The sequence below is a fragment of the Solanum dulcamara genome, chromosome 9, assembly GCF_947179165.1.
Source record: "Solanum dulcamara chromosome 9, daSolDulc1.2, whole genome shotgun sequence".
Lineage (NCBI taxonomy): Eukaryota > Viridiplantae > Streptophyta > Magnoliopsida > Solanales > Solanaceae > Solanum > Solanum dulcamara.
Window position 1 is genome coordinate 63,130,501 of NC_077245.1, and position 144,179 is coordinate 63,274,679.

The 144,179-nt window shown below is 38.0% G+C and overlaps 4 protein-coding genes and 1 pseudogene across 17 annotated transcripts; 3 read left to right on the forward strand and 2 right to left on the reverse strand.

Annotated features, from left to right (window-relative positions):
- Positions 1–21,990: 21,990 nt before the first annotated feature.
- On the forward strand, positions 21,991–22,441 carry LOC129903720 (40S ribosomal protein S16-like; annotated as a pseudogene).
- Positions 22,442–27,506: 5,065 nt separating this feature from the next.
- LOC129903721 (uncharacterized) lies at positions 27,507–31,645 on the forward strand. The gene is made up of 4 exons (XM_055979265.1): positions 27,507–28,180; positions 28,290–28,879; positions 28,983–30,516; positions 30,712–31,645. The coding sequence occupies exons 1-4, from the start codon at positions 27,507–27,509 to the stop codon at positions 31,643–31,645; spliced, it is 3,732 nt and encodes a 1,243-aa protein (XP_055835240.1).
- Positions 31,646–35,999: 4,354 nt separating this feature from the next.
- Positions 36,000–77,598, forward strand: LOC129904616 (eIF-2-alpha kinase GCN2). Of its 5 annotated transcripts, XM_055980182.1 has the most exons (31): positions 36,000–36,441; positions 42,102–42,170; positions 42,257–42,316; positions 42,424–42,529; positions 46,077–46,181; positions 46,399–46,812; positions 47,079–47,216; positions 47,490–47,576; positions 47,700–47,783; positions 47,885–47,999; positions 49,725–49,874; positions 50,624–50,741; positions 53,371–53,425; positions 53,530–53,699; positions 56,663–56,847; positions 57,742–57,887; positions 57,976–58,225; positions 59,537–59,819; positions 59,928–60,030; positions 60,547–60,627; positions 60,721–60,777; positions 61,075–61,206; positions 61,301–61,384; positions 62,150–62,258; positions 62,337–62,473; positions 65,753–65,860; positions 70,764–70,849; positions 70,977–71,079; positions 71,152–71,274; positions 71,893–72,003; positions 77,227–77,598. In XM_055980182.1, the coding sequence occupies exons 1-30, from the start codon at positions 36,308–36,310 to the stop codon at positions 72,001–72,003; spliced, it is 3,903 nt and encodes a 1,300-aa protein (XP_055836157.1). In that variant the 5' UTR covers positions 36,000–36,307; the 3' UTR covers positions 77,227–77,598. The 5 variants fall into 5 exon arrangements, 4 of the variants coding, with proteins under 4 accessions (XP_055836157.1, XP_055836158.1, XP_055836160.1 ...); XR_008770458.1 differs by lacking the exons at positions 71,893–72,003; positions 77,227–77,598 and adding an exon at positions 65,994–66,081 and having other exon boundaries at positions 71,152–71,175; XM_055980183.1 differs by lacking the exon at positions 49,725–49,874.
- Positions 73,794–75,835, reverse strand: LOC129903723 (uncharacterized). The gene is made up of 2 exons (XM_055979266.1): positions 74,364–75,835; positions 73,794–74,263 (listed from the first exon to the last, which is right to left on the reverse strand). Exons 1-2 carry the CDS (start codon positions 74,551–74,553, stop codon positions 73,794–73,796), a joined length of 660 nt encoding a protein of 219 aa, XP_055835241.1. The 5' UTR covers positions 74,554–75,835.
- On the reverse strand, positions 77,594–92,346 carry LOC129904618 (mediator of RNA polymerase II transcription subunit 25-like). Of its 10 annotated transcripts, XM_055980189.1 has the most exons (13): positions 92,075–92,156; positions 88,286–88,349; positions 87,304–87,334; positions 87,045–87,108; positions 86,382–86,512; positions 84,346–84,555; positions 84,198–84,263; positions 82,784–82,985; positions 81,772–81,827; positions 80,469–81,662; positions 78,667–78,720; positions 78,190–78,218; positions 77,594–77,926 (listed from the first exon to the last, which is right to left on the reverse strand). In XM_055980189.1, exons 2-13 carry the CDS (start codon positions 88,336–88,338, stop codon positions 77,848–77,850), a joined length of 2,169 nt encoding a protein of 722 aa, XP_055836164.1. In that variant the 5' UTR covers positions 88,339–88,349; positions 92,075–92,156; the 3' UTR covers positions 77,594–77,847. The 10 variants fall into 10 exon arrangements, with proteins under 10 accessions (XP_055836164.1, XP_055836163.1, XP_055836161.1 ...); XM_055980188.1 differs by lacking the exon at positions 88,286–88,349 and having other exon boundaries at positions 81,781–81,827; positions 92,075–92,346; XM_055980186.1 differs by lacking the exon at positions 88,286–88,349 and having other exon boundaries at positions 92,075–92,346.
- Positions 92,347–144,179: the final 51,833 nt, after the last annotated feature.

The following is a 144,179-nucleotide window of genomic DNA, read 5'->3' on the forward strand; positions in this document are numbered from 1 at the left end:
TTTAATCTTCGCGAATGCGATGCCAAGCCAATGATCATGGAGACCAATTTCATTGGCCTTTGCGAATACATCTCCAAGCATGCGTATGCGAAGAGTAAATTTTTCATGACCCGAGCCTATACTCTGGCCCAACACCTAGAATCATGAATTACCCCAAGCAGACCCTTGGTACTGGCATGCTACTAAATATTAAACTGCACTTTCAATATATATCAAATGGAAGCTGAAACATGGCTAACTAAGCAAAGTAATGAGGAAAGTACTTAATATCAATCAGAAAGAAGTACAAAAAATTCCAGGGATAGCTGAACAACTAATGTCTGAATATAAGTCTCTACTAACTGAAATTAAGAAATATTTTTGTCGGGACATGATCTGTAGCTACCTTAAAACAAATAATTTCCCTAATGAAAATTATAACTATTAGCTACTTCATGAAATCCCCGAATGAGGAGGACTCACCGACTACTGACTGGAAAGTTGCAACCTATCTAGCCAAAAGTCTGAGAGCGAACCCCTGACTACATCATAAAAGGATGCATCGCAGATAAAGTATATGGTAAGTACATTGAATTTACTGAGTATATAAGGTGACACTATACAAAATTATTCTAGGTGACGTCATGTAACAAGAACTAATGAGTTTGCAAAAATCATAAACATAGTGAAATAAATGAAAGACATCCTGAAATCAATGTATAAATATCATTTGAGAATCTATTTTCAAATATATAAAGGTAACTTTATTTTTGTAGCCTTATACTGAAACTAGATTCAAGCTGTCATATTTGATAAATCATAAATATAATTCAAGTGTATAGAATTAATAAGATTTTTACTAGGGAGTTTCTTACAACCGACATACACCATGTGATCTCATGATGTCCATCTTATAATCCCAGTTGAAAGGGTTTCCCTACAACTAGCCAAGTTGTAAGACCTATCTATCTGAAGTGGATCTACACATTGAGCCTCAAAGGGCTAACGGAGTTGACCGACTAGTGGTATACTCAAATCCTATAGTGGCACGTTGTTATGGGACTTGAGTTTCTAAACCAGCATTCTTTTGGTGCTAAATAATCCTCCCAAAATAATATACATATACTGCGGCTCATAAATAGGTAATCTATCTGAATCAGGTATGAGACTAAGTTCAAAAATCATATCTCAAATTGTCTATATTGAAGTTGAAATCAGTATCATGCTATTTTCATGCTTAAAAACCATCAAAGTTAAAGAAACCATAGAATTTATGCTAAACTAGTTTAATAAGGTTTAAGAACTTAAGGAAACCGTTCAAAAAAAAACTTCCCATTTTCGCTATAACAATCAACAAAAATGTAGAATCAATAAGCAGCGACAGCTATAGTGGAATCTGTCCAATGCTTCGGGAGGAAGAAGACAGAAGTGGCGATGACCCATTGTAAACATGGACGTGGTTTGATCAAGATCAACGGTGTCCCAATCAATCTTGTCCTTATGGGTGAAAGGATACCCTCATTGAAGCTTTACATACCTGAGAGAACGATAGTTCAAGAGAGAAACATGATAGGAAAGCTTGGAACATTAGTTCTTAGCCTTTCTTGCGGTTTGTTATGAGTTTGGGGAGTTGATATCGTAGAATAAAGGGAAATTAAGCGTTGATATGATATACTCCCCTAAATAAAGTTAAAACATCAATGCATAGGCTTAGGAAGAATATAAAATAACCAAAATAACCCCAATTAAAAAGTTGTTTGAACTTTCTACGAGGTCAATCTACGGTCCGTGGTTTGATCTACAGGACATAGATCCCATCGTAGAATTTAGGTTGGACCCCATAAGCCCAAAAGTCACAACAAAGGCATGTCAATAATAATTGACCTTTGCGAACGCAGCTAAAGTGCTTCATGAATGCGGAGGACAAGACACTTGACCTTCGGGAACGTGGCCAGAGGCCCACGATCATGGAGGCCAAAGACTGAAGCCTCTGCGAACGCAGCCAAGGATCCATGATCGCGAAGAGCGAATTCCAAGACCTCTACAAAAGCGTTCAAGGGCCCACGATCGCAACATTAATTGGTCTTGCACCAGATTTCATCTAAAAGCTGAGTTTCTAACAAAGTTCAAATACTCCGACGGGGTGCTCGGAATTCATTTGAAATCCCGTACGTGCAAAAGAGATATGCTACCCTACCATATTCGATGTTCTAAACTCAATGGTGCAGTCCATATGAGGTCATTACGACTGAAAGTGGGTCACCCAAAGGCCATTATGAGCCAAATTCCATAAAGGACCTAGAGATTAGACAAAAAGCCTCGAAAAGCAAATAAAGGGTTGTTCTAGACCAAACTCGATATTCTGGAACTAACCACGCTATCAGAATTTTTATCCAAGCACGTTTTCAGCGAATATTGACCAAAGTCAATTATAGGCCGAATTTCAAAGGCAAAAGCGCCAAATGGTCTTAAACTAGTACTGATTGCCTCGATACTCATGCGGACCATGCTACTAGACTAATTTGGCCACTTTAGAGCTGATATAATAGTTAGAATTTTGTTTTGAGGTCATTTTCCTAAAGTTATGACCGAAGTCAACTTTTTAAGTTATAAAAGCTCCAAAATAGGAAAACGAGCTTAAAACCCAAACGAACGACCATGCGACCAAACACTCAGTGCCAATAAGTCTTAAATGACTTGGGGTCACTATAGGAATGCTCTAAACGACGAAATGTATGCTTAAATTCAAAAATGACTTAGAGGGTCATTACAACATCCACTACTAAAAGGACTTTCGTCTGTGAAAGTAAGAGTTATCATGCTCGCTCTCCTAGGTATCCCCCTCGACTGGATAATGCCTCAAGTAGACCTTAACTATATGAATGGCTTTGGAATGCAACTTCTGACATCTATGGCCAAAATTGCAACTAGCTCCACAATATAGCTCAAACGATCATCCAAGTCAACCGCATTGTACTGAAGCACATGGGACTCGTCTGGAACATACCGGCGCAGCATCAAAACATGAAATACCTGATGAATAGATGAAAAGGACAGAGGCAAAGCTAACTCATATGCAACATCGCCAACTGTCCTCAAGATCTCAAACAGACCAATATACCTAGGGCTAAGCTTGCCCCACCTCTTAAATCTCATTATGTCCTTCATGGGAAATACACGGAGGAATACTCTATCACCAATGGAAAATCTCAACGGTCGACGCCTACGATTTGCATAGCTTCGGTGTCTACTATAAGCTGTCCTAAGCCTATCCTGAATCACCCTCACATGATCTAAGGCCTCCTACATCAATTTTGTATTGCGTAACCTGGGCTTCATAAACTCAAACCAACCAACTAAAGAGAGACAATGCCTACCATATAAGGTCTTGAACGAGGCCATCTGAATACTAGAGTGGTAGTTGTCGCTGTACACAAACTCCACCAAAGGAAAACACTAATACTACTGACCCCCAAAATCCATAACACAAGTCTGCAATATATCCTTGAGAACCTAAATCGTGTGCTCTGATTGGCCATTAGTCTACGGGTGAGAGGTTGTGCTAAGGTCAACACGGGTACCCAAGTCCTCCTGAAAAGTCCTCCAAAAGCTAGATGTGAACTTGAGCCATGGTCTGAGATGATAGAAACAGGCACACCATGTAAGTGAACCACCTCCCGAATGTAAATACGGGCTAACCTCTCAGCACTGTAGGAAGCATGAATGGGAAGAAAGTGTGTTGACTTAGTCAATCAATCCATGATAACCTAAATACTAACAAGACCAAGGGAGGTGCGAGGCAACCCCACAATAAAATCCATGGTGATCTGCTCCCATTTCCACTCAGGAATAGGCCACCAGACCTCAAATCCTTGGCCCTAACCTGTTGACAACTCAAAAAATGCGACACATAATCCGCAATATCTCTCCTCATACCACTCCACCAGTAGTGCTACCTCAAGTCACGATACATCTTAGTGGTGCCCAAATGGATGGAATATCTAGAATCATGGGCCTCGCTAAGTATTATCTAAATCAAACCCCTAATTGTCGGAACACAAAGTCAACTACCAAACCCAAACCCCATCTGATTCTAAGGTAGTCGAGCCGGTGTCACCTCCAAAAACTCGATCTCGAAGTACAACTAAATCCTCATCCTCAAACTAACGGCTGCGAATACGGTCCAACAATGATGAACGAGCTCCCACATAAGCTAACATACATCGAGAATTAAAAATATCAAATCGAATCATCCAGTTAGCTAAGGACTGGATGTACAAAGCTAAGGGTCGCTCCATAGTAGAAAGAAAGGCTATACTACCCATACTCATCGCCTTCTGACTCAAGGCGTCTGCTACTATATTTGCCTTGCCCGGATTGTAGAGAATAGAGAGGTCATAGTCTTTTATGAGCTTAATCCAGCGGCACTGCGTTGAATTAAGATCCCTCTGGCTCATAATATACTGAAGGCTCATGTGATCAGTGTAAATCTCACATCGAACTCCATACAGGTAGTGCCTCAAAATCTTAAGCGCAAAAACTATTGACGCCACTCTAAGTCATGAGTGGGGTAGTTGCGCTCATGCAGCTTAAGCTACCTCAACGCGTAAGCAATAACCCGGCCCTGCTGCTTCAGTATACACCCCAAACCAACATTGGATGCTTCCTACTAAATGGTGAATCCCTCGCCCTCAACTGGAAGAGTCAATATAGGAGCAGTGGTCTGTAACTCCTTGAGCCACAAAAAGATTCTCACACATTCTTCCGACCACGCAAACTAGACATCCTAGCAAGCCAACTGAGTCAAACACATCGACATAGTAGAAAAACCCTCAACCAAACGCCTACAGTACCCTGACAATCCATCAAAGCTACAAATCTCAGTCACAGAGGTAGACCAGGCCTAATCACGAAGACTCAATCTTCGCTAGATCTACCATAATACCATCTTTGGACTCCACGTGCCCTAAAAATACTAAGGACTCAAGCCAAAACTCATATTTTGAGAGCTTGGCATAAAGTCGCTGATCTTTCAAAGTCTGGAGCACAACTCCCAAATGTTGCTCATGCTCCTCCTGACTCTATGAGTATACCAGAATGTAATTGATGAAGACTATGACAAATAAGTCCAAGTATGGCCTAAATACCCTAATCATCAAGTCCATGAATGCGGCAGGGGTGTTAGTCAACCCAAAAGACATCACTAAGAACTCATAGTGGCTGTAATGAGTCCTAAATACGGTCTTAGATACGTCCACCACCCTAATCCTCACTAGGCTGAACGCTGAATGCTGAGCTTCTTGAGCTCTACAGGGGCCATACGATTATGGTGGGATGGAAATAGGATGACTACCCGACTATACATTAATAGCGAATTCAATAATGCGGTCAGGAGTGAGGCTAGGCAAATCGGTAAGAAACACATCTGCAAACTCTCGAATGGTAGGTACTAAATCAACTGTAGGGCCGTCCCTACTCACATATCTAACACAAGCAAAGTATGTTAAAAACTCGCTAGTCACTAACCTCGGGGCTTGAACAAAAAAGATCACCCCAACCGGTTTGTGCTAATAAGAGCCATGCCACACCACTAGTAGAATACCGAGCATAGCTAAGGTAACGGTCTTAGCATAGCAATCCAAGACCGCACGGCGAGGGAATAAGCATTCCATGCCCAGAATCAAATAAAAATCCACCATATCTAGTAAAATGAGATCAACTATAGTGTCACGCCCTTGAATAGTCACCACACAGGATCTAAAGACCTAATCCACTACTAAAGAATCACCTACTAGGTCGAGACATGCAAGGGCTCAACTAATGGCTCCGGACTCATACTCAATCGATAGGCACAATATATAGATATGTAAGAATATGTAGAGCCTGGATCAAACAAAGAGGATGTGAGCTGATGGTATAATAAAACCATACCTGTGATCACATCATCCGAGGCCCCAATCTCTGCTCTACTTGGAGCTGCATAGAAATGGGCCCGGGCTCCTCTACCTTGTGCGTCGACTCTGCCTTCTGACCTGTCTCTTTGGAGACCACCCCGTGCACCCTGATGATCACCCCTGCAATCCAGACCCTAGCCTCTACCTCTAACTAGAGGTGTTGGTACTGGCGCGGGTCTATCTGCCTGTGGAGATGGTAAGGCTAGCCTACGATGAGGGAACTCATGGGACCAATGATCTAGCTCCCCACACTTATAGCACCCCTGAGAATGTCAACTGAAAGCAAAGTCGGCCACCCCGGCCTAAAGAACCCATCTAGAACCACCTCGGCCCTGACTCGGACCTGTACTAGAACTAATCTGATGGTGGTGATTACCCTCCGATGTCTGAAGAGAGGCCTGGAAAGGGCGGCTGGACTAACTTGACTGAAATCTCTAACGAGACCTATAATAAGACTACCGAGGTCTAAAGCAGCGCCCATCATGGCTATCCTTCTGTCTAGCTCTCTTGTTGTTGCCCCCTTAGGCCTCGCAATGGAGCTACTCAAGAGTGAGGGCATGGTCTACCACCTCTAGAAATAAGCATCCCACTTAGACTAAAGACTGAGTCTCGATTCGTAGTTGGAGCCTCAATCCCCTAATGAAGCACCAAACTCTCTCCTCCTCAGTAGGTAATAGCATAGCGACATGCCTAGAGAGCTCATGGAATCGGGCCTCATACTTTGATACTGTCATTGAGCCCTGCTCCAACTAGGAGAACTGATCCCAGAGCTGATCTCTGACGCTCCTGGGATAAACCAAGCCAAGAAGGCCTCTAAATACTCAGCCTATGTGACCGGTGGAAACCTAGTTTGCCTAGTCTCTAAGTATGTACGCCATCACTGCCGGGCGGGACCGTCTAACTAATAAGCAGTGAAGTCAGCTCCTCTCGACTCCACTAAACCAAAGGTATGTAGCCACTCGTGGCAAGTAAGTAGAAATTCATAGGCATCGCCTAAGGAACACCCCGAGCATCTTCTGCTCCTAGAGTGGCATGACCCCCTCCAAATTATCAGGCTGAGTGGCCGGTGACGATGGATGTGGAAAAACCGATGCCACTGGTGTAGGCTGGTCCTGCGGTACTCGGGCGGCTAGAGCTAGGTCCTGGCGCATATCCCTAATCACAGCTAAAATCTGGGCGAGCATCGCCTGTAAGTCTAGAGCCGCTGCTGGCTCGGATGGTGGCTGGGCTAGTCCCGACCCTACCGGTTGCTGATATACTGGAGCTACTGGTGGCTCCACCTCCAGTTCTGGAGTCTACTATCAATCCCGATCTAGTGCTACAGCCCTGGCACGACCCCGTTGTCAGCCTCTACATCCAGCGTGCGTGCGAGCCATCCTGTAAAAGATTGGAACAAGTAAGATTTCCAGAAACCAATAAGACACACACAGCATGACAATTATACAAAAGAGACACATTTCTAAAGACATCCTATAGCCTCCTGAGGATAAGTCATGGACGTCTCCGCACCGATCCCCAAGAATCTATTAGACGTTCGCTCCGTACAAGTGAGATCAGTGAGCCGGGATCTGATACCAACTTGTCATGACCCAATTTCTCAGGTCATAATGGTGCCTACTATAACTCACCAGTAAACAAGTCGACCCATATCCCGAAACTGCAAGTAAAGGGATATCAAGTCAGAAGACCAGCAATCTAATCTAAATTTGTAAGGAAAATAACAGGACCATACATGAACGGACGGAACAAACTAAATATATACAAATCAAACGGAATCCCTTCCCAAACCTGGAATTCATATGTATAAAGCTGCTAGCAAAAGAGTACAAGTCCCAAAAGTGAACCATGGAAATAAAGTTGTCTCAAAAAGAAAAAGACAAACAAAATGTATATTCAGAAGGAGACAAGAAAAATTTAAAATAGTATGTGCTCACCCTCACCTCCGATCACTACTGCAGTTGGCTCGAATCAATGTTGGTATCTAGTACTCGAATCTACATCACGAAAATAGTGAGCTGGACCACGGATTTTGATCGGGCATCTGTAGTTAAGAGATCAGTTCAAATTAGAGTCAGTAACCAGCCGTGTGTCACGTGAAGTACCCAAAACCGAGTATCATCAATGCACTGCTCCATCCCGAACCAAATATAACCTGAATCACCGAGAAAACTTCCAAAAATCAAGTACTGAGCGATACAGAACTGATAAGAGAATAGGGCATTGTAAAGGTAAAGTCACAACTACGTTAATTCCTAGTTAAGGCTCAGACTATCAGACTCAAGTCTTCTCTATCAGTCTATAGGGAGCTAACCATCTAAAATAACGTTGGAAAAGCTTTAAGGCCCAACGGCACCAAAACTATGCAGGTCCAAGGCAACACAAGTCTAAGCCTAGACTAAGGTTAAACATGCTTCTAAACACACAACCACAGGGACAACAATTATCGCAAGATAGAAATAACCAACAACCACAAGAGTTATGCTTACACAGTCCGACAATTACCTGAAATAAGGCCTAGGACATGGATTCTATGAATTTAGCTTTCTCAACACCCACACCCCTCCAAACTCATTCAAAACAATGTACAATTATCTAAACATGCTCAGTTTTATGAGGGGAAAACAGTAGACTACCTGTAAGCCAACCAGGCACGCTTCAACTCTCGAAATAGAAACTTTTCCCTTTCGAGCAGCCTCCGAATGCTGCCACGGTATCAATAATAGAATCACAATGTTAATACGATCGTTGTGACAAAAAAATTATCGAATTCAGAGATGGACCAATTTCGGGGTCTACAACAGGAAATATGGGTCCCGCATCCAGAATTCTAGAATTGAACCAAAAAATAGGTTCTAAGCATCACCCCAAAGCTCACTAATCAAAATTACTACACAATACAGGGTGGAAAATGACAAATGATAAGCATGTAACTAAAATTCAAAAAATTCGGGCTAAAAGATCAAAATGGCAGATTCTTTGATCAGCTATAACTCAAGAATAAAGGTCCCTCAAATCAAACAAATTATACTACGACATTTCTTGAGAAAAAAACCACAATCTATCCGCAAATATCACTAAAAATGGAGTTAAATTGGCAAAGTTACAATTCTCCAAAGTTCAATAAATAATCACTCCAAAAATCACTAGAGTAGTGTCTAAATATAAATTCTTACCTAATACGAAGCTTCCCCTCGCATTTCTGAACTCCCCACTAGATTCCCCATGAAATTCTCTAGAAATTGGACCTTGGAATCACCTAATTTGAGCTTAGGATGGAGGATATATATATGTTTGAACTTTGAAAGAAAATCTAAAATTCTTCCTTGGTCTTTATTAAAAGACTAGGCCACTGGCCTTCGCGTACGCGGCTACAGTGCTCCGCGAACGTGGTGGCCAAGAAAATTGAGCTTCACGCCTAAGGCCCGCGATCATGGAGGCCAAAGACTCAAGCCTACACGAACGCAACCAAGGCTCAATGTTCATGGAGAGCAACTTCCAGGACCTCCGCAAATGCGACCAAGGCTCTGCGATCGCGAAGAACAAATTTATGAACCTCCGCGATTGTGGCCAAGGGCCCGCGATCATGAAGAGTAATTAGTGTTGCACCAGATATCAGATAAAACCTGAGTTTTTCACCAAGTTCAAATACTCTGATGGGGTGCTCGGAATTCATTCGGAATGTCGTGCACACAAATGAGATACGCTACCCTACAAAAGTCGATGGTCCGAACTCAATGGTGCAGTCGAAATTTCTATATGAGTTCGTTGCAATTGAAAGTCAGTCCTACACCCAAAGGCCATTTTGAGCCAAATTCACAATGGGCCTAAGAATTAGACCGAAACCCTCGGGAAGAAAATGAAGGGTCGTTCTAGACCAAACTAGACATTCAAAAACTAACCGCGTTGTCAGAATTTTCATCTGAGCGCATTTTCCACAAATGTTGACCAAAGACAACTGTAGGCTAAATTTTAAAGGTAAAAGTGCTAAATGATCTTAAACTTGTACTGATTACCTCGGTACTCATGCTGACAATGCTACTAGCCTAATTTGGACACTCCAGAACTGATAGAACCATCAGAATTCTGTTTTGAGGTCATTTGTTTTGAATTTATGACCAAAGTCAACTTTTCAAGTTATAAAAGCTCCAAAACAGGGAAACAAGCCTAAAACCCAAACAAACAACCAGGCGACTGAACAGTTAGTGCCACAAAATCATAAATGACTTAGAGTCTCTAAGAGAACACTATAAATGGCAGAATGAATGCTTAAATTCAAAAATGACGTAGAGGGTCATTATACCAACGTCAACATCTAAGGCATGCACTAGCAAAACGTTGGCTAAGGGTCAACAATATCAATACTAAGGTTGTCACAACTCGAAAACTCAAGTCATGATAACACCTACTATAAACCATCAGTAGGTAGGCCAACATGTAACCCTAAATGAAAAGTAAAGAGTTTAAGGGTAGAAACTATGCAAGAATAATCAAATTACAGAAATAACAGGAAAATCAATGTAGAAGCAACATATATATATTCATCAAAACAAAAGATCGCTCCAAGAACCTGGAAGTCACAAGTATAGAGCTACTATCAAAAGAGTACAAGTCTCAAAAGTGGACCAAAATGTGTAGACTTGTCTCAAAAACAAAAGACTATCCAAAACTTCATAGAAGGAGATAGGTATGATCTATAACATCATAATCTAACCCTCATCTCCGAAACCAACTGCAACCGACTCGAAGACAGCGCTGGTGAGTGGTGCTCGACCTACATCAAGAAAATAGATATAGAGTGTACTATGAGTACCAAAACAATAGGTAACCAGTATGCATCATAGGCCGACTAAGCCTGAAAAGTAAAAGCAATATAAAAAAAGGAATTAAACAGAACAGAGGTCAAAGTACGAAAGTCTAATCAAAATGCACATGAGTTTAATAAGGAACTGAAACAAAGTACGTAACCATCTAACAAAAACCTAACTGGAACCCATAAGCCTAGAAGGTACACTCATGTGCACGTTTAAAATAAAACTAAAACTACAAAGAGTAGAACCTAGTGAGTTCAGAGCCAGAGAGTACGTAGCCTCAACCTAAGACATGGATGCCTCCCAGAGGAACCAATAGAGTCGTCCAGTAGCCAACGAATGCATAACTAGTACCTTGAACCACATATACCCTATAAAATAATCAATATGATCTAACCAATAGATATCAACTCAATAAAGCATAAAAGAGCCCAAATCATGGACTGCAACTATAGATCAATGACCACACCTTGAATCTGTGACATAAAGTAGTTGGGAATGCCATACCATGCCAAATCATAATCACAAAACCACTATGGAATGACGTCATACAAAGGTAATCAATACCATACTCTAATCTCAATCTGAATCCAAACCCAAAACATCAAACAAAGCCCGATCTATCAACCGTGAACCACCAGGGACATAACAAGGGGAGTTATGGATAAAAGGTCATTAGAGTTGGGTCACTGCCTAAGGCCTATTGTATTAGACACCATTCCATTGCATCAGTCTACATAGAGCTAAGCCGTTCAAAGTGACGTTGAAGAGATACTAAGGCCTACCAGCTCCATAATACGTAAGTCTAAGGAAAGCACTAGTATACACCTAGAATAAGGCCAAACATGCTCACAATATAAATAGAAAACAAGTATAATTCGTTCCACAAGGTAAGGGTGATCTTAAAAGAAGAACAACATCCCAACAAATCTTGAAAATACCCAAAATAAGCCTAGAACGTGATTTCTAAGTTGATAAGCATGATAAACTAGCTACCCAGCCCCAATACCATCTAATCAACATATATTTTATGTTCTCAAGCTCAATCCAAAGAGAGGGAATCCATAGCCTATCATAAAGCTGATCACGAGTGCTCTAAAATCACAATTTTGGAGTAGTACCCTTCCGAATGACCTCTGAACTCTATCACACTATCAATAATATGATCACAATGTCATAGTCGTTTGGACATTAAAATCACATTAATCGAAAATAGACCCAAAATTGGGTCTAAAAGGGGATTTTGGGATCCTACTGGAAATCCCGTAATTGACTTTGTCAAAAGGTCTATTTAGCTCTCCAAACTTGTTTCCCAAAATCGAACATCATTTAGGGATCAGAACTCAGAGAATCAATCATATGCAAAAAAGCACCATTAAAGAGAAAGGAGAGATAGAGAGAGAGGGTTACCCCTTTGAAAAGGGAATTACCTATACTCGATACCCCTATAAGTCTCCTAACACTCCATTATAAATGCCAAAATAATCTAGATGCAAAGAATTTAAAACCACCTAAATTGGAGGTCTATATCTCAAGAAATTTGAGTTTGAAGTTTGAAGAAATGAGCTAAAAAAAAGACTTTAGTAATTTAACTCACTGTAATAACCGCACCGGCAGCCCCGATGTCGCAAGCGCGAAGCCACAGCTTCACCTTTACCTTTTAGGCTTACCCATCACTTTACTTCCTATTGTTGTTTTCTTGACCTTATGAATGAAATGTATGCTAAGAGGCTTGGTTGAGATCCTTCGGGTTTTCGATCGTCGTGTCACAGCTTTGTCCTGGTTCGAGTCATGACAAAATGTCTCTAGATCGCAACTGTCTGACATTTTTGGACAAAATAAAAATTGGCTCCTCCACACAGGTCAGCGGTAATCCAACTCAACTGAACCATGCCTGAGAAAATGAGACTCATCGGGAACATATAGGCGAAGCATAAAGACATGGAAAACTGGATGGATGGCTGAAAAGACAAAAGTTAGGGCTAACTCTTAAGCAACATCACCAACTTCCCACAAAATTTCAAATTGCCCTATATACCTGGGTTCCCCACCTCCCAAATCTCATCACGCCCTTCATGGGCGACAGTTGAAGAAATACTCCTTCTCCAACTCCAAACCTCAAATGCCGGCGTCTATGGTCGGCATAGCTCATACAGGGGCGGATCTACATGGTGGTCAGGGGGTTCGAGTGAACCCTATTGTCGGAAAAATACATTGTATATGTAATGCTAAAGTCTATTTTTATGAGTATATATATTAAAATGAATCCTCTTAACACAAACAAATAGCATAGCTTACTGGCTAAGGGGTTCAGGAATTTTCCCAACGTCCTGGGTTCGATTCCATGGAATAGCATTTTCCTCTCTTTTTTTCCTTTGGAAAATCCAATAGCAATGCTAAGATGGGATCAATATTTAGGCTCAAAATACCAATCTAATGAAAAGCTTTATGATTTTTTGGCTCAATGTGGAGCTTTATTTTATTTTTTCATTATTTTTCCTTTTTATGCCATTTCTCCTTCTCAATTTCCATTTGTTCAAACTTATTAGGCACATTATTTTTATTTTTGTATTTTATTATTCTTATCTCTATTGCTCATTTTATTTTTATGTAACTCTCTTTCTATATACTAATTCAAAGAATCTCTTTAAAAATATATGAATTGTTCTTAAACATGAAATTGATATAGAAAATATTTTTTTTAAGATAAGGTAAATTAAATTTAATCGAACCGAGAAACTTAAAAGGCATAAATATTCATGATATTAGTTTTTTATTTTTTCAGCTCTATTCCAGAAATATGTAAATTAAACTTATTTGATTTATTCATCTCTTGTATTTTTTTTATTTTTTTTACAGATGGCAAATATTATAAATTGAATAAATGATCTAAAAATCAGTGATGCCATTTATTTATCTTTTTAATATGTATGATAATATTAGTAACTCAACCCCTTTAAAGAATCTTGACAATTTCAAAGTAAAATATGATTGTATGAATAATAATTTAAAATTTTTAAAAAATCAAAATAAAGTTGAACACTACAAAATAAAAGAAAAAGAATCACAATTTTTTTTAACAAGACTCAATGAGCAAGGCAAAACTAGGAAGAAATTCTAAACGCGACATACCAAGGCAAGTAAATTTAGTGGGTTAAGGTTAATCTTTTTCTTCCTTGGCCCATTTTGCTCATTTTTTGACTTACTTCTTTATATATTGAACCCTCTTCACAAAAATTCTAGCTCCGCCACTGAGCTCATCTGCCTGCTCTGAGCTGCTCTAAGTCTTTCATGAATCATACGGACTCTATCCAGCCTCCGGAAGATAGTCTGTACCACGCGGCCTAGGATTTGAAGACTCAAGCCAACCAATAGGAGAGCAAAAATGTCTAATTTATAGGGCCTCAAATAAGGCCATTTGAAAATCGAGTGGTAGTTGTTGTTGTTGTACGTAAACTCTGCCAAGGCCAAATACTGGTCCCACTGAATCCCAAAATTTGAAACACAAGCATGCAACATATCCTTCAGCACTTGAATAATACGCTCTAAGCACCCATTGGTCTATGGATGAAAAGTTGTACCAAGATCAACACGAGTACAGAACTCCTCCTGAAAAGTCCTACAAAAGTTGGAAGTGAACTTAAAACCTCTATATGAGATGATAGACACACACCCATGAAAACGAACCACCTCCTAAATATAGATATGAGCCAACCTCACGGCACTGAAAAAAATCTGAATGGAAAAGAAGTCTGTTGACTTAGTCAATTAATCCACCATGACCCTAATATTTTCAACGCCTCTAGAAGTCCGAGGCAAAAATTCCACGGTGATATGCTTTCACTTCTACCCCTAAATGAGTAATCTCTGAAGCTCACCACCATGCCTCAAGTGCTTGGCTTTTATCTGTTGACAACACAAGCAATGGGATATATAGTCCACGATATCTGTTCTCATGCCACTCCACCAATAGTGTTATCTCAAATCATAATACATTTTTGTTGTGCCCGAATGGATAGAATATCTGGAATCTTGGGCATCAAAAGGGATCAGCTGAATAAAACCTCCAACTCTCGAAACACAGATACGGCCAGCAAATCTCAAAACCTTATTTGAATCTAAGGTTGTCTGTCCGGCGTCACACATAAAAACCAATATCTAAAGGCCACTAAAGTCTTATCCTCAAACTGGCGACCATGGATCCACTCTAATAGAGAAGACTGAACTCTCACATAGGCCAACACCCACCTAGAATCTGAAATATCCAATTGAATTATGCTATTTGCTAAAGACTGAATGTCTAAAGCCTAAGGTCATTCCAAAAAAAGAAAGAAAGGCTAGAATCCCCATACTCACTGCCTACTAGCTCAAGGCGTCCGCTGCTATATTCGCCTTGCTCGAATGATAGAGAATAGAGAGGTAGTAGTCCATCAGAAGCTCGATCCAGACATTGCCTTGAGTTGAGGTCTTTCTGGATCATAATGTATTGTAGACTCTTATGGTTAGTATAGATCTCACATCGAACCCCATAAAAGTAGTGTCACCAAATCTTAAGTGCAAAAACTATCATTGCCAACTCAAATTCGTGGGTCAGGTAGTTGCACTCATAAACCTTAAGCTACCTCGATGTATATGTAATCACTCGGCCGCATTGCTTCAATATTCAACACAAACCAATGATGTATATGTCATAATAAACCATGAATCTCTCACTCTTGATAGGAAAAGTCAAAATAAGAACAATAGTAAGCAACTCGTGGAGCATCAGAAAGCTCATCTCACACTCCTCTAAAAACTCGAAAGGAATATCCTGGTGAGTCAATCGAGTCAAAGGCACTGCATAGTGGAGAAACCTTTTATGAACCATCAATAGTAACCCACTAATATGATAAATCTACGAATCTCAGTCACTGAGGTAGGCCTGGCCCAATCACAAATACCTTTAATCTTTGTCGGATCCACCACAATACTATCCTTGGACACCACGTGCCCCAAGAATGCTACAAACTTAAGCCAAAACCTGCACTTTGATAACTTGGCATAAATCTATTAATCTATCAAATTCTAAAGCACAATCCTCAAATATTGCTCCTGCTCCTCCCTACTCCGCGAGTATACTAATATGTCATCGACAAAAACAATAATGAAGGAATCAAGATAAGGCCGGAATACACATATTATCAAGTCCATGAATGTCGCTGGGGCATTGGTTAATCCAAAAGACATCACTAGGAACTCATAGTGTCTATAACAGTTCCTAATATGGTCTTAAGGATGTACGCCGCCCTAATCTTAAGATGATGATAATTGCACCTCAAATCAATCTTAGAAAATACCGCGGCACCCTAGAGATGGTCAAATAGGTCATCAATATGAGGCATATGATAATAGTTTTTCACCGTCACCTTCTTCAGCTGCCTATAGTCAATACACATCCACATAAACCCATCCTTCTTCTTTACAAAAAAGACTGAGGCACCTCATAGCGACATACTAGACCAAATGAGTCCTTTATCCAAGAGATCCTACAACTGAATGCTGAACTCTTTAAGCTCTATAAAGGCCATACAAAGGGCATCCTGGTACACTAAAGCTTCCTCTATGCGCAGGGTTCGAAGAAGGGCCCGACCAAAAGGGTTTATTGTACGTAGCCTTATCTTGCATTTCTGCCAGAGGCTGTTTCCAAGGCTTGAACTCGTGACCTCCTGGTCATATGGCAGCAACTTTACCAGTTACTCCAAGGCTCCTCTTCCTATAAAGGATATACAATAAGGAAAAAAGAAATAAGATGAGTGCCCGACTCAAGATCAATGGCATAGTAAATATCACGCTACGAAAGAAGGCCAGGTAGGTCTGTGGGGAACACATCTGCAAACTCTCACACAATAGGGACTAAATCAAATGTAGGACCCTCCCTACTAACATTCCCCATATAAACCAAGTAGGCTAAATAATCACTAGCACCCAATCTCTGCACTCGAACATAAAAAATAATCCCATTCACTGTGCAACTAACGGAGCCATGCCACACAACTAGAGCAATACTAAGCATGACTGAGGTAATAGTCTTAGAATAGTAATACCAGACTTCATGGTTAGGGGATGACCAGTCCATGCCTAGAATAATGTCAAAATCTAGCATATCTAACTCAACAAGTTCAACCCAAGTTTCACACCCCTAGATAGTTACTAAGCAAGATCTAAACACCCGATCCACTACTAAATACTCACCCACGGAGGTCAAAACACATAATGGCGATGATAAGGGTGCAGAACACATACTCAATCGGAAACATAATACAGAGATACATATGAAAATTTTGAACCCATATCAAATAAAGCAAAGCCAGGCTGATGGCATCAAGGAATCGTACCTATGATAACATTATATGATTCCTCAGCCTCCACCCTTGTTGGAGCTGCATAGAAATAGCGTTGTCTGCCTTTACTCTGTTCATTAGACTTACCACCTAACCTGTCTCCCTTAGATCCACCTCGAACTCCCCAGTGACTAACCCATTGGTCCTGACCCTAGGCACCACCTCTAAATGAACGTGCTACCACTGGAATGACTCGCTAGATGTTGGGTAGGTGTAATCATCCCTCATCGGGGATAGTTTCTAGGCCAATGGTCAAGTTCACATATACATAGCAACCCTGAGAAGAATGACCCATATGATAATGGCCACTACGACCTGTAAAACTTGAATTTGAATCTCTCGAACTCTGGCCCATGCTAGGATCACCTTGCCTGTGTTGACCATCCTCTAAAGCATGAAGTGTCACTTGAACAATGCGGCTAGACTGACCCTATTGAAACCTCTAATGAGGCCTATCATAAAAAACCCTACCCCTAGACTCAGACCCATTGTAACTTCCCTGATGTCGATCCCTCTTGTCGTTGCCCCCGTGGACCTCGTGACAGAGTCGCTTCATAGTACGAGAATAGTTGAAAAAATCCAACAAAGGAGCGGCCTCCTGAAACCAAAGACTCATTCTCAATCTACAGTGAAAACCTCAACCAACGAACAAACCATTGAACCCTTTCCTGCACGGTAGGCAGTATCATCATAGCATGGAGGGAGATCTCGTGAAACCTATCCTTGTAGTCAGAAACTTATGGGCATCCTCATTAATATCCCTAGAAAACCTTGGGAATATAGTCTCAAGAATACTCTAAGCATCTTCTACTCCTCCTAAGGCATAGCCTCTACCACAATAACTGACTGGGCGATAACAGGTGCTGGTGGCGGTTGAACTTGAGGGGCCTCTATTGCAGGCTGACCGTGCGGTGCTGGTGTAATTGGAGCTTGGACCTGTTTCATGTCCCCAATACTGTCATAACTCAGCGATAGCAGCCTGAAGGTTAGCCATAGCTGGTGCGGGTGTTGGCTACGCTGGTCCCGACCCACTGGCTGTGGAGGGACTGTTATGTCAAAAAAAATGGTTTGAAATTAATTTCAACTTTTTAGAGAAAAAATCAATTTTAGAAAAGAAAATCGTCACTTAATACTTAAGTAAAATCAACAAACCTTAATTTTAAAGACCCTAACAGATTTAAGTCTTAAAATTAGATAACATAGGTAAGGGTTCAAATTTCCACTTTGAGAAGGTATTAGCATTCAAAGTGGCCGCTAACACACGGTTATCTGATGATTTGAAAATTATTTGACTAACTTATAAAATATTAATTTAAAAGGAAATAAAGACTTTAAAACTATTTTTGAAAAAATGATCAAGCTTATACATTGGAAATAATATGAAAATAAAGTAAAGTTTATCAAAATGGCTAAATAAAGGTAGAAAATCATTTAAAAAGTAAATTAACATGAAATGACTTATCTTTATGGGAATCTAATTAAGTTAAACTAAACTAATATTAATATCTAAGCAATTATAAACAACATAAGTAAATCAATTATTACAAACCGAATCAATAAAAATAAATAATAAATAACATATGAAAATATGGCCTGACGCTTAGTTTCTATACGTCTGGACTAAGTTGTTGGGCCACCTGCGTTTTAGACTTTTGGCTCAACACTGTTGTACATCACAATTATATATACACTATATATCAAATTGTATATACACTATATACAGTGTACACAATATTATTTCTGTATATTGAATAGTAAACACATTATATACTACATGTTTGATCACTGTATCTACTGTATATCAAACTATATATACAATGTTTATCAGTGTATACAATATTATTTTCTTGCATATCGGACTATATAGATATTGTATATTGGTGTATATGACACTGTTTTCCACCTCTTTCCGGTAGCGATACTGAAGACGACGAGCGAAAGACGACTTCACCACCACCCAAGATCTTGACGGAACTCCAATTAATAAAAAAAAATAAAAAATTTAGATTCGAACCTTCGTGGTTCGATGTTATAAGAACTATGTTCTTAGCCTAAATTTTGACTTCAATCTCCTATTTTCCTTGAAGAAAAAAAATATAGATTGAAAACTAGAAATTTTCACAACTTTTAGGCAGAGGACAAGAGTCCAAAATCCTAGCCAAGTAAGAAAAATTTCTAAATATGGAGTGGCTAAATCCCAACTCTCTATCGGACCCTCAGAATTTGCTTGAGATCCCACAAACCCAAATTGAATATGCAACCCATTCAAAATGGCATTCAATACTCAATAGAGCTGTTAAATCTTCCAACTGAGATTGTCTCAATGAAAAATGGATCCCTTACCCAATCTCTATTTTAAGCCAAATTTCATAAGGGTTTTCAAATTAGCCCGGAAGCCTCGGGATCAGCACCAAAGAACCTACTGGATCAAAATTGACGTTCCAAAGCTAATAGAACTGTCAAAATTTTATCTTGAGGCCATTTACCTAACATTTTGACCGAAGTCAACTATACAAGTTTTAAAAGCTTCAAAACACAAAAACTTCCATAAAACTAACCGAACAACCAAGCAACCAAACTGTCAATACCAGCAAGTCACAAATGACTTTGGGTCATTATAGAAATGCTCTAAATGATGAAAAGAATGCAAGAAAGATAAAATGACTTGGATGGTCATTACAAATGCCATCTTAGCCTATTCACAACTTACAGGAACAACCATAACATCACACCAATCATGATCAACCAAAAACATTACCTGAAACATCCAAAATAAGGCAAAATCAATTCAATAATGATAACAACAAGAAATCATGCTAAAATACCAGGACAATACTTAGAAAATCATCATGTTAGAACAACCAATAAGGTCTAAGGATAGTAAGTCGTAGCTTACCTTGAAGCGGAACACACGTCCTCTGAATCTCTAAATTGAGACTTTTTCTTTCTAAGCAGCCTCCAAATGATGCTACACTATCAAAGTAGTGATCCCAGCGCCAATACGATCATTTTGACACCTATATTGCAATAATCAAGTTTGGGTCAAAAGTCAGGCCTAAAATGGCATTGTGGGATCTTTACAAGAAATCACAAAAATTCTGTCAATAGATCCCAACTAGCTCAAGCAGCTTGCCCCCAAAATGGGCACAACTCGAGCATTAACAAAGCACAAAATAGCCCAACAAAAAATAAGCTCAACAACACCAACATAAGCCAAAATGATGAATTAAATGGAAACTTACAAGCTAAATGCGGGAATAACGACCCTTCTAATGTCCCAAATCTATACACAAATAATTTCTAGCAATTCCCACATATTCCCTCTTCAATTCGAGCTCACAATGTCTCTAAATATGGAGAAATATGTGATAAATGAATACTGAAATTATTGAAACAAAATACAACTATCACTTGCTCAATGTGATTATGGGGCCTTGAGGGTCAAGGTTGTGATAGCAAGCTTCAACTAGGTCCACTGATCCTTCATTGTTGTCATGAGGGTCAAGGCTTGCCAATGCGAAGACCAAAAATTTAATCTTCGCGAATACGATGCCAAGCTAATGATAGTGAAGAACAATTTCATTGGCCTCCGTGAATACAACTCCAAGCACGCGTATGCGAAGAGTAAATTTTTCATGACCCGAGCCTATACCCTGACCCAACACCTAGAATCATGAATTACCCCAAACAGACCCTTGGTACTTGTATGCTACTAAATATTAAACTGCACTTTCAATATATAGCAAGCGGAAGCTGAAACATGGATAACTAAGCAAAGTAATGAGCAAAGTACTTAATATCAATCAGAAAGAAGTATAAAAAATTCTAGGGAAAGATGAACAACTAATGTCTGAATATAAGTCTCTACTAACTGAAATTAAAAAATAAGTTTGTCAGGACATGATCTGTAGCTACCTTAAAACAAATAATTTCCCTAATGAAAAGTATAACTATTAGCTACTTCATGAAGTCCCCGAATGAGGAGGACTTAACAACTACTAACTGGAAAGCTGCAACCCATCTAGCCACGAGTCTGAGAGCGAACACCTGACTACATCATAAAAGGATGCATCGCAGAGAAAGTATGTGGTAAGTACATTAAATTTACTGAGTATATATAAGGTGACACTATACATAATTATTCTAGGTGACGTCATGTAACAAGAACTAATGAGTTTGCAACAATCATAAACATAGTGAAATAAATGAAAGACATCCTGAAATCAATGTATAAATATCATTTGAGAATTTATTTTCAAATATATAAAGGTAACTTTATTTTTGTAGCCTTATACTGAAACTAGATTCAAGCTGTCATATTTGATAAATCAAAAATATAATTCAAGTGTATAGAATTAATAAGATTTTTACTAGGGAGCTTCTTAAAATCGAAATACACCATGTGATCTCATGATGTCCATCTTATAATCTAGTTGGAAGGGTTACCCTACAACTAGCCAGGTTGTAAGACCTATCTATCTAAAGTGGATCCACACATTGAGCCTCAAAGGGCTAAGGGAGTTGACCAACTAGTGGTATACTCAAATCCTACAGTTGCATGTTGTTATGGGACTTGAGTTTCTAAACCCGCATTCTTTTGGTGCTAAATAATCCTCCCAAAATAATATACATATACTGCTACTCATAAATAGGTAATCTGTCTAAATTAGGTATGAGACTAAGTTCAAAAATCATATCTCAAATAGTCTGTATTGAAGTTAAAATCAGTATCATGCTAATGTCATGCTTAAAAACCATCAAAGTTAAAGAAATTGTAGAATTTATGCTAAACTAGTTTAATAAGGTTTAAGAACTTAAGGAAACCATTCAAAAAAATCCCTCCCATTTTCGCTTTAACAATCAACAAAAATGTAGAAGCGAGAAGCAGCGGCAGCTACGGTGGAATCTGTCCAATGCTTCAGGAGGAAGAAAACAGCAGTGGCGATGACCTCTGCAAACATGGACGTTGTTTGATCAAGATCAACGGTGTCCCAATCAAGCTTGTCCAGCATAATATCCTTTGGTACATGGCCTTTGAACAAATCCTTCTTTTAGGTCGTCACCGCTTCGCCGGAGTCGACACGCGTATTCGTGTGAAGAGAGGTGGTCATACTTCTCAAATCTATGCTATTCGTCAGTTGATTGCCAAAGCTCTTGTTGCATTTTACCAGAAATTTGTGGATGAGCAGCAGAAGAAGAAAATTAAGGATATTCTCATTTGCTATGATAAGACTCTCCTTGTTGTTGATCCCAGGCGTTGTGAGCCTAAGAAATTAGTGGTCGTAGTGCTCGTTCTAGGTTTCAGAAATCCTATTGTTGATTTCAATCTTCAATACTTTTGCTTACCATTTACGGTAATTGAAATTATGTTTTGGTTAGTGTCCTTTTGGTGTTTGTTTTAAAGACCAATTTGGTTTTGGGAAGTTTCTAGTTTAAAAAAAACATTCAAGAACATAAGCTTACGATGAATGTCAGGAATTACATAAAAACTTAACTTGGATTTAAGCAATTTTGTAAAATCTTGCAAAGTAAATACAATTTAGGCATGAGAGTGAAAGGATACCCTCATTGAAGCCTTACATACCGGAGAGAATGATAGTTCAAGAGAGAAAAAATTGATAGGAAAGCTTGGAACCCTAGTTCTTAGCCTTTCTTGTGGTTTATTATGAGTTTGGGGAGTTGATAACGTAGAATAAAGGGAAACTGAGCGTTGATATGATATACTCCCCTAATTAAAGTTAAAACATCGATGCATAGGCTTAGGAAGAATATAAAAAAGACCAAAATAACCCCTATTAAAAAGTTGTTGGAACTTTCTACGAGGTCAATCTACGGTCCGTGGTTTGATCTATGGGAGAAAGATCCCATCCGTGGAATTCAGGCTGAAATTTTGAGTTTTTGAAGTTCATTCCACGAGCCCAAATTATAGTCGTGGTTGGATCCGTGGAAACCAGGCCTAAAATTAAGTTCCAGAAGTTGGTTTCATGAGCTCAATCTATGATCCATAGTTCAATTCATGACTGGTAGATTGGACCCGTAAAACTTAGGTTCAGAAATCTCTGCTGAAAGTGTTTCTTGTAAAATAATCATAACTTGTTACACCGAGGTCGTATTGATGAGATATTGATGACTTTGAAAAAAAGATTTATAGACCTTAATTGGTAGGTCATGAGCCACCTAAGTCCTCTTATTCTGAGAGATATGATTGTTTGACATTGACCTTTGTATATCTCATGCAAAAATTCAATCAGTAGGGCAGTGCTATAACTTATGCGTTAGAGGTAAGACTTATAGCCCAAGGACTTCCATACAACAAGTTAAGCTCCATGGGAAACACTTGACACTATTACATTATGTCTTGATTTATGAGATGCTCTATAATTCTTGTCATAGCTCCAAAATTTCCAAAGAATCAGTTACATCCCATGAAGAAGATGTGACGCTATCACAATTCAAAAACTAACGGTAACTAACACTACTGTTCATCATCTTCATCGGCAGAAGACTGCCGGAATGGCTTCACCACCGCCGGTGGAGCTTCACATACCACCGGACCGTAATAAGAACATAGTTGAAGAAGCATCAACCTTTAATCCAGCTAAGAATACTTTGAATCTGCAAAAAAATACTGACAAACCAGTAGCAATTTCAAGTAAGGCAGGATTGATTCAAGTTGCAACATCACAAAATCAAACCCATAGCTCCTCCAATCTGCAAAATACACCTGCGAACACTGTAGATATTTCTGAGGAGGAGCTGCGCCGTGCTCAAAGAATCATTGATTTGAAGAACAATGGTTTGATTCGAGTCACAAGACCTGTATCATCTGATTCCTTATCATTTGGACTACCTATAGTCCAAAAATTGGATCAAAATACTACACAAATCGTGAGCACTGATCCTGCAATTAGTGCGCTGGAAAATGCACAGTCGCCGGAGGTGCGCCTTGAAATTCGACCAAGTTCCGGCGAGATTCGAGACCTCGGACCCACTGGGGTTTGTTCTCCTAGGCAAGATGCTTCTACTGGTTCAATTTTCACCGGAGTTGGAATCGCCGGTGAACAGGTCGACGCCCGCGCCGGAGCTCCGGCCACTCAATTCGACCAAGCTCAATACCAAAGTGTTCAGCTTGATAGGGAGCACCTCCCAGCCACAAAGAAACAGCTCGAATATCTACCCTCTTCCTCGAATTTGAATTCGAATACTGGCCATGATGGTGGCGCCGGAGCTCCGGCGAACCAATCAATCCAATATCAATGCCAACAGGTTCGTGACACTAAGGGGAGGCTTCCAAACTATATACCCAGTATCGAATCATCTCCTATTAGCTCAAATTCGAAAACTCGTCAAGGCGACATTCAAGGAGAGGTCGCCGGAGCTCCGGCGACCCAATTGAGAAGGGACCAATTCCAAAAGGTTCCCCAGGTTGTTGGTAACCTTTCCAGGCAAATTATTGAGTTCGAATCACCTCCCATATGTTCGAATTCAAAAAGTCGTCAAGACGCAAATGGAGGTGACACTCACAGTTTCAAGGCCTTACAATCTGAGGAGCTTACTTTAGCACACAACCAACATCAGTATAGAGACAATGGCACTCAATCCATAACACCCCAAAGGAATGGTAATGATCAGGCTCATGAAGTCTCAACTCATCACAGCAGCAGCTTCCACCAAAGCATTCCCGGTAAGTACCCCATCTCTAATAATCCTAACCAGGGTCAGTATAATCATTCTTCTAATGAAATACTTTTAAATTCCAATGCTATAGAACACCATACTAACTCTGTGCTTGGCCTAGAAAAGGTTTTGGATTCTAATCCTGACAAACATGATGGTAGAGATAATGTTGCAGGGCACCCCTCTAATCTACTTAGCTATGATGTTAGTTTGTTGAAATCCAGTGGAGCAAATGTGCTCCCTGGTACTGCTGCTAATGTTTGTGTGCAGGGTAATACTCATAACAATCCTATGTCTACTAGCAAGCCTGGAAACAATCAGCCTACTAGCCTTCACAATAGCTTCCCTAAGATATCATCCAACTTTGATAAAATTAGCCCCAATAACCAAGCTCCTAAACCTGGGACTAATCAGCCTCAACAAGTAGAAAATACCAATAGAAATCCTCAAAGGAATCCTTTCCCCAATAGAAAGGAACAGGTCCCTGCCCCTGCCCCATACACAGTGATCCAAACTTTTGCCTCTAAGCTTAGGTTAAACCAAGCCAAGAATGATACCCCTCTTGAGCTATCTCCCCCTATCTATACCACTAGACAAGGGTTACCTGCTGTGATATATGACCATGATGATTTCATGATTAAATTAGCTCAAAAATGCAAATATACCCTTGTTGGGAAATTCAGCAGCACTATGCCTAAGGTGGAGCTAATAAGGAGAAGCTTCATTCTCCAAACTCAATTGGTAGGGGGTGTTAAAATTGCCCACTTCAATGCCAGACATGTATACATTGACTTGGACAATGAATTGGACTACACAACTGTGTGGACCAAGCAAAGAATGACCATTGAAGGCCAAGCTATGAGGATACAAACCTGGACTCCAACTTTTAGGCCTGAGGAGGAAACTCCTATTGTTCCTATGTGGGTAGCCCTGCCAGAACTCCCATGGCATTGCTATGAAAAGGAGTTTGTAACTACTTTATTGGCCCCTGTTGGAAAAGTTCTCTTTATGGATACTGCCTCTGTCCAAAAGACAAGAGGAAGTACTGCCAAAGTAAGAGTTCAAATCAATCTGACCCAAGAGAGGCCTCATCATGTCTGGCTTGGCTATGACAAAAGAGATCCAACTATTGGAAGATGGCAAGAACTGCTTTATGAGAATGTCCCTGAATATTGCATGTATTGCAAGCATCAGGGGCACATGATACATGTATGCAACATTAGAAAAAGAGATGAAGAACAAAAAAACAGGAAAGAAACTGAAAATGGAAAGAAAAACAAGAGCCATGATGAGAATGACAAAACAGAACAATCCCCCCCACCACAGACTCAAAACAATCCTTCAACAATCAATGGATCACAACAGCCACAAAACTCCAAGGCTAGCAAAGATGACAATGGCTGGCAAACACAAAGAAGGAAGCAGAACAAAGGACCATCCAATGTGCAGCAAAATCAGGACAGCAGAAATACTGGAGCATCACTCAAAGGCAAGTATGTAGCAGTGCAGCAAGTCCATGCTGATCCAGGTAAGATTCCTACTCCTAATTCTATTCCCAATGTTCATGTTGATCTTGCTAGGCAAGATCAACCCACTAACCAAAATGCAGGAACTACAAACATCCTAAGGAACTCAATTCTGAAGAGTTCATCAACAAGGCAAGCAAGCACCACAACTGAGAGACAAGGTATTGACTTAACTCTCCCACAAACCCCTTCCCCCCATATTCTCTGCACAAGTACTGCATTACCAGGTACTGCATCAAGGACCAATGTTGCAAGGAATTCAGGTATTGAATTATCACTCCCAATACCCCTGTCCCCCCCAAAGGCTGATGTTGTTGTGGCTGATCTGGTAGTTGAAGGAGGGGAGGTTGGAAATGTACAGGAGAACCCCACTGACATGCAGGATGGGGAAACCAATGGGGTAAGGGTATCCCCTCATGCTATGCATGAGAGCACTGTTGAGATTAGGAGTGATTCTAGAGACCCTGCTGTTTCTGCTCATAAGGCCCCCACAAACACCCCTATCCCTACAGCTACTCCTACTGATGAAGTTACCATGAAAGCTAGCAAAGGTGCCATGGCCAAAGACCTGGGATCACATGCCAGTACTAGTGGTAAAAGTACTACTGTTCAGAAGAATAAGCTGAGCAAAAAGAGAAGAGAAGCCATCAAAAAGAAAATAACAGAAAAGAACTCTGCTGAAAAATGTCAAACTATGGACATTGTGTTAGTACAGCAAGGGGAGCAGGGGTGCCAATAATTTGTCTTAGATGATGACCAGGTGGGGATGGATATCACTCCCCTCCAAACCCATTGCATACTTATAACTCCCACTCAGTCAGCAGGTCTCACTCCTGAGACCAATACTGGTGCATCCCAGCCCAAGGGTACCCTCAATACCAACAATGAAACTCCTCCTGAGATTGATGAATATGCAGTGTGTGTATCTGAGAATGAGGAGGATAGTGACTACCAACTAATGAATAATTATGATGATGATGATGATGCTGTGAGTGAGCAATTAATAAAGGCCTTCAGTACTTCCAAGGAAAATGTGTATAAAAATGAAGTCCAGCAGATTGCTAAGGCTCAGGGACTCTCTCCAAGGGGTGCTCACAGAACAAACTTCCAACCAAATAGCCCTGTGAACTCTGCCCCCAAGGGCAGACCAAACACTAGACTCTACACCTCCAAAGTTTCCCAATGAGTAGTATTCTCAGTTGGAATGTGAGGGGTATTAATACCCAGGGTGTCATGGAAAGACTTCAATCCCTGAAGAGTATCCATCAGATTTCCTTATTTGCTATCCTGGAACCTTTTTCTGATAGCTCTCAAATTCATCAGTTCAGAAACCAGCTTAACATGGACAATGCTATTAGCAACCCAAATGGTAAGATTTGGTTGTTTTGGAACAAAGATGTGGATTGTAGGATTCTGGAAAATGGGGAACAGGTGATTACTTGTGAAATCTTCCATGTAAGGAATCCAAACCAATTCAGAGTTTCATTTGTCTATGCAAAATGCAAAGATCATCTCAGAAGACCCTTATGGGATAGCATGTTGCAGCACTCAAATACAACCCTACCTTGGTGTACCTTAGGTGACTTCAATGTTATCACTGAACCTGAAGAGAAACTAGGGGGTGTTACCTACAATATGAGAAAGAGCTTGGCGTTCATAAGCATCATTCAAGCCTGTGGTCTTCAGGATTTGGGATTCTCTGGACAGAAATACACTTGGTCTAATCAGAGAGGTATCTTCTTTAGAATCTGGAAGAGATTAGATAGAGGTATGGTCAATGACAAATGGCTGGAAGTGATGCCTCAGACTACTATCACTCACTTACCTACTGTTGGCTCTGACCATTGCCCTCTCCTGTTAGAGTTCACTGAGCACCATCAACACCACATCAAGTATTTTAAATTCATGAATTGTTGGGACAGACCACCACTCCTTCATGGATACTGTTAGCAACTGCTGGAACAGGAACATTGAGGGTAATCCCATGTGGTGTTTTCATCAGAAAATGAAGAGATTATCTAATACTCTTAGTAGGTGGTCCAGGATGCAGTTTGGGGACATCTATGCTAAGGTGAAAGAGTATGAAGCCAAGGTTAGACAAGCTGAGGAGGATCTGATTCTTCTTAACTCTGAGGAATGTAGAGCCAATCTTTATGCCATCAATGCTGAGTATATTAGATATCTTAAGTTGGAGGACTCCATGCTCAAACAAAAGACTCAGTTGCAATGGTTCAAAGAGGGGGACAAGAACTCCAAGTACTTTCATGCAATCATCAGAGGAAGAAGAAGGAAACTCTTCATCCATAGGATTCAAAATGATGAAGGTAACTGGTTGCAAGGGGATGATGACATAGCCAGGGCTGCTTGTGATCATTTCCAGAACATTTTCACTGGTGAAGACACTCATATTCAGGAGGATGCCCTTCAATGTATTCCTAAGCTTGTCACAGATGATCAAAACAGGGACCTCCAAGCTCTCCCCACCTTGGAGGAACTGAGGACTGTGGTCTTCTCTATGAACCCCAACTCAGCAGCTGGCCCTGATGGAATGAATGGTAAGTTTTTTCAGGAGTGCTGGGAGAGTGGTCCTTTCTTTATTTAATGGTCAAACATTGCCTAAGTACTATACTCATACCTGTTTGGTTTTACTCCCAAAAGTAAGCCATCCAACCAAGCTCTCAGAATTCAGGCCTATTAGCCTTAGCAACTTTACCAATAAGATTATTTCCAAGCTTTTATGCCTCAGACTAGCACCTACTCTTCCTACTCTTATTTCCCCTAACCAATCTGGTTTTGTTAAAAATAGGAGTATCTCTGAGAACATCATGCTAGCTCAAGAAATCATTCACCAAATTAAGAAGCCTAATGTAGGTGGTAATGTGGTCATTAAGCTGGACATGGCCAAGGCCTATGATAGAGTCTCTTGGTCCTATATCTGTTTGGTCTTGAGGAAAATGGGCTTTGGAGAAGGGTTCATTGATATGGTATGGAGAATTATGTCTCACAATTGGTATTCCATCATTATCAATGGCTCAAGACATGGTTTTTTTCACTTCACAAGAGGTCTGAAGCAAGGGGACCCTCTTTCTCCCTTTCTGTTCATCCTTGGGGCTGAAGTTTTATCTAGACTCCTGAACAATCTCCATCATCATCCTAATTATCAGGGTTTCTTCATGGCAAAGAGGGGGCCTAAAATTAATCATCTCAGCTTTGCAGATGATGTTATCATCTTTTCTTCTGGGAGAGCCCAAACTTTGCAACTCATTATGGAAACCTTGCACACTTATGAGAGTACCTCTGGTCAGCTGATCAACAGAGACAAGAGCCAATTCATGGTCCCTTCTAATGCCTTCAATTCTACTGTAAGAAGAATTAAGAAGGTCACTGGCTTCAGGCAAAAGGATAGCCCTATCACTTATCTGGGGTGCCCTCTTTACATTGGCAGACAAAAGCTCATATATTACTCTGATTTGATTGCCAAGGTGGTGAATAGAATAACAGGGTGGCAGGCTAAGATCCTCAACTATGGAGGCAGAGTCACTTTGGTTAAACATGTCATCCAAGCACTCCCCATCCACCTGCTGTCAGCTAGCTCCCCTCCTATAACCATTCTCAAACAGATTCAGAGTATCACTGCAAACTTCTTCTGGGGGTGGAAGAATGACAAGAGGAAGTACCACTGGTCTTCCTGGAAAAACCTTAGCTACCCCTATGATGAAGTTGGTATTGGTGTTAGACAAATCTCTGATGTGGCCAAGTCTTTCCAATATAAACAGTGGTGGACTTTTAGAACTAAGAACTCACTATGGGGAGATTTTACCAAAGCAAAGTACTGCCAAAGATCCAATCCCATCACCAAGAAATGGCACACTGGACAATCTTTGATATGGAAGCATCTTATGAAGAACAAGCACAAAGTTGAGCCTCACATCCAATGGCAAATACAGTCTGGCTCTTGCCTCTTTTGGTGGGACAACTGGTTGGGAGTGGGTCCTTTAGCCCAATTCAACAACAACAGCTGCAGGCTTAACAACACCACTGTTTCAGCCTTCATGGACAATGGACAATGGAACCCTGATCTTCTCATCCAGCAGGCCCCTCCACAGATGGTGTCTAATATTCTTGCTACTCACATCAATTACCAACCCCTCCAGCAGGACCAACCATGCTGGAAACTAAACAACAATGGAGAGTTTAGCTGTTCTTCTGCTTGGAATATCATCATAGACAAGAAACCCAAAACCAGGATTAACTACAATACCTAGCATCAATTCATACCTTTCAAATGTTCCTTTCTTGTTTGGAGAGCCCTTAGGGGAAAGTTACCAACCAATGAGAAAATAACCAGCTTTGGACACTCTCCTTCACAATGCTTTTGCTGCTACAGACCTGGCCAAGACACTATAGACCATATCTTTGTTGCAGGAGCATTTGCCAGGAGTACTTGGAGTATGTTTGCTGACTCTGTGGGCATAAGCAAGGAGTACATACCTCTCAGAAATTTGTTAATGAGATGGTGGACCTCTAAATGCAGGAATGAGGCTCACAAGCTCATGATACAAGCACTCCCTATCTTCATATGCTGGAACCTCTGGAAGAATAGATGTGCTTCAAAATATGGAGGAAAGCATTCTAACCTTGCAAGAGTAAAGTTCTCTATCTTTAAAGACACTTCCCACTTGCTGCACAGTGCTTTTCCTTATATCAACTGGCCCAACAACTGGAGGGACCTGGTTCTCTTGGTTGAGCAATGCTACCATGATATCAAGGTCTTCCCTGTATGTTGGTCCAAACCAACTGACCATTTGGTGAAGCTGAACACTGATGGCAGTGCTCTCACCAATCCTGACAACATTGGAGGAGGAGGAATCCTTAGGAATGCATCTGGTGATCTCATGTTTGCTTATGCAATCCCCTTAGGATCTGGAACTAACAATCAAGCAGAGATCAAAGCTGTTATCTTTGGTCTCTCTTGGTGCCTTCATCTTGGCTATAATCAAGTCATACTGGAGGTTGATTCCCAATTACTTCTCAAATGGATGCAACAGGAAGCAAAGCCTCCATGGTCCATCAAAGAGCTGCTGGACAAGCTTAATAACATCATCAACCAATTCCAGGAATTCAGCTGCAACCACACCTTCAGGGAAGCCAATTCCACAGCTGATAGCTTGTCCAAACACAGCCACAAATGCTCTGTTCCTGAGCTCTACTTCAACAAGCAGGATCTTCCCAAAGAGGCCAGAGCCCTCATGGAGCTAGACATGCTGGGAATGGCAAATTTCAGAAGAAGGAGACTCAAAAGGATTAAGAAGCCCCCCTGACAACTGCCTTATTATTGTTCTAATTTGATCTTCAACTTGGATATGTATAATTACAGCTACCTTGAAGATCCTATAATTAGGACTATTGTAAAGAGGAAAGTCTCCTCTACTTATTGCTTTTTTAGACATAAAACCTTGCCTCTACAGGTAAGGAATAGAGCATTATTTCTTCTTTCTTTTCCTATCTCTGTTGTATGTGCAGGTACATACAAACCTACAACTCATCAGTCCATCAGTGGAGAAACAAATTTAGGTGCCCCATGGTGCAGCAATAGCAGGATGCAACAAACTACAAATAGAAGTTTGCCAAATCCAATTGATGCAACCCCTCTTTGGATGGCTGTTAAAGGATGCAAGAACACAGGATCATGCATAAGGAGTCCTTTGTACTGCAATTTCAGCCTGCCTCTTACCTTTATCAACAACAACATCCTCCAGCAACAAAGTCACAAACCTGCAACTTTCAGGGAACACATACAAGACAATAGTAGTAGCTATTATAACCTGCAGAATCACTTGCCTGTGTGTTTTTCTGTTTGTTGGTGCAGGGTGATTTGTACCAAGTGGACATGTCCAAACACCTCCAACTTTTGCAGGATTGCATCATATACTAATTTGCAAACGCCCAACAAGTTTCAGCTCAAAAGGATAATTGGAGACGTTAGGCGAGCGACCTGGAAAAAATCAGCAGTCCTAAGCCTAAAGAGAGAGAAACTTGGTAATTGGAAGCTCCAGCTTGGGAGTCAAGCCCTCAAAATTTGCAGGGATAAAGAAAAGGCCATATATGCAAATCTCATGAAGTTTCAGGCCAAACGGAGAATTGGAGACGTTAGTCGAGCGACTTGGAAAAAGATAATAGTCTCCAAAGCTCTTACTGAGGTCCCTTCATTTTTGCTAGTTTGTGCAAGCCTTGTTTTGTTTGTTTTTGGTTGTTGTATTATTTCAGGTGCCTGGAGTGATGTATCAACATCCTTTAACAACAAATACATAGAGAAAAACACAAATACAACTTCCAACCACCCTGCAACATCTAAGCTTCAGCAGGGCAGCATGTGCAGGGTGAGATGCAGCATGAGGACCTGTCCAAATGGCTCCAGTCTTTGCAAGGTTTCAGAAAATAATATATTGACAAGGTCCAAGAAGTTTCAGCCCAAACGGACAATTGGAGGCGTTAGGCGAGCGACATTGAAAATTTCAGCTGCCTTAAGCCTAAAGAGAGGGCCTTTTTTCCAACTTGGGCAAAAAGTCTCCAAACCTTGCAGAACTAAAGAAAGGGCTGTTTGGATATATCTCAATAAGTTTCAACTCAATCGGATAATTGGAGACATTAGTCGAGCGTCGTTGAAAATTCTGACAAACTCCAAAGCACTCTTGGAGGACCTTTCCTTTTTGCTAGCTGGTGCAAATCCTTTTTTGTTTTTGGTTGTTTGTTGTATTGGTGCAGGTTGATGGATTGATTCATCAACATGCATTGACAACAACTACATAGAATACATCACAGATACAACCATCACATCAAATATAATCTCCAAGACCACTGCACAAGGAGCATCCTGCTGTCTGTTTGGCTATTTCCTACCTAGGATTAGAGTAGTCTTTCTCATTTTCTTTCCTTTCCTTCTACTTCTTGACTATGCAGGAACTTGTACAAATGCAACATATCAATCCACAGTTGGAGGGCCAGCTATGAGTGCTGCATACAGCAGGGGCAGGATGGAGCACTTCACTGTTACAGGACTCTCCATGACTGAAACAAAAGGATTGTGCAGAAATGGAGCCCCCTTTTGTTTTTGGTACTTGTTTGGTTGTCTGTATTCCTTTGATTGTTTTTGTCTAGGTGCAATAACTATTGGGGAGCCACACACAAGCAACCTGAACCAGATCACAGGAGAGGGCCTTCTTTTGTGTGAACCATGCTCCAACAAGTTCCTTAACTATGAAAGAAACTTGAAACTGCAGCTACAAACACAATCAACAAGAGGGGTTGCAACCAGCCACAGCATCCTTGCAGCCAAGAGGGATATTTGGGACTGCTTTAGAGAATTAATCCCCATTTCACATTCTGAACTGAGGAGACAACAAGCTGGCAGCTTAGGAACTCACCAACACACCAACACTACTCTCATGCCAAATTCCTTGATGCAGAACCTGCAACAGCTCTCCTACACCATCCCTGTAACATCTGTAACTAAGCTGCAGCAGCCCCATTGCATTTGTTATGTGCAGGCACATAAAATACCTTCAAAGGAGCTGCTCATCTCTCCATTGAAGGAAACAAGAAGCTGCCTACAGGTGGCAACTTTAAGCCCATTAAGTATAGGATTATTGATGAGCTTTGATACACCAAATGAACTCCAACAATGTACACAAGGAGCACTTACAAGTCCAAAATGCAAGCTCCAGCAACCTGCAGATTGGCAGGTTTGTATGCTTTCCTTTTAGTTGCTTGTGCAGGTATACTAAAGAACTCCTACACATGGAAGCTGCTGAACTGACACATTGCAACAACCAACAACATCAAACAACATATGGGAGTCTCTCAATATTGCAAATACAGAATTTGAGGAAGCCAGCTGCAACAGAGGAATGGCACCACATTCAGAACTGTTGGAACTCCTCTTGGAATTGTGTGTTTGCTTGTTTGTTTGCTTGTTTGTTTGTGCAGGTTGTTGGAGATACAGGCAATAGTGGAACTAAGATGGAACTCCAACAACCTCATAGACAACATCCAAGAACCAACAACACTATCATGAGTAGCTGTAACATGTTACATCTCCATCAACTTCATATACATACTGTGGGAACACAACACCAAACAACTGCTCAACCACACACCAAACAACAATTCAACCACAGAGCTGAAACTGAAGGTGCAGACTTGAAAGATAAAGTTCAACAGCATCAGCAACAACAGATTCTCCACAACAAAGGCACACTTCACCTGGACTTACTTGGTACGACAAGACTAAAAAGAGCAAAGATGAAAAGAATTTTCCATCCCATGCGAGATAGAAGTTTCGTATACTTGTTCTTCTTCAATGAAGCTATGTCTGGTATGTAGCATAGTTGGAATAGGACTAGTGTAGGTTACTTTCCTTTTTCTCATGGAAGGGGAGAGTCTCCCTCATTTATGCTTTCATAGTTAAATTGTACCGGGAGGAGTCCTCTCACAGGTTTACTGCTTTCTAGTTATAGTTAGTCTCTTTTTTGTATCGGGGATGAGTTAGCCGACCTTAATAGGTTAGCCGACTTATGAACCACCATAGGATCGGAGGTAAGGTTTATGTCCCCCTCCTTGTATTTTTATTTTGATTATTTATGTTAAGGCTTGGGGGTGTTGCTTAACCCCTGACTGTGCACGAGAGGTGGGAGCCTCGTGTAGGGTCTGTTCCCATAAAAAAAAAAAAAACAATGTCATAATTTATGAGATACTCTATAACTCTTGCCTTAGAGACAAAACTTAGCCCAGTGACTTCCAAAGAATAAGTTCTGCCCAGGGATAAGAGATCTTGATTTATTGAGATATTTTATAACTATTGCTTTAGAGGTAAGACTTATTAGCCCAAAAACTTCTAAATAACAAGCTAAGCCTCATGGGTAAAAAATAATAAATGAAAGAAAAACAAAGAATGAGAAAAATAAAAAATTAAATAAAAATAAAGAAAGAAAAAAATAAAAAAATAGAAGTTGGAAAAAAAATAAAAAATAAAAAACAAAAAACAAAGATAGTTTTTTTTTTAAAAAAAAAAAGAGAAGAAAAAAATAAAATAAAAAAGAAAGGCGGAACCCATCGGTGGCCCCTCAAAGTTGGCATCAACTTTCACTTAGACACTTCAACTAAGATTTGTTTATTTTAGACACCTCAAGTAAGGTTTCGATGTGTCATTTTGACATTTTTTTTACAATCACCCAAATATCTAAAGTGTGTGTAATACACTTGCCGCTGATGTATCAAAGTGGCTAATTAAATGAAGTTAATGACCACTTTTTTTCTAATCAAAAGTCATTATTTTAAAATTATTTTTGATTTATCTCACGTTTCTTCATTTAATTGGTCACTTTGACACATCAGTGTCAAGTGTATTACACACACTTTAGATATTTGGGTGATTGTAAAAAAAATGTCAAAATGACACATCAGAACCTTACTTGAGGTGTCTAAAATGAACAAAACTTAGTTGAGATGTCTAAGTGAAAGTTGATGCCAACTTTGAGGGGCCACCGATGGGTCAGGCCAAAAAGAAAAAAAGAAACGTTGAGATACTATTGATCATGCAGAGTTGTTTAAAATATTGAAGGAGCAAAAGTGCATTTATTTACAATAAGAAAAAAAAATGCTAGTTTTAAAGACTTTTCTTCTCCGAGGCAAAAAATCAAAACGACAGACAGCTCGTGTAATTTCCTGCCCGAGTTCTCTCTAGTAAATTTAGAAGAGACTATAAAAGTTACTTCCGACGATGGTAGACAAATTTCAAACGACTGCGGTTTCATTCTAGTCTCTCTCGCGCCCCCATTTCCTGCAAATCTCACAAAACGGCATACAAAGTAAAAGGGCTACCAATTGTCTATCTGCCCGATTAAACATTTTTTTTTTTTTGATGAAATTCAGGGGAATTTAGTTTCAACTGGTTTTAAGAGTGATCGTTTTAAGCTTGAAGAAGAATGGGGCAAAGTTCAAAGAAGAAGAAGAAGAGGAGTGGAGTGGGGCGGCGCAACAAGGGAAGAACTTCATCCAAAGATCACAATTCGATTGGTGAAGATAATTCTGAATTGGTGGCGGAAGAGCTCACTGCATTGTAAGTCATTCTTCAATTCCAGTCTATTTAATTTAATTTACAGTAATCGGAGAAACACTTTCTGGTTTGGATATGGGTACTGTGGGTTTGTATGTGGTGGGAATATGGGGTAAGCATCTGGTATGGACATATTCACGTTTCAATAAGTTTCTAGTGTATTTTAAAACATCTTCACTGAGTACCTATACACATGTCATATCTATTTGACATGGGTCCATCAAGGCAAACGACAAGTCCATGCAATATAGATGCAAAATACATGACGGTATAATTGTCAATGATTTGATATATTGTCTAAATAAATATATGAGCATGGAATTATCAATGGTGGTAATTAATGATATCTTAAACAAACCACACCATCAAACTTCATATATGAACCCCCATGAACCTTAGGATGAATTTTGTAAAATGATCATGTACAAAAGTTTGGTATACCCAAATCAATCTGTTTGCTTCTAGGTTAGTACCAGGAAAAAAAAATCCTATCAGGTTCAACAGTTCTGCTATCCATGCTATTTCCCAGTCATTTGGACTTTTAGCCACCACTTTTCAAACTTCAAAGTATGATTTTCTGAATGCTCATCTCCACAGGTCAACATTATAGGATTGTGATCAGGTCCTAGACTAGGCAGAATGCTTTGTCTGATTTGTGTGAACATTTCATCCCAAGGGAATGAGTATAGAATTTATCTACTCAGAATGCATTCCTATGATTTACCCTCCTCCCCAGGTGTATGAGCCGCCAAATAAAGGAGGGTCTAGTAACTCCCAACTCATGAATGCAGTTAGAGAGGTCTGCCGTGGCTTCAGACAAACTGTTACAATTTGTTTTTTCAGATGGAAACCTTGTTGTGTTAAAATCTTAAGGGGAGATAGGGTCATCTTGCCTAATGCCTCTAGAGGGGTTGAAAGAGGTAGTCTGCTCTTCATTAACAAGAGTAGAGATGGAAGAGCCACTCACACAAGACATGATAAGGTTAAGTATATCAAAGGGAAAATTGAAGAAAATGAGGGTATCTCTGATGTAAGACCATTCAAGCTTATCAAAAGCTTTCTCAAGGTCAATTTTTAGGACCATATTTGCTTCTTTGCCTCTCATTTCTTAAAGTGGGAGAGGTATTCCAGCACAATAATGGCATTATCAGCAGCTCTTCTGTTAGACAGGAAGCTAGCTTGAGTTGGGCCAATGATATTGGGCAATAGAGGCTTAATCCTATTAGCAATGATCTTGGTGACTAGCTTGTAAGAAGTGTTGCAGAGCCCTATAGGCCTGAAATTCTTGAGGGTTTCAGCATTATTACATTTAGGAATAAGGCAAAGGAAGGTAGTATTCATATGGTTGGGCATGACCTGATTGATGAATACCTCCCTACAAAAAAGCAGAAGTTTTGTTGCCCACAATATCCCAATATTTCTGATAAAATAGAGGATGCAGTCCATCAAGCCCAGGGGCCTTCAGTGGACTTAAGGATTTGATGGCATTGAGGATTTCCTAGTCAGAAGTGGGGTAACTTAGATTAGCACTATCCTCAGGGGAAATGACATTAGAATAGGTAATGCTAGTCCTGCTAGTGAGAAGGGAGTGAGTGAGTTCAGAGGTGTAGAGGTTGGTCAAGTAGGACTCAATATGGCAGGAGATAGAAGATTTGTCCAGAAGAATTTGTTCTTGGTCATTCTTAAGCATGCAAATCGTATTTCTCCTTCTTCTGTTAATGGTAGAGGTATGAAAGAAGCTGGTGTTAGCATCTCCTTGCCCTAGCCAATTGATTTTAGATTTAGTTCTCCAAAAATCTTCCTCAAATTTAAGAAGGCTTTCATACTCTAGGAGAAGCTCATTTTCCAGGTTTTGCAAGAAGGAACTGCGAGCAAATTTTTTGAATTTCTGGATGCCATCTAGAGCCCGTTTGGATGGGCTTAAAAAAGTAATTTTTATGTATGAAGTGTTTTTAGAACTTTGAAGTGCTGAAAGTTATTTTTATAAATAAGCAGTTGAGTGTTTGGATAAAAATGCTTAAATGAGGAAAATGATGTGAATTTTAGGATTAAAAGAATAAAAAGAGTAGTTTGGGAATTTAGTTAAAATATAAGGGATATAAAAGTAATTTCTATAGTCAAAGAAAATGACTTTAAGCACTTAGAAAAAAAAGTTCGGAATCCTAACTTTTCATTTTTGACTGACTTTAAGAACTTTATGGATTAAAGTTAGCATTAAGCAAAGACGTCCAAAAGCTAAAAAGGGGCTTTAAGTTGGTTTTGACCAACTTAAAGCCCATCCAAACGGGCTCCTAGTCTAGCCATGATTCTTTTCATTTTGTGGAAGATGTTTCCAAAAGTGACCTTGTTCCAAATTTTGGCTTCAGGCTGAAAAAGATGTATGGCCTTGTGGAGGTCATAAGGGTTATCAAAGCAACTTTGAATGACCATTTTGAAATCCGAGTGACCACACCACAGGGCTTAAGCCTAAATGGTTTGTTGTGATTACTAGCCTGGGGTCCAGAGTCTGACAAGGAGAGGGCAATGATAAGACTTGGTCCTGGGTAGGTGGGTAACAGTACTTTGGGGATAACGAAGAATCCAAGAGTTGTTAGCAAGGCATCTATCAAGCCTTTCAAGGTTAAGATTTTGCCTATTCTTGTACCTCTTATTAGTCCAAGTATACTTACAACCCTTAAACCCTAGGTCTACCATATTGCAATGGTCTAAGCACTGTCTAAAAAGAGTAGCTCTAGAATTATTGATGTGCCTTCCCCCAAACTTATCAGAATTCTTAAGAATCTCATTGAAGTCCCCCCTAATTACCCAATCTCCCTTAACCAAATTAGAGATGTTCATCAGATTGTCCCACAAACTAACCCTAGTATTAAAATCATTACTTGCATAAATAACAGTAAAGTACCAAAGTTTGGGGTTAGTGGGTACCTGGATCGCCACATGGATACTCTGAGGAGTAATGGAGATATCCTCCAGATTGAGAGCATCTTTTTTCCACATGATAACGATGTCTCCAGAGAGGCCATCAGCAGATGATTGAATCTGAGAGTCGAACTTAAGGACTTCAGTCAGCCTCTTATGCTCAGCCATATGGGTCTCAAGAAGAACAAGGATTGCTGGCTTGTGGAGCTTGACCATAGACTCAAATTGTCTTCTGAAACTGGCGTTATTAGCCAACCTAACATTCCAAATGATGAGATTCATTGGGGCTTCTAGTGCTGGTGACAGGTCCATAGGCCTTTTCCCCTTGTTCACCCGCGGAGGCCTCTGAAAGTCGATCGTTGGTTTCAGTGCTACTGCTGCTGGAGCAGCTCATTTGTCGCTTCTCAGATTCAAGGAGTAAAGAGAGAGATCCTTGGGACAGCTTACCAGTATGGCTTCGCTTGTTAGCTCTTTGAATTCCTTGACGAACAGCTTTTCTAATACAATGGTTTGAATCTTTTGTTCCCCGAAGGAGGCTATGAGGAGTTCCACCTCTTCGTTGCTCTCCCTGAGTATTTCTACTGTTGTTTTCCTTTTCTACCTTCAACTTCTTCAATGGTGGTGTTGTGAGTCTGTGATTCCAGTGGAGTCCAACGAACAAAGGAGAGGTTTTGGATCGATTCTGCTATTAGGTTGGTGGGGGAAGAAAGGCATGGATTGGAGCGTTTGAGACATTAGGGAGTTGATTTCCGGCATCGAGAGTGGGTCCTAGATTCTTAGTAGCTGACAATGGAGGAGGGATTGGGTCCAAACTAGCGAACCCAGGTTCTTGATCGCATGGTTGAAGCTCTGTTTCACCACCTACGCTAGATACGCAGGGTCTTGGACTGTTATCGAGATTGGGAGATCTCCGATCTTGGCTTGGAATGATAAAAATTTCCCCTGCATTGCAACTTCTAGCCATGAGGATGGAATGTGGTCCGGCGGCTGTGGCGCTGTGACTAGGGACACGGGGGGAGGTGTATCCATGGGGAAGTTCGAGGATTGGGGACAATCCATGGTTGAAGTGAGGGGAGGTGGAGTACGCAGTAGAGAGATAGGGAGGAAGAAGAGAGGCTTCATCTCTTTTAGAGCGTATACCCGTTGATTGACTTGAGTGGACGTCTCTAGTCATTTCAACTGGGTGAAGATGATGATTACCCTCTACTGAGTAGGGGTCGCAGGAGTTGGGGTGGACGGAGGTGGTGATTTCCATCGAGATGGCTGAGGGAGTATCATGGGCCGTGGGGGTGGTGTTATCCCCAGTGGGCCCTCTGCCATTAATGGAGTTCCTGGGGTTTTGCAGAGGGAGAGAAATTTGAGATATGGTATTCAGAGGATTTTTGGTTGTTAGGGAAGGACGGCTGTGGGAGTTAATGTGATCATTTATGGTGTTAGTTGAATGACCAAGCGTGTGGGTCCCCGCATTGATGGCCGTTTGGTCATTTCTCTTTCCGTTAACTTCTTGGATGTTCCAACCATGGTCAGAGCTCTGGCTAGGAATAGTGTTAGACTTGAGAGTGAGGGAAGAGAACTTATTAGAGTTAGGAAAAGGGGACTTACCTGTGGTCTTCGCATTGTTAGTTGCCTGTGGATGGTTATCCAGTCGGGTTGCTCCCCTTTCTCTGTATTTGGTGCGCACCATTGCTTTTTTTCTCCTTGGGAAGGCGACAGTTTGCCATTCTCCTTCCAATTTTTGATTTTTTGATGTAGTAGGTGAATGACTGCTTCTCTCTCTTGTTTGAATTTTTGGGCAATCCTTGAGAACATGGCCCAATCTTCCACAACCTGTACATAATATCACTTCTCCTTCATAGACTAAATTTTGGAAATGGGTATCAATCTGTATTTCGGCCTTCATTAGTTGGTTTAGAGGTACTTGAATGCATATTCTTGCTTATCTCCCTCTAATGGTGGATGATGTGCAGGTGTCGATTTTGAGTAATCTCCCAATTTTTTTCCTACTTTTTCCAGGATATTTCTATCATAGAATTCTGTAAGTAATTGGGGAAGTCTGATCCAGATGGCCTTGTGAGTTTCGGTGGCCTCTTCGGGCACAAAATTTGGTTCCTATCTTCTCATGGATAAGAAATTGTCCGCTACAAACCAAGGGCCTTCATGGAGTGCCCTGTTCGTATTCTCTACTTGACTGAATTTTGTAATGTAAAAGTCGCATCCCAAGTCTATGAGGACGAGTGGTTCAGATGGCTTCCACAAATCATTCAGTTTGTTTTTCAAGTAGTTATGAGCAATTTTCTTCCCAAATAGTTAGACTATGAGGGAGTTTTTCCATGGGTGATATAACCTCCTCCTTTCTTCCTCAGTAAGGACTATGGCATCACTGTATAATTATTCCTCTTGTTCAATAAGATTATCACTCATTGAATAGGAGCGGTTGATATCTTCGCCTTTGCTTAACAACATTTCTTTGAAGGATTCACTAATGTGGACATCCACATCCATTACATTGGTTGTGTCTGGTGGTTCAGGTGGATCCAGAGGCTTGGGGGTGAGGGGGATTTGACACGTTGTGGTTCATGGTAGTTCCGAAGGCTGAGCCTTAGAGAGAAAATTTATGAGAATCATTCTATATTTACTATTTACATAGTATATACTTTTGCCAAATTTAACACTAACCTTTCTTCAATTGATAATTATTCTAGAGAAGTTTTTATTTGCATCTCATTGATTCATGAAATGTTTAGGTGTGCCATATTTCAAGAAGATTGTGAAGTTGTTTCAAAGTCACCTTCACAGATTCATATCAAGCTCAGGTTTTTGGACATCAGAAATACTGATAAAAATCCTCTATACTATCTTTTCTTTCTTTTATACCAAAGTTACAGACATGAATTAACAGGCCATACTCTAAGGATGCTGGCTATGAAGATTCAGATGTGTCGGCTCTTCTTTCAGTGAGGTTAACAGGCTGCAGTTTTATGTGCCTTTTTGTTGCTCTGTTTTCTATTCTTCTCTGGGTATTCATTTCTCCTAATGTCATCCTGTCTGCATTCCTTTGCATTTTAGGTTTTTGCCAGGGTATCCGTACAAGTCCCCAAAGCTCCAGATAATACCAGAAAAAGGTTTATCCAAAGCTGATGCTAGCAACCTTTTATCTTTGCTTTATGATCAGGTAGAGAATGACTCTTAATGTAGTTCTAGCACTATAATATTTGCCACTCGTACACTATCTTTGTTATTGTTGGTTCAGTCCGACTCCTTTCTTCTATGCTTACTTGGGAGTTGCTGCAGTTAGGAATTTCAAACTGCAACTCCCAGCAAGGTGGAAATAAAGCTGATGATTGGAATAGGCTTAGAGTTTATGCTTTATTAAATTGTGCAGCTAAAGATAAGTATAGGTTGCATGATGATATTCTACGGAATTACTACATAGCAGATGCCAAAATATGGGAGCTCAAGGGCTGTAGGTTCTGTGAGCTATGATCAATCAACCAAATTGATGAACTAACCCGCAGTTCCTTATAAAGTTGCGATTGACTACATGAATTCTCTGTTACCATTCCAATTTATTTGTTCAAACGAATTTGAATAGTAGTGCATATTTGAATGGTTAACTTGGTTAATTGTTAAAAGGCTCAAAAGTGGAATCTGAATCTGCTGGATTGGAATAGATTCATTCAAATACTACTTTGCTTACAAATAATTTGTTTTTTGAAAGGGTTCTCTCTAAATTAAAGATTCTCTAAATCTCACATTTATTTCTACAATGACATGCAAATCTTAGACGTAATGTAAGTGTAACAACAATAACTAAACCTTAATCTCAACTAGTTGGTATCACATATACAGACCCGTTGCACTGTTTTTGTACTTAATAAAATTTATTTTGATTTCTAGAGATTTAGGACTTCTGTGATAATTTTCTTCTATCTGTTTTAGTTTTACCTTGTCCCCTAGCACTTTGGATCACCACAGTGTTGCACACTTTCAATCACCATAGTGTCACACTTGCAGATTAGTGCACGTAGAAGTCGACATAGGACTTAGCAAACCATCTTAGGTGATCGTATCTTATTTTGTCCTTTATGTGTGTGGTTTGCACCCTCTGTTTAATGTGTTCACTTCTACTCTTGTCTAATCAAGTGTGGTTGCACATCCTAACATCTCCATTTCTGCAACATTGTGGATATGTTGGATATTTTCTTCTATTTATAAAAGTAAATAGTTTTATTTATGATGAAAGTATTTCCTGTATGCAAGCAGTATACAAAAATGTAGATAATCTACAACATAATATACGAATGACACCTAATTTTCTTATACACTGGACCTCATGGGTTCACTAAAAATAAACTAGAAATTCGAGGCTATTCCTCAAGTAGGCATAGTCATTTTCCAAATAAGAATGGGTCTTTATTTTCATCTTTTTAATCAAAGCCCTCTCTTTCTAGCAGAACACGACCTGTTCTTATTCATATATTTGCCTTATATTTTTTTTTAAATATAGGATATTTCTTAACGATATCCAGACTTGTCTTAGATTTGAGTATACTATGCGTCACTGAGGTCATGACCTTAGATAGAAGGGTGCTTTTAATAGTGTATTCGGGTAGAAGGTTAGTAGGTAGTGGAGTGTTGCCTTGTTTTTCGAGGGTTTAGGTTCTTCGCGTGTGTCGTTGTACTAGCCTTATTCTTGTAGTTCTTACTTTTGATATCTATCATCATCTATTTATTGTGTTTCGGTTATTGCAATATTTTGTTATTGTTCGTTTTCCTTTCTTGTAGGCTTTGCACTGCTTCTCTTATTAGTTATGTTTTCTTCACTGTTTTCTTCTTCTTTATACTTGATTTATACTTGATCTGCTGCACTTGATCTGCGGGTCTTTTGAAAACAACCCCCCTACCTCCACGAGGTAGTGGTACTACCCCCCTCTCAGACCCCACTTGTGGATTTCACTGGGTATGTTGTTGTTATTTTCTCCAAATGTCCAATCCTGGGCGTGGGGGTGTTAAGTATCCTACATTGGTGGAGGAAATGAGTTTTTGTCGCCTTACATTGTTTAGGTCAATCCTCACACACTGAGCTCACTTTTGGGATAGAATTAGACCCAAGGTCCATCTTCTTTTAACACTTACGATCTAAGTCTAACTAGAACAACCATACCTTATCTTCCATAGCTGATGATTGGTTGCTTTCTCTCTAGTCTCAATTTGGATGACTGGCTGCTTTCTCTCCACTTCGTGGGCTTTCCTAGTACAAATATCACTATAATTCCTAGGAAAACTTTGACTCTATGATGAAAATATTAATTTGAGATAATTTATCATGATATTACGTGCTCACGGAAAGTCTAGGTTCTAAGGCTGATATCATTTTTTGTAGGACTACTAAATGTGGCTTCTAAATTGTGTTAATTCTATGTTTTTCTGTATTTGTACTTGTTCAAGGTGTATGTTGGTTGTATTAGGAATGTAAGTTTCGGTACCAAAATTGTATATTCTTATTCATCTGTAGAGGTACAAATTTATAGTAGAGAAAAACAAACAAAATAGAAATCAGATTTCTTGATTCTAGGGAATTTGAGAATCAAGGCATGATTTTGTTTGATCTAATTTCCTAAACTATGTAATAGCATATCAGATTAATTTAGATCCTATAAAATCAGATCTGATTCAGTCATATATTCACAAATCAACGAGGATGATAATCTTTGATCTATTTTCTATTGCTGTGTAGCCTCAATGAGAAGCACGGTTATCACAAAAAGTGGTCTTAATGAGAAGAATGACTGGTACTCGTAACAGACATCATGCAGTTCTAAAAATGGTGTTTGAGTAGGATAGACACAATTGCAGTATTTCTCTTTTTTTTTTCTTAGCTTCAAATTATCAATGACAAACCAATCGCAATATTTCTCATTGCTCACATTTGTCTTAGTGAAGGTTAGTTTCTCATTGGTCTAACGAGCTTCCTCTCTTAGTATATCAACTAACAGATTTATATACAACATTCCTATACTTATATCTGTGAAACTCCTGCTTGTAGATCAATGAGTCTGGATGTTTTATTACAGTTACCTTTCCCTCTACTTATTGTCCCCTTTAGTCAAATGCATAATGGACTTTGTGACTTTCTGTGAATCGTTTCATGAAGAATGTTTTACTGGTCTATCTTTGCATACATGGTTAAAGTAAATAAAATTTTTCTTGCTTTACTAAAGTAATGTTGACAACTAACAAGTGTTTGACCTGCTCATGTTTTTTCTACAGCCTTTATTTTAATTAAATTGAGTTGCTCGGTTAATACCTAAAACTTCTGTGTTATCTCACTCAGTGTTGTCAAAGGCGCATTTGAGGGCCGCTTAAGAGTTATGCCCTGAAGCTCAGGGTAGGCGCCTCACCTCGCTTAGGCTGTGCTTCAGTCTAGGCAAGGAACCAAAACGTGCCCGGCATTTCCCATACGTTCTATCTTCAATAGAATGGTACTAAACATTAAATATAATTGGCAAAATGGTATATTAATTGTTAAGGAAATCCTTACGAATGAAGATGTTACTTTTTTCTTGCATTACATATATATTTGAAATTTTTCTTGGTTGCGCCTTTGTTAATTATAGCTCACACTTCAATAGTGGTTAAAGCCTCGATAGACCTGAATGCTTTTTAACGGATTTACCTTTCAGAGCACGAACCTCACTGATAACTTATAAACCATCCAGGCCAGTTCTAATGCTCGAGAAGGGCGTGTAATGATCTACAATTTGGTTGAAGCTGCTCAAGAATTCTTGTCTGAAATTGTCCCACAGGAGCGTCTGCATGGATCTGTGAGCTTTCTTGCTTTCAGCATTGCTTTAATAACTGCCCCAAAGTAGAGGAGCATGGGAAGCAAACATTGCTTCTCTCCTGTTCGTTTTTTCTGTATAATCTGATGGTCCTATTGATGCAACTCCATTGTAGTTGGAAATTTATTATGCGTAAAAGGTTGATACCATTATCGAAGAGATACTAGGAATTTGACCAAGTACATTTTATTTGTTTTAGGTTTCATGCCAGACGGCAGATATTACCAGCCAATTGACGTATAAGGATGCGACAGTTTCATCCGGTGATACCTGTTTTTTTGGTGGACCATTTGTATATGGCTTTGTCGATCTTTTTAGTGGCTCAGGTGAGTCGTGGCATTGGAGCCTGGGAATAAATGACAATGGTCAGATAGACTCTTTGGTGGAGTCCCATGTATCAGCAGATCTCAACCATGAATATGACAATCAGCCGAAGAAAATTGACCAAATTGTGAAGCCAGCATTGAAACAAGCAGCTAAGCAAGAATCTTTGCGTAAAGCTGAAATGAAATTAGATGCTCTTGAAGAAGAGAGTGAAGACGAAAGTAAATGTTGTAGTGATTTGGGTAAAAGTTATACGGATGAATCAATCGAAGATCATGTCATGTGCAAGGTAAAATTTATAATAGAAGTTTCATTTTGAATGGAAAATTTCATCCATATTAGTGACAAAAGAGTGTTTTTTTTCAGGATTGAACAGAATCAGCTAAAACCACCGGCATATTAGTCTTTTTTCCTTTTTCAATCTTTTGATATCAATATATTATTATCCATTTCTAGCTGTTTTATTTTTATGGGCTTGGTCAATCTATTGCTTACGTTAGGGAGATTTTTTCCATCTTGAAGGATCTTCCCTCTTAACATCTGACTATCTTACAGAATATTTTTCTGGAAGGGAATCTATCAGACTGTGGTGATGCTCAGCGGGAACCTGAACCTGAACCTTCAGAACTAGTGGCCTCTGGATCTCTGGTTCATGACCATTTACCCAACACCCTAGAAAAAGACCTCATTCTGGTACTTTCCTCTAAATAGTTACTTGGCATTCTTTTGATAGTACAGGTGAGAATTTTTTAAAGCTGGAAACAAAACTAAAGCATCTTCAGTTAATTTTCTGGTTTTGGTTTAGAAGTTAACAGGACAGTATGGAATATAGGTAGTACATTTGGCTCTTATGTTGGTAGAGTATGAAAAGAGCCTGGTTTAAACTTCTCTTCCTCAACTGTCTTCCACTATTTATGAAGTCTTCCCAAATAAACTATAACGATGCTCCAAACTTTGCTTCTGTAGGCTCACTTGCTTCGGCTTGCCTGTGGCCCTAAAGGACCACTATCTGATGCTTTGCCAGAAATAACATCAGAGCTCTTTGACCTTGGTGTATGATCATCTTAATCTATTTTTTTTAATTATTTTATGCTTACTTTTTGTTCCTCGCTTAATTTTGTATCACTAGGTCATTACTACTACAATTAAATCTGATAGAAAAAATGGATCTTTTAGATTGTCTCCAAACGTGTACAAGATCTGGCAACCAAACCTTCAATCTTTGATGGGACTTTTGATAGTGTTTTTCAATCATATAAGGTAAGGGTTTATTGTTCTTTTCTTGAGTTGCTTCTTTCTGCTTCAGTTGTACGCCCATGTGATTGACAGTAATAATAATTTCCAACGAATAAATTTAATAGGTGTCATCAAAGCTGTCACAATTCTGGAAAGCTTCATCTGCATTCGAAGGACAGAATTCTTCACCTCCTCAAAACTCTCGATATTTAAATGACTTTGAGGAGCTCCAACCCCTTGGTGAATAATTTTTTTTCCAGAATCCCGCTTATGTGTTTTTCCCTTGTTCATCTTCCTTAAATATGTATTCGATTTGCTGCACAGCTGCAGTCTCATTCTTCAATTGATGTATTCAATAAAAATGCCTAATAAACATGCTAGTTCTAGCCGCAACCTATTTGATAGAAATGAAGGTTTTTATTTGAGAAATTTTATCGGAGTGTTACTCTGTGTGTAGACATAGACTTAATGGAGGAGATTCTGAAGATGGAGATTCAACCTGCTGAAGATTATGTGATCAAGGTGGACCTAATTTATCTTGTAGAAATTCAAGTCAAGGGGGAGAATTATTGGGTGTTCACCCTGATTTTCTTACCATAATTTTTTTCTAAAAGGAAAACACAAAGTTTCCTTATTTGGCTAGTGCTTTCTCTTATAGGAAAATGTTTATGACTAGAAATAGAGGCTCATTTTTTCTAGCTTGGTAGCATCTACAATATAGTCCTAAGGGCTATGAAAGTTTTGTTTAGAGGGAGAATCCGTGAGACACAAGTGTTATGTTAACACTTGTTTAAACCTCTTTTTTTTCCAAGTGAATTGGTGAGGTTATTTCTCTCGATATTGTGTACTTTCTTTAATATTGAGCGAGTTAACAACTGGTGTTCATCTTGGCGGGTTCAGTTTTAGCCGCAACCTATTTGACAGTAATGAAGATTTTTTTTTGAGAAATTTTATTAGAGAGGTTCTCTGTGTTGAGACTAGGAGTGGCAAGCGAGCGGGTCGAGTTAAATATGAGTCGATCGAAAACGAGCTAAGCAAAAATGGATAGAATACTCGACTCAACTCATATTTTAAATGGGTAAAAACGAGTTACCCAATGGATAATATGGGTAAATATGGAAACCCATATTATAGTAGGGATGCTATTAAAAGCTTCAAAAGCAACACGCCCACAATATTATTTTTTAAAAAAAATTGTTTTTTTTTAAAAAATAAATTAAAATTTTTTATCACCCCCACCCCTAACCCGGCCTCCAACCCCTTGCCATCCCACCCTTCCCCCACCCTCACCCACTCAACCCCTCAAAAACATTATTGTGTACTCTCTTTTATATAGTGGATTTCTCATCTCCTCTTGTGGATTAGGTCAATTAATCGAACCACGTTAAATATTTGTGTCTCTTTTGGTATATTTCTTATTTGTCTTCTTACTTATGGTCTTTTAAGGTTTGTTTTGCTAGCTTCCACATGACACCTGCTTATTTCGGTCCTAACAACTGGTATTAGAGCTTCTACGATCGTGGTAGAGAATAAAAAGAAAAGCTTCCATAGACGGCGAGTGGTTATAACTCATATAGCTGCCCGTCTGGCCAATGATTATGTTAGTAAAAGTTGGAGCAATATTATATACATGAAAAATAATCATACGAAGAATGACTGATTTGAGAAGCATCCGAGACAAATAAAGTAGCACCGTGCATCTTTCCCGGTGACTACTTTCTCATATCTTATTTGCATAACATCGTGCATCTTTCCGATGACTACTTTCTCACATCTAATATGTTTAGCACTGTGCCATCTTTCCGGTGACTACTTTCTCATATCTTATTTGTGTAGCACCGTGCATCTTTCCGATGACTACTTTCTCATATCTAATATCATTCCCGGATAATACTTGCCGCAGGGGTTTTGTGTAGCACCGTGCCATCTTTTCGGTGACTACTTTTTCATATTTGATTTGCGTAGTTAAAGGTGATTCGAGAAAAGATGGAATAGGAATATGTGTTTCCAGAACGAACAAGATACGGGTTGAACAGGGGGAGTTAGCAAAGTTAGACAAGGTTGGAATGGGCATAGGAGCATGTATTGATGTACTAGATCGGCTAATGCTCCCAGGTTGGTGCAATGTATTCCACCAATTGACTAAAGACTTGATTATTGGTATATCTATCGGTCCAACATGGATTGAAATAGGAACCTGTTCGACAGATGAGAGTAGGCTCGATTTGAAAGTAGGCTCGAATAGGAATAGGAATAGTATATAGAATCCTACTTAGAAAAGGATTGTATTATAGTGTCTATAAATAGGGTCTCAATGTAATTATGTAGAGACACAATTCAATATTATTCTTCTCCAATATTTCTCACATATATTATAAAGTAAAAAGTAGTTTCCTGAAATTGACGAGTACTAGTCCTAGGTTAAGAAAGGAAGAAATCCTGCCCCACAAAGTCCTTGGAGATGCCATATTGTAACTTAGTTATATGGTTTGTATTTGTTTTAAAAGTCCAGACAGAGTAGATACAACATGTTGACTTATATTCTCATCGCTCGTAACAATATTTTACTTCTTTAATGACTTTAACACTTCTTTGTGAAACAACTTATAAAGACAAGCTTGCATGTCCCAAGCTTGCACAGCTCGAAAAACATTCAACAATATCTTTAATGTGAGAAACGTTACAGTTACGAATGAACAATATTTTAATGTTTTTCTGTAAAAAAAAATATTCTTATACACCCTACCAAACGACCCCTCAAAGTTCTGAGGCTGCTTGGTTTGAAATGCGTAATAACCATTCAATTCTTTCATGTGCGGATTTGTGCTGGTATAAAATTGATCTCCTCATTATTTACATTCTAGGTCAGGGTGGGTTTGGTCACGTTGTGCTGTGCAAGAATAAGCTTGATGGGAGGCAATATGCCATGAAGAAGATTCGATTAAAGGACAAGATTCTGCCTTTAAATGACCGTATAGTGAGGTTTGTATTTTACGTTGGTTCTGCAGAAATTAGTCCGACTTTTTGTGCAGAAAACTACATAGCATTCAATGTTAAATCTTGGTGCGGGAAAGTTAGTACTGTGCTTCATCTTTGTTATTGTCATTGCTCGCTTACATGCTTATTTCTTTCTACAGATGCAATTGTTATTCTTACGGCTTGTTTCTTTGAGTTCTTTTTTTTTTTACCTGATTTGGTCAGTCATTCTGATTAAATCATTATTATAATTGAGCTGCTGTTTATGTTAGGAACTAAAACTGTTATAGTAGATACTCAATTTTTCGAGTAGCAGAAATTGATTAACTTTTGATTAATTACTTTACAACTGCTTTTTAAATAACGGAGAAGGGCCAAAACTGTCTCGGATCTATTGGGTTTGGTATAAAATTGTCCTCTGTTCACCTATTGAGCCAAAAATTCCCCTGCCGTAGTTTTTGGCCCGAAAATGCCCTAAAGCCTAACTGAACATTTTAAAAAAATAGAAAAAGCCCAAAACTGCACCTGATATATTGGATTTGGTTAAAATGCCCTTCATTAACCAAATATCAAATCAAATGACCCCCCCACATCTCTCTAAAGATCCAACCTACCGACAAGATCTAAACCCGTATTTAATAACAAAACCCCACACCCGATCTGTTTCCTTCCTTTTTGTCACCATCCTTCAGCCAACTTGCCTTAGCCTTCTGTCTGAGGACTGAGTCTTGCAACTTCTGGAAGTGAACATATTTGGCCTTAGCCTCATTCAAGGCATCCCTTTGACCAAGAAAAATATTGGATATCAGAGCCATTTCCAAATCAGCAATCCGTTTCTCTAGCCTCTTAGGCTCCTCCCTCGGCTCTATATATTCCCAAATGTCTGTCTTGACCAAACACTCAATCTTTTGATAGTCCTTTAAATTCTGACGTAATATGCACATTGGATTGCCAGCCACTAGTTCTTGTCAGACTTCTTCAACCATAAGTAGAAAACTTTGGGCAATTTTCATAACTAAACAAGGTTTAAGAAAATATTACAATTTTTTAGCTGTAAAATCAAAATAACAGCAATAGCAGATTCGGGGATGAAAGTGTCCTTCAACGGAAAGCGAACACCTAACTTAGACGTCTATAGTATCTCCTGAAAAAACATAATTTTATAGGGCTTTGGGGTGTCCAACATTCATTTAGCTTAAGGCCTTCCATTTACACATAAGCATCTTAAATTATTTATAAACATGTGCGCATATGTCACAAATCACTTTCGAAATTAAAGTAACGTCATAAAAACATAAAGCAGTCCAAAGAACGTAATTTGCATAGTTAACATATCATTTGATAATTTTCATAACTTATTGATGCAAGCGCATGCTTGTACCCACATGCAAAAGGTGTGTCATTCCGAGCATAAAGACTGAATGGAAACTTTCAATATTCAACTAGCATGGTCAATCTATAAAAATATTACATCAAGAGGTGAGTCATTCTCACTAATGAGGAAAATTTGAGTCCTGCCACTATAATCGAATAGTATTGTTTTATACATATTTTACATGGATTATAACGAACTAATTAATATTTTATATGACATCATAAATTAGCTTTTCTAAATAGACAATTTGAATAAAGTATTAAGGATTTTTTTGAAAGAACTTACTGGAGGTGAAAGGCTTGTAGGCTCCAAGTGTTAGTATCTCAATTCTTAGCTATTTAGTATCTCAATTCTGAGCTATCAATCACGTGAATGGTTTATATAGGATGGTATGGGTAGTTTGGGAGCACCCCCAATGCTTGGTTTGAGGTTGGTTAAGTGAGCTTTATAGGTGTCAATCACTTACTTCTTGACTGTTTGTTTTCTTTTATATTAGTCTGCTTTTGTTCTTTTGTTTTTCTTTTATATTAGTCTGCTTTTGTTCTTATGCAGCTCAGCAGTGCTTGTACTTGGCAGATAGGTTGCCTTATCTAATTTAACATTTCTGGGACTGTTCCTCCTATAACCTACATGGCTCCTGCTATGCTGATTTTCTTTTTCCATCTTGGTTATATCTTCAGTTTCATGTTTACACACATACACACTGACACACTCTCTTCCATATCTTTCTCCTCTTCTTTGGTACAATCTAGTGTTCCTACAACTTTTCATTTGTTTCCCTTATACTTGCAAAGCAACGTGATTACATAGTTTTTTCATGGTTAACTTGATACTTTGGCTGTGACTTGCTATGTGAGGGGAAAAAAAAGAAAAAAGCTTTTCTGCTTCTTGGTATATAAATTATGCAATATAAGCAATGAGTCCTATGCGGATTTTCTTATGCATTTCCATTTCCCAAGGGATTATTGATGAGATGGTTTCGTGATCATGAAGAAGCATGTGGTAGTACCCGCATTACCTTCTGATAAGATTCTTGTTCTTATTTTATATCTTCTTCCCTCCGCACGTTCACATAATCCTCTTTGATGTTTCATGTTGGCCATTGGCAGTATTCATCATTGTACATATCATGCTCTATATGTCAGTAGAAACTGCTTGTTGCAGGGTTCCTTTTACTGAATACTAAAATCAAAATCTTTATTTTTCTCTAGATACGTTTCATTGTGTTATTTCAAGAAGTTTCTTCTTTCATTTATTCAGGGAAGTTGCCACACTTTCCCGGTTGCAGCACCAACACATTGTTCGTTATTACCAGGTATGTGATATAAAAGAATTCATCTTGTGCGAGCATTTCAAATCCATTGTTCGATTTCAACAGTTCCTATGATGTTTAAATGATCTAATACTCAAACCTTTCAGGCATGGTTTGAAACAGGCATCACTGTCTCTTGCAATGATTCCAGCTGCGGTTCCAAAACAGTAGTGAGCTCTAGTTTCACATATGTGGATGGGAGTGTGTCGGACCATCTTGGACAGGAGAATAAACTTGAATCGACTTACCTATATATCCAAATGGAATACTGCCCAAGGTTCTTTCTTTCCTTTCTTATCTGTTGGATTTTCTGCATCCCCACCCCACTTTCTTTCTTTTTTAAAGGAAAGGTCTACTTATCTCAAAAATCACCCAAAAAAAAGTTAAAAGGGATGAGAATCTAGAGCCTACCCTAGTTAATGTGAGAAAAAACTGGGATAGCCTACGCGTACTGTTTTTACATCGTAATCTTCCTTAATCCTTCAACTCATTTGTTTTTCTTTTGAATTTTCATCTTAACTTCCAGTACTCATTGCCTCCTGTCTCTTATCTTCTTTAAATTAGATGGTGTTGCTTGTCCTCCATTTGCAGGATTTAACTATATCTCCTGCCTTTTCATTTCCTTTCTCTGGGGTTCTTAATGTTTCTTGAATAGAGCAAGTCCTTCCTCATTTTAGTTAAGCTCTGCCTTCTTTTTTCTCCTATAGTACCTGCAACTTCTAGAGATCTATTTTTTATAAAGAAGATAAAGATGGTCTCACAAGTGTCATGCTCGTAGTATCACAACAAACCTGGGAAAATTGAAATAAGTTACAGCTTAAAGACAGAGAATGGACAAATGCTACAAACAAATCTGGGAAAGCAAAAAAAGTTACAACTTAAAGGCAGAGAAGTATCAGATGCTGCAAAGAACTGACTCTGCTCCCATTCTCCCCTGATCACTGTTCGTCCAAGGTTACTAACCCTGTACATAGGGTTGTCTAAACACCCCTACCCCCATTGTTAATTTGTATTCCTCAGCATTAAGGGCTTTGCTGGCCACTACAAAAAGTTATCAACTATGAGCCTAGGAAACTCAAACTAATTACTCCCTTCTTCCATTCTCAATCTTGTTAACTTCATATGATAATTGTTTCTGTCACTATCATTGGATAACAACCATGCAACATTGAATATTTGAGACAGAGGTTGTTACAACAGGTTAATATTAACTTATGAATATCTTCCGAATCGTGTAAAAGTCTGTTCAACCTACTTAACGCCTATATTTCTATGGTCGTCAAAAAATAGCAGAACACATTGAAGTCTCTGCATTCAACTAAGCGAGGCTAAAGGGTATATTCCTATCCTCAAACGCGAAACGATTCCCCGATGCGTATGTTCATGAACAAGCTCTATTCACTCTTATTGCGCTCAGAGTTCCCTTTCTCAAGTTCTAGTGAGCCATGGATAGTATTCAATTGGTGATAAAATAATTAAGATCAAGAGATAGCAAATAACTCAATTACGATAAATTAATCAACCAAAATCAATCTTAATAACAACGATCATGAAAGAACCACAACCCTGAACGTGAAGTTTAGCTCCACATAGACGTGGTAACAAAACAACAATTCATTGAAGGAAACATAAAATTACTAGTTTGCCGGAAGAAAAAATGAACATTGAAGCTCCACAGCCACTCCTTTCTCTCCCAACGTCAAAAGTTTCTCAGAACTCGTGTTTAGAGTGTATTTATAGGTGTAGGACACGTCCTAAGTCAATCCAAAATCAAATTGGAAGAGCCCCGGTGTACAAATAAATGACATTTCCAGACTGCCTGGCCTTTCTTGGCGCTTCGCCTCGACATTGCATGTGTTTACTCCAAAAATTCCCGAATTTAGCCCTATGCCTGCGCCAAGCGTGCATATCAGGTCCGTGGGTTTTCCTTGGTTCAGGCAACTGGCGCCTTTCTTGTGCCAAACGTGCACATCACCTCAGTGTTTCTCTTCTAATTTCCAATCCTTACGTCATTTGGCTGAAACTTGTTACTTTTGCATTCTTTACTTCATCCAATCGTCATGTAATGATTCACAAGTAGTCATTATATGATGATTGGATCCACTATATTCTCCTTCTAATCACTACTTCAAATTCATAATTTTTTTCTCCAAATTTCATCTCCAATGTACCTACAAAGTAAAAATACAAATTTAAGTACAAATCACTACAATTAATACTCAAATGAAGCTTAACAACCCAGGATGTGAGACCATAAATATATAAAATATGTATTTTTAGGCTGAACATCATAGCTCTAAGTGACACTGGACAACAAACATCTGGCCTTGGAAGCACATTTGGAAGGTCAAAATACCATGTGAGGTGGATTGTTTCTCATGGCTGGTAGTTAAAGATGCATATTTAGCCCAAGATAACTTGAGGAGGAGGGGTTTGCAACTTTGCTCAAAATGTTACCTTTGTGGAAAGGATGCAGAGAACATCACCATTTATTTTTACACTGCAAAGTCACGGATCAACTATAGAAATTGTTCTTAGGTATGAAAGGGATCATATGGCTTATCCCAAAGACTACTGGAGAATTGCTGTCTGGTTGGAACAACATGGGAGGAACTGTGAAGCAGAAAATATGATGGGAGAGCTGTACCTGCATGTATTTGGTGGACAATTTGGAAGGGAAGGAACTCAAGATGTTTTGAAGAAAGTAGTAGCCTGATCCAGAAAATCAAGATGAATTGTTTCTTTTATTTTAGTTTTGGTGTAAAAAAGAGCAGAATCTTTATTAGACATTATTGAATCCTTGTAAGAAGATTAAGGATCACTTTTGTTTTGCTTTTTGAACTGTAAATATTGTTGTGCTGGAGGTTTTATAATACTACTGTTGGCTTTCTTAAAAAACAGAATACTCAATGGTATAAAAAGATGCTATTGAACTTAATTCCATAAATTAAGACTCGATCAAAGTCAAAGTCAAAGTCAACCCTAACTTAACTCAGTCAAACCCCGAAACCAATTTCAAATTTGGTTACCCATAACCCCACGAGCCCAAATCTATGTTTTGATTTCCCTTTGGAGTCCAATCAGATGTTTGAATCATAGATTTTCATGAGTTCTCTTTCTCCCTTGTTTTCTCCTTACTAAACAGAGGAAATAACCATTACTCTACATTTGTCTCTCTCCTCTTTCAGTCATTCTTTTTGTCCCAACCAGAAGTAACTGACTTCATTTATGTTTTTGAAGGACGCTCCGTCAAATGTTTGAATCATATAGTCATTTAGACAAGGAACTTGCATGGCATTTGTTCCGACAAATTGTAGAAGGCTTGACACATATCCATGGACAAGGCATTATTCATCGGGACTTGACACCTAATAATATATTTTTTGACGCTCGCAACGACATTAAAATCGGGGATTTTGGTCTTGGTGAGCATTTGCTTCATATTCTTAACTTGTAAAAGTGTTTCTCTTTTGGCTTCACTGAGGTATTTATCTTTTGCTTCATGATTTATACGGCGATGTTCAAGCATCTGTGCTCTTTAATCAAGAAGCAAAAGGAATTCCCTAAAGCTTTTCGTTAGAATCAGAGATTGATGCAAGGATTAAGTGGAAATTTCTTATATCGCCGAGCAACAAATTATATAATGTGTTATCACGTCATATTGGTGCCAGATAATATTCTTTCAATCCTATTATTTCTGAGAAAGTACTTTTACAATTATATCTAAAATTGATTTTGAAAAAAGCTCTTCCCTTGTGAAACTCTTACTGTTCATGCTGAAGAAGCCAAAAGCTCTGATAGAACCTTATATGCAAACATGACATGTGAGTAATGTGGAAAGTGTCCAGCTTTGATTGTGGTTTCTCAGATCGCAAGAGGAAAATCTGAAATTTGTTTAGAATATAAGGCATGTGAGTTTTGCACTTAATACAGATTCTCACATGAGATTATAATTGGATGTAAAGCTACTTTTGATCACTGAGAGATACCACTAACTTTTCCTGTTATTCGAAAATCCATGTTTGAACATGGAATGTATTTTTCCTACAGTATCCTGGTATATTTTGCCATGTATATAGGATGTCTTTTATGTTCAGTATATAAGACAATTTGACCATGTCTCTACTGTATTAATTTATATTCTGGGGTTTTTTCTGAATGAACCAACAACTTTTACCCTGTTCAACCAATCTACAGTTTCAACTGCCATTTTCTCCAGTGTCCTACAAATATCTTGTATTCTTGGTAGTCCTTCTATTTTGCTTGGTTGCTGGAATCTGAATTGAAACATATGGTGTATTTACTCTTTGATATTTCAGCCAAATTCTTAAAACTAGAGCAGCTGGACCAGGATGTGGATGCTTCCGAGATGATAGGAGTTTCTGTTGATGGCACTGGCCAAGTTGGTACATATTTCTATACTGCACCTGAAATAGAGCAAATGTGGCCAAAGATTAATGAGAAGGTCAGAATTTTACTTTCAGCAAGTTTTGCTTGATCTTGACAAAAAGCCTGCTTGGATACTAGTTTACTTCTGACTCCATAGTCCTCAGGCTGATATGTACAGTTTAGGAGTTGTTTTCTTTGAGTTGTGGCATCCTTTCGACACTGCAATGGAGCGACATATCGTTCTTTCTGATTTAAAACAAAAAGGAGAGGTTCCTCCTGCTTGGGCTGCCGAGTTTCCAGAGCAGGCATCCTTGTTAAGGCGCTTAATGTCCCCAAGTCCATCAGACCGTCCGTCAGCCGTCGAACTTCTTCAAAATGCCTTTCCTCCTCGAATGGAGTATGAGATGTTGGATAGTAAGTAGTCGATGTAGCTTTTTATGATTCTTATTTCCTCCCCTATGACTTCCTTTTAAGTAGATAAGTTCACTGTTGACAACTGAAATGAGATAAAACAAAGCAACAAAGGAATTATACTATGGTGTCGTTGCATATTTAATCGGCATCAAATAAGCAACTCAAAAGATGCTCTTTTGTAGAGTGTATCCCCCAGCTTGCTTTTTGTAAGTACACTGTCCAAGGAGTGATAACAAAAGAAATGATTGGAGATTGTCCGTAAAGTAGGTGTGAAGATGACGAGTTTTTTGGAAGACGAATAAATACACAAATTTGGAGCATAATGCTAATAAAACCTAGACTGATCAGCATCACAAGGAGTCATGTCAACTCCCTAACTACTGTGCTGAACTTCCCAAAACTGGCTCGAGGATACTGTTTCAGACCATAGAGTGACCGACGCAATCAACATAAAAGGCTAGTTGACTTTCCCCAAGCAGCCAAACTCGGTGGTTGCTCCATATTAACTTCATCTTCGGGGTGACTGTGGAGATAAACATTCTCAATATCCAACTGATAAAGAGGCCAATGACGGATAACAACCATGGATAGAAAAAGGCATATTTATGCCACTTTAGCCATGGGAGAGAAAGTATCACTGTTGTAAAGCCTGATATCTGAGTGTACTCCTTGGTAACAAGTCGAGCCTTAAGCCGATAAACTTGACTGTTCGGACCAACTTTGACTGCATAAACCCAACAGCAACTAACAATAGATTACGTGAAAGAATAAGAATAAGCTCCCAAGTACCACTCGCATGTAGAGGAAACATCTCATCCGTCATAGTCTGTCGCCATCTAGGATGAGAAAGTGCTTCATCAGTAGATTTAGGGATGGATTATTCATCCTCAATCGAATCATTGTTCGCGACCCAGGATTCTATTTTATCATCATCAATCCAATCCCCATTTTTTTCCTTAAAAATGAATAGATCTCTTTACTTGTATGACTTAGAAGTCTCGTATTTTCTCGAAATAGTGATTTTATTGATGGGCATGAAAACAGAAGACAAAGATGATACAAACACAAAGGCATAATGGGGTGATGATAGATGATGATAACTTCAAAAGGTATAAATGGAGTTAGTATTACGAGTGGATAGTATACTTGGATGAAGTCTAGGTTTCTTGTATTTCCAGCTTTCACTCTTTCATTTTTCTTTTATGTGTGATCCATACTCGTTTATGTATAGACCATGAACTAGTTTAAACTCTATTTTGTTTAGTAGTGTTGCTTTCTTCTTTGCGTAAGTTTCTTTTCCTGTACTTGCAGATATTCTTAGGACAATTCACGCTTCAGATGACACTGGTGTTTATGATAAAATTGTAAATGCCATTTTCAATGAAGACACTTTAAACTCAAAAGGCCATAACACAAATCTTGAAAGTTCAAAGGTGGCTGGAAGGGATAACCCATGTATTCTGTTCACTGATCTACAGACCGAGAGTCGTGATCATATCGTCGAGATTGCCAAAGAAGTTTTCAGAAGACATTGTGCAAAGCATTTGGAGATTATACCCGTGCGAATGCTGGATGAATGTCCGCTGCCAAATAGGTGTCCATTTTACTGTTTTCCTGCTCATTAACTTAAGTATAATTTTACCCTTCTGTATGTTTTTAATTTCTTAGGTTGACACTTCTCTCTTTCTTTCTTCTGGTTTAGTCGAGAAAGGAACGCTGTTAAGCTTTTGACTCATGGAGGAGACATGGTTGAGCTTTGCCATGAACTTCGACTGCCTTTAGTGAAATGGATCGTTGCCAATCGGGTACCTCATCAGCTCATTGACTGATTTCATGATTTATAGAATTGTATTCCATATTTATTACTTCTCTTGTTTATGTTCGGGTCTATTAGAAATTGTGGAAGCATTTTCTTTTTTCCTCTCTTTTCCTTGAAGTCTCAAATACCTTTGGAAGCAAAGTAGCCATATAGGTGAAATCAGCTAGTCGGGATCAAGGTTTAGTCATTGTTGGTACACTTCCACAGTTATTTCTCTAGTTTTTCTTTAAATAAGTGAAAGTTATTAATATGCCCTACATGTTCTCTTGGTTAACAATAAGCGGTACACATCTTCAACTCTTATCGTCATACCAATGCCAAGTAAAAGAACCTCAGTTTCTGATGGAGGGAGTGCATCTTTCTGATATGAAACTTTTTTAGTTTCCATCAACGTGTTCATATTGGACATTCAAATTTGAAAAAGGATAATGGAAATTTAGAATATCTTTTGTGGTTAAAGTTAAGCATCTGCTTACACAATTTATATATTCATTCTCCTCAGAGATCATTCTTTAAACGCTACGAAATAGCATACGTATACAGGCAAGCGATTGGTCATTCACCCCCAAACCGATATCTGCAGGTTTAAACTTTGTCAGCAGTTTCCTTTGACTGAATAAAGAAATGCTGATATTTTAGTTCATAAATTTTATAGTTGTTATTAACTTACCTGTAGGGGGATTTTGATATTATTGGAGGGGAAACGGCTCTAACTGAAGCAGAGATAATTAAGGTAAGACACTCATTCAATCTTGTGAAACGCGACCAATTTCTCCATACTCATTCCCAAAGCCTCAGAAGATTCATTTTCTCTGATGAAAAAGAATCCCAAATCCTAACCAGAGATACACCGTAAGATATTTCGTACATTTTCATGGTTGATATTGCTGCGTTGAGTCACTTGATGGGTTAATGCTTTGTCATCCAGATCCTTTACTTTCCCTGATCTGCCCTTGTCTTGCACTTCATTCTAGCTAGCTTTGTAATACAAGTACATCCTGTATTCTACTTAGTTTCCTTTTAATCACAGGCCACGATGGACATTATCCTTCATTACTTTCAATCTAAATCATGTGATATTCATTTGAATCATGCGGATCTTTTGGATGCAATTTGGACTTGGGCGGGAATCAGACCAGAACACAGACAAAAAGTTGCAGAGGTATTGAATCAAAGTGCCATGTCAAGTGGCCTAGCTTATTTTGTCTCTGAACTCACTTTGGAGCATGTATTGATCTCTTGTTCCCCTTTTGAAGCTTCTTTCCCTTTTGGGTTCTTTGCGCCCTCAATCTTCTGAAAGAAAGACGAAATGGGTGGTCATCAGGCGACAACTTCGACAGGTCTGAGTTAAGTTTCTTAATGTGAACTTACAAGTGATTAATTTTGTCATAGAGCACGGTTTTTTTATAAGATGCTGGAACTCTTGTTGCTTTAGGCATTACGTTTTTGAGAAATGAGATACATGGGAAAGAATAAGTGAATCCATAGTTTGATTATGCCTTCAAGCTATTGGGGTTTTTATATTATGATGTACCCATAGAATGCTATGTTGTTAGACGTTCTGGGATGCATGCGCGCTACACTGCTGTATTCAACGAGCTTAAATAGTGATACACATGTATTAAAATAGGAGTACAATAAATGGTGCATATGAATTGTATTTATCAAACTTGCTACATATATAACTAGTTTAAGGACTAATAAGTAATTTGGTGTATATATGTACGAGAGGATTATATGACTTTATGAACTTTATGATAATATTTCAACTTAGTGAAGAGCCCGCGCAACTTATTGGCACAATCCATAATTGCACCAGAAGAGGGAAGGGTGCAATGGGAGAGGAATAGAGAAATATATATATATATATATATATATATATATATATATATATATTTTCCAAACAAATTGCACTCCTTATTCATAGGATTATGAATTAAGATAGACTATTAAAACTTAAAATCCTGTTCCTAACTAAAGGAAAGATAACATAAATCTCGTCTATATTCTCTGGTGAATGAGCGAGTTCCCGGGGATTTTATACATACTGGAATTTCATTTGGATCTTTGATTGGAAAATTGGTCCACAATCTTTGTATTTTCAGGAACTTAATCTTGCAGAAACTGCTGTAAATAGATTACAAACTGTGGGGTTGAGGTTCTGTGGAGTTGCAGACCAGGCTCTTCCTCGATTAAGGGGAGCTCTTCCTCCTGGTACATTATCGTTCATTGCCATGTTTTCCAATTCTATTAGTTGCATAAGGAGACTTATTTTTGGGTTAACTAATGCAGATAAAACCACGCGTAAGGCGCTTGATGATTTGTCGGAACTTTTTAACTACCTAAGAGTTTGGAGACTTGATCAACGTGTCTATGTAGATGCCCTTATGCCACCAACTGAGAGTTACCACAGGAACTTGTTTTTCCAGGTGTCTGTCCCTTCTTTGTTTCTGTACTTTCTGTTGCCCAGTCATCTTTAGCTTATTAAGTTAAATGTTCAAACCCCAACCTGCAACTAGGAAAGAGGGAAGAAGAGTAAGAATGTCTATTTTATTGTGTTCGAAGATTTGTGTTTGATTCTACATTTTATGCCAGTATTTTCTAGGGAAAAAAGGAGGACGTGGACATCAGGCCATGCTTTTTACATTAGGAATTTCTAAGTGAATACTTAAGAATTGATGGTAATTTGTAGCTGGGGACTGGTTGCAAATAACATCATTGGTAGCATTGTATCAGTCATGCGTATCTGTGCCCACAGAGTGGTAGCGTTTTATGAGTCACGCGTATATGTTCCCACAGAGGAGGTTGGTGAAGATAGTCTCTGGTCCTTTTTAGGTTTTTTTTTTCTGGGGGGTGGGGTGGGGTTAGGCTGATAAGGCAGACTGTCTTTTGGACTTTCATCTTTCAACATAATGTACGGCTATAGTTATACGTGAATCAGATGGAACTCCAGGAAAGTTGGGCTATCCTTTTATTGACGCAATCCATAATTGCATATATGAGTCCAATAGTTAATGCTGTGGTATGCTGGTTCTTTGTTTTTAGTCAGTGAACTGAACTTGCTGTTTTTTTTTATAGTTATTTCTTTGTTGAAGTAAGAGTAGACGAATTCAAAAGCATCACAAAGATGCAACAAAAGATTACAGGGGAAGCAAATGTGTCTGCTCATGTACAAAGGCTAGTCTATAACTAAGGAGCTGACACATTCCAAAAAAGCTTCACAACTAGGTACAGGGGCCTGGCTTTGCCAGCTAATTAAATTAAGCAAGCACTTAGCTTTGAAAACATGAACTGGAGTAGGATTCTCATCAAAACACCTACAATTCCTCTCATTCCAGATGCACCAAAAAATAGAAGCAGGCACCAATAACCAAGTTTTTTGATGGATTTACCAACTCTCCATGAACTCCAACTTTCATATTCTTCTTTGATACTGAATGGCATGACCCAGGCTAGACCAAAAATAGAGAGGAACATGTGCTACATATCTGCTGCAACTGAACAATGTAGTAGGAGGTGTGTAACACTTTTCAACTGTGTTTGACACATGTAACACTTGTTGACTGTCTGGATGTTTCTCCTACTAAGGTTAGCTTGACTGAGACATGCTTCAGACAATGATACCCAAATAGCATATAACTTTGGTAGGTAATTTATTTCTTAGATAAGTTCCTTCTCTTCTCTCTTTTTCCAAGTCACGATCAAAATGAAGCTCCAAGGCCAACCATCTATCAACTCCTTGTTGGAGCATAGATGAGAATAGCATTTCTTCACTGTGAAGCTCTCCTTATCTGAACCACACCACAGTAACTTGTCCTCGCCTGTGGATTGACAGCAGCCCCAGCGAACTTTGAAGAAGTTCCAATAGCTCGTTCATCTGCCTGTGTTGAATATTTCTCATGAGTTGTGGGTTCCAAGAGTTGTTCTTCCAGTTGTGCTCTACCTTGGAATCTTGGTTGCTTGCCAGTGTGTACATATTAAGAAATTCCTCTTTCAAAACCACTTGAGTCCAACCCTGTCTTTCCAAAATGAAATATGCGATCCATCCCTAACTGGAGTTCGGATTTGGATAGAATTCTTTCCAGAGTTCAGAAATGTGTTTCTAATGACCTGTTCCATGATATATGTTACATTGTCTGGAGCATCATTTGCTATTTTCCCCATATATTGCTGTAATCACTGATTTCCACAGCCCTGGGCGATCCATGTTGTATCTCCAATGTGATTTCATTATCATGCTCTTGCTGTGTAGTGTCAAGTCTTTTATACCCAGTCCTCCATGTTCCTTTGGTAGTATCACCCTAGGCCACTTGATCAGGTGAAATTTGTGACTTACTATTACCTTCCCATAAGAAGTCTTTTCTAAACATTGTCTGGGATTGGAGGAAAGGAACGTAAAGTATGTCTGTCCAACACACTATTTATAGGAGTTAACCTGCCTAAAAAAAGATAGGTACTGTTTCTGCCATGATGCCAACCTTTTCTCAAATTTCTCAATTACACCATTCCAGATCTCATGATTTTTGTGTTTTTCTGCCAAGGGAAGGCCCAGACAAGTAGTGGAAAAGCCCCCACATTGAAGCACATCAGCTCAGCTATTTCCTCCAGTTCAGAGACTGCATTGCAGTGTTTCGGAAGGAGAGAGGCGACAAAAAGCGATTAGGGCCCGCTTCACTGAGGCGAGAGGCGAGAAGCAAAGTGCTCGTCTTATTGAAGTGAAACACCAAGTAATACAAAAAATTTAAAAATTAAATTTTCACATATAAATAACCAAAACCTCAATAGCAGGATAGGAATGTAAGCCGATATAACTTTAGGCAGTTCCAATTGTTTGATTTCCCAGAATGTATCATTTCACTCATTTGAGATAAAAAAATCTATCTATCCTCGAGGCTCGGAATAATTGGAAGACTTGGTGAATAGGCTCGGAATAATTGGAAGACTACAAAGGAACCACGATCTGCTTCAAAAGATGGCTGAAGAGGGCTTGACATGCCGGTACGTAGATTTGATGTGGCACCGTCCCCAAAATTTTAGGTGGAGCATGACGGTGGGCCTGCCGGTGCGACTTGCTGGGTTTGGTCTCCGGAGATTGCAGGACCCTGTGGTGGTATTAGTTTTCTAAAAAAACTACTGAAAAGGACCTGAGTCGCGGAGAACCACCAGGAGGGAGAAAAACTTGACCTCTTTGATATAAAAGGAACCCTAGTGTTGCAGAGGAGATAACTCACCTCAAAAGGCAGCAATGACTCTAATACCATGTCGAATTTGTGGAAGAAGAAAAGGCTTCTTTGTATTTCAGTATGTCTTTACATCCCATGAGAAGGGTTATTAGAGAAGTGATCCTACCGAATTAAGTAAAGACAATCAACAATAAAAGGAAATATTCTATTCCTATAATACGCTTGGAAAAGAAAAAGTAAGATCTATAATCATGCTTATTAATTAACACAATCAACATTTTCCTACCTTTGATAAAGCCCCCTATAATTGTATAAATACATGTACTTCTAACATAATGGTTCACAAGTTCTTTTGTTGAATTGCAATGTGATAATACGTTGTAGCAATTCTATGAATTTCAAATTGTCACGAAACTTTATCTATATGTACGAATCCTCCCCCCCCCCCCCAAAAAAAAAAAAACAAAGAATCTCTGAGCTCCTTGCAATATTTCGTCTACTCATTGCAATATTTTATTTGTGTAGATATATTTAAGAAAAGATGACAATCCTGGATCACTAATGGAAGGAACATTGCTTGCAGTAGGTGGTCGATATGACTACCTGCTCCACCAAAGTGGAGATTTGGAATATGTAAGTAGGCTTCTGGAAAGTTTGGTCTCAGCATTTTGTTCTTTCTACATTCCTTGCTCTTATACAACACATGAACTCATATGTATACTTCTTTCTTTTTTGATAATGTGAATTCCTATGTTTATTTCTCTAGGCTGGACTTATGTTCTGCCATAATAAGGCACAGAGAAAATTCTTTTCCCTTTATATTGGACAAGATGTTGCATGTCTGCATATAATAGGTACATCCTGTACTTTTGGTATGAAAGAATCATCATTTTTGGCTCTTTCTGAAGGATAAATTGAAATCCTTGGGCCGTTGTTGATGTCTCTCTTTTCTGCTCTGGGTACACACAGATTGGGGTAGAATTAATTGCCTGCTACTTCTAATTTTTTGAGAAAGCGATGCAGGTACCTTTGTAATTGCGAACTGGCACCTTGTCTTCTTGTTGGTAAATTTTTTTCTAAAATAGGGACTAACTAAGCTATAGTGACGTTAAGAGCATTTTGAGATCATCATGCTATGTATTGCCCATTATATAAATCATAAGTTGCAAAAAAGGGTAAAAAGGAAAATACTAACATTAGCCAATTGCAGCTCCCATTATTTTCTGCATGTTGCTATCAGCATGTGGTATGTTCCATTGATTAAGAACTATTCAAAAATGACGATAATACATATGCATATCTCGAAAAATTTGAGCAAGACATGATTAACAAGATGACAGGATGCTAGAACTGCATCTTCCAAAAATGTGACGGAACATGAAATTGTATGAGTAAGGTTTGAGCTGTTTTAATGAGATGTCTATTCTTCCTCTCAGCTATCCCATTTTGTTGAGAGGTACAAGGAATGATCCCATAAGAGTTCATTAACTGCTAAAGTGGAGAAGATAAATGTTCTGGTGCATTATCATGCACTACGAAAAATGCGGATAGGAACCCTAATTGGTTTGGATTACAATATAGAAGGTATGGAAAATGGGAAACAATTCAGATTGAATTTGTATCAAGAATATCCAAGTGCACCTTGAATGATCATGAATGCAATTGACAAATTTGTGAAATTTCAAAATAGAACTAACTCGACTTGGACCTCAAATGTTTGAATTTTTAACTAAGAAAAAAATAGACTACGATCAATTACTTTTGTCAGGGGACAGGGACGAGTATGCTTACCAGCTAAGACGACTCATAATTCTAAAATAGACAATTGTCTGTATAATAGATCAGGTGAATCAGTAATATGTGTTTTGAACGAAGAACAAGTTTCTTAATATTATTGAGTTTCTTGAGTGGGCATAATGTTGTCAGTAATAGCTCTCCCCTTGACAAAACCACTTTGATTTTGGCTTGTCTAGCATTGAGGAGCTTAGCAATGATTTTGCTAAACACATTGCATAAACTAATGGGACTGATATCAGAGAAATCTTGACAATCTACTTTAGGGAGCATAACCACACAGTTGTGGGTATAGAATATAGGGAGGGAACATCCTTGAAAGAAAGACACCATAGCCCTGGGAAGATCATCAACAATTATAGACCAGACACTGATAGAATATGCCACTATCACCATCAGGTCCAAGTGCACTATTAGGATCTATAGAAAACATACTGTCTTTAACCTCCTGTAAAGAAGGAGTAGCAGTAATAGAGATATTATCTTCATCACTGACTACCCTGTGGACTGTATCAAAAAATAGAATCGTTCTCTAGAATATCTTAGTACTAAACAGTTTCTCAAAAAAATCAACAACATTGGCAATATTAGAATTACCCTCCCAGTTACCCTCACTATCCTTAATTTTTGGATAGAAAGCCTCTTTCTCTTCGTCTTTCATGATGCTATAGAAGAATGCAGTGTTGACATCCCCTTCCTGGAGCCAGCTTTATGCCTTACCACATTGTCTTGAAGTTATATGTACTTTGTGAAGTTTGTTCTGGCTTTAGCCAGGATCTTTCTGTTCTCCTGGCTATTGTTAACCACTGCAGCTTCCTCGAGATTTTTAATAGGAATCTCCAACTTTTTGGGTTCATCGAAGATAACCCCTAAAGTTGTTCTAGACCAAGCACTTAGACTATGGCATACTTTCTTAATCTTCTGTTGCAGAGAATAAAAAGGATTGCCAGCTTGGGGATCAGACCATGCCTGCTGAATAATAGATAAATTGTCTTCATAGTCGGTCCATATATTCAGAGATTTGAAATACTTAATATGGACAGATTGGTTAGCATGAGAAGAGGAGCATGATCTGAGCAAGTTCTAGACAAGTGAGTGACTGTAGTACCCCCAACATATATCAAACCACTCAGCATTAAAAATCAGTCTGTCAAGCCTTCTCCAAATGGTGTTATGAGGGTCTCTGTTATCACTCCATGTGAACCTAGAGGCAACATAACCCCACCTTGTACATTGCAATCCGACAAGCAAGATAAGAAATGTAGAATTTCTTCAATTCTGCAAGGTCTACTACCTGATTTCTCCTCAGTTATGGTGATGACATTATTCCCATCCTGTAAATTGCAATCCAACAAGTAAGATAAGAAATATAGACTTTCTTTAATTCTGTAAGGTCGACCACCTGATTCTCCTCAAGTTTGGTGATGACATTGAAGTCAGCCACTACTCACCCGGGGCCCTGCTAGCAGTGGTTCTCGATTCATCCCAAAGCTCTCTTCTCAATTGTTCATCACACTTGGCCTACATAATAGTGAGATGGAAAGAGAGAGATGGATGTGTATGAGAGATATGAATTAGAGTTTATTGTTCCTCGTCCTACAAGTATCCAGGTGGTAGTCATTTGACCAAAAAATCCAAATTTTATTGGAAATGTTGTGCACAGTGATGAAATCCCATAAATCTTTTGAATTTTATCAATTTTCCTCTCGTTCACCATAGAGTTCTTGAATAAACATACAGGGGAGATGATATTGATTTTTGAAAAGTTTTGAGTCTTTCCGCTGCTCCAGAATAAACATACAGGGAGTGTTGGAAATGCATCTTAAGTTCAGGGATATCCAGAAGTAAAGGAGCTCCACTTATCTCTCTTTGTTGATCAGTATCAATAATGGTTGCAAACTTCTCCATTCTACTTTCTTCATTGCTGGTATTATGAGTAATAACCACTGTGCTCTGTCCATCATTGGTTTTGAAGAATTGGACAACTTCATCAAGATTCTCAACTCCATTCTTGTGCAGATTGGTTCTTGGAGAAGTAGAGTTTTTTTTGTGATTCTCTTTCCTTTTTCCAACTGTTTGCCTATCATCTGATTGGCTTTCCTGTTCGGGGATAACTACCACTCTGGTGGTATTTTGTATGTTGCAGTCAGGAATTGGGTCTGTCTTCTTTGTATTCCCTGCTTTCTCTTTATTTGTTACCTGGTTCTTCTGTTGATCATTTGGCATAGTATCATGCTGTTTCCCTTGCTTATCATTTTTGTCATTCTTCCATTGACTGTTTCTCAACTCCGGGTGTAGTTTTCTACATTCGTCTTCCCTGTGCCCATGTATCATGCGGTGGAAGCAGAAAGTTGGTAGAGTTTCATAATCGGCCTTCTGGATAAAAACGCCTGCATTGCCCTCATCATTCCTAATCTTAACCAGGATCTCATTAACAAGAGGTCTGGTAAGGGCAATTTCAATCCTAATTTTTGTGGTGGCAGGTCTGTTTTTTTGGATATTGTGGCTTTGTCCATGACGAGAGGGGTACCAATAGTTTTACAGATACGGCAAATGGCATCCCATTCATAATAGTGCCACGGAAGGTCAGGGAAATTAATCCAAACAGGGGCTAGGATGGTTTCTACTTCTGGTTGAAATTAGAGGTCCATTTGAGGATTTTCATGATGTGATTCGCACCGAAAACAAGAAAATTATTGGAGTACACATTAAGATGATCATCCACATTATCGAAATTCAAAAAAACATGATGCATATCATACACCCCTCTCTTAACATATCCTTTACTAGTAATCATTTTAGCAAAGTCCTTTCTGGTAATGTCAATAGAAGGTCTGATGTGCGAGAATTTACCTACAATAGTCCATTTGCAGGTTTGAGCAAGAAGGTCATTTTCTTGAGTAGTGAAGACCACCACAGGTTACCATCTTGTAGGTCATATCCTCTTTGAGCTAATCGAACTAGATTTTGTGCCAGTCTATTGACGGTAGCATTAGCACAAGAAAAGGGTACTGGGGTCTTCTGCCATGGGGTAGAGAAGCTGCGGAACAGAGCTTGAGGGCCTCTGCATTATCTCTTTATCATTTGGGATTTCTGAAATTTGAGCATTGTTAGGGTTCCGTGGTGGGGAGAAGACCCACGGAACTTTGGTATTGGGAAGAGGGGGAAACTGGGTCTGCGAGGGATGTGAAGGAGATTGATTTGGCTATCTGGGAATGATGCTTCAGTGGTGGGTCACGGAGGGCCGGGAGGTCCACCGTGAGGAACATGGGTCGGAGCCGAAGTCCCAACGGTTAGCAACGGTAATAAAATCTTTGAACAATTTTAGTGAGAGGTGAGAGATTCTCTCTCTAGAATCTAAAATTCTTGGTGTCTTAAAATTGTTTGTTTTTCTTCATTGTTCAACATCCTTCACCAGTTTACTGTTCAAGGATGACTATCCATGTAATGAAGGATGTTATGTCTCCTATTTTTTGAACCTTTACTGCAATAAATATTCCAACAATGTAATCAAACGAGTTTGATTTGTCAAACATTAAAATGCATGTGTCTTATTCTTCTAATGCTATCTTGTGAAAGGTAATTTATTTAACATCTTCAGCAGCCAAATTAAGTCTAATAGAATAAGCTAGAGGATGTGGTGTCATCGTAATTTTCCAAATCTGTAGGGTTTAATGACTTATTTAATTCTGAGTCAATTCTTTTTCTGTCTCAATTTGTTATTTTCTGCATGAATTTCCAGAAATCAAATCCTCCAGGAGCTGCAGGGAGCAGTCTTGCCTTAGAGACGATTTTGCAACATGCTTCTTTAGATATCAGACCTCACCGGTGCTGTTTTCTCTATCTTTTCATCAAGTAGAAATATGAAATTGATACTATTTTGTCATAACCCTTAATTCCTACTTCCTCACTTTCCAATCTGCCATTTACCTGAAATTACAGTAATAACATGCAGATATGATGTTGTCACGAATGTTCTTGTTTGTTCAAGAGGAGGTGGTGGTCTGCTAATAGAGCGGATGGAACTTTTGGCAGAGCTTTGGGAAGAAAATATCAGGGTTAGCTGTTCAATTACCACTCTTCTGCTTGAATGTGTTTGATATGTGAACTAAGTTTTGAACATTCTACAGGCGGAATTTGTTCCTCTATGTGATCCAAGCCTTACAGAACAGTATGAATATGCTAATGAGCATGACATCAAATGCCTTGTCATCATCACTGACACTGGTGTATCCCAAAAGGATTCAGTGAAGGTAGGATGACTTCTATTATATGTTTAAACTATTCTCTGCTTCGATGATCTTAGTTAAGTTGACATATACTGAAATGCATTCTTCTGGTGAATGCCTCCACCTAACAATAAGATGGCAATCCCGACTCTCTCTTCCATGGTTGTCTCCCACAATGACAAGATATTCAGATATGGAGCTGTTGTGAAAGAAAATGATGCGTAGGAAATAGAACTTATCCTTGGGGAAATACTGATATTTGATGGAAAGTGATCTCAACACATGTAGGAGATTTAGTTGTTTAGTGTGTGCCATCATGTCTAATGAGGTGAAATAATTTTCAAATGCTTACTGATATTGCTTCCGAATGTAAGGATGTTTCTTTTGAAATGACATCCCGAATGATGGAATATTGTGGAACTCCCTACCAAGATATATGTTCTACTTAGTTGTTTAAGACTTAGCACTATAATGAAGTTTTCAAAGATCATTTCGTGTAGGAATAATCGTCTATTTGGAGAAAGCACTACTTTTCCTTTGTAGGCACATTAATTTTCAGAAACTCTATTCTGAGTAACTGTTCTTACAGCTTATATTTCCACCTCCAAAATGACGTATATTTTCCTATTCATATGTGACCAGGTCCGACATCTTGAGCTCAAGAAGGAAAAAGAAGTGGAGAGAGGAAACCTCGTCAAGTTTCTATTAGAGGCCATGTTATCTCAGTTTAGAAACCCATCCATATGGAACTAGGTAAACTCGTTTGAAGTATCTCTAGGCTTTTCTTTTCTTGGTTTTCTTTTTAAATTTATTAATGGCTATACTGTGACGCCCCAAAACGGATTGAGACGTGGAAGACAACCGATGCATTTAACTTGCACCAAGCGAAGAAATAAAAAAATCATGCCCACACCACATGCACCGTATAATATCTCAGTTATGAAAACCAATATCATTATAAACATAGCATGTGTAATATCTTTTACAAAGATAAAGTATCATCAGTTTCATTAGCTTTCGTAAACATGGAGTTTCAAACATAGAAAATGGCCCTCCATGGCCTAACATCAATAATAAGCGTAACATGGATATATAAGTCATTTACAATGCTAATGAGTACCCATGACCCTAATTATATATCAACCTATCTATGGCGCTTTTATGACATTAATAATATAGAGAAAATAGCCTAACCCCCCCCCCCCCCAAACCTATATTCAAAATCCCGACTAGACACTAAAGTTGTACAAGACAAACCAAATCGACGAACCAAGTTAAACCGACAAAAAAAAATTGGCTTGTGGTTTGGTTTGGCTGGTTTGACATTGAAAAAAATAAATCGATTATTATTGGTTTGGTTTGCTATTAATAGAAAAAAAAGTAAAATCGAATCCAAATTAAATCGACATAATACATATATAATTTTATTTTTTTTATATACAAAAGATATTTATTATAATATGCTTGGTAAGTATTTTTTAACTTAGTTTATAACTTTCAATGTTTACATATATTATTTCATATTTGGGCTTGTAATATGACTAAACAAATTGACATGTGTTGTGTCTTTTCGTGAGTTTTTGATATGTTTCTTAAGACAATGTCTTGAAGATGACATTGTACATCTTATTTTTTTTATTTTATTTATTCAAGTGTATTTGAGATGTCATTAAACAATATAATCATACGATCAAGGGAACAACCTTCAATTGAGAACTTCAAGTGCAGCATTAAATCACACGATCAAGGAAACAACCTCTTCAATTTGATCTATTTTTCTATCACGATGTAATTATAAAAAAATTCAAAAATAACCAAAAAATCAAAAGAACGGACTAAAATCAAAATCGACATTAGATTGATTTGATTTGGTTTATAAGTTTAAGAAACCAACATAATTGGTTTGGTTATTTTTTAATGAAAAATCAAACCAAATCGACTTATGTACATCCCTACTACACACTCCAACTTCACGGGTGTTCTATCATGAACATTTTATTTCTCTATTTAATACACCTTTGAGTACTGACCTGTCATAGGAGGTGAGAACACCTTCTTTAGGCGCGTTAGAGGAGGTAGAAATGCTCCAAAATGCCGTCTTGGGAGAAATTAATCCTAACGGTCATCTTCCCCAACTTAAATAACATTCCTTCTTCCCCACTGTTGTTTCCTTCAATTTGTTCACCATTTTCTTCCAAAATGCATTTGTTGTTCACCATTCCCCAGATTAATTACCTCGGGAGCGCTCAATATTTTCAGATACTTGTTGAGTCTGTTGGACAATCTCAATATAATCCTCGGCTGCCTCAATTTCACTCATAGTAGTACCATTTTCCATCAAAGGAGTTGAATCATCGCAACAATCCTTGTCACCATCGTTCTCTGTCAATTGACTTGAACCTTCTCCCTCAGATTCTTCAATTTCCTTAGTGTTTACCAAGTCAGAATATTCAGGCATTGCTGCAGGTGAACTTAAAAGAGGTGACTTGTCATCATCCAATTCTTCAAATGATTCATCACTTGATTGACCCTTCACTTCTTCCTCAATTTCCAAAGAAGGATTGGAATTTATCTGGTGGTGGAACTGAAGCTTCACTATCATTTTTCTTTTTAAAAATCTCCTCAACATATCCTGCATTCTCAATATCGACTTCAGCCACAGATTGATCTTGAATTCGTAGAGGTGAAACCAAACCAATTTCATCAGCGGGAAAATCTTCACACAATCCAATCTCTTTTTCAACAAAATCATTACTCCTGTTGTTAGTTGCTACTGATTCAGAGACACCAGCATCAGTGGCCACAGTCACAGCCTGACCCTCAGCTTCTCTCTCTACTTTCTTGACAATGACTTCTCTCTCATTACCACCATGTAAAACCTTCACCACACTAAATTCCTCCTCACCATCCCTTTCCACCTCTTCAACCCCCAAAAGGGGTTCCTCCAATTCATTCTCTTTCGCTACCTCGCTTGGGTCCCCAAACCGAAACAGTACAGTGCCATCAGAATGCTCTGCCACACCCCCAAAAGATAAAACATCAAAAATTGGGAAAAGAACATATTTTTATCACATAAGAGAAAGAAAACAAGCAATTTAAAAAGGAAAACATACCATGGGTGGAGATGACATCAATATTTGGGGAAGTGGGTGTGGAGCAGAAAGCAATGTGAAGTGATTTTCTTCTTCCTCTTCTTCTGACAAGAGTTGGGTAGTGAAGGGAAACAAGTCGGGGTAAAAGGAAGGGTTTTTGAGCAGAAAAATAGGTGGCAAAGAATTGAGAACCTGTTAAGGAATCAGCCATAACTATTATGACAACAAATGCATCTAGCAACACAGAGAATGTCTTAATGATCTGACTCACTAATTGCCAGTATATATGCTGATACTAAAACTGCCCTACTTCGTAAGGTGTTAAGCAAGGAAAAGTCAACCAATAATGTGACTTCATTTTTATTAACATCTCGAGCTGTCTGAAGATTCTATATATATAGTGTCAAATATCCATGTGTTTCCTTTCTTCTGATACTAGCTGATACTGTGAAATTTGAACAGTTTCTGCATCAACATGCTCTTAGTACCCCCTCCACCACCACCACCACCCTAAACCCATATTTAAGAAAGGAAAAGAAAACAGGATAGTGAGACATATATATATAATTGTAAAGAAAATGAACCTTGTATCTAACTCAATCCAAAAGCTAACTATGTGGTGAGAGTTATGCAAGACCATGTAAGGACACAACCTATGTTGCACAGACTCTTAGAAATTTCTGCCGCACCCGTGTCAACGCGACAGGGTGTGTGGGATCCATACCGAATTTGGTCACCTTATCTTGGGAACACTTTCTATGACCGGGAAGTATAGATTGATTGGGTATATAGTATGAAGTTGTATTAGTCTTAGTTCAATAACTTTAACTAATCAAAATATATACTTTATATATCCTAATAGACATTTATTGGTCGTATCCCAGCACCCGTATCCACAGTTGGATCCATACCCCCGAATCCTAAAACTTATGCGATTGAAGAATCTGACCTTTAGATTCACAACCGGATCGGATATCCGCACCTCCAAGCAACATAGGAGACAACGACCTATTCTCTCAACAAATGTAGGATACTCTAACACCCGATGCACGCTCATGTCTAGACATTTGAAGTGTGGGGACATATCAGATGAAGCCCAACATTGGGTAGAGATGGATCTAATATCACGTAAAGAAAATGGACTGGGTCTAACAACCCCAAACGCGTAAGATAAGGATTGTCGAAAACCACATAAGGAGACAACAATCGATTCCCTTAAGCAATGTGGGTACACTAACAATTACGATAGAAATACAATGATAACTTCAAGTATTGTAAAGGGGTGTATCAACTCCAAGTGACTTGGTAGGTGTATAAGGTATTCTATTCCACTACACTAGAACACTAGTTACTTTTAAAAGCCTCTTCAAATGGATTATACATCTGCTTTTATGCACATTATTGTATTAATTACATGGAAATGTAATACACAGGAAATGTAATACACATCTTGTTGATAAATCAAATATGCTTCTGGAAGTTATACTATACATCCATCTCAGCATTCTCATCTCGGTAACTTTCATCTCTTGAATGTGAGAAGTCTTAACTGGCCAACACTCCGTCCCATATAACATAGCGGGTCTAACCACCACTTTGTAGAACTTGCCCTTAAGTTTTGGCGGCACCTTCTTGTCACATAGCACTCCGGAAGCGAGCCTCCATTTCATCCACCCTACCCCAATACGATGTGTGACATCATCGTCAATCTCCCCGCTGCCTTGCATGATAGACCCAAGATACTTGCAACTACTTATCTTTTGGATGGCCTGGGCACCAAGCCTAACTTCCACGCCAACCTCCTGATGTGTCTCACTGAACTTGCACTCTAAGTACTCTGTCTTGGTCCTACTCAACTTAAACCCTTTAGACTCCAAGGTATGTCTCCAATCCTCCAGCTTAGCATTTACTCCGCTGCGAGTCTCATCGATCAGGACTACGTCATCCGCGAAAAGCATACACCATGGCACCTCACCTTGAATTTGTCGCATCAATTCATCTATTACCAAGGCAAATAAAAAAGGACTAAGAGTTGATCCTTGATGCAACCCCATCACCACTGGGAAGTGCTCTGAGTCCCCTCCTACTGTCCTTACCCTGGTTTTGGCTCCCTCGTACATGTCCTTGATCACCCTAATGTATGCCACAGGTACACCTTTAGCCTCCAAACATGTCCATAGTATTTCTCTTGGGACTTTATCATAAGCCTTTTCTAGGTCGATGAATACCATATGCAAGTCCCTCTTCCTCTCCCTATATTGCTCCACCAGTCTCCTCATAAGATGGATGGCTTCTGTAGTTGAGCGTCCCGGCATAAATCCAAACTGGTTCTCCGAAATAGACACGTCTCTCCTCACTCTCATCTCCACCACTCTTTCCCACAATTTCATAGTATGGCTTAGTAGCTTGATACCTCTATAGTTGTTGCAACTCTGGATATTCCCTTTGTTTTTGTATAGAGGGATCATTACGCTCGACCTCCATTCTTCGGGCATCGTTGCCGTTTTAAAGATGACATTAAATAACCTAGTCAACCACTCCAAACCTACTTGACGAAAATTAGGACAATATAGAAAAAAAAATTACATAGGCGATACCAATTAGTTGAGAATATATTTTAATTATGTTAGCATGTTTACTTTGGATGCCGGAATTCCTGGGGACAATTGGTGGTGGTGCCACAGGCATCCTCTTCTTTGAATAGAGAGGACTGTGAACATATTGACATTGATTTCAGTTCGACTATTGCATTTCTTTCAAAGATATTTTCTGCTTATCTCATTTATTTGGACTCATATTTTTATCAGAGGATAAAGTTGTGGTCATTAGCTTTTAAAATACTTCTAACGATAATTGATGCTTGCATGGCTGCAAACAAGTGCAGAGAGGCAGTTAGGCTGAACTGCTCTATGCCTGAGCATACTGCAGATCTTCTAAGTTGTTGGATTAGAAGAGGAGGAATCAAGATAAAAAGATATGGTGGAAAACAGTACCTGTCTGCATTTGGTGGAACATTTGAAAGGAAAGAAATGAAAGAAATTTTGAAGACAAGGAGCGTACAATACAGAAGATCAAGGGGAAAGTTATCATCACTTTATGATTTTGAATTTTGGTGTAAAGTGCAATGTATAGAATAGGAAGCCCACTTAGTGGACTTTATAGGACTTCCGTACGTACTTTCAGCAAGTGTAATTTTTTGTGAAATACAAAGTTACCAGTTTCAAAAAAAAATAAAAAAAATACAAAGACTGTTATAGATCTTAATCATTCAGATCAATTAAATGATTGTAAAATTAAAGAACAAACGCTGTTAAAGATTAAGATCTGAATAGATTTAGACCTAAAAAACAAAAGACTTGATGACTAAAATCTGAGATCTAAATAAGAGTAAAATCTTCATTGACTGCAAACAAATGAGGCCTTACACTTTCTCCTTTTCATTACTAAGAGAGGAAATTGGATGACCTCCAGTAAAAGAATATTGAGAAGGCTCATCAGACTAAAATCACCCATCTCTCCCAAAGTAACAAGTTTTGAAACTTAACAAGAGGTCTTTCGTCTCTTCACCAATCTTCAGTTCGCTGCTGTTGCAAGAACTTGAGAGGTTAAATTCACGAGAAATGAAATCTATCTTATTTTTGAGTCCTCAACATCAGTTCTTCAGTTTTACGTGATAAATGTTGCCATCTCCGTACCATCTTAACCTTGAAACATAATGATACACTCTCCTACACATGAGGAGAAAGAATTCCGTAGCTTCATTCAACAGAGGGGTTACTACCATTGCAATCAACTTGAATTGTAAATGTTGGACAGTTGAAGCAAGCATTAATGAAAATGTACTTACGATTCAGAAGCTGATGATCTCTTGTACCCCTGCCACAAGAGAAAAATAAACCACAAGATCTTACTCAAATCAGCAAAGAATCAAATAACATTTTAGAACATGAAAAAAGGAACTACACAATAGTTTTTTTAATAATAAATAAAAAGCCGACAAAAACCCGAGGGTCACTGGGCTCACGGTTCGAAACTCAGTAGATCATGAGTCGGACGCTCTGTCCTTCTACACTTAAATACCAGGCATTTGTCTAGAGAAAGGTTCGAACCCGTGAAGTGTGCTTAGCCTACACATCATGGATTTTGCTCTTACCATTAGACCAAAGACCTGGGATCAGAATTACATAATACCTCAACATGCTACTTTATCTATCAAATTAAAATTGGAGCGCCATCATGTGGGTTTAAACACCTAACAATGAACACTATTAAAGGGAACTAAATTCTAAATAAAAACTTCCCACAAAGACAAATTTAAACACACCTGTAGTCTCGAAATATGTTCAGGTTCATGCCTTTTCACAATTGATAAATTTCCCTGAAATATTTTCATCAGAAAGTTAGCAGTGCTTCACCAACATCATGTCAAAACGCAGTAGCCATCAGTAAATCTCTAAGGACAACAATTGGAAGAAAAAAAAAAGAATAAAGCATGTGGATGACTAAAAAGTTTACCAAATGTTCATTTGAGAAACATACACCCAAAAATACATCTGAATATATCAGCAATAGCAATCCCATTTGCCAACATTGTCAATAACTTGAATTCATGCAATTCATAAGGAAATAACTACACTAAACACATTCTGCTGTTCATAGTAGTGTTAAGAAAACCATTGTTCTACTTTGTTGGTCCTTTACCAGGCATTTTTACATTATCTTGGCAAAGTCAGTGCAGATAAAGGTTTATTTACCTATTGCATCACAAATAACTTTTTTCTCGAGGAATTAAGATCTCTTGGCCACTTACAAAGAACAGAAGAAAATGGCCTTTTCAGATCTCTTATGTGTAAAAGTGAAGATCACTTGTAACTTGTAAGAAAAACATAAAACTAAAGAAACTTAGCACTTCTCCAAACTGAAGTAACATCAGACAAAATAGTACTAGTCGTTTTTTGCAATACACATGAAGCAACTTAGCACTTCTCCAAAAATTGTCAAGGAAGATTAGGTCGGTCACTAGAACAAGAATGGAAGAGTAAAGAAAGCACCATATTTTTAATAGAAAAAGAAAGATACCTAGCTGACTTCTTACTATTGCCCTCCTCAGCTAAAAGCACCATCTTTGGCTCAACAACGAAAAAAATATATGGCCCTTTCTGATTGTCAACTTTCTTGATGTGCCAAAAAGCCTGTTATTCATGTTCTGCTCATAGTACTTTAGCCTTCTCCACTTTGACATCTTAAGATGTCATGTTAACTACTTTGGTTTGAGTGTTTTCTTACAAACTAATTGATTTGACACTCATCTTTTATCAGAAAAATTCAGTACTCATCCAGTGGTATTAAGCCTAAGCATCATCTTGCAACTATATGCTAAATGCTATAATACTCATCGACTCATTTCATGTTTAAGTATTGTTCAACAAATTACCCCATGGATTTGAGAGCATAGTAGATTACACTTTGCATGGCGAACCCCCTCCTTCCCTCTCAATGTGCCATCCTCTGATTTCACATCTTTATTTTCTGCTATCTTATACTGTTCACAATCCTAACTTAAACTATCTGAGACTGAGTCACTAAAGAAAGGAACAAAATGACTAAGAACTGGAACACATTACTGAATTTAGTTGAACTAGGACACATTTCACGTTAGTTTTAATTCTTTTTACCTCCTTTTACAAATTTCCAACATGACTGGTCAACATTCTCTTTTGTTCAGTACTGATCAAATAATTATCTATGGAGCAACTTCATGTAATGGTTAAGTGGAAACAGGATATTAGGGTCAGAGTAAAGCATCAATTCAGACTTTACAAGAACATTTCTCCCAGATATTGATGGATGAAACTTGGATGTGATATTTGCATAGTTGTGTCTAAGAAACAGAGCAAAACATTAGCAGTCAACTTAAACCTTAATAGTTCTTGATTTTTAAATCAAGGTATCAACTATCAGCATAAAAACATCAACAAAAACTAAATATACAGTACTCTTTAAAATAGTTCAAATTTAAATCGTATCTGTCATTTAGACAGTACAAAACTTTAATGGAGGATTTCCTTATGGAGCATATAGTCTGTTGTCAATCTTCAGCTCTTTCTACTTATTAGTAGGCCTTACCTCCCAGCTTTTGAGGTAACCTGACTGAGCTGATGGTGATGTAGCCATTGTTTGCTGCTGAGATAGAGACATGTTAGCTTCTGCACTGTTATTCCTGCCAAGAGCCAATATTCCAGGCTGTCCTTGTTGAGTCATCCCTGGAGTAGGCATCATTCTGCCAATTTCCAAAGGCATACTAGTACCCATTCCACTTGGCACATTCTGGTGCATGCCTATCCCTCTTGGCATCATTTGAGACCCAGGAAAATTTCCTTGACTCATAACAGGTGCTGCTAGACTGCCTGCACCAATGCCTCCTTGGATATTACTCAACAGTTGTCCCGAAGGCATACCAGTATGCATTCCAGTTGGCACATTCCGGTGCATGCCTATCCCGCTTTGCATCATTTGACGCCCAGGAAGATTTCCTCGACTCATTACAGGTACTGTGAGACTGCCTGCTCCAATGCCTCCTTGGATATTACTCAATAATTGTCCCAAAGGCATACTAGTATCCATTCCACTCGGCACATTTTGGTGCATGCCTACCCTGCTTTGCATCATTTGAGACCCAGGAAGATTTCCTTGACTCATTACATGTGCTGTTGGACTGCCTGCACCAATGGCTCCTGGGATTTTACTCAACAGTTGTCCCGAAGGCATACCAATACCTGTTCCACTCGGCACATTCGGGTGCATGCCTATCCCGCTTTGCATCATTTGAGACCCGGGAAGATTTCCTCGACTCATTACAGGTACTGTTTGACTGCCTGCACCAGTGCCTCCTAGGATATTGCTCAATGGTTGGGACATGCAAAGGTTAGAATTCCCAAACATACTGGGAGCCATCAAAGTTAATGATGCAGGACCGAAGTTTTGAGATATCTGATCAGTTCTGGCAATTGGAGCAAACCCAGTCATTGATGTGAAACCTAGCTGCCCCGATGTTAATACAGTTGGAGCAGTAGATATAGCAGAAGCCACTTCATTCAATATTCTGACATTAGCAGCTGCACCACTAAATGGACCTAAGGACTGTGTCATCACACTGACAATAGGTGTTGTTTCCTTAGTATTCTCATTATTCGGAACCATCTCCTCTGAAATAGAAATAGGTAAACCACTTTGCAAGCTTGCAGCAACTTGAGAAGTAGGATGAGCAGTAGGAATATGTGGAGGTGCAGGTCTACCAACAGAGGTCGCCATGGCGGGCTCCTGAAGAAATATGTAATAAGATCATGACATTCACAATGCTTTGTGGAGTTTTAGCAAAGCTAATACCTCATTCAAATGACAAGCAAAGAATCAAGTTATTGAATCTTACGATATTTACCGGTGCAGCAGGAATATTTCCAGCTGAAATGGGTTGTTGATTCATAACTGAAAGGTACATGGAAAAGAATTAGAACTCCTTCAACAAAACTCCGTGAATTGCTAATATATCATAGGATGCTCTACATGAGATTTATGAACCAACAACTATCGAAATTGAAGTAGTTTACATATGTTACATAAGAGATTCATTAATTTGGACTTGCATTAATTTGAAGTGAGAAGTAAGACGGTATTCAAGCAGAGATACAACTCAACCCAACTTCAGAAAAGGACAACGATAGATGACGTTAAGAAGAAGAAGAAAAAGGTCCGACTACTTTTATGCCTCAAACAATTGAGACAAGGGGATGGACATATATTAGCAATAGAGGAACTGTAACCATAAAGCAACCAGTCATCTATCTAACATGTTACCTCAACATCAGCAATTGAAACAAATTAATCAGCAACCGCATAAGGAAGAACTAAATGGAAAAAATAGAGTGAAAGCATTCACATTAATCCTGAATTGTGATGGTTCACTATCATCATCATTCATGATCATCTACTGTTATGCTTCTACTATTAACACTACTATTACTATTAGTATTATTATTTGGTTTTTCTTTTGTCTGGATTTGATCAAGACAACGAAAAGTTTAAGATGTTAAACCCAACCCAACTTATATCAGGCTAATAAACTTATTCCAGAAATGTGAGATATGATGTGGTATTTCTAACTTCACTATTGTGTCAAATGGTTGGTCTATTTTACAGATCACCAAACCAAACTGGCAGATGCAGTGCAGCACTTGTTGTCAACCGCACCCTTTCATTCATTCATCCATTCATTCAATTATTGACTTCTCCTCTAGAGGGTACTTCTCATTTTATATTCACAAAATAATCTTCTTTCGACAGAAAAAGGACATCTAAAACGAATCAGGCATACCTATAACACTATCCAGAGAAACATTCATACCAGGCAAGTGTGAAAGAGAGAGATCCAGAATTTGTCTGACCTGATGAATTAGCTGGCCCGGAAATTGGAGGCACAGAAGTCATATCCATTTCAACCAGGCTCTGGTTTGGCGCCAAACTTTCCATTTCAGTGTGACTGAAAGCAGCACAATCCCTGCTGAAATTTTCCGAAATTAATACAAGAAAATTCGGATTCTTAGACGTATCAACAGGCGGGTCAGCTGCTTGCGGATCGTGTTTTCCCTGGATCAAGAAAAGTTCACACTTAGTATAGGAAACTAAAATGAAGGGGCAGTACGTTTCCTACTTCAAATCACCAGCACTAAAACTTAACCAGATTAGCATTTGCATGCCAAGTCAGCAGGATTTAAATTTATTCTTCTGAATGATGAAAGGATTTAAAGACAGAAATCACGACTTAGTATGTCGAGCAAGAATATTAGCATGAGGAATTTCAAGATATCAAAATAGAAACCAATAACTTATCCATAATGCCCTGAAAGCCTTCACAGCATCTAAAGATACTTATACTCTTTACCAAGTTGTCACACTTCTCCGTGATGAAGCTAGAAATTTCTCCACTCATGGGGTGTTTCGCATTCTCAATTTTGGGTTCTTAAAGGGAAGCATCATTCTCTCAACGGTAACAACTTTAAATTGGCAACAAAGTTTGCAGGAACCTACTTTCTGGAGCACTTGGTAATCTTTACTAATGATAAACAAGCACAATGAGTTTGAAATAATTGGGACTATACACTTCACCATAAATCACCTTTCTCTATTAAAGACAAAACAATAACAAATGATAACAGCGTGTAGACTAATAAATACTGGTGGAGCTAAGTGGAGTAATTAAATCCCCTTTGTTAAAAAAATGTACTATGCATATAGGACAATAACAATTTCGTTTGGTATATATAAACTGTGGAATCCCCTTGATATAAGGAAAAAGTCTAGTGAAGTTGCAACGAACGATCAAATAGTGCTTTAGATCACAAGTTCAAATCCCAATGTAACATTTTATTGTTTTCTTGAATCCCCGATTCCCCCGGTATAAATTCCTGGCTTCGCCACTGCTATCAAATTGGGATTTGCTATCCTAAATCCACAGTTTTGAACAATTGGGATGCTCCTGATGGCCTAGCCACCCAAGGAGAAAACTTGAGTTCCTCTAACAACATTCCATGTAACTTAAGATTATGTGCACCCATTGGAAGAAACAAAAAAACTCTATGGTGTCATCACTTTACCAGCTGTATCCTCAACATTGAACTATTATAGATGAGGCCCAAATTTAGCAACTCTTTAATTAAAAAGAGGGTGACACAATTAATCCTACAGGAGTTTGAATGGACATGAAAACAGTAATTATTGTGTATCACTTCAACATATAGTCAACAGGTTTTGACCCTAAAAACAAGGGGAAAAGCTCAATGAAAAATTGTTCATAATTACCGCATTATATATTGCTCTTAATTTCGGAAGCTTCCTTGGGCATATAACAGAGAGGGAAACAGAGCACTGCAAGAAAAGAAAAGCATTCAGCAGAGGAATATGAGGGAAGCACCATGGTTTTGAAGAGAAAAGGGTTATCAACCAGTACCTGAGGAAATGCCTTTGCAACTATCTCAGCATCAGCTAGTCGAAGACTGGTATGTGCTTCAATATTCCCACTCTGCTCCAGATTCAGCATAGCTGGATAATAAACTGGTGTAGGCAATGGATAAGGGTTACTTGCGGCAACAAGTATGCAATGTCTTTGCCCATCAGCATTTTGTTGAGTTTGTTGGCTTCCATTGAATGAAGAAAACATCTGAATGAAAAATCAGTCAAGTGAAATACTATGTGAGCATAGTAGGAGCAGTTCAGTTTACATTGCACTCCAACATAGACAAAAATTCCGTCTACTACATAATCAATTTCTCCTGCAGTACGATATAGGTTGTTAACAAACTTGGGGCTGTTAGTCTTGGCAACCAGTTGTCTGGTTTTTATACCAAACAATCACAGTGACCAACTCCAAAAAGAAAACAGCACATTGGCATTTCTGTTTCAACATCAGAAGCTTTTGTGACTTGTTGGCTTTGCCCTAAACCCACCCCCTCTTCATCCTTCCTTCAACGCAATTCTGAACACTTCTTTTCTTGGATTTTTCCGGTCTTCTTTTATTTTTATTTTTAAAAAGTTTTGCTTTCCCCAATTCACATCTAGTTTATACAGAAGAACTTTTAAATAAAAGGTGAAGAGGTTTAGTCAGTTTAATCTGATTTAAACTAAAAGCACTTCCTTTTAATAAATCAAATTTCAATGTATTAATCACCAAGATGGCCCCAAACAAAAAGGGGGTATTTCTTTATATATTCACCAATTTCGAAAGTCTCAAATATGTTTTAGGGCTTTGTGATAGCTTCTACCCAAAAAATAAAAAGAGCAAAACCGAAACTCCCAAAAATAAAACCAAAATCAATCTTCACAAAACCAAATCCAAACACTCTTCTTCTTTTTTTCCTGAAGGAAAAAAGCCAAAACTAACTTGACAAGCAAATACCAAAACCAAGCACCACCTGGGAGAATTGATATACTTCAACATCGTGAGAGCAGAGATAAAGCTTTTTTAACTCTTCATGACCTAATAAAGTACTAGTAAATTTAAGTTGGCGGACATTTATGTGAACCAACTAATGCAACTACTGGCATGCTAAACCTGTTCAGGAAACATGGGGAGGATATACAAGAATCCAAACCAGATCTTTCCTTAATGGAAAAGGTTTATGATCTTCAAAGTATCAAGTTCACATAACAATACTAAATTATGACATGTTGATTGTTGAGCGACATAGGTATACTCTTTTACATCCTCCAACTATTACTTCAATGTACTACTAACAAAGTCAAATATATTAGCCTATTCAAACTTACTAATCTCGTCTTCTTTTGGCAAGGTAAAGTAACTTTCTAATCCTAGTCAATGCACAAGTCAAACTATATCTACAATGTATCATAAATGAGTATAACTTATTGTTACCATATGAAGCACACGTCAAACCAGTATATGAACTGGGAAAGGAAAAGAAATCTGGTTCAATAAAGATGAAATAAACCGATGCAAAACAGTTGAATCTACGCAGTGAGAAGGGAAGTGTCCTTCTTTAGTTTATGTTGGTAGTTCACAAGCACAAGGAAGAAATACTTTTCTGCTGATTTCACTCCTCTATAAAATATCATATGATCAATACGGCATTCAAATAAACAGAAGGCAGTAAAAAAAAGCAATAATTTACTGGCTAATTGTCTAAAATAACTGCAATTTCTACACATCTACAAACTTTTAGGTGAAAATGAAACTTATCCTCACTATCCTGAACAGCAGTAGCATAGTAAAGAGCAACAACTACTACGCCTCAATCCCAAGTTAGCTAGAATGGCGAATAATGGTACAGAATATAGAAAAAAAATAAAATCGATAATCATATGGACCTCACAGAGAACTCCCTAGAAAGCAAAGGAAGCACAAAGAGGAAAGCGTGTCATAGAAAATAAAACAGTAAGAGATGTGTAAATAATACCAAGCAAAACAAAACTACTGCTCATAATACCATAAATGCTCATTATCAAAACATCCTAAACAGTAAAACACACCATTAATGCTGAAGCAAGGCCTTCTGCAGCTGCAACATCATTGAAACCACCACCTGAGAAAGGTAGAGCTGATAGCCACTGGAAAAACACATCTATGTTTCTTGTCCAGCCACTTCTTTGTAACATGCAAGCTGTGTTAGAGATGGTGAAATGGAAGATGGAAAAAAAATAAAACGTCAACCAGAAAGAAAAAGAAAAGCCTGTATATACTTCAGCAAGGAGAGGTGAAAAAAGCCTCAAAACATTGAATTAGGATGCATTATCCCCGTCAAAGTTTTATAAGCCATAAGCCCATCCAACTAGGCTCTTTGTCTACTTCATGGCTTATGCAAATCACACAAATTTAACAAATTCTTTTGTTGCATATAAAGATTTGACATATGGAAATCACATACTAAAAAATCTCTAGACACACAAAGATCAAAGAAGAAGATTGTTCGAATAATGGTGCAATGATGCCAACTATACAAAACAGTCCATAAAATGCCAATAAAGATTTGTACAAAATGATGTAGTGCCACATGTTTGTTCCTTTTTCCAGTTGAGATTGAGACAGGGTCTGAAGATGGTTCTTCTATGTGAATGACACAACTATTGTTCATACTTAAGTTGCAATTGGGTCAGCCAATAAAAAAAAGTATTAAGAACAAAATGGATACAAACCACTGTAGGAATCGTGCACATTAAAGACCACCAATGACAGCTCTACATCGCCAGCAGATGGGTTCTGGAATTTCAACAGAAGAAAGGTAAAATTAGCTAAAAGAAACATAAGAAGTTGATTATTGCCTTCAACTCATGTTGTAATGGAATATCATCTCCCCCTATTCAAGAATACAGTATCTTGGACATTACAATCACCGTCATGGAATACTAAAGACGGAAAAAAGGTTTAAAAGATGAACAATTTGAATTTACGAACCTGTTCTATTGAATCAGCTCCAGTGAAGGACCTGAAAAGTTTACAAAAGCCTATAAATTAAACGCAACATATAATGACATTTCAAATCAAGACATAATTTCATAGCATCAAATTAAGATTTAAAGAAAACAGAAAAGGCTACCGCGACAGTACAAAAGAACAATTTAAAACATGGAAACTGAAGTTTTTTTGGGAGTTGGGTGGATGACAACAATCTCGGCTTTTTTTATTTAAGTCATAGAAGCAGGCAATTAAGGAACCAAAACAACCAACAAATGCAAATAGAACATTATAAAGAATTTCACCTATACATCAACAATTGAGATAATCATAAACATGTTTTTCAATAGTTATCTTCTTCTGACACCCCTCAACCCAACAAAGGAAAATAAAGAGAAGATACAGGTTTCTGCTACAAAAAGGCCATCAGAAACTACTTTATGGTTGGGTAGCCTCTTCTACAAACACATTGTATTTTATCAATTAAAGATATCTTCATATGATGATGATTAATACTAACTGAAATTATATGTTTCTCCATGGAGAAGATCAGATTTTGCAATCTTTACCACTACAAGTGTGCAATTTGTCTCACTACGATCTACATGATTCCACGCTTCTCAAAACTTGAGTCAACGTGCAAGTAAAATATTAGGCAACAAGTCAGCATCCTTGCCTCCATTCCAGGCTTACCTTAATACCCAAGGCTTCATTTATTTACTTCAAAGTAGGGGGCAAATATGCCATCTAATAATCACCCTTGAAAAGGAGAGCAATAAAAACTAATTTCACTAAAATTAATCGTCAACACGACTCAGTTCTAATAAAACACCAAACCAAAAAGGAAATAAGTTTCAGTGCATTGATAGTGATAAAATTAATGACAAATCAATTCATTTAAGAGCCAAGAGAAAACGATCCAAATTCCAAACAAACATAGATCAGATGAAATGAGGGGGCGTATGTGGATGTGACTGAGTACCTAATCATTTTCTCGAGGTAATCGGAAATGATTGTTTTCCAGTAAGGTCCCATGGCACCTGTGCCTTCAACGACAACTATTAGTTGTTTTGTCACCATGTGTGCTTTGCTTGAGATTCTGCAGATTGATTGTTATTCGCCGCCTATGATTCTATTTATTAGATAGTATACATGTTTAGGGATAGGGTTGGAATTGAAAATATATGTGTAGACATCGAGATTTTGTTGGATTTAAGATGGGCCTCTACAAGACTAGCCCAATTCATGATCTTCGACCCTGAGCTAGTCTCAGGTTTGAAGATCATGGATTGGGCTAGTCTTGTAGAGGCCCATCTTAAATCCAACAAAATCTCGATGTCGTGGGAGGCTCAGGTTCGAAGATCATGGATTGGGCTAGTCTTGTAGAGGCCCATCTTAAATCCAACAAAATCTCGATGTCTACACATATATTTTCAATTCCAACCCTATCCCTAAACATGTATACTATCTAATAAATAGAATCATAGGCGGCGAATAACAATCAATCTGCAGAATCTCAAGCAAAGCACACATGGTGACAAAACAACTAATAGTTGTCGTTGAAGGCACAGGTGCCATGGGACCTTACTGGAAAACAATCATTTCCGATTACCTCGAGAAAATGATTAGGTACTCAGTCACATCCACATACGCCCCCTCATTTCATCTGATCTATGTTTGTTTGGAATTTGGATCGTTTTCTCTTGGCTTTTAATTAATTGATTTGTCATTAATTATATCACCATCAATGCACTAAAGCTTATTTCCTTTTTGGTTTGGTGTTTTATTAGAACTGAGTCGTGTTGACGATTAATTTTAGTGAAATTAGTTTTCATTGCTCTCCTTTTCAAGTGTGATCATTAGATGGCATATCTTCCCCCTAGTTTTAAGTAAATAAATGAAGCCTTGGTTATTAAGGTAAGCTCGAATAAGGTTAATCGGACCATTTCAGAGGCAAGGATGCTAACTTGTTGCCTAATATTTTACTTGCATGTTGAATCTAAGTTTTGAGAAACATGGAATCATGTAGATCGTAGTGAGACAAATTGCACAAATGTAGAGGTAAAGATGGCAGAATATGATCTTCTCCATAGAGAAACATATAATTTTAATTAGCACTAATCATCATCATATGAAGATATCTATAATTGATAAAATACAATGTGCTTGTAGAAGAGGCTACCAAGTAGTTTCTGATAGGCTTTTTGTAGCGGAAACTTGTTTTGTTGGGTTGAGGGGTGTCAGAAGAAGATAACTAGGTTAAAATACAAAAATATGTTTATGATTCTTTAACTGTTGATGTATAGGTGAAATGTTTTATAATGTCCTATTTGCATTTGTTGGGACGCAATAAATTTTATGGAGACTTCCAGTTTCTTAGTGGGTATTTTTCGATTTTTTGACTTGCCAGCTTGTTGAATTTAACACCCAAGGAAACATATAAACTTTGAGAAGTGTTAATGTCTGATCTTAAATCCAAAAGTTGAAATTAATACATTTCCAAATTTGTCTATTAAAATGAAGATAGGATGTCTTAATGCGTTTCCTAGTTTAGATAGGACTTTTCGACATGTTCTGGCTAGGATGATTTGGTTAATTTATCGTGTAGGTTGTTTGCTATTTAACCCTTGATTACAAGGTTGACATACACATCTGATGACCGATGTAATTTTTCTCCCCTCTCTGAGCAAATATGGTGAACAGACAATTTATTCTTCTCCCCTCCCTGAAATTCCTGTAGACCTGAAAGATGTAATTATGCATGTTTTGTTACCTTCTATAACCCTTATACATAAGTTATAGTATCCAATAGCTTCATAACTTTTTTTCCTTGTTTTGAGATGTTTTATGTCCTTTTTGTTTTTTTTTCGTTCTCGATTTCTCCTCCTTTTTTTTTTGCAATTGTTCTTTTAAGGGGTGATCTTAGTCTCTTAAAACTCACATCAGTTTTTCTCTCATAGCTACAGAGCAAACAATTACTGTTCTGGCTCCAGGGTTCTTTTTATTTCACTACAGTGATTTTAGCTAAAGAAGTCAACTGATTAGCTTTCGTTTGAATGACTACTGAATATGCTGCTGGTTTGGGGTTCTTCAAAGCCGTTGTTTGCTTGTGTTTTTCAATCAAACCATCTTCTTAGAACATTGTTATTGCTGGAGTATAGGTGTTGTAGACATTTTCATAGGCTTATCCCATTGAGAGAATGGGATTTAAATACTCTTATGATGATTGTCCACTAAATTGACTATTCTGCAACAACAACATTCTGGTGCTTCTTAACTGAACAAGACCGTTTCTTCTTCACCTTATTGCAAAGAAATTTCCTTTGGGATGTGGCGGATGGTACACCAGAATTTCACTTAGTTCATTGGGAGACGATGACATCTCCTAAGTGGTAAGGGAAGGCGTGGGGTCAAGGAATTTAAAGTTTTTAACAAAGTACTTCGGGTAAATGGTTGTGGAGATTTTTGGTGGAGGAAGAATCTTTATAGAGGGGGGTGATTGTGGATAAATATGGTGTAAAGGAAGGGGGATGGAGAACAAATGGAATTACAATGTCTTTCGGGTGTAGTGGTGTGTGGAGGAATATAATGAAAGGTTGGGATGCCTTCTTTGATTACATTGTTTTTAAGGATGGGGATAGGAGTAGAGTTAGATTCAGGGGGCAAAAGTGTTGTGGGGGAATGGTGCTTAAGGATGAATTTTCAGTGTTGTATAGAGTCTCTAACCCGAGGGAATTGTCCGTTCAGCATGTTAGGGGACACAAGGAAATGGGAGTTTTGGGATCTGAGGTTTAGGAGGAAATTCCAGGATTGAGAGGTGCCCGAGTTTCAAAGATTCCAAATTTACTCCAAAGGCAAGGTGAGCCAATTAACAAATATGATCCCTTGAGTTGGGAGCTCGGGAATAACAATCCGTTCTTAGTTAAATCCTTTTATGAGAAGCGAAGCTCCTGGTTAGGACAGAGGTAAGTTTTCCACATACCTCGGTCTGGATTCCTAAGGTGTCGAGGAAGGTGTGTTGCTTCGCGTGGCGAGCTACTAAAGGGGTGATTTTGACAGTGGAAAATCTTAGGAAATGAAAAGTGGTTTGCGTGAGTTAGTGTTGGATACTACAACATCCTACTTGTTGCGAGGCCCAGGTGATGGACGTGGCCTATGTCAAAGTCATGGACAGACATGGCACATACCTGATGAGTTTGGTTAAGAAATAAAGTTGAGCCCTTTTTATCTTTTGACATACAATAAGCACTTGATCCTCTCCTAACAGAAGAGGCAAACCCCAGCGAAAATTATTGTGGATTAAGCACCAAAATCTGTCAAAAAGCTACCTTTTTCAAAAGTCCTAGGTTTTAAACAAACCCTTCAAATATCCCAAGTCCAAACCCAGAAACCTTCCACTCTAACCCTCTTCAAGAAGCTCCAGTCAAGGTCTCTGTTGAGCCAGAAGAAAGCTCAAGGTCAACATCCAACTTTGTTCTTGTTTCTTTAATGTATGTCTGTGTACGGTGAGCTCATACGAAGCATAGTATGATAGGAATTCTTCAAATACCAACTAATTAAATCAAATCACACAAAATGCAATACATAAGCCTACACATTGCAAACATAATTAAGAAATTAAACATTATCCACTCTGAGATCGTCACACAAATTAATACTACACCATATGAATATTACTAAAATTGACTGTCAACACGGACTCAATTCCAATAAAAAATACCGAACGAAAATAGTACTAATATGAGTGAAATTGCATCGTGTAAATGAGTACCGTGTTATTTTAAGCCGGCGCAATTCGAACCGACTCTTCGCCGGAAAGTTCCAATAATTGCGCCGCCGCATAAATGAGCAACGATGAACTGTTTGTCCGCCATGTGTGCGCCTTTGTCGAAGATTCTAGAAACTGAATAGCAATTTTCCATAGCACCGATTTCTCACTTCGTAAGCTTTGCTTATTTTTCATAAATTGCGGCGACAGGAGATTAACAGCTTTTCAGGTGTTTATACATTTTCTGATGAGGAAGGGTAAGAAAAAGACGGCAAGAAGATAATTAACAACCTAATTAGCCGCCAATAACAATCACCCCCAATTATTATATTCACTAATCACTATCAATAATTATCATAATTAGTCATTATTATATATCCAACCCCAATCATCATTCATCATTATCATTAGTTATCAATATTATTTCACTATTAATTATAAATTGCCACCAACAATAACCATGCTAATCACTAGGATCAAACACTATACCATGTAGATTCACCATGATCCACGCTATACTTTTAGAATTAAAGGTCCAGCCAACAGGAACTAGACGATTTTCTTAGTTTTTCGTATGTGTTAACCAATAATTTTTTTGGTGAACTGAATTTCGGGCATTTTTTTTTGCAAAACTTTATAGGACTGTTCGTAATTACCATTGGTAACAAATAACAATACATGTACTCTCTCCATGATCCACGTCATTTTCTTAACATTTAGGGGTCATTTAACAAGAATTAAATATTTTTTTTCTATTTTTCGTGTGTATTAACCCATTAATATTTTGGTGATATGACTTTCGATAAATTTTGATATAAAACCTTTACAGGGCCCTTCATAATGAACTTGGGGAACAGTAGGTGTAGTCTCGGCATGATTCATGCCACTTTCTTAGCATTTAGGGCCACTAAATAAGAATCGGACGATTTCTCAGTTTTTCATGTGTTCGCCATTGATTTTTTTGATAAATTGGCTTTAAAATATTTTTTTGTAAAAACTTTAATGGACCCTCCATAATGACATGGGGTAACAGTACGTGTAGCTTCGGCATGATCCACACTACTTTCTTTGCATTTAGGGGACATTCAATACAAATTATGTGATTTCTATATATATACTATTTATTTCAAATATTATAATGGGAAAATTACACCATGTGACAGCCCATAACATTTGTTTACCACTTTTCTGGCCCAACTTTCCAAAATTACCCAAAATGATCAATTCAGATAAAAGTGTCATATTTGATGTAATTAATTTATTAGCCATGGTTTATCTCTATTTAACCGTGGCTAAATAATGCTATTGAAAAACAATTGTTGTTTATATTTATTTAGTTGCTCCTTTTTAAAAAAAAAAAACTTTTTTCCTTTCTAATTGTTCAAGTTTTTTGTGGAAAATGAATATTTATATCATTTTTATTTTTTTTTATTTTTTTATTTATTAAGGTGAGAATGGATGATAGTCAAGTAAATATCGATATATTATATAATTATTTATATAATTTGATACGTAATTATACACATTTATAAAATATCAATATATTACATATACACTACATATTTATTTGTACATTATATATACATGTTTATATACCATTTATACGATATTGATACATGTTCATACACAATTTATACAATATTAGTATATTACATATATATTATATATCTATTTAGATAGTATCAATACAATACATATATACTATATAACTATTTATACAAATTTTGATACATTACATATACACTACTGTGATGACCTCCATGGTCATTTTTGTGTTTTTGCGTGTTTTTACCATTTTACCCCTTTCCGTAGCTTCTTTATAGCTTATATGTGATGTTGGGATGGGTGGCTCACTTCCCAAGGAGTTTGGTTGAGTTTTGAGGTGGTTTGGCCATTTTTGAGGCTTAAGGTTTGAAAGAATTGACCTTAGTCAACATCCGGAGATTCGGCCTTCTTATGAGAATTTCGACGGTTCCATCAGCTCCGTAAGGCCCATTTTGGTCTAGAAGGAAGGTTGGTTTGGGTTTTGGAATCTTCGTTTTGAGTTTAAGTGGTTTTTCCATTTTAACTTTAAGGTTTGGCCTAGTTTGACTTCGGTCAATATTTTGGGTTAACAGGCTCGAATGAAAATTTCGTCAGCGCGTTTAGCTCTGGAACACCAAGTTTGGTCTAAAACGACCTTTGGTTCGGTTCCCGAGGTGATCATAATGAGTTTTTGGCCATTTGTACATTTTATGTGTTTTTCTTTGAAATTCTTTGACTTTGGTCAACATTCCATCGAAACGACCTCCGTTGGGAAATTCGTCAATTCTGTTGAGTCAAAAATGCCGTTTCCAGTTGGGTAGCATAGTTCGTTTGTGTCGATGGGGATTTCGAACGAGATCCGAGCCCCGTTGAGGGACTTGTTTCCCTTGGTGAAACCTCAAATTTACTCTCCGCGTTCGCAGGTCCCTGATCGCGTTCGCAGAGGTCGAGCCTTTTGTTCTCTACGTTCGCGGGCTTCGGGCTGCGTTCACGGAGGTATGGATGGTTGTACTCCGCGTTCGCGAAGAACATTGAGGGGCCTGGCAGTGAGGTCTTGTAAGACCCGATGCCAACCCTTTTCTCTCCATTTCCAACATTTCAAAACATGATTTTTGAAGCAAATCTTCATCATTTTCGATCATTTTTTTCCGTTGTGTTGGGGATTCTTGTGGAAATGTTCCGGGACCTTTTTCCGTCCTAAAAACCTTGTAAGTTTCGCATAAATTTTATTATTTCTTGAATTTTAACACTATTCTAGGGCTTGAAATTGGTTGGGTTGTTTGAGCTCTTCTGGTGCTCGGAATGTGCCCTTTTTTGTGGAACAAGTTCGTTGAGTTATTTGGGACCTTGTGACGGAGTTGGTTTTTTGATTTCGTGCGCTGGTCCCAATGTCGAATTTTGACCCGATTTTTGTTCTGTTTGTAATTATAGTAATATGGGTATCGTTGGCCTTATTTTGATATGTTCTTTGATAATTTGATAGAGTGTCATCGTTTGGAGGTGGTCGGGAAAGGAAAGACTCAAATTTAGCAGTTTGGGTGCGGTTTTGGCTTTGTGTTAGGTTATGGCTTACTCTTTTTAGACTTGGCTTGGCTAGAATTGGTATATTTTGAGTAGTAATGCATGATTAGTTTGGTGATTTAGGTGTTAATAGTCCATTGAGAAGTTGGGAGTCGTTGATCATCGTTAATGATTAGTTGTAGCTTTAGTCGTTGGTTCCTTTTCTAGGTGATTTCTTGGCTTGTTTATATCGCTTAGAATCCTTAGAGCTTGCTCCTAGATGATTTGAACATAGGATGCCATTTGTTTGACTTGTTTGGTTTTGGTTGCCGGTTGGTGTGATTTCGGTGTATGCCTATAGCTTGCTAGCTTTTAATATTGAAATGTTCGACCCGAGGCCGGGTTTTTGATACACTGGAGTCTCAGGTTAGTGATTTGTCACCTCTGACGGGATGTTCACTTAACTCGAGTGATATATGATTTTGACATACTATTTTTATTGATTTTCCTCGTCGGTGTTAAAAACCCTTTATTTTAAAGAATAAAATGGAAATTTCAAGTTTTTTGATTAATAAATAAGTGTAATGATTTAAAAGAAATATCGATGATATCTTAATTATGGCAATCCTATTGAGAAGCCCGAGGCCTGAATTTTAGGTGACCCATTGATACATAATTTGGGTTATTATTATTATTATTATTATTATTATTGAGAAACTCGAGGTGTGAATTTCGGGTGTCCTGTTGATACATATCCCGGGTATTATTATTATTATTATTATTATTGAGAACTCGAGTTGTGAATTCCGGGTGGCCCGTTGATATATATCTCAAGTTATTATTATTACTACTATTACTTTGAGAAGCTCGAGTTGTAAATTGCGGGTGACCCATGATACATATTCGGGTTACTATTACAATTACTAATATTAGGAAGCTTAAGGCGTGAATTTCGGGTGCTTCATGATATTTTCGAGGATATTGAGCCTTAGCTACGAGTTTACATTGATTATTCTTTTGGTATTTTTATTAGATGGGATTATTTATGTTCTTATTTGATTGGTCGGACTTGCTTGACTGTCGTATGATTATTCCCGTGCCCCTTTCCCCGTATTTGTAGTTTGTATTCTTTTCTTATTATTATTAGTACCATGTGCTGCTTATTATATATTTTATTCTTTCTAAGCTCGATCGGCCTATGATGCCTACTAGGTACCCCTTGTTTTAGTACTCATACTGCACTTCTGCAGTTTTTTGATGCAGCTTCCAATTCGAGCCACCCTCAACGCGCGCCTGATTCTGCGTACCGGTGACAATTCCTGATTGTGGTGAGCTCCCGACATTCAGAGATTTGCTACATTCCCTCTTTTACTCTGACTTGTATTTTATATTTTGGACAGTCAGATCTGTTTTGTATGTTTATATATTTTGTCAGCTTTTGTAATTAGTAGCTCCTGTTTAGGTGACACCAGGTCCGGGGTTTGGTCTAGTGTCAGTTTGTCATTTCTTTTGGTAACTATCGGGCCTATTATATATTTTGTATCGTATTTACATGTCTATACCTTGGCCTGCCTTTTCTTGGGTTATATTCCTTTGCTTCCGCCTTCTTATATTATTAATTATTTATTTAGATTGAGATTTGTCTTTCGTTTGTATTGGGTTTGGCTTGCCTACTCGGGGGTTATGGTAGGCGCCATCATGATCCGAATTCGGATCATGACAGAGTGGTATCAGAGCTTAGGTTCACCAGTCTCACCATTATAGGAGCAAGTGTCTAGTAGAGTTCTGCGGATTGGTACGATGAAGTCTGTATCCAATCTTCGGGAGGCTATAGGACATTTTTAGGAACTAAGTCACTATTTTTGTTTCTGATTGTGCGCTAATGATGTTGAACACCTCTAAATTGTATTGTTTTCACTCTTTCTCATATGGCATGGACGAGATCTAGTCGGGGAGGACGAGAACCCCCTACGCCTAAAGATAGAGACCCAACTCGAGGCAGGGGACGAGGCAGAGTCCAGGCCATAGCACCAGTGCTGGAGCCGGATATAGAGGTTGAGCAGTTTAAGCCTTAGCCGGCAGAGGAGCATCAATCCCAGGCTCCACCCGAATTCGTGGCCACACCAGTGTTCCAGGATATTTTGGCTTGGATCCTCAGTTTCATGGAGGGTATGTCTCGAGCAGGGACACTACCTAACACATCTGTCGAACCCTAGGCTTGAGAGGAGGCTCAGACTTTCGGGTAGGCAGGGGCATAGTATGATCCGACCCTAGTTTTACAGCCTACTACAATAGCTCCTCTTCTAGTGATTCAGCCTATTCCTACAATTGTTCAGCACATAGAAGCTAGGCCGGTTATGATTGCAGAGGAGCAGAATATATTAGGGAGGTTTATCAGATTGGCCCCTCCCAGGTTCTCAGGTGCCGCGGGCGAGGATGCCCACGAATTTCTGGTTATTTGCCAGGAGAGGCTGCATAACCTCGGATTGGTGGAGTCCCACGGAGTCGATTACAATGCTTTCTAGCTGGATGGACCAGCGAAGTAGTGGTGGAGATCTTATCTTAGCTGCAGACCCGCGGGATCGCCGTCCATGTCTGGACTCAATTCTCCGCGGCTTTCTTGGAGAAGTATGTACCCCGCAGCTTGAAGGAGAGATTAAGAGATGAGTTCAGAGCATTGGTAGATGTGTCGATGACAAACACAGAGTATGAGTCTCGATTCCATGAGCTATCTAGGCACGCTACGATGATCATGCCGATAGAGGAGGAGCGGGTACGCCGATTTGTTAGAGGGTTATATATTCCCTTGAGGTTGGCTACAGAGCAAATGGTTGCAGCGGGTTGTTTGTTCTTGTCGATAGTAGACAATGCCCATACTATTAAGGCTATACGTCATGAGGCCTACGGAGGCAGCGACAAGAGGCCTCGCCGCTAGGGCAGTTTCAATAGACACCAATCACACGGTAGGGGTTCCTTTGGTAGAAGTCATCCACAGCGGCATGCACCCAGTAGACTGGTACAGGCAGGCTCAACCGACGTAGATCAGTAGGTGCCGATGGTTAGAGCAGCTAGACTTCGGGTCAGTCATCTCGGGCTTAGACTTCTGGATATTCAGGCCGTGGTGTCCATTCAGGTTCAGCTGGGACATCACATGGAGGTTCATTCAGAGGGCCGTGCTATGAGTGTGGTGTGATAGGTCACTTTGCCAAGGAGTTTCTTATTATTAGACATCGCAGACGCCAGATGCGCCAGAATCAGTAGGATCAGCAGGTTCAAGCCTCTAGGGCCCCATTTCAGCAACCCAGAGAGATTGTGCAAGGTGGTAGAGGCGAGTCTCAGGGTAATAAGTCCCCAGGTAGGCTGGGTAGTTGGTAGAGGTGGACGCAGTCATATGTATGCCTATCTGAGTAGGCCAGAGGCGGTGGCATCAGATGTCGTCATCATAGGTACGATCTCCATCTCTCAGCAGCCTACCTATGCTTTATTTGATCCAGGATCCACTTACTTGTATGTGTCTGCTCATTATGCTACCTGATGGAATGCTTTATGTGAGCCATTGCCTGTGCCTATGTGTGTATCTACCCCTGTAGGTTATTCTTTAGTAGTGGATCGAGTTTATCAATCCTTTGTGGTGACTATCGTGGGGTATGATACTAGAGCAAACCTTATTGTGCCAGATATGGTAGAATTTGACTTGATTCTAGGCATGGATTGGTTTTTACTCATCATGCGGTTTTGTATTGCTTCTCCAAGACCGTTACTTTATGTATGCCTGGTATTCCTCTAGTCGTGTGGGAAGGTGGAGTTAGTCATGTGCCGTGTGGTGTGATTTCCTTCCTTAGGGCTCAGTGGTTAGTGGGGAAAGGGTGTCTAGCCTATCTTGCTTATGTCCGTGACACTAGTGCTGATACTCCTTCTATTGATTCTATTCCGGTGGTCCAAGAGTTCCTTGATGTATTTCCCACCAATCTACCTGGCCTTCCTCCTGAGCGTGATATTGATTTCGGCATTGATGTTGAGCTGGATACGCAGCCAGTCACTATTCCACCGTATAGGATGGCTCTGGTTGAGTTGAGGGAGCTTAAGGTGTAGCTCCAAGACCTCTTGAGTAAGGGGTTTATCAGGCCCAGTATGTCTCCTTGGGGTGCTCCTATTCTGTTCATGAAGAAGAATGATGGTAACTTGCGTATGTGTGTTGATTACAAGCAGTTGAATAAGGTGAGCATCAAGAATAGGTACCCGATGCCGCGGATTGATGACTTATTTGACCAGCTCTATAGGGCGCATCAGTGTTCTCTAAGATAGACTTAAGGTCAGGTTATCACTAGTTGAGGATTAGGGAGTTAGATATCCCTAATATTGCTTTCAAGACTCGATACGGGCACTATGAGTTCGTAGTCATGTCTTTCAGGTTGACTAATGCCCCCGCAACATTCATGTATTTGATGAACCGTGTGTTTAGGCCCTACTTGGACTCTTTTGTCATTGTATTCATTATGACATTCTAGTCTACTCCGAGAGCAGAGAGCAGCATGAGAAGCACATGAGGATAGTACTTCAAACTTTGAGGGATCAACAGTTGTATGCCAAGTTAACTAAGTGTGAAATTATGCTTTAGTCTGTGGCATTCCTAGGGCACGTGATGTCCAACGATGGGATTATGGTAGATCCGGAGAAGATAGCGGTAGTTTGTGATTGGGTTAGGCCCACTTCTTCTACCGAGGTTCGCAGTTTCATCAAGTTAGTAGGGTATTACAAACGGTTTGTGGGGGTGTTCTCTTCTATTGCAGCACCTTTGAGCTGATTGACTTAGAAGAATGTTCACTTCCAGTGGTCTGACCAGAGTGAGGTGAGCTTCCTAAAGCTCAAGGCCTTGTTGACTTCAACTTCGATTCTTCCTCTTCTTGTTGAGGACCAAGGATTTACAGTGTATTGTGATGCTTCAGTTGTTGGCTTGGATTGCTTTCTGATGAAGCAGGATAGAGTTATTGCATATGCTTCTAAGCAGCTGAAGGTGCATGAGCGGAACTACCCCACACATGATTTAGAGTTGGCGGCGGTAGTGTTCGCATTGAAGATTTGGAGGAATTACTTGTATAGAGTCTATTGTGAGATCTACACTGACCGTCGTAGTCTTAAGTACATATTCAGCTAGAAGGAACTTAATTTGAGGCAACGCAGGTGGTTGGAGTTGCTGAAGGACTATGACACCACCATTCTCTATCACTCGGGCAAGGCAAATGTGGTAGAAGATGCTTTGAGCTGGAAAGCGGTGAGTATGGGGAGTTTGGCATTCTTATCAGTTGAGGAGCGACCTCTAGCTTTGGACATTCATTCCTTAGCTAACCAGATGGTTCGCCTTTATATTTCTGAGCCGGGCAGGGTACTTCCTTGTGTAGAGGCTAGGTCTTCCTTGATTGAGCAGATTCGGGCACAGCAGTTCGAGGACCTACAGTTGAGGGTCATTCGTGATAAAGTACTCAGTGGGGAGGCTAGGAAGGAGACCTTAGATCCTGAGGGCATTTTAAGGATTGAGGGTCGTATCTGTGTTCCTAGAGTTGGAGATTTAGTCAGGCTCATCCTTGAGGAGGCCCATTGTTCTAGATATTCCATTCATCCTGGTGAGACAAAGATTTATCGCGACCTATGGCAACATTACTAGTGGTGTGGGATGAAGAGGGACATTGCAGCTTTTGTGGCAAGGTGCTAGAACTGTCAATAGGTTAAGTTCGAGCATTAGAGGCCAGGTAGTTTGACACTGCGGCTACCTATTCTAGAGTGGAAGTGGGAGCAGATAACTATGGACTTTGTAGTGGTTTTACCACGTACCTCCTGAGGTTTTGATTCTATTTGGGTCATCGTAGATCAATTGACCAAGTCTGCTTACTTCTTATCGGTCTAGACTACCTACACTTCACAGAAGTTGGCTGAGATTTACATCCGAGAGGTGGTCCGATTGCATAGGGTGCCGGTATCTTTCATTTTTGACCGTGGTACTCAGTTCACTTCGCACTTTTGGGGTCTATTTAGATGGAGTTGGGCACCCGAGTTGAGCTCAGCACAGCTTTCCACCCCCAGATCAACAACCAGTCAAAGAGGACTATTCAGGTCTTAGAGGACATGCTATGGGCATGTGTTATCGATTTTGGAGGTCAATGGGATCAGTCATTGGCCTTGGCAAAGTTCGTCTATAATAACATATACCATTGGAGCATCTAGATGGCACCTTTTGAGTCATTGTATGGTAGGAGATGTCGTTCTCTAGTAGGTTGGTTTGATGCCTTTGAGGTTAGGCCTTCGAGCACCGATTTGATGCGTGAGTCGATGGATAGAGTTCGAATGATTCAGGAGAGAATCCATACTACCCAGAATGGGCAGAAGAGTTATGCTGATCGGAGGGTGAGACTTTGGAGTTCATGGTTGGAGATCGGGTATTCCTGCGAGTGTCACCCATGAAGGGCGTGATGAGATTTGGGAGGAGGGGTAAGCTTAGCTACAGGTTCATTGGCCCTTTTGAGATCTTGAGACGAGTAGGGGAGGTAGCTTATGAGTTTCCTTTCCCCCAGTACTATGAGGTGTTCACCCTGTATTTCATGTTTCTATGCTACGACGATACATCCCAGATGAGTTATACGTGCTTTAGTGGGATTCAGTTCAGTTGACGATTCCTTGGCCTTTGAGGAGGAGACTATTGCTATTTTGGACAGGCAAGTTAGGAAGTTAAGGTATAAGGATATTCTATCGATGAAAGTCCAGTGGAGGCATCGTCCGATCGAGGAGGCTACTTAGGAGACCGAGCAGGACATGCGGACTCGATATCCTCACCTTTTTGAGGCACTAGGTACTTTTCTTCCCTGACTTTCGAGGATGAAAGCACTTTCAGTAGTGGATATTGTAATGACCTCCAAGGTCCTTTCATGCTTTTGCGTGTTTTTACATTTTTACCTCTCTTTTTAGCTTCTTTATAACTTATATATGATGTTAGGATTGGTGGCTCGCTTCCCAAGGAGTCCGGTTGAGTTTTGAGGTGGTGTGGTCATTTTTTAGTCTTAAGGTTTTAAAGAGTTGACTTTAGTCAATATTTGGAGATTCGGATATCTTATAAGAATTCCGACGGTTCCATCAGCTCCGGAAGGCCCAATTTGGTCTAGAAGGAAGGTTGGTTTGGGTCTTGGAGTCTTCGTTTTGAGTTTAGGTGGTTTTTTCGTTTTAACTTTAAGGTTTGGCCTAGTTTGACTTTGGTCAAAAATTTGGTTTAATGCGCTTGAATGAAAATTCCATCAGCGCATTTAGCTCCGGAATGCCAAGTTTGGTGTAGAACGACTTTTGGTTCGGTTCCCGAGGTGATCGGAATGAGTTTTTGGCTATTTGTGCATTTTAAGTGTTTTTCTTTGAAATTCCGACTTTTGTCAACATTCCGTCGAAACGATCACCGTTGGGAAATCTGTTAATTTAGTTGAGTCATGAATGCCGCTTCCAGTTGGGTAGCATAGTTTGTTTGTATCGAAGAGATTCCGAACGAGTTTCCCTTGGTGAAAATGCACTTCAAATTTACTCTCTGCGTTTGTGGGCCCCTGGCCATATTCGCGGAGGTTGAGCCTTTTGTTCTCCACGTTCTCAGTCTTCGAGCTGCATTCGCGGAGGTATGGATGGTTGTACTCCGCATTCGCGGACAAGCCTCTGCATTCATGGAGAGTCAGCTTGCTGACTTACGCATTTGCAGTGAGTCAGCTTGCTGACTTCCGCGTTCGCGTAGCTTGTCTCCGCATTCACAAAGAACATTGAGGGGCCTGGCAGTGAGGTCTTTTAAGAACCGATACCAGCCTTTTTCTCTCCATTTCCAACATTTCAAAACATGAATTTTGGAGCAAATCTTCATCATTTTCGATCATTTTTGTTCCGATACGTTGGAGATTCTTGTGGGAATGTTTCAAGACCTTTTTCCATCCTAAAAACCATGTAAGTTTTGCGTAAATTTCATTATTTCTTGCATTTTAACACTATTCTAGGGCTTGAAATTGGTTGGGTTTTTGAGCTTTTCTGGTGCTCAGAATGTGCCCATTTTGGGGGCACAAGTTCCTTGAGTTATTTGGGACCTTGTGAGGGAGTTTGTTTTTCGATTTCGTGTGCCGGTCCCAATATCAAATTTTGACCCGATTTTAGTTCCATTTGTAATTATAGCAATATGGGTATCGTTGGCCTTGTTTTGATATGTTTTTTGATCGTTTGGAGGCGGTCGGGAAAGGAAAGACTCAAATTTAGCAGTTCAAGTGCAGTTTCGGCTTTGAGGTAGGCTATGACTTACTCTTTTTAAGCTTGGCTTGGCTTGGCTAGAATTGGTATATTTTGAGTAGTAATGCATTATTAGGTTTGTGATTTAGGTGTTGATAGTCCATTGAGAAGCTGGGAGTCGATGATCATCGTTAGTGATTAGTTGGGGCTTTAGTCGTTGGATCCTTATTCTAGGTGATTTCTTGGCTTGTTTATATTGCTTAGAATCGTTAGAGCTTGCTCCTAGGTGATTTGAACATAGGATGCCGTTTGTTTGACTTGTTTGGTTTTGGTTGCCGGTTGGTGTGATTTTGGTGTATATCTATATCTTGCTAGCTTTTAATATTGAAATATGATTCAATAGCACCGATTATGAACCCGGAAAGAGAAGAGCACCGTCTACTCATACTGTCACACCGGCAAGGACTTTCACTTTCTAAATAGAAAGGAAGAGGTCAGGCCCACCTTTCACAAGAGTAGAAGCTGGTACTCAACACTTGTATTCTATTCCCCATTTCGAGTAGAGCATTGTTGTCGGCGAGAAAACTTTCCCATTCTTCTAAAAATTTTCATAAAAATGGGAGATTTTTCATCCATCAAAGCCATACGAATGCCCTCATAGTAGCAGGAGTCAACATCCATTAGGAAAGTTTGGACTACATGTTTAATGTCCTCCAGCTCTGGGTAATAGTGGAGCGATTGCAACATGTGCGTCGCGGTACGTATAATCTTACTTTCCTGGCGAACCAACTGATCTATCTCCCTTTGCTCCTCTAAGGACAAACTCCTCCGAGATCGTGTTTTTGGTACACCGGAGTCTCATGTTAGTGATTTGACACCTCTGATGGAATTTTTACTCAACTCGAGTGATATATGATTTTGATATACTATTTTTAATGATTTGCCTTTCCGATGTTTAAAACCCTTTATTTTAAAGAATAAAATGGAAATTTCAAGATTTTTGATGTATAAATAAGTGTAATGATTTAAAGGAAATATCGGTGATATTTTAATTATGGCAATCCTATTGAGAAGCTCGAGGCCTGAATTTTGGTCGACCCATTGATACATAATTTGGGTTATTATTATTATTATTATAATTGAGAAGCTCGAGGTGTGAATTCCGAGCGTAACTATTATTACTATTCGCGTAAATTTCATTATTACTTGCATTTTAACACTATTCTAGGTCTTGAAATTGGTTGGGTTGTTTGAGCTCTTTCAGTGCTCGGAATGTGTCCTTTTTTGTGGAACAAGTTCATTGAGTTATTTGGGACCTTGTGACGGAGTTGGTTTTTTGATTTCATGTGCTGGTCCCAATGTCGAATTTTGACCCAATTTTTGTTCTGTTTGTAATTATAGTAATATGGGTATCGTTGGCCTTATTTTGATATGTTCTTTGATAATTTGATAGAGTGTCATCGTTTGGAGGCGGTCGGGAAAGGAAAGACTCAAATTTAGCAGTTTGGGTGCAGTTTTGGCTTTGAGTTAGGTTATGGCTTACTCTTTATAGACTTGGCTTGGCTAGAATTGGTATATTTTGAGTAGTAATGCATGATTAGTTTGGTGATTTTGGTGTTAATAGTCCATTGAGAAGTTGGGAGTCGTTGATCATCGTTAATGATTAGTTGGAGCTTTAGTCGTTGGATCCTTTTTCTAGGTGATTTCTTAGCTTGTTTATATCGCTTAGAATCCTTAGAGCTTGCTCCTAGGTGATTTGAACATATGATGCCGTTTGTTTGACTTGTTTGGTTTTGGTTGCCGGTTGGTGTGATTTCGGTATATACCTATATCTTGCTAGCTTTTAATATTGAAATGTTTGGCCTGAGGCCGGGTTTTTGATACACTGGAGTCTCAGGTTGGTGATTTGGCACCTCTAACGGGATGTTCACTTAACTCGAGTGATATATAATTTTGAAACTATTTTTATTAATTTGCCTCACCGGTGTTAAAACCCCTTTATTTTAAAGAATAAAATGGAAATTTCAAGATTTTTGATTTATAAATAAGTGTAATGATTTTAAAAAAATACCGATGATATCTTAATTATGACAATCCTATTGAGAAGCCCGAGGCCTAAATTTCGGGTGACCCATTGATACATAATTTGAATTGTTATTATTATTATTATTATTATTGAGAAACTCGAGGTGTGAATTCCGAGTGGCCCGTTGATTTTTTTCCCGGATATTATTATTATTATAATAATAATAATTATTATTATTGAAAACTCAAGGTGTGAATTCCGAGTGGCCTGTTGATATATATCTCGGGTTATTATTATTAGTACTATTATTGAGAAGCTCGAGGTGTGAATTCCGGGTGGCCCATGATACATATTCAGGTTATTATTACTATTATTATTATTGGGAAGCTCGAGGAGTGAATTTCGGGTGCTTCATTATATTTTTGAGGATATTGAGCCTTAGCTACGAGTGTACATTGAGTATTCTTTCTGTATTTTTATCAGATGGGATTATTGGTATGTTTACTTGATTGGCCAGACTTGCTTGACTGCCGTATGATTATTCCCATGCCCATTTCTTCGTGTTTGTAGTTTGTATTCTTCTCATATTATTATTAGTACCATCGTGCTGCTTATTATATATTTTATTCTTTCTGAGCTCGATCGGTCTATGATGCCTACAGGGTACCCCTCGTTTTGGTACTCATACTGCACTTCTGTATTTTTTTGATTGTCACGACCCAAGCCTAGGGCCTAGTCGTGACATGACGAATGAGGAACCCGAAAGTACCTCAAATAAGCCTCTTAACAATCTTTTAGCCTTTCATAGGTAATGACAATAAGTAAAGAAGCAAAAATCACAATAGTAAATCTTCAACTTACATATATCCAATAATACCTCTAACTTTTAGATTTAACGGGGCTAAGACAAGTCCCTAGCTCACCCTCAATCATAATAAAAAGAAATACCATAGTAAGTGTCTAAAGATCTCAACATATCATAAGCTAGAAAGATAAAGGAGTATTGTTTCCAGAACATGGAAACTCACCAAAAGTAGTTTTCAAACGAAATCTCAACTAGCCACGTGGAGGAGAACGAGGAGGAGCATCGGTCCCTACATGGTGATATCATGTAGGCAAAAGAGTATGCGTTAGTACTTTGAATGTACTAAGTATGTAAGCATCAATGAACATTGAGGAAACATTTATGTAATATGAAACATAATGCAATGCATGCATAATCAATAATATAGATATTTTTTAAAACATTTATTTTATGGAAAAATACCATAACCGACATTTAAGAATATGCAAGCTATTACATGGAATCCAACATAACCCCCTACATTGGACGGGGAGACTACTTGCCTGGTAAAACTCCATCAACTTCATTAATTTCTTTAACTTTAACTTTAAGGTATATTTGTGGATTCATTAGCCTAATGCCTACAAGGGGTCCTATGTTGGCACATGGTTAATGAGACAAATGATTGCTACTAGGATTCCCTTACCGAATAACACCTCAATGACCCATTCGGTGCTAAGTTAATCCCATGGAATAATTTAATACTTCAAAATAGTCATAGCATATAGCTTGACAATTCAAAACATCATATTCGATAGAATAGCTCATTAAAACCTTTGGTAATTCAAATATGCAAGAATTGTTCTTATTTCATAAAGAATCCATCATTCATATCATTTCATTATTTTTTTATTTCATAAGACTCCCGTTTGATCATAGACATTTCTTATATAAATGTTTATTTGGAGTCAAAGCTTTCAAGTCAAACTTCTTTGAAAATATAGCAAAACTAGGTGGGTTAAATCACATTAACTTTCAAACAGTATGTAAAGGAAATTATGCATAAATACTTGTAATCCATTAATTAAAAATAATGCTTTAAACAACTCCACCATGAATTTCAAGAACCTTTAAAAAGCTAAATAGAGAAAATACTTGCAAACCATCAATTCATTTATATGAAATCACTTTGCATCAAAATAGATCAATAATCATTCATTTAACCATGATTCATTCTATTAAGTAGAAATAAGAATTACCCATAAGAAAATATTACTTGAAATCAAGAGATTTAGTTGAAAGAGTTTTGGACTACATTTCTAGAAGAAACCATGGATAAATACCAACATATGAATTGCTGCTCTAGAAGTCTACTTTCATGTCGTTCAAGAATCAATTGATTTGGAGCATCCTACAGTGAGATATGATTTTTCTTCTACAAATACTACATTTCGTCACAACACCATGTCTTGCAACAATTAATTTATTTGACCTACTTAACCTCTGAAACTTAAAATATGGTCTTCACAAAAGTTTTAGGTAATGATGTTCGGGTTATTCAAAAATTGAATCACCTAATTTAGACCATCCTATTAAAAGTTATGCCCAAAATACAAAAGCGATATCATTTTCATCGAGAATTGGAACATCATATACAACGTTTTTAGGGGGTGTTACATTGATGCAGCTCCCAGTTCGAGCCACCCTCAGTGCGCCTTATCCTCCGTAGCGGTGCTAGTTTCGAATTGTGGTGATCTCCCGTCGTTTAGAGACTTGCTACATTCCCTCTTTTGCTCTGACTTGTATTTTGTATTTTGGATAGTCAGATCTGTATTGTATTTTTATACATTTTGTCAGCTTTTGTACTTAGTAGCTCCTGTATAGGTGAAACCAGGTCCGTGGTTTGGTCTAGTGTCAGTTCTTCATTTCTTTTGGTCACTATCAGGCCTTTTGTGTAGTTCGTATCGTATTTATATTTCTATATCTTCGCCTGACTTATCTTGGGTTATATTCCTTTGCTTTCGCATTCTTATCTTATTAATTATTTAATTAGATTGAGATTTGTCTTTCGTTTGTCTTGGGTGTGGCTTTCCTACTCGGGGTTATGGTAGGCGTCATCATGACTTAGATTTGGATCGTGACAACTACATAATTACTTATATGTCATATATATGTGTTCATACACCATTTATACAATATTTGTACATATTTATACAATATCTATATAACATTGATACATTACATATACAGTACTTAACTATTAGTTAGTAAAAAAAAGGTTAGTTCTTTAGCTACGGTCAAATCGTAGCTAATAAAAAATAAATGTAAAATCATGACTAATAAAAAATAAAAAATAGCTTTATTTAATCGTGGTTAAATAAAGATAAATTGCGGCTAAATAGAGATAAATCATGGCTAAATAGCAAATATGGCTAAAGTTCATCTTATTATTTTCTTGACTATATTTCTTTTGTATACTAATAACTTTTTGGTATATATTTGAAATTATCCCTATTATAATTCATAGCATTTAGCTGAAGCATTAATATAATAGCTCACGTAGCTTCATCTTATACTTTTAGCATAAACATATTCAATAAAAATCATTTAAGAATCATAGTGCATTTCACAAACCTTATGTAGTTCTTATAAGAATATAAATTTTACAAAGCATCAAAAGTGTGGCCTAGTGATCAATGAAGTGAGTTGAGAGACATGATGTCTCAGGTTCAAATCCCAATGAAGGCTAAAACATTAGCTGATTTTTTTTTCCATTTGTCCAAGCCTTGATGCACAAAGTTACCCGATACATATATTGATGCGAGATAACAGGTTTAAAATATCATTTAAGAATCATAGTGTGTTGCACAAACCTTATAGCTCTTATTAGAACATAAATTTTATAAAGAACCAAGAGTGTAGCCTAGTAGTCAATGAAGTGGGTTGAGAATCACGATTCTCAAGTTCAAATCCTAATATAGGCAAAATCACTAGGTGGTTTGTTCCCATTTGTCCAAGCCTTGATTAATAGAGTTATTTGGTACCTATACTGGTGGGAGATAGTAGGTATCAAATGATCTTCTTAAAGTGATAAGACTTTTCAAATTATAATATTCGTGGAGAAAAAATCGTATTAAATGTAAAGAAGAGACATCTTTTACCCAATAGTGAAGAGTTTGGACCAAGACTTCCATTAAGTATATCTAATACATAATTTAGTTGTGAAAAATTATCTTCTAAAAAAATGAAATGTTGAATGAATTGATGGTAAATTATTAGAATTGAAAATCCTTTTGCCTTTGAAAAAAGATAAAGAACCATGGAATTAGTTGAGGTTTGCTCAAGTTGCTCGGACACCAACAGTTACAAAAAAATACATAAAATTTGACAAGGTCAACACTAAAGTAATTTATACAAGGTATTTAAAGAAATGGAGCAAACTATACAAACTAGTCTCTCAAGCACATGAGGTCTCACTCCAAACATTAATTCGGAAATTGTAAGGTTGATTAGAAAACCTCTTATTCCCTTCGGGATCCAATGAAAAAATAGATTAGAAAACCTAATAGTATAGTTCAAAGCTCACCTTTAGAGTAAAGACCCAATATACCTCAATATATCCCTTTCAAGTACCGTTAGCTTCAACTACCCATTTGACGACCAAACATCTCCAACCCAATCAAACTGCATGTTCATTAACAACTCCTAACAAAAATAATTAGTTCAACGAAGTGTTTTACACTTGAGCTCAACTCCGACATTTCCATAATGCTTCCATGTTGATGAAATCTTAGTTAATCACCTTCTCTCTTCATTCAAAAACTCATTCTTATTAATATGAACTCATAACAATTCAATTCTCAACTTTTCTTGCCTTTCTTTCTATCTCATCTCATATTTCTCCAACAACCAAAATATTCTATTTGCGTAAATTCCTAGTTGTTCACCTCTAATTTAGCTCCTAAATGATTCAATGGCTTTGCTATGGTAATCGTTAGAATATGACTAGGAATCATATATAGAATTCTAATTGGAAAAGAACTTTAATATAGTGTCTATAAATAGGGTATTAGTGTAATAAAGTAGATATATAATTGAATAATATTTTTCTCTTATATTTCTCATATGGTATCAGATATTTGGTGAATAATATTAGGGAAGGAAAGCAAAGTAACAGTCATTGTGCCTTAAATTTTCGGTGACTATTTTCGTCATCTTCTTCTTTTGTCGGTTGTGCGAAAACCAATACCACAATAGGATCCCCACTCTCCTTCAACCAAACCCAGTCAATCGCTTCGACAGTGCACATCCCATGCGCTACCTGAAGCTGCAACATCAGCAACGCGACAGATCCATACGCTGGCGCATGAGGGTGTTTTTTTGGCAACTTTGTTTTTGCGGATCTGGTTTACTAGAGATCTCGTGGATGTTCTGAGCCGGAATATCTAGTTATTGCTAATTTTCGATCGTTGGAACCCTAATTTGGAGAGTCCAGCCACTGTTTTTGGTGATTTCTAATTAATATTTAGCCACTTTTTTGACAGATGTTCTCTCCCAGTAGGGTCGCCCAACATTCCGACCCAACCATATAATTTTTTTTTCTTGATTTTGACCAATTTTGGGCTGTCAAATCTGATTTTTCGGCAATAAAATCAAGTTTTTTTTAATATTTCGGCAACAATTTTTCTTTTCTTTTCAGATTTTAGACTACAAATTGTGATTTCACAAGATGTCTTTCAGAGTTGATATTTTTCGCTCTAAGATTACAGGAATTGGATGTTCAAACCCAATGATCACTTTAGAATCGTTAATGGGAAACTCAAACTATTTAGTTTGGGCTTCTTCAATTGAGTTGTGGTGCAAGGGTAAAGGTTTTCAAGGCCACTTAACGAACAATGCTTGTGTGGCAGATGAAAAGGCAAAGGTTAGTGCGGAAAATTCAAAAGCCAAAGCACAATGGGAAAAGATTGACGTTATATATTATGTAGTGTTCTTTGATGATCTATTGATTCCAAGTTGTTGCCCTTGTTTCATCCATTCCAAACATGTTATTCACTTTGGAAAAAGGTTCGTGCTTTATACACTAATGACATATATTGTTTATATGATGTGATGTCTCGAATGACCAACTTAAAGAAACAAGAATCTGATATGTCTACCTACTTGGGATAGGTATAGGCAGTCATAGAGGAATTTGAAATGTTAATGCTTTTCACTATGAACGTGGAAAACCAACAACACAGACAAATATTGATTATAGTTCTTACACTTACTGGACTTCTTACTGATGATGATTCAGTGCCTGGTCAGATTTTAGCTAGTCCTATGGTTCCTATAATTGCTAAATCTCTCATCTATTTCGTCTTGTCGAGCGTTTCAATTACAAAGTGGTTCCATCACCCCTGCCACTGAATCCTCTGTTCTCGCATCTCAAACCATAGAAAAATAAATATATTTGTCTATGGAGAATCGACGAGGAGGAGGTCATTTTGGAAGATCTCAATCTAAGTGTAGTTATTATCACAGGCTTAGACACATTCGTAACATATGTTATATTTTGCATGATCGATCACCTAATAATGATCTTATTGCTCAAAAGGAATATAATGAGTTCCTTCATTATTGAGAAAGTAAAAAAATATCTCCACAAGAAGCCTTTGTTGCTCAGCCTAATCGATCATCCATTAATATTAATATTGCTTAGACACAATATGATGAGTTACTTCAGTATCGAGCAAGTAAACAAATGTCTCCACAACTAGCCTCAATTGCTCAACCTGATTCTTCTGTTACTGGTAATTCCTTTACTTGTGTTTCACAATCTAGTATTCTTGGATCATGAGTTACGGACTCTGGCGCTTTTTGATCATATTTATGGTAAAAAATCACTTACGTCTTCACAATCTCTTCCTACTATTACTTTAGCCAATGGGATCAAAACAAAACCAAAAGGGGTTTGGCTCCGTCACTCTAAACTCTGTTTTTTATGCCCCTGGTTGTCCTTTAAATCTTGCATTTGTAAGTCATTTGATGCGCGCACTACACTCCCCCATAACACTTTTTGATGTTTTTTTCTCATGTAGGACTGCAGTATGGGATAGACTATTGGCACATGACATTAATCACAAGGACTTTACTATCTTACCTCTTGAAATTCCTCCACAACATGCTCTATTACGGATCCTCCAGACGTAATTCACAAATGCTTGGGACATCTGAGTCTATCCAAGCTACATAAGATGGTGTGTGGTTTGTCTAGTCTATGAACATTATATTATGAGCCATGTCAACTTGGGAAACACACCCGCATTACATTTTCACGTAGTGCTAAGGGTGGTTCAGAGTCTATTTTTTCATTAGTTCATTATGATATTTGGGGTACTAGTAGAGTCAATTCCAACTTAGGATTTCGTTATTTTTTTAGTTTCATTGATGATTATTCAAGATGTACTTGGAATGAAAGTTTATTCTGAGTTATTTTTTATATTAAAAAAATTTTGTGCTGAAAAACATAATCAATTTGGTATTTTTATTTATAGTTTTTGTAGTGATAATGCCTTAGAATACTTATCCTTCAAGTTTCAAAAGTTTATGACTCACCAAGAAATTATTGACTAGGCATCTTATTCGTACACCCCTCAACAGAATGGGGTAGCAAAAAGGAAGAATAGGTATCTCATTTGAAACAAGGCATTTGGCGCTCATATGAAACTTTGGTTCATTGTGGAATATTAAACTTAGTTTGGGCCTATGAATTTCATTAGACCCTTAGAGTGTGTTTGGTATGAAGAAAAATGTTTTCCATGGAAAATATTTTCTTAAAAATAAGTTGGTTTCTAACTTATTTTCCCATGTTTGTTTGGTGAGTGAAAAATATTTTTAGAAAAATATTTAATGATACTCAACCCGACCCGAACACGAGACCAGATCTCGATCTGGACCCAAACCCGACCCTGAAGACAAGACCCAATACTTGACCCTGACCTCCACCCCCACCCTAGTGTAACACCCCAAATATTTCTACATCAAGACCCGAACCATTCTTCATATGTGTATAGGATCAAACTCGATGACTCCTAGTTGTATATATGAGTTAGGATCAATTCCTAAGTATTTGAAGTATATTAGATGTGTTTTAGGGTCATAAGGGATCTCTAAGACCAAGCCAACTCCAAATAATTTCTATCGACTAAGTTTTCGTATGAGACCGTAGAAGGGTCAACTTTAAACGACCATATATCCTAAACTATAATGAATTGGGTGGCCCATGACCTATCAAATTAAAGGTATTTGAGTCTTCTTTCCAACTCTACTAAGATTGAAATTTTTGGAGTTTGGAGTAAAAAGTTATACCAGTTGACCAGAGAGGTGCGCGATAAGTCCGCGACGTGGACCTGACGAGGACTTGGCGAGTTTTTCCAGATTTTAGTAAGGGAAACTTGGACCATTTCCTATTAAATATATACGATCTTGGATGTGTTTTTAGGGCATTTTTGCAGTCTTTAGCCTCCTCAAAACCCCAAACTTCATCCTCTTCTCTCTCAAATCATCTCTAAAAAAATCCTCTCACACTTAAATGATTCAAGCTTCTCATTGAAGACCTAACATCAAGATTCCTCCACTTCTTCTTTAAGTTCCTCTTTAAGGTATGTGGGTTTTCATCCATGGGTTCTTCCACCCATGGAGCCCAAATGTTTTCTCAACTTACTATTTCAATTTTAAATGATGAAATCCTATTGGCTTTACATGATGGTTCCAAATGCATAGAGTATGGTATATTTTATGTTTATTTACTCCTATTGATATATATGTATATTGACTCTCAATTTCAAGTGATGAGTTTTTATGAATTTTTATACTACGATTTCAAATGTATAGATTCTTTAATATTTGAAGTTTATTTGTCTATGTTGACTTATGGTGATTCTTATTTACATGAAATGGATGGTTTATCAAGGTTCTTCTATGAAGGCTTGAAAGTAGTTTTGAATTATATTGGCGGGTTGTTTTACGATGTTTAAATGATAAATTCTTTCATTCCATGCATGTTAACATTGATTTAAATGATTTGAAAGTTGATTGGTTTGAACCCACCTAGTTTCTATGATAAAGTAAAGTTGAAATGAAGTTTGACTCCAATGAATGTTATGAAGTAAATGTTTATGAAGGGGAGTCTTTATGAAATAATTGATTAATGAAATGGTTTCTTAGCCAAAGTAAGGTTTTAATGTGAAAGGACAATTCTTACATTGAATCAAATGAAATGTTTAAGATTATGATATGACATGTATGAGATCCCTATAAGCTGTCGATGTTTTTGAATATATTTCCAAAAAGGAAGGTCTGATTAGCATGGTACCCAAAATATCTTCACTGATTGTAGACCTAATTTTCTTATAAAACATGGTTTACTAATAAAATGGTAAATAGGGCATGGCAACCATGATGATATTATAAACTAAGGGTTTTAATGAACTATTCCATGGAATGATGATTTTATGATAAAATTATATAAATGCTTATGTTATTATGAAATTTAAATGTTATTTTTCTGAGAGCTTACCTAGCACCAAGATGGACTAGGGGCGAATACCCATGTCTTAGAATTACGTGCCACCGTAGGTATAAAGGAGATTAAGGTGAATACCCAAATCTCTAAGAGGTGAGTACCCGAAATTTCAAGGCTTGGAGGTGAGTACCCGAGTCTATGAACTAGGGGTGAGTACCCGATTCACACAATAGCTTAGTGGATCCACTTAGGCATGATGAAGTCTACCTTGGCAAGTAGTCTCCCTATTTTTCTCTGATGTAGGGGTAACATCGAGATTCTTTGTTATAGATCACGTGGTTTATGTCGGTTAACGGTCTCTCTCACAAAGGTACAAGGTCCCTCTTCTAATTTTTAAGATATATTATATGATGTCTACTATGTCTATCACAAAGTAAAGTATAGGCTCTCACAAAACTAAAGATTTCTTTCAAAAGGTTTATGGTATACTTATTTATGATTCATGGTATTTTGCAAGTATATGGTTTCTTATAATGACTCATGATTTCCTCTATAATGTTTAAGTTTCTTTTTTGATTCATGATGGTTTCAAAATTTCATTGACTAAGCTTCGTAACTCTAAATGGTATTTCAAATGAATACAAGGTTCTAGCATGGTTCATTGTATCACCTTATTGTATAATGATATATGGCATTGCATGCTCACATACTTAGTACAATCAAAGAACTAACGCATACTTTTTCCTACATGATATCACCATGTAGGAACCGACATTTCTCATCGACCTCCTCCATGTGGTTAGCTCAGATTAGTTTGAAGATTGCTTGTGGTGAATTCCCATAGTTCGGGAACAACATCTCTTTTATTCTAAGCTTATGTTATGTAGAACATTAAGACTTTTATTAAGGCATTTCTTGACACTTATTTTGAGGGTGAGTTAGGGACATGTCTTAGTCCCCGCTAAGTCTTTAATGTAGAAGGTATGGTTGGACATAGAAAAAGATGTTATGTTGTCTTTGACTCTTCTTAAATGTGAAGCCCCTTAGTCCCTATATCCCTTTTTTTCCACTTGATTTGTTTGTCGTTACCAATGAAATGTTTTATGAATGCTAAGATTCTTGGGTGAGGTACCTCCGGGTGTCTCATTCGCCGTTTCACGACTAGGCCCTAGTCTTGGGTCGTAACAAAAATTGTATCAGAGTATGAGGTTTTGAAATAGTCCTCGGAGTCTAATATTCCGCGTCAAATACGGTCTTATTCATGGTTGTGAAGGGCGCCATAATTATGAATAGGATACTATGAGACGTTTAGAAACGTCTTTACTTTGTACAATTTATGTCGTTCCCTAGCGTGTCCTAAGTTTCCCTCTTACTAACAACCGATTTTATTTTCTCTAGATAATGCTTTGTGGAAGAGCACCTCAAAGAGTAAGGGTTTACAATGAGGACCAAGCTCCTCCGGTTCTAGATATCCCATATCATGAGGAAGGGGTAACTCATTCTGAGTTTTGCAACATCATCGCATTATTGGATCAAGCTATAGCCCACCAAGGGCATCATGGTGTACCTCCTCCTCAAGTGCAAAATCCGTCCTCTCAGATTTGGGATTTCCAAAGGATAAATCCACCCAAGTTCGATAGTTCTAAGCTAGGTGAGGATCCTATGGAGTTTATCGATGAGGTATACCGGATTATGGCTATCATGGGTGTGCCACCAAATAAAAAGGTCGAAATAGTGACTTACCAACTAAGAGGTGTGGCTCGAGTATGGTATGAGCAATAGATTGTTGAGAGGAATGAAGAAATGGGATCGATAGAATGGAAAGAGTTCAAAAGTGCTTTCCTAGACCGTTTCTTCCCGTTAGAGCTTATGGAGGCTAAAATACAAGAGTTCATCAACCTCCATCAAGGGAGTATGAGCGTGAGGGAGTATGCCCTCAAGTTCACAAAACTGTCCAAGTATGCTCCCTTCATGTTCTCTGACCCCCATGCTAGAATGAGCAAGTTTATTTTTGGTGTCTCAAGCTTGGTGTCCAAGGAGTGCAAGATGGCCATGTTATCAAGAAAATGGACATCTCTCGATTAATGACTCATGTGGAGCAAATTGAAGAGAAAAAGCTTATGGAAGTTGCTAGGTTGACCAAGAAGTCCCGAATTGAGGATGGATCATCTGTTGATAGTGTCTAAGTATCACAAGGATAAGGTTCCTAACCCTGGGTATCAAGGTGATAATGATAGTGGTCTAAATTTTCTCGTATGCAAAAGTGTGAAAGGTACCATCTGGGAGATTGTTTAGCCGGTTCGGGTGCATGTTTTGGTTATGGAGTGAAGGATCATAAGTTAAGGCATTGTCCATGGGTTGCTAAAAATGATAAGGATAGTCATCGACGATCTCAACCCTACCCCTATGTGGGTCCCCAAACTTAGTGTGGTACTTCATCTGGTAAGTGTGAATTCCCTTTTTAAAATGGTAATGATTGGTTGCATGCACCTTTTGCTTCTATAGATTGTTGAACTCATTGAGTCAAGTTTCAATTCCCAAATAAGTCTATTCTAGAATGGAAGGGTTATGATTTAGTAGCTAAGGGTAGGTTCATTTCTTGTCTTAAGGCCCAGAAGTTTATTCTAAGGGTTGCATTTATCATATTATGTGGGTTAGGGGTCAACTTCGAGAGTCCTTTTCTTGAGTCGGATTCCGTGGCTATTGAGTTTTATGACATGAGGGTGCATTCTCTTCCAGGTAAGGACAATGTGTGGCCAATGCATTTAGTAGGGTATTTTTGGGGAGCATGGCTCATGTTGATAAATGGAAGAGGGAGTTGTAAGGGATGTCCATCGGTTGGCTAGATTGGGGGGTGAGGTTAAGTGGTTCTGATTATGGTAGTGCAAATTTGGTTCAAATCGTCTTTGGTAGTAGATGTTAAGTCAAACAAGACCTTGATCCATCATTGGTAAAGTTGAAGGAATTGGTGGGAAATAAGAGAGTAGAAGCCTTTCCCCAAGGGGGGAGATAGAGTACCTAGTTATTAAGGTCGGTTATGTGTTCTGAGGTTGATGATAATAGACGAGTCATGATAGATAAAGAAGGAGTAGATAGTCCGTATTATGATGAATGAAGTATGCTTATGCCATTTAAGGCTATGGACATAGAGAAAGAGATAGACGGGATCTTGTTGTGTGAAATAGATAGGTAAGAGTATATTGGTGTTCTCTTGGTAGAATTTAATGAAAATGTGGATGTAGAAATGCTAAGGTAGGCATGAAAATTCTTAGGTGATTATGACTTCAAGGGAGCCATAAAGTGGTTAAAATATTAGGCTTGAATACGTGGTTGTAGGTATACGGGTGATGGTAGTAGGCTATTGATGACTTCTCGTTAAGGGTTTCAAATGAGTGTATTAGAATGGTTATAGAACTAGACTTGAATGTGGTATTGATGGCATGTAGGTGAATACAATGTATTGGGTGTTTCATTATTAGGTCTCGAGGTTTGTGGAATATGGTAGTAAGGGGTAATACTCCCGGGATAGATTTTCCTATAGAGGTATAGGATCCTAAGGCTTTTTGGTAAGGTGACGTATGAATTTCATTTGTCATTCTAGTTTGCCCCGGCTCATTCTGTATTCCATCTGTCTATGTTGAGGAACTGCGTGGGAAATCCTAGTTCCATTGTGCCATTGGAGATAATGAATGTTGATGATAATTTGACCTATGAAGAGGCTTCGGTTAAAATCCTAGACCGGCATGTCAAGAGATTGAGGAACAGGGGAAGTTCCATCTGTCGAAGTCCTTTGGAGAAATCAACAAGTTGAAAGCGCTACATGGAAAGTAGAAACGGATATAATGAAGCGTTACCCTCATATTTTTCACTCTACTCAAGCCTAAGGCACTAAGTTATTCATGTTCAAATGTTTAAGGCTCTTATATTTCAATTTTTTCTAAGTCCTCATGTGCATGCATATTCATGAAGTTGAACTTTAAAGTTATGATTTATGCTAAAGTTTAGAGATTTCATGTCTGATGCATTTTAAGTGTCATTGTATATATGTTGGGTTGCTAATCATCGTGCCATGTCCCCTTCTATTCTAATGATTCTCATTTAAGGACGAATATTCCCAAGGGGGAGATATTGTAACACCTCAAATATTTCTACACCAAGACTCGAACCATTCTTCATATGCGTATAGGATCGAACTCGATGACTTTTAGTTGTATATATGAGTTAGGATCAATTACTAAGTATTTGAAGTGTATTAGATGTGTTTTAGGGTTATAAGGGATCTCTAACACCAAGCTAAGTCCAAAGAATTTCTATCGACTAAGTTTTCATATGAGATCGTAGAAGGGTCAACTTCAAACGACCATATATCCTAAAATATAACGAATAGGGGCCCATGACCTATCAAATTAAAGGTATTTGAGTCTTCTCTCCAACTCTACCAAGATTGAAATTTTTATAGTTCAGAGTAAAAAGTTATGCCCAGTTGACCAGAGAGGTGCACGACAAGTCTGCGACGCAGACCTGGCACGGACTTGGCCAGTTTTTCTAGATTTGTTTTGACCATTGAGGTGCGCGACAAGTCCACGAGGTGGACCTGACGCGGACTTGGCCAGTTTTTCTAGATTTAGTAAGGGCAACTTGGACCATTCCCTATTAAATATATACGATCTCGGATGCATTTTTAGGGCATTTTTGAAGTCTTTAGCCTCCTTAAAACCCAAACTTCATCATCTTCTCTCTCAAATCATCTCCAAAAAAATCCTCTCAAACTCAAATGATTCAAGCTTCCCATTAAAGACCTAACATCAAGATTCCTCCACTTCTTCTTCAAGTTCCTCTTTAAGGTATGTGGGTTTTCATCCATGGGTTCTTCCACCCATGGAGCCCAAATGTTTTCTCAACTTACTATTTCAATTTTAAATGATAAAATCCTATTGGCTTTACATGATGGTTCCAAATACATAGAGTATGGTATATTTTAAGTTTATTTACTCCTATTGATATATATGTATATTGACTCTCAATTTCAAGTGATGAGTTTTTATGGATTTTCATACTACGATTTCAAATGTATAGATTCTTGAATATTTGAAGTTTATTTGTCTATGTTGACTTATGGTGATTCTTATTTACATGAAATTGATGATTTATCAAGGTCCTTCTATGAAGGCTTGAAAGTAGTTTTGAATTATATTGGCGGGTTATTTTACGATGTTTAAATGATAAATTCTTTCATTCCATGCATGTTAGCATTGATTTAAATGATTTGAAAGTTGATTGGTTTGAACCCACCTACTTTCCTATGATAAAGTAAAGTTGAAACGAAGTTTCACTCCAATGAATGTTATGAAGTAAATGTTTATGAAGAGGAGTCTTTATGAAATGATTGATTAATGAAAGGGTTTCTTAGCCAAAGTAATGTATTAATATGAAAGGACAATTCTCACATTGAATCAAATGAAATGTTTAAGATTATGATATGACATGTATGACAAACCTATAGGCCGTCGATGCTTTTGAATATTTTTCCAAAAAGGAAGGTCCGATTAACATGGTACCCGAAATACCATCACTGATTGTAGACCTAATTTTCTTATAAAACAAGGTTCATTAATAGAACGGTAAATAGGGTATGGCAGCCATGATGATATTATAAACTAAGGGTTTTAATGAGTTATTCCATGGAATGATGATTTTATGATAAAGTTATATAAATGCTTATGTTATTATGACATTTAAATGTTATTCTGCTAAGAGCTTACCTAGCACTGAGCTGGACTAGGGGCGAATACCCATATCCCAGAACTACGTGCCACCATAGGTATAAAGAAGATAGAGGCGAATACCTAAATCTCTAAGAGGTGAGTACTCAAAAATTCAAGGCTTGGAGGTGAGTACCCGAGTCTAAGAACTAGGGGTGATTACCCGGTTCACACAATAGCTTAGTGGATCCATTTAGGCATGATAGAGGCTACCTTGGCAAGTAGTCTCCCCCTTTTCTCTGACGTAGGGGTAACATCAGGACTCCATATTATAGCTCACATGGTTTATGTCGGTTAAAGGTCGTTCTCACAAAGGTACAAGGTCCCTCTTCCAATTTTTAAGATATATCATATGATGTCTACTATGTCTATCACAAAGTAAAGTATAGGCTCTCACAAAACTAAAGATTTCTTTCAAAAGGTTTATGGTATACTTATTTACGATTCATGGTATTTTGCAAGTATATGGTTTCTTAAAATGACTCATGATTTCCTCTATAATGTTTAAGTTTCTTTTTTGATTCATGATGGTTTCAAAATTTCATTGACTAAACTTCATAACTCTAAATGGTATTTCAAATGAATACAAGGTTCTAGCATGGTCCATTGTATCACCTTATTGTATAATGATATATGGCATTGCATGCTCACATACTTAGTACAATCAAAGAACTAATGCATACTTTTGCCTATATGATATCACCATGTAGGAACCGACGTTTCTCATCGACCTCCTCCACGTGGTTAGCTCAGATTAGTTTGAAGATTGCTTGTGGTGAGTTCCCATGGTTCGGGAACAACATCCCTTTTATTCTAAGCTTATGTTATATAGAACATTATGACTTTTATTAAGGCATTTCTTGACACTTATTTTGAGGGTCAGCTAGGGACATGTCTTAGCCCCCACTAAGTCTTTAATGTAGAAGGTATGGGTGGACATAGAAAAAGATCTTATGTTATCTTTGACTCTTATTAAATGTGAAGCCCCTTAGTCTTTACATCCCTTTTTTTCCGGTTGATTTATTTATCGTTACCAATGAAATGCTTAATGAATGTTAAGATGCTTGGGTGAGGTACCTCTGGGTATCTCATTATCCATGTCATGACTAAGCCCTAGTCTTGAGTCGTGACACTGAGACCCGACCCCAATCCAAGATCGAACCTCGAGACTCAAGATCCAAGACCTCGACCCAAGACCCTGACCCATGACCCGACCTCGACTTGAGACACGTATGATGACAACCAACCCCAACCCAAGAATCCAACTTTAGACTTGACCCCAATTCGACACCCGACCTAGAGCCTAACCCCAACCTGAGACCCTGTAATGATATCCAAGACCTCGACTCGAGACGTTGAAACTCGACCTAAGAATCAAGATAGAGACCCTACCCCAACTCGAGACCCGACCTTGACCGGACCCCGACCTAAGAAATTGAGTTGAGACTCGAGACCTCGACCTGATATCCAAGACCTTGCCTTAGACCTTGATTCAAGAACCGACCCCTTTTTCGACCCAAGATTCGAGACAAGACACCGACCCAAGACCCCAGCCCTGACTCGAGATCCTACATCCTTGAGACCTGAGACCCTAAGACTCGAGACCTCAGGATGCGAGACCCTGAGACCTTGACTTGAGATTCGAGACTGTGACCCGAGACTCGAGATCCAAATCCTGTCCCTTGACCCAAGACTCGACTCTAACCTCAATTCGAGACCTGAGACCCCAAATTGAGACCCACCCCCAACTTTTGACTCGAAACTCAATCCTGACACTCGACCCCCACCTGAGATCCAAGATTAGTATCGGGAATCTATACCTGAGACTTACGTTAAGATAAGAAGTTGAGGTGTGAGGTTCAAAATAATTTTGGAAAATGTTTTCCTTCTTTTTTAAGGGAAGTCATTTTCCTTAAATTTGAGGAAAATAAATTGAGTTGAAAAACATTTAAGTAAACCAAACATGATAAAATTGGAAATTTCCTTCATACCAAACACACCGTAAGTTGCTTCTAATACACCTTGTATACTTATTATCATGACCGAGTGATATTTTAATAGTTCAAATCACCTTTGGCACACAAAACATCATTTTTATTACTTGTTAGCGCACTTTATAGTCCTAGAACCTTATAAAATTTTCAGGGTCTCTCCATATACTCCGGTTCATATTCCTTAGATATACTACACTTGCATTTTGACTTGCTGGCTTTTCGATTTTGTTGACACATAATTTTCTGCATCTGCTAGTCTTCTTTTAAAGCCACCAAGCTAGACACTTGTGCTATTGAAGCAACTATCACAGACAACTTTTGTCAGATTGTAGTAATGTTATTTACTTGGAGAAATGAGTGTAGAGACTGTATGAGCAAATCTATGATCCAATCTGTTGAATTTCAGATTTCAATTCACATATTTGGGACAAAAGATCGGATATGGGTGTGGAAGGTTATCTAAAATATCCTCTCCAAACATATCCTCTGTGGGACAACATATAGTACTTCTCCTTATTTGGTCGTAGATCTATCATTTCTTTGAACAATCTGATTCATAGTTGGCAGTGTTAGAACTCTGTGTTTGCACTATCTATTCAAGTTATTAAAGCTTTTGAATATGTTATCTCTAAGACATTAGTAACACCATGCAAGAAGCTATAGTTAATTAGTTTTCAATGTTTTTTGGCTCTGTTAAAGCTCACATTTCCAGGTGACTAATTGGCTTGTCAAGCCTAGCAAGAGATGAAGTGAAATATCTACCTAATAGTCTTCCACACTTGAAGATCTACAGAAATACGAAAAATATAGATGGCACAAACAAATTTGTCATAAATTGGCATGAAATGTCAATTAACAGTTATGCCCTTTGGCTCCAAAACCACTAACCTTTCCCTCCAAAATATCATATTGACTTTTCTTATTTTTTTGGCATTATTCCCAACTTCACAGATCTCTCTCTAAATTCATCCCTATTTTATGTTGGTCTATATGTAAATTCAAGTAATACAATTTTATCAAAATAGATTCTAGTAATAGCAATAGTGAAATAAACTAAATATTGAATGATGTTTTCTGTGTTAGCTGAAAGTGATAGTTTGATGTTCAAAGATAACGAACAGCATGAAACTTCAGACGGTGGCTATGGCGATGGCCTTGATGTTTTTTTGGAGAGTTTGGATGGAAATCTTCCAAAATTGCTTCGTGAAGAGTTGAATAGGTCTAATCAAGCGGAGCAAGAATCATCTGTAAGTGCTTCGAATGGAGAAGAATCTGACGTTGAGGATATATGGTCTGAAGAAGATGAAGGATATCCAATAAATAATGATAATATTTCCAAGCAACAATATATTGATTGCCCTGTTGAAGGTATGATTTTTGGTAGTGTTGAAGCTCTTTTCTCATTTTACAAAGAACATAGTCGTCTGACTGGTTTTGGTGTTGTTAAGAAGAGCACAAAAAAGGAGGTTGTGAATATGCTAGGTATGTGTGTTTTGCTTGTGACAAGAGTAGAAAATCAAAACCTAGGACAACAACTAAAAGGGTCAATTGTAGGACAAGAGTTAATTGCCTAGTCGAACCTGATGGTTCATGTTGGGTTGCAAAAGTTGTGACAGAGCATAATTACCAATTGGAACCTTATTTGTCACATTTTTTGAGCTGCCACAGAAAGATAAGACGGGCATTGAAGGGAAGCCTTAAAAGTCATGACATTGCAGGAATAAGACCTTCAAAGAGCATAAGACTGTTGGAAGTCGAAGCCGGTGGTCCAGAAGAATGGGGTGCACTCCCAAAGACTGTGGAAATTACATTCTTCAACAACGGAGTATGAGGACATTGTCCACCGATGCCAGAACAATATAGAAATTCTTCTCCGATATGCAGCTGAAGGATGATGATTTGTTTTTACGTTATCGACACAGAAAATATTGCAAGACTTTGCAATGTAGTATGGGTTCACACATATTGCAAGTATGCGTATCGTGAGTTTGGTGATGTTGTTTTTTTCGATACAACTTACCTTGTAAATCAATGGCGCATGTAATTTGCTTCGTTCATTGGTGTGAATCAGCACAAACATTCGATTCTTTTGCACTGTACTTTGATCACAAGCTTGGATATTGAGACATACAAGTTTGTGTTCTCGACTTGGCTTGCGGCAATGGGCAATACACCTTCAACAGCTATCCTCACAGATCAATGTGAGAGTATCAATGCATTAATTGGAGAGGTACTTCCAGACACAATACATAGGTATTTGATCTGGCACATCATGACAAAGCTACCTGCGTGGCTAAAGGGTGTGTCGGATTACAGGTCTGCCAAGTCAGAATTCAAATCAATAATTTTTAACAGCATCACTATAAATGAATTCGAGAAAAAATGGGGTGCACTCATCCCAAAGTATGAGCTTGAAGGAAGAATGTGGTTCCATAATCTACATTCTGAAAGGCAAAACTGGGTTCCCGTATTTCTCAAGCACTACTTTTGGGTTGGTATGATGTCTACCCAAAGATGTGAGTCAATGCATACATTTTTTGATAGCTATATAAATGGGCGAAGCTCTCTAAAGCAGTTTGTCGAGCAATATGAGATAGCATTGCGATACAAATATGAGAAGGAACTACAAGTAGAAGCTGACTCAAACACTTTACACCCGAAATGTCTACGATATCATCCTCAATAAGCATATAAAGAGGTTGTAGCACTGCGAAATAGAAAAGCATTGTAACGAATCATTCAATCAGGAGTGATTTTCATGGCAATCATTTTGCTTACACTATGGAGTATCGACCAGACAACCAATATCTCGAATGCAATTGCAAGAATTTTGAAAGCGAAGGTATCATTTTCTTCCATATTTTGAGGACCATGTCTCTCAATTGGATTAATAATTTTCACGATAGGTATATTTTGCGTCAGTGGAGATGAGATATAATCTGTCCTCACTTGTGCAAATGTTTTCGAGAAGGCTATCCAACAATGACAGATGAGTACAAGAAGTACAATTCCTTGAAGAAATGGTTTGATAGGAACTGTGATGTTGTGTTGGACACGACACTAAATACGTGGACTTCAAAAATATTTTGAAAGGTCATTTCAATACATACTCTGATTGGAATGACGATGTGACTTTACCAAGCGTTGGTGATCCAGACTCGGACGATAATGTTACAGTCATTAGAAATCCAAGGGAAGTGCGCTTGCGTGGAAAGCCTTAGATAAACAAAAATAGATCTACCTGAGATAACATATTTAGGAGAGGTGGTGGTCGATGAAATCATCTTATTATGATGCAGACCAAGAGGGTGAGACTAGTCAAGATCGGATGGGTAGGGGGAGACGGGTTAGACGTAGAAGGGCTGGTGGAGGCAGTAGAGGTGGTGGAAGTAGAGGTGGTAGAAGTGATGTAGAAAGTTTTGAGGTAGCAAGTAATACTATATTTGAGTAGTTAATTTGTCATGACCCGAATTCGGAAGTGATGTCACTCGCCTAACCCACCAAAAAAAGTCAGTCAAGAGTCTGAACAATTCTATATATGCGAAAATAAGAGCGGAAATGTAAAGTCTAAAATGATATACATAAGGATAAGCGGAAATTAGATTCTAAACTAACCAAGACCTCGTGTCACATGAACAAGCCACTATTTCAACAGAAATGAAAAGATACAAGTATATATGTCTCAGTTCCCAAGTAGAACAAAACACAAAGTAATAGAAGATGATAGTTTGCCGAAGAGGACAAGCTGCTACCTCTTAAACGTACAAAAGCTCGGCCTGATCAATGGAGTACTAAATGCAGGAGGTGTCAGGCTTAGATCCTACATAAATGTAGAAACAAGAGGTGAGAACCACCAACACGGTACTCAGCAAAATAAAAACTAAACCCTAAATAAAGTAATGTGGAACATAAGTACTCCTATCATCCTAACCACAATCCTCTACAACTACACACCTACACTCAGACAAACCAATCTATACAGTTTATAACACAAATGCACTAGAATACTAAACAGTACATGATAAAATACACAAATGCATTCTCACCACTATACTCAGGCAAACACATATAATCTCAGATCATGATCAATCACAGAAACAAATAAATGCAAATGCAATATCAAATATCATGATCATGTCTGTCCTATGATACACATCCGGTAATCACCTCAGACCGGAACCCATGGGGGTATCACAGAGACCATGTATCACTTCCCAAAAGGGTACCCTAGGCGTGACCGGCACTCAGAAACCATCTCTGGCCTTTGAAAGAACCACTTGGTCTCATCACTCATTGGTACATCAGCAAAAGACTTAAGTGAAAATAAGAATACTTATGTGGGCTCGCCATCATCAATATCAAATGAAAGAAATAATTCTTAGAATAAGTAGTTTCAAAGGAGAACTACTCCAATTACATCATCAAACTCTGTCTGGCCATTTGTCTGCGGATGAAAAGTAGTACTAAGGTTCACTCTTGAACCTAAAACCTTCTGAAATGACTTCTAAAACTGAGCAGTGAATTGAGCACCCCTATCTGAGATGATAGACAAAGAAACTCCATGCAGTCTAATAATCTCTCTAGGATACAGTTTAGCATAATCCTCTGTTGTGTACGTAGTCTTCACCGACAAGAAATGAGCTGATTTGGTCATCCTATCCATAATCACCCAAATAGAGTCATATTGTTTGCGGTTTCGCGGTAAACTGGTAATGAAGTCTATGTTTATCATCTCCTACTTCTATTTTGGTATCTCTATATTTTGAGCCACTCCACAAGGCCTTTGGTGCTCAACTTTAACTTGTTGGCAGTTTGGGCATTTGGACACAAACTCTGCTATATCTCTTTTCATTCCACTCCACCAAAATACTTCTCTCAAGTCGTGGAACATCTTTGTCGAACCTGGATAGATGGAATACCTGGAATTATGGGCTTCTGCCATGATTCTCTCTCGAATGCCATCAACACTTGGAACACATAATCTCCCTTGATATCTCAACATTCCATCTTCCTCTTTGGCAAAATCAATTACCTTTTATTGTGAACCTCGTCTTTTAGTTGAAGGAGGATGGGGTCCTGATCTTGCTTTCCTTTCACCTCTGCAACTAGAGATGATTCAACTCCATTCCAGACTATTATACTGCCCTCACTAGAGTCAATAAGTTTTACTCCCAAACGCACAAGTCTATGCACTTCCTTTGCCAACTCCTTCTTTTCCTCTTCCACATGGGCCATACTCCTCATGGATAACCCTTTTAAAGCATCGTCAACTATGTTTGCTTTACCTGGATGGTAGAGAATGCTCATGTCATAATCCTTGAGCAACTCTAGCCATCTCCTCTACCTCAAGTTCAGCTCCTTCTAACTGAATACATACTGCAAGCTATTGTGGTCCATGAATACATCCACATGTACACCATAAAGATAGTGACGCTAGATCTTAAGAGCAAATACCATAACTGCCAACTCAAGGTCATAGGTGGGGTAGTTTCTCTCATGAGTCTTAAGCTATATGGAGGCATAGGCAATGACCTTGCCTTTCTGCATCAACACACATCCTAACCCAACTCTGGAAGCATCACAATAGATTACAAAACCATCCGTTTCCTCGCGTAGGGACAGTACTGGAGCAGTAGTCAATCTAACTTTCAACTTTTGAAAGCTTTTCTCACAAGAATCAAACCATTGAAACTTAGCCTTTTTTTTGAGTAAGCTTAGTCAATGGTGAGGATATAGATGAGAATACCTCAACAAACCTTCTGTAGTAACTAGCCAAACCTAAGAAACTTCTTATATCGGTTGGAGCGGTGGGTGTGGGCCAGTTCTCAACTGCCTCAATCTTTTGAGTATCAACTCGAATTCGATCACCAGATATAATATGGCCTAGGAATGCTACAGACTCAAGCCAAAACTCACACTTCAAAAAATTAGCATACAAATCCCTCTCCTTAAGAGTTTGAAGGACAATCCTAAGGTGGTTAGCATGCTCCCTCTTACTTCTAGAGTAGACCAAAATATCATCGATGAAGACAATCACAAATGTATCCAGGTATGACTTGAATACCCTATTCATAAGGTCCATAAAAGCTGTAGGAGCGTTTGTCAATCCAAAAAACATAACAAGAAACTCAAAATGACTATAGCGGGTTTGGAAAGCCATCTTCGGGATGTCACATTCTCTCACTTTCAACTGATGATAGCCTGATCTGAGGTCTATCTTAGAGAAGCATATGGGACCCTGAAGTTGGGCAAATAAATCATCTATCCTGAGGAGAGGATACTTGTTCTTTATGGTGACCTTGTTTAATTGGCGGTAATCAATGCATATTCTAAGGGACCCATCTTTCTTTTGCACGAATAGGATAAGAGCGCCCCAAGGTGAGACACTTGGCCTGATAAATCCCTTATCTAGGAGGTCTTTCTGCTGTTCTTTCAACTCAGCGGGAGGCATCCTATAAGGGGGAATGGAGATAGGTTGTGTATCGGATAGGATATTAGTACCAAAGTCTATCTGTCTATCAGGAGGGATTCTGGGTAGATCCTCAGGAAAGACTTTGGGAAACTCACTTACAATGGGAACTGACTTCAAAGATAGAGCCTGATCATTAATATTTATGACTCGGACTATATGATATATGCATCTCTTAGAGATTAACTTTCTGGTCTTAAGGTAGGAAATAAATTTACCTCTAGGCACTACAAAACTCCCCTTCCACTCTAAGATAGGCTCATTTGGAAATTGAAACTTGACAATTCTGGTTCTACAATCAACTAAGGCATAACAAGCATAAAGCTAGTCCATGCCAAGAATCACATCAAAATCAACCATGTCCAACTCAACTAAGCCAGCCATGGTATCCATGTGATAGATTGACACAATACAATCTCTATAGACCCTCTCAGCTAAGATAGACTTACCAACAAGAGTAGACATGCTAAAAGGCTCAAGAAGACACTCAGGAAGGATCTCAAATTTACTAGCCAAGTAAGGAGTCATAAAAGATAATGTAGCACTCGGATCAAGTAATGCATACACATCAAAATAAAGGACTCAGAGCATACCAGTAACAATATCAGGTGCATTCTCTTGGTCTTGGTGACTACCCATAGCATATATATGGTTTGTTCCCCCGCCTGCACTTGAAGCTGCACCTCTCTGATTACTTCTATTCTGCGGAGCTGCAGAATAAAATTGAGCTCTACTACTTCCATCTCTCTATCTCTTTGAAGGACATTCATTCTAGAAGTGACCTATCTTTCCACGTCCGTAGCAAGCATTGGTGCCCACACGACACTCTCCCAAATAGAGCTTCCCACATCTAGCACATGGTGTCTTTCCTCTAGAACCTTGAACCACACTTAATTGGGATTGAGAACCCTGAGCTCGGAAGTTCTGGTGAATCAACAACCTCTGATTAGGTGTAAAAGCACTTCTTAAAGAAGATGCATAATTAAAAGACCCCTTCTAAAAGAAGGGCTTGTCACCTTTCCCTTACTTCTGCTCGTTCTTATGCCTAGAAAACTTAGCCTTCTTGATTAAGTGTTCCTCTCGGTCCTTTTTCTTGTCATCCTTAACTGCTGAGCATACACCATTAATCTAGAAAAATCTATATCAGAAATCATTAGCATTGCCTTACATTATCTCTTTTCATGTTTGCCTAGGCCAGAGACAAACTTCCTTATCTTGGACCTCATATGAGGAATCATTTCTGGGGCATATTTGGAAAACTGAATAAACTTCAAACTATAATCTTTTACAGTCATGCTCTCCTGCTTGAGATTCACAAACTCCTCAACTTTTGCTTTCCGTAGCTCTTGGGGAAAGAAGTGGTCAAGGAAAGCGCTTTCAAACGCATCCCAAGCTGCAGGTCCAGTATATTCGCCACGACTTTTCTCCCACTGGTCATACCACACATTCACCACATCCTTAAGCTGGTAGGAAACCAACTCAACACCCTCAACATCGATAGTATTCATCATTTTCAAGATCTTCCATATCTCATCAATGAAATTTTGAGGATCTTTCTCAACCTTAGACCCTATGAAGACTAACTGGTTCATCCTCAGAAAATCTCTAATCCTTGTGGTGGAAGATGACTCTTGAGAGCTAGAGCTAGGAGTTGGTGAACTATGGTCACCCATCTGGGTAGCTACTAGTTGAGTGAGCATGGCAATAGCTCCTCTAAATTTTACCTCCAAAGTAGGAGTGGTATGAATAGTAGGTATTTGGGGTACCTCAGTAGACCTTGCAGGTCGGCCCCTTGTTCTTGGTGGAGGCATCTTTGACTGTGGAACCTCAGTGCTGGCAGCGTTCCTCTGACTGGCTGTATGTTTAGGAGGCATGGTCTGCAACGTATAAACGCACGAATTAGAAAGGAAGTTTTATAATGTTAAACTCTATCACACGAACTCAGATTATAAAAGAAGTGAAATAATTCTTAATGTCCTATAGCCTCCTGATTATAAGTATGGTGCACGACACACCCATAAGCAAGACTTTACTAAACACGGCTTCATAGACACCCTAGGACTCTTGAACTCTGTGCTCTGATACAAAGTTTATCACGCCTCGAGAGGATATCCTAGGCGTGGCCGGCACTCAAAAACCATCTCTGGCCTCAGAGAGAACCACTTTGTCTCATCACTCCTTCGTTCATCAGCGGAAGACTTAAGTGAAAATAAGAATACTTATGTGGGCTCACCATCATCAAAATCAAATAAAAGAAATAATCCTTAAAAAAATAGTTTCAAAGGAGAACTACTCTAATTACATCATCAAACTCTGTCTATGAAGCCTCTAACACTATCAGACGGTGCCAATGACATGTCTATGGCTACCTCAAAAGAAACATAATACTCAACAATAATAAAAGGATAAAGAGTTCCTCTAAATACAAGAAGGACTCACCAAATAGCTGGAAAGTAATGATCTTCAATGATGCACCTGTTGAGGATCTCTAACACCTATATCCGCATCATAAAATGATGCAGGTCAAATGACGTCATTACATGGAATGTACGAGTATGTAAAATGACAGATAAGTAAGGACAGCTATCAAGAAACTCCTCTCAGGAAGACTCGACTCAGAACTCAACATCATCTCAACATCAATATGTAATGCAAGTTTAGAAATAATAATAATAAGCAATGCTTACTCTGTTGGGAGTTTTTCTAACCGACAACCATCACCTATGAGTTAGTAATGGTACAATGAAGCGATGTCGTTGCCACATCCATCCAATGCCTTACCAGGGTAAAGGACATCACTATCTTGGATTCAATTATCAAAGTCCTCTTTTTGAGACTTAAGAGGTATAGCCTCCATCCTACGCTGGCTACGTAGTTCTGAGGTTTGAGTCAATTAAACTCTTACCCAATTCAGTGCTCAATACTACTCCCAAAATATGTACTCATATTAACATCATCATCTAGTCTTATTGGAAAAACATCAAACTCATTTTATTACCTATTCATTAATCATTACACTATAAAACATTATTTACATCTCATCAAAACATCTTGCTCAAAACATTATTTACTCAAATTCATTTAAACTCAATTCTTTTTCTCTTTCAAAACTTAGAAAAATACATATATAGTATTAATTCAAATCACTCTTTATGTTAATAAATATTAAAAGCCAACATCTTTACTCAAAACACGTGTAAATATATTCATGAACATCAAATCAATTAGGGTTCATGGGAAAGTAGCCATGAACAATAATTCTAATAATATGAGAGATAAAAAATAATAATCTCAATGCATAAATATATCTAACTCAATAGAAGAAGAATTAATTCATTTAGAATTCAAGATTTGGGTAAAACTCAACTATAAATCAATTATGATGAATTTAAATATTGAGTGCATGGACGAACTCAATCCAATGCTATGAATAGACTTACATATCTGGAATTTGAAGCTTTACTCCGAATTGAAGAACTCAATAACCACTCTTGAATCCCTAGCCTTTTCTCCTCGCCGGAGCATTTTGTGTACTATCCGGAGTATAAAAATCATCGAAATAGTATTTCTACACTACTAAAAACTAAAAATATATTTGATAATGAGTAAAGAAGTGTATAGAGAAAAGAGTTGCTTGAAAAAGCTTGATGAATAAAATGAGGAAATATGGTGGGTATTTCTAGGTGTGGAGGATGTACCTAACAATAAATAAAAATAATTACAAAGGATGATCTTGAAAATTCAATGGAGGATTGTGATCTCATGGATGATGCCAAATGAAGGACTATTGATGTCATGGGTGATGTCAAATGGATCTAAATCTTTCCATGGCTGCTGAGATGAACCTTCTTTTAACGGAATACCCTTTTTCAGAGCTGCGTTTGAATAAGATAACTTTCTAATTAGGATTTAGTGTATTCATATAAATTGCAGATATATAAGTATACTTTTATTTCATTCAATAATCAACCGATTTGGATCACCCTACCGTAAGATATGAGGTTTCTTCTACAAACACTCTATTTCATCACAACACCATGTCTTGTAAAAATTAATTTATTTAACCTATGTATCCTCCGAATATTAAAATATGGTCTCATAAAAGTTGTAGGTAATGCCGTTGGAGTTATTCAGAAATTTGAATCACCTAATTTAGACTATTTTATGAAAAGTTATGCCCAAAATACAGAAACAGTATCATTTTCATCGAGAATTAAAACACCACATACAACGTTTTAGGGGGTGTTCTACCATGTATCCGCCGGAAATTACCTAGGCCAATATCTTTTGGAAGAGACCTCGACCAATATCTGCCGGGAAAGACCGCGACTGTCGGAAGAGACCTCGGCCACCGGAAGAAACCTCGGCAAATTACTTCGACCGATAGAAACCTCGATCCCAATATCCAGTCCCTCACTCATATCATTCCCCAACCATCACATATATAATATATGCACAAGTAGTGAGTGAAACAGGATAAATATTCACATAAGATGTCATATATCCCATAATCACACAATAGATCAATGCCTCGTAATTTATAACAGTTAGACAATTACCCCTATTCCAATTCCACTATCACACTTCAACTCATATAATTCAATTCAATCTAATGACCCAACACACCTTAATCCCCTCACATAGGAAAATAAATGTTCAACATAATTAACAAAGGTTAGAATTCCACTTGCCTTAGCAAAAAAAAGTCACGAACAATCTGAAATTACCATTTTTTCTCTTTGACGATACTCCAAATCACCACAATCTAATCAAATATAGACTCACAATCACATTTCAAATCTATTGACACTAAAATCAAGAAATTTGGGTGAAAAAGGTAAAATTGTCAAAAATCCCATGTTAGAAAACAATCCCGAAATTTGAATATTTTTAGATGAAAATGTTCCCCAAGTAATTAGGAACCCACTGGTGAAATCTGTTTCAAAAATGAGGTCAAAATGAGTTCAAAATTTCCATTTCTCTTTCAAAAGTTCATGTGCAAGAAAACCCAAAATCTCCAATTTAAAATCCACAATTTGAAGTTAAAATATGAAATTATTCAATGGAAATCAAAGAAAAGTTTTAGAAATACATTACACAATAGTTTTATCATGAAAAATCTCAAAGAAATCGCCTAAATCGAGCTTGGGAATGTTGAAAATGGTGAAAATACCTTAAACCTCGCCTAAACCCTTTCATATGTCATTTAAGCGACTAGATCTTCGCTTTAGCGGAGGTTCAATTTCGAGAACCTGGTTCACTTTCGCGAACTCATTCTAATGAGTCCCTTCGCTAAGACGGAGGTTCTCTTTTGAGAAACTGGTTCGCTTAAGCGGTCCATGCACCAGCACCAGAAAAAGACTGAACATAACACTAGAAAATCTGCAACTTATATTTTCACTAAAAAAGTCTTAAATCCATATGATAGCAAAATGACCCGATTATTTTTCCTAAATATCTTAAATAATTATACGGACCTTCTCCTTCAATCAAAACTTAATTTTGAACTTTTTTGCCCAGACAAATATCATTTTTTCTCGATAAATAATTATTTCTTATTTTGCGATAAAAGTCCAATATCGGCTTAACGAAAATGTACCAAACTTTGCAGATAAATCCTATAATTCATGCTTAAAATTTCAGAAGTTTTGGGATAATTTTTTGATCTTTAAAACTAATAATGAACCTTTTAGTTCCCACAATTTGCTGAAACAACGCCAACGCACCCAAGAAGCTTAAAAATCACCTAAAACTCATCCGGAACTTGTCAAACACAAACATAATATGCTACTAGCTTGAAACTGATATTTCAAACTCAATGGAACTGCCAAAATTCAAATTCAAGGTCTCCTTGACCCGAAACTTGAAAAGTCGCAACAAAACCAACTTAGGACTCCAAAATACCAAAATGAGCTCGGGACTTCCAAATATTACAATGAAACTCTTTCTAGCATTAAAATCACCTTTCAAAACCATTGGAACCATCAAAAATCCAATCCGAGAACCCGAATCCCAAATGTTGACAATAGTCAAACTTGGATCAAACTTTAACTAAATTTCCAATTTCGGACCTAAATTCCACGTTTCAATTCCAAATCTGATTCCCACAACTCTCCTAGATCAATTTCCATATTTCAGAATGGATGGAATCGACAGAATTCCATTCTGAGACTTGAAACTCTAGATGACTCCGAAACTCAAAATTTGAGAAGCCTTTAAAACCCATTTCTCAAGCAAAACCAACAGGAGGTGTACAATGATAATTTTGTCAAAATTGTCAAAAATGACCTTCAGGGTCATTACATAAATCATGTCCATTTGCGTTATATATTGATTTGATTTTGATTAAGAACGATTAATATTTTAAAAATGAATATATTATACCTTGGTCCAAAAATTAATTGAAGCAAACCGATACAATCAATATGTTGCTTCAATTGTTTTTCTGGATGTAAGGGACGAATATTGCTAAACATGAGTAATATATGGAACATATAAGTGTTATGTTGAAATGTATGAAACGTATGTTGCAACATTACTATCACCAGTTGAAACTTTTATTCTTATGTTCCAAGTACTTGGATGTTATGTGGCAACATTTGCGATACTACAATAATAAATAAGCAGGCATGACCAGTCACCAAAAAGGAATAATTCACCTAGTAATAACTTATGGTGTGAATTACAGTGAAGAAAAAGGCATAAAGCTTGTTCTTATTGTCTGTAAGACAAGTAAGAATTGTGAACAAATTCGTTATAATAATAGTTTATTATTTTAATATTATTAATATCAACAGATAAACTTATTGAAAATAAACTAATAGTTAATCTCATAGTATCAAGTGATATATGCACTATGGTCTATGACATTTTAGTTAAATCACAGACACATGGCTTTGAGCTAGAAAGTCCCAAAAAAAATAATAATTTTGATTTAAAAACCATCTCAAATTCCCAAAATTAAACCATAAAATATAGTGTTTTTCCTAAGTAAGTTCTCACTAAGCTCTTCTTCTCCAACTTCTTCTTGTCTTGGCCGAGAATGTTTTGTTTGGTGTTTTGTTTTGTTTTTCCCAACTCTAGTCTTATCCTCGTTCTCCTGTGGGTGATCAATATTGTTAACCCTCCATGCAAAGATGTTTTTCTATGATGATGTAATTGAGAGCTGGAGTCCTGTATTCCTGCTTTGAAGAACTAGTAAGCTTCCCTTCTTCTTTTAATTATTATTTACCAGTACTGACTTCCTTTTTAGTCAGTTAAAGTGGAAGTGGAGAGAAAGAAGTTGCTCACGCCTCAAAAATTCCTTGTATATATCTTTGTTGGATGTATGGTTAGGACTTCATATCTAACTCCTTTGCTGACTTTTTTTGGTGGTGACTGTATCTGTTGTTGGGGTAGACATAGCTTGGCTACTTAGTTTTTTCATTGCAGTTGCCATACTTGCTCTCTGATGGATGCATGCACAAAGTATATCGTAAAGAGAGCTTTTGTGTTAAATAAAATTGGAATGAGACTCAGTGGCTCTATTGTTGATAATCTCTTGTTAAATCCCAATGACCACTCTAGGTTGTTGAGTGACTTGATTGTTTTGCTGCCTCCCCTTCGAATATAGGCAAATTTAGGTGTGACTTCTAAATATTTTTTAGGGAGAAATAATAATCATTTATCACAAGATTAAATACCATGAATTTATGTTGATAAGTTATCATATGGATAGGATCATACTCTCTTGCATTTATCAAGTTTGGATTGTAAAGTGATATCTGAGAGATTGTAAGTAGTTAATGACTGTTTTGTATTTACTAGTTTTCTTTCACTTTGACAACTTCATGTATTCTTTGATGTTTTATTAGTCATTACAGTTATGTTTATTAGTTAGGAGATTTAAAATGAATCTTATATTGCGACATAATACTCAGAACGTGCAACAAATTACTCAAAATATGTGACATGAAACTCAAAATGTCACGCCCCGAGAGGGTACCCTAGGCGTGGCCGGCACTCAGAAACCATTTCTGGCTTCCGAGAGAACCACTTGGTCTCATTTCTTATTTATTCATCAGCGGAAGACTTAAGAATACTAATGTGGGCTAGTCATAATCAAAGGAAAAATAGATAATTTTTATAAGAAGTAGTTTCTAAGGAGAACTACTCCGATTACATCATCAGACTCTGTCTATGGAGCCTCTAATACTCTTAGATGGTGCCAATGACATGTCCATGGCTACCTCAAAAGAAACATCACACTCAACAATAATAAAAGGATAAGGAGTTCCTTCGAATACAAGAAGGACTCACCAAATAGCTGAAAAGAAATGATCTTCAACGATGCGCCTGTTGAGGATCTCTAACACCTGTATCTGCATCATAAAACGATGCAGGTTGAATGACGTCAGAACGTGGAATATACGAGTATGTAAAATGGCAGGAAGGTAAGGACAGATATCAAGATACTCCTCTCAATAAAACTCAGCTCAGAACTCAACATCAATATGTAATGCAAGTTTAAATAATAAAAATAATAGTAATAAGCAATGCTTACTCAGTTGGGAGTTTCTCTAACCGACAACCATCACTTATGAGCTAGCGATGATACAACGAAGCGATGTCGTTGCCACATCCATCCAATACCTTGCCAGGGTAAAGGACATCACCATCTTGGATCCATTCATCAAAGTCCTCTTTTTGGGACTTAAGAGGCATAGCCTCCATCCTACGCTGGCTACGTAGTTCTGGGGTTTGAGTAAATTAAACTCTTACCCAACTCGGTGCTCAATACTACTCCCAAAATATGTGCTCATATTAAACTCACCATCTAGTCTCAGTGGACTTTAATTTAAATCATCAAACTCATCTCATTTCATGTTCATCAATCATTATACTTCCAAAAACATCATTTTCATCTCATCAAAATATCTTGCTCAAAATATCATTTTCTCAAATTCATTCAAATTCAACTCTTTTGCTCTTTCAAAACTCAATAAAATACATATATAGTATTAATTCATATAACTCTTTTTTTATCAATAAAAATAATAAAAAGCCAACATCTTTACTCAAAACATGTGTAAAAATATTCATGAACATCAAATCAATTAGGATTCATGAGAAAGTAGCCATGAACAATAATTCCAATAATATGAGAGATAACAATAATAATAATATTAATGCATAAATATATCTAACTCAATAGAAGAAGAATTAATTCATTTAGAATTCAAGATTTGGATAAAACTCAACTATAACTCAATTATAATAAATTTAAATATTGGGCGCATGGACGAACTCAATCCGATGCTATGAAAGCCTTACATACCTTAAATCCGAAGGTTTACTCCGAATTGGAATACTCTTGGATCCCTAGCCTTTTCTTCTCGCCGGAGCGTTTTGTGTACTACCCGGAGTATAAGAATAACCGGAGTAGTATTTCTATACTACTAAAACTAAAACTATATTTGAGAAGAAGTATATAGAGAGAAGAAATGCTTAAGAAAGCTTGATGAATAAAATGAGGAAATAAGGTGGGTATTTATAAGTGGGAAAGAGGGACCTAACAATAAATAAAATAATTATAAAGAAAAATCTGAAAATTTAATGGAATATATTGATGTCATGGATGATGTTAAATGGAGGACAATTTATGTCATGCATGATGTCAAATGCATCTAGATGTTTCCATGGTAGGTAAGATGAGTTCTTTTTAACAGAATACTCGTTTTCAAAGCTGCGTTTGAATAAGATAAATTCCTTATTAGAATTTGGTGTCTTCATAAGAATTGTAGATATGGAAGTCTAGTTTCATATCGTTCAAGAATCAACCAATTTGGATCAACCTACAGTGAGATATGAATTTTCTTCTATCAACACTCAATTCCGTCATAGCACTATAACTTGCAAAGATTAATTTATTTGACCTACTTATACTCCGAATTTGAAGTTATGTTCTTCATGAAAGTTGTAGGTAAGGATGTTGTGATTACCCAGAAATTTGAATCACCTAATTTGGACCAACCTATGAAGAGTTATGCCCAAAATACAGAGGCTCTATTATTTTCATTGAGAATTGAAATACCGACATACAATATTTTAGGGGTTGTTACACAAAAGTTGCAGCAGATGACAGTAATGTAACAACATAAGACCCATATGTCACAGTATAAGACCCACGAGTCACAATATATGAGACGTATGTTGCCACACATGAGACATATGTGAGAACATATGAACCTTCTGTTTCGGCAAGTGAAGTGTATGTTGCAACATTAATGTCATCTGCTGCAACTTTTGAGTCTTATATTTCTTCATATGAGCATTATGCGGCAACATATGAGAGCTTGCAATAATAAATCAAGACTAATGATCAGATACCAAAAAGAAATAGATCACCTATTATTTTTTTCTTATAACATATGTTGTGGATTTGCGTCAGTTATTTTCGACAATATGATTTTTTAGTAAGAAGTTTTGTGAATTTGTTTGGCGACTTGACCAAGGTAAATACGATTTCATTAAGGTCAAAAATAAAAAACATACATACCCATGCATGAAGTAAAAAAAATGACATCAAAATATCTTACAACATCACTGCAAATTGCACTGCATTACGGACGTCACTATTGCACAAAACTACAACAACAGTGATCTTTGGCAATTCTTCTTCTTGGGCTCGATAATGGAGTCGTTGTCGTCTGGAATGTGGTGCACTGCATTAGCAGAGGAATTTGTTAGTCTATCAACCTCATATTTGAAGTTGATGTTAGGATACTTCTTCGCAACTTTCTGAATAGCATCGAATGTTTAGGTCAAGAGGAAGGTTTTTTCCAAGAGAACCATCTTAGTCCAATTATTACCCTTCCACTAAATGAGCCTTATCGAAAGCTCACGCATTTCCTCCTCTAGCGACTCAAGGCATCCCGTTTCTAGTAATAGAGCTTATTTGCAACCTCCGAACAGGTTGTGAGTTAGCGAGGAGTTATTTTTCGTAAACATGAGGTCGACATTTTTGAGAGAAGAGAGAGGAATGGATTGTAAAATGTGGTTCTTAGGAATGTTGGTGAGGAGAAGTTGGAGTCAAAATTTATAGTCAATACTTAAAAAAAATACTGGGTATATATACATATATATATATATATATATATTTTTTTTTTTTAATTTAGATAATTTAGATACTTATTTGTTAGATACAGAGGAAAAGTGTAGTGTATTAATAATTCTAATTATACAAAAAATGTATGATATTGTACAAAGTAAAATTAATTAATTTCAACCGGTATAAACGAAACAAAAACGATGGAACTGGATTATATTTCGGTTGGTTAAGTTATAACTACACTAATTGTTCATCATTACACCTACTAACCCTACCTTTTCTAGAAGATATTGAAAACACCTATAAAGATTTGTTTCCTTCTTTTGCAAGATTATTTATTTATTTATTATGTTGTAATATAATTCTAACTCAAAGTTTATAATTTGAAGCATGTAAAATAAAATAATTTTGTTTTCCTTATTTTAATTTTAATTTTAAGTAACGTTAATTATTTACTTTATTGTAATCATCGGTAATGACCCGATATTTACATTACTAAATTAATTGTTAGGACAAATTTGTTGAGAAAAATTATGAAGTAAGAAATATGTATATGACTAATGAGCCAAAGTTGCCCCAAAATATCCATACACGCAAGTATATCAGAAGATAAACTGTGACATAGTTGTATTGTCAAATATTTGATGTTGATTTTAGTGAGTTTATGGGCTCGAGGCGGTGATGGAAGAGAAATATTGACTTTTCTTTTCTTAATTATTCTGGTCGTAATTTGTTTGGTAATTATCCTTAATTTTCCATTTTCCCTTCATTTACATTTCTTATGTGATGAGTTCAACATATTTTTATTAATTTGTATTATTTATTTATAACGTTAATTACACGATATTTACTTTACAAAAGAAATTGTTATGACAAATTTATTTGCAAAAAAAATAATAAAGTAAGAAAGAACATGTATATGAATAAAAGAGCCAAAATTGGGCCAACATATCCATACACGAAATATATATATTTTGGCAAGATAACCTGTGGATAAATCTCAAGTATTTAATATTGATTTTCTTTGGTTACAGGCTCGAAGCGGCTTGGAAAGAGAAATATTGACTTTGTCTTTTCTTAATTCTTGTGGTCGTAATTTTTCCTTAATTTTTAATTTTTTCCTCCATTTACATTTCTATGATGAGTTGAACAAACTTTGGAGGAATAACCTAGGAGACTCTTGTACTTGGATCCATTTGTCACCTGAACCCTTCTACTCACGACTTTGCTAAGTGACCACTTAAAGTTATTAAAACGCGTTCTTTCAAACCCCTCTGACCATGAGTATCTCTCAATCGCGCTGATGTGGATAACACATCACTATCCACATAAAAAATAATTATCACATGGATAAAAATTGGCACATCATTTTTATCATTACAAATACTATTTTCTAAAAAAACATAATCTCAAATTCATCTCCAAAATTAACATTTTGAAACTGATTCACCGAAAAAAATGTCTCTCCGGCTACTTTATTCAAAGTTAGTCACCGCCGGCGAATTGTTTGGTTGAAACTAAATTGAAGAAAAGGTTTATCTTCCTTTTCTTTCTTGATTTCTTTAATTAACTACAAAAAATCTTAATCTTTTTCAAACTTCCTTTTTTTCTCTCTCTTTTAAACCTTTTCATCGATTTGCTAGTTAAATCTTATTTTCTCTCTTCTTTGTTCTTTTTCCTTTTTTTCTCTTGTAAATCTTTTGTGTTAGAAGAGAAAAATAGAGAAACAAGTAGATGATAGAAAGAGGATGGAGAAAGATAAAAACTGAAGAAGAAGTAGGGGAGGGAGGAGGGTGGGCGGAAATGGCCGCAGCGGCAATGAGGAAGAAGAAGAAGAGGAACAGTAAATGAGAATGGGAAGATTGGGAACTTTTCTCTTTTCTTTTTATTAAATATTATATTTTTCTTTTTCTTTTTAATTTTTTTAATTAAAATTTTTTCTTCACGTGCTTTTAAATGCGTGTAATCACGCATTTCATCCGATTCAGCAAATAAATGCCACATAAGTTTGGTCAATGGTCAGAGCGGTTTAAAAGAATGCGTTTTAATAACTTTAAGTATTCACTTGGCAAAGTCGTGAGTAGAAGTGTTCAGGTGACAAACGGAGCCAAGTACAAGAGTCTCCCAGGTCATTCCGCCACAAACTTTTGTTGATTTAATTTAATTAGAAATTTGTGACATTAGTGTAGCAGAGATTAACAAAATAAAATTCAAAAACTTTAAGAAAATAAATAAAAACATGCAATAATAAAAGATTAAAAATAACAACTACATAACTGAAATTAAAAATAAAATCGATACAACATAACATAGGAAAAAAATCTAAACAACATCATTAGCATCGACAACAACATTATCATCGAGTGCAACGTCATTCGGACGGCCACGGGCACTACCACCGGCACCCTCACCACCATTGACACCACCCTCTTCAGTGGAGTTCTTAATCTGGTCAGCCAAAACAATAAAATGATTATTTAACGTCATCATTTCATGCCTAAGTGAATGAATGGTATAATTTTGGTCCTTCACTTCAGTCTTTAGGAGCTCAATCTGCTAGATGATAATGAACCATCTTCTACGAACATAGTGATTTTCATTAGATCGGGAAGATATAGTATAATTTTGGTAGATGTAGATAATATTGCTGGTAAAGAGCATTTGAGAGGCTGAGGGGTCCAATTTGAAGAGTTATTTTGGGGTTGTGTTCAACTTTCTTTCTTTTTGAGACGTGAAATGTTCAATCTAACTAAAAGGTAGATATTAGACTAGACCTATAGAGATTTGCTTTCCTTCTTTTAATGCAGTGTTATTAATGTGAGGTGATGGTCACTACTCCCTACCCCATTACCAAACATATGTTGTGGAAACCCAAAATAGTCATTGTTCACTTCCACTTGCCCCTGCCTCCCACTGGTTTGTACTTTTATTGCGTAATCGAATGTATTGTCAGAAGTTCATATTTATGTCAACACATGTCACAACCCGACCTAGAGCCTAATGGTAACACGATGATCGGGATGCGAGGGACCGCAACCATAAGCCATATTAACATACATCATATATGTAAGGTAAAGAACAATATAAAGGTGAGCGAAAGTAATCATTAAGTAGGGAATGGGACTAAGGAAAATCAATCTATCAACATCCAATCCGAACCACACCAATGAATATCGTCTAAACATGCCTCTAGTCTAATAATTGATGGGGGCTTAGGACAAGCTCCTAGCTCACACTAACAATAAAAGAAATGACTCAACAATAGTAATGTGAATAAAAGTCTTGTCCTCGGTAGAATGAAGACTCACCAACTCCTTGTAAAGAAAACTCTAGCCACGAGCGGAGTAGTCGTGAGTGTCGTCCCTCCCTACATTATGAGACAATGTAGGCAAAATATGCATTAGTACGTTTGAATGTACTAAGTATGTGAGGTATACATTAACAAGTAAACGAACGTATCACTATGCCATAAGATGCATGACCAATCATAGTGATCATGAGTATAGCTTAAAAGAAATTTAAAACATAAGAAACTCTTGGTCAATGCATATCATAAAACTTCAACTTTCAAATCATAACTTGACACCTCATAGCTTAACTTGAACTTTGACTTGTATGGGATAAGACAATTAACTGATGACTAAGACCATGTGAGCTACTACATGGAATTCAATGAATCCGACATTGAGACAGGCCGATGACTCCTCATCGAAACAGGGGTGGCTACCTTGCTTGGGCATACTTCAATATAACTCAAATCAACTCAACTGGGCTATGTGGATCCACTAGCTAGGTCATGAAGGAAACCTACATGGGCAATGTAGTTTGGGACTTTAGGTTGCTACTAGGATTACCTTACATAACTAATTGTGTTACCGCACCGAATCCCACCTAGAAATCCTCTCGGTGCTTAGTTAATATCCCGACGAAAACTCATAAAATATAATCATAACATAGTAGGAAAGATAGTAACTGCCTATCAATCCATCTTTAAAATATTTAGAAAAAGCTCATCTAACTTGGTGATTCATAAGAATATATAACTTCATGAGAATTGTCCTTATCACTATCTCAAAAAATCTAATGATCTTAACTCTGATCATCATGTCAATCTTTTACTTTAAAATCATAATCTTAGTTGTAACTCATTGAAAACTATCTTTACAAATCATTTAACTCATGATTAACTCATAAAATCATCTTTACTTCATAATCATAG

What these genes read in the sequence shown, in the direction of transcription:
- LOC129903723 (XM_055979266.1), bottom strand. Translation starts at nt 74,553, where the DNA reads ATGGCTGATTCCTTAACAGGTTCTCAATTCTTTGCCACCTATTTTTCT. An exon ending in TGATGTCATCTCCACCCATG is followed by an intron (nt 74,264 to 74,363) that starts GTATGTTTTCCT and finishes GGGGTGTGGCAG; the next exon opens with AGCATTCTGATGGCACTGTA.
- LOC129903721 (XM_055979265.1), top strand. Translation starts at nt 27,507, where the DNA reads ATGAGTAGTATTCTCAGTTGGAATGTGAGGGGTATTAATACCCAGGGT. An exon ending in TCTGACCATTGCCCTCTCCT is followed by an intron (nt 28,181 to 28,289) that starts GTTAGAGTTCAC and finishes CTGCTGGAACAG; the next exon opens with GAACATTGAGGGTAATCCCA. An exon ending in TGGCCCTGATGGAATGAATG is followed by an intron (nt 28,880 to 28,982) that starts GTAAGTTTTTTC and finishes TACTCCCAAAAG; the next exon opens with TAAGCCATCCAACCAAGCTC.
- LOC129904616 (XM_055980182.1), top strand. Translation starts at nt 36,308, where the DNA reads ATGGGGCAAAGTTCAAAGAAGAAGAAGAAGAGGAGTGGAGTGGGGCGG. An exon ending in AGATCGGCTAATGCTCCCAG is followed by an intron (nt 49,875 to 50,623) that starts GTTGGTGCAATG and finishes TTTACATTCTAG; the next exon opens with GTCAGGGTGGGTTTGGTCAC. An exon ending in GGCCAAAGATTAATGAGAAG is followed by an intron (nt 57,888 to 57,975) that starts GTCAGAATTTTA and finishes CATAGTCCTCAG; the next exon opens with GCTGATATGTACAGTTTAGG.
- LOC129904618 (XM_055980186.1), bottom strand. Translation starts at nt 92,145, where the DNA reads ATGCGGCGGCGCAATTATTGGAACTTTCCGGCGAAGAGTCGGTTCGAA. An exon ending in GAGCTGATTCAATAGAACAG is followed by an intron (nt 87,109 to 87,303) that starts GTTCGTAAATTC and finishes TTGAAATTCCAG; the next exon opens with AACCCATCTGCTGGCGATGT. An exon ending in GTTACCTCAAAAGCTGGGAG is followed by an intron (nt 78,721 to 80,468) that starts GTAAGGCCTACT and finishes AAAATATTTCAG; the next exon opens with GGAAATTTATCAATTGTGAA.